The sequence below is a fragment of the Dasypus novemcinctus genome, chromosome 20 (assembly GCF_030445035.2).
Source record: "Dasypus novemcinctus isolate mDasNov1 chromosome 20, mDasNov1.1.hap2, whole genome shotgun sequence".
Lineage (NCBI taxonomy): Eukaryota > Metazoa > Chordata > Mammalia > Cingulata > Dasypodidae > Dasypus > Dasypus novemcinctus.
The window spans coordinates 44,139,875-44,284,053 of NC_080692.1; the positions used below are offsets into that span (position 1 = coordinate 44,139,875).

At 37.2% G+C, this 144,179-nt stretch overlaps 1 protein-coding gene and 1 long non-coding RNA gene across 2 annotated transcripts; one reads left to right on the forward strand and one right to left on the reverse strand.

Annotated features, from left to right (window-relative positions):
* Positions 1–17,895: 17,895 nt before the first annotated feature.
* LOC105747234 (uncharacterized) lies at positions 17,896–22,001 on the reverse strand. Its single transcript, XR_011646679.1, has 2 exons — positions 21,538–22,001; positions 17,896–18,369 (listed from the first exon to the last, which is right to left on the reverse strand). It is a non-coding gene; the product is annotated as an uncharacterized lncRNA (long non-coding RNA).
* ETNK1 (ethanolamine kinase 1) lies at positions 21,855–82,505 on the forward strand. Its single transcript, XM_004448646.5, has 8 exons — positions 21,855–22,675; positions 37,559–37,818; positions 46,732–46,872; positions 48,210–48,352; positions 66,103–66,186; positions 68,200–68,360; positions 76,279–76,352; positions 76,671–82,505. Exons 1-8 carry the CDS (start codon positions 22,520–22,522, stop codon positions 76,741–76,743), a joined length of 1,092 nt encoding a protein of 363 aa, XP_004448703.1. The 5' UTR covers positions 21,855–22,519; the 3' UTR covers positions 76,744–82,505.
* Positions 82,506–144,179: the final 61,674 nt, after the last annotated feature.

Sequence of the window (144,179 nt, forward strand, 5' to 3'; positions counted from 1 at the left end):
ACATTAACTGCACCTCCAGCACATTAGCATGAAAGTCTTATGAAGGGAGATCCCATCTGAGTCCAGATTCATCACACATAAACACCATTTCCAAAGAGGGGCCATCTGCCCTGGTAGTTAACCCCATCGGCCATGACCATAACTCCCATGGGTCTCTTTAGCCCTCAAAGGAACCAATATCTGGGGGTTGTATCTGCTTTATCTGTCTCTCTGACTCTGCTCAGTTGTGCATGAGGGCAAACCTTCTGCCAGCCTCCAGACTCTTTTTTAGAAACTCGTAGCCATATAAACTCATTTCTCCTTTCCATTTCCCCCTTACTTTAGGTCAAACAGCATTTTAAAGTCATGGTATTTTATGTAGACATGGATATTCTGCTGATCCGCATTGAACCTTCCGTATAAGGTCATTTTCCAGTTGCATCATCAGTTGGTAGTTGATAGTGGTCCCTCGTTGCCAGGGAGGCTCATCCCCGGGTGTCATGTCCCACGCTGGGGGGAAGGCATTGCATTTACATGCTGAGTTTGGCTTCGAGACTGGCCACATTTGAGTAACATGAAGAGGAGCCTTCACTTTTGACAAGAACTTGCAGTTAGGCTTGCCTTTAGGTATGCTGATTGTCAAAATGTTTCGAGTCTGATATTTGTCATATGCATATGTATTTCTCGTCCTTGGCTACTAAGAAAAATTTCAGATATTAGGAATTCACCTGTATTTTTAAAATAATATTTTGGATACATCGAAGTAACAAAAAAAATCTTCATTGGTAGTAGAACATGACACTTTATACTTTAAAGCTAACAGTTCGATTTGGTTTCAAAATAATTACTATTTAAATCTTATGATGAGCATTTTCAAATATTCACAAAAGTAGAGAGAATAATATAATGAAAGCTATACATGCGCCATTAGGCCATCAGGTTAAAAATTTATCAATATTTAGCCATTCTTCCATCATCTATCCTCCATTTCTTTCTTTTTGTTGTTAAGATTTTAAAACAAATCTAAGACCTCATGAGGCTTCATCATACTGACTTTTAATTGAATTATTGATTAAATAGTTAACAAAAAACAGGATCTCACAGGAAGTATCTAGGGAGGTGCAAAGTGTGGCAATTAATCTTTTCTCATTTAATTAAAGAGAGCAGCAGGGCTCTGGTAATATCAATTATGTTTAGAAATGGAATTTTTTTAAAAAACCAAAAACAAGGAAGCAATTAAGTATTTTTAAAACCTTACTTTTGATTTCCTTCCTCTTGACATATTCCCCACTAGTAAGTGATACTTCTTAGCACTTTGGCCCTTCTGTGTAACCAGGATGTATAAAAATTATATATTTTTAACTCGCCAAGGGATTGACAGGGTTCTAAGACATAGTTCCAAATTTTACAGCAAAATCCTAACCTTTTTCTAGTCTTTATATTTTAGCAAAATCACTTACGTTAATACTATTGTAACTGTGTACTTAGTATTTCTAATCATTTTTCTTGATTTCATGAGTTTTAATACTTGGTATCTTAAATTCTTCTAGCTTGTTCATAATTGGACAGGCTCAAAAATTAATAATGTGCAAATGACCAAGCTTCCCTTGGCCAAAAGAGAGAAAGCTTTCTTTGCCGATTCGATTCTGGCCTCCCACCTTTCTCCTCAGAGGATAGTCATCTCTGCCAGATTGGATCAGAGGATTTTTGAGATGCAGAATTCAGGACTGGGAAGGATGGGAAAGAGAAAAGCTAAATGGACCTAGGCAATTAAAAATAACTGGCAGAAAGGGAGTAGAGAAAACATGAAGTGAGAATATTGGAGTGTCGTTTGTCAGTAAGAATAATGTGGAATTATAGAAAATTGAAAAGAAGAGAAAAAGTGGTTTCGGAAGTGTTACTGTGATATATATCTGAATTGGAATTTTTAATTATTTTAGAAGAGAGTCAATTAAAGTATTAGAATTCCTTTTACACTATTTTAAGTATTTGAACTGTACTTTTTTTAGAGTGTCTCCATTTATACACAAATAGTTTTCTATACTGGTACACATTATTTGAAAACATCTTTTTGATGACAACATTTGGTTCTATTCAATGAATGCATTGTAGTTAATATTCCATTCATTTGTAATTGGATTTATATTATTTCCAATTTTCTACCATTGAAAAACTACTGTGATGAATATGTTTGTGGTCATGGCTTCTTTTTTTATTTAAGATTATCTCACTAAGACACGCAGAAATAGAACTGTAGGGTGAAAATTATAAATGTTTTATATTGTCAAATTAGTTTTGTTGTTGAAATGTATCAATGTATTCATATTCCCATCAGCAATATATGAGAGCACACATCATATGCACTTTCATTGGCATTGGGTATTTTATTTCTTAGTTTCTGTTTTTCACGTAATTGTTTTTTGAACCAACAGTAGAATTTCAGATGTGATATAGGCATCATTTGTAAAACTAAAACTAAAAATAATTTTCCAATGTGATAGAAGTGTAGTTATATTTGTGAATTGTCATGATTAGTCTTCTGTGTTACTTGGCGAGGTTATAGTATTCAGTTATTTAGTCATGCTAATCTATGTCTTCTTGTTGAGGTATTTTGTAGATGTGATTAACTTCCAAAATCAGTTGAATTTAAATAAGAAAGATCATTGTCCATATGTGGGTAGGCTTCATCTAATTAGTTCAAAGACCTCAAGAGCAGAACTGAGGAAGAAGAAATTATGACTCAAGATGGTAGTATATTGTTACTCAAATGTGGCCTCTCTCTAAGCCAGACACTACAAATAAACTCACACCTTCCCCCTGATGTGGCTTGGCTCCCAGGTATGAGCCTCCCTGGCACAGAGGATTATTACCAAACTTAATTCCATGATGCATTTGGAGAAAGACCTTGACCAAAAAGGAGAAACATTAAATAAAAAAGTTTTTATAGCTAAGAGATTTCAAAGTGAGTCAGGAGGTCATTCTAGAGGTTATGCTTATGCAGGTACCAGACAGATTTCACTAACTGCCATGGCACAAAAAGCTTCAAACAAGAGTGCTCCTGAGGGCTCTTGGGATAGCTAGACAGCAGAGACAAGGCACACATCATCATGAAATCAACACCCTTCAGCGGACTCTATCTGGGAATATATAAAAATCTATTTTCCCAATTTAACATAGTTATACTCACTTATAATTCCCCTAATCACGATTCTTCTTTTATTTGAACCTATAATTTTCAATGTACCTGTTAATTATCTTTCAGAGACTTAGAATTTGGACTGTTCAAATATAGGTTGAGCCCTGAATCCCAGCAAAGTAGCAGATAACTCCTATTCTCCAGTTATTTTGGCTTGCCCTGGACAACCAACAAAACGATGATGAGGGACAGATTCCATCTCAATAAAGAGGGAGTATTTGTAGCAGCAGACAGGATAATCCTTCCCATCTGCCCTGTGGTATCTGGATCCCCCCTTAGCCTGGAGCTGTCAGAGCCAACCCCTTGGTATTGGGGAAAGAACGAGTGTGTGTGTGTGTGTGTGTGTGTGTGTGTGCACGCGGCCATGGACCAAAGTAGATTAGTTATCATGGATGTTATCTTGTGTTGGCAGCAGAATTTGTAACATTGATATAAAGAAAGGGATTGACAGGGGTTCAGAAGGGAGGGCAGAAATGAATGGGTGGAACAGGACGTATTTGGGACAGTGAGATTCTTCTGTATAATACCGTGATGATGGAAGCATGTCACTAAGCATTTGTCGAGGTCTATGGAACTCTATAGCGCAAAGTGTAAACCATACTGTTAACTATAGACTTTGGTTAGTAGCAACGCTTCAATATTGGTTTATCAGTTGTACAAATGTCCCACACTAATCTGTCAATAATAGGGGTAACTTTGTATGTGGGTGTGTGTGTAGGGGGCTTATATGGGAATTCCCTATATTTTCAGTGTAATTTTTCTATAAATGTAAATCTAAAACTTCTCTAAAAGTAAAGTTTAAAAAATAGATACTGACCAACATAATAGAATTTCCAGCAATAACTTTTACTTCAGATGTACTAGCAAGTATTAGCCTATTGAAAATTTTGCTTCCACATTAAGATCACTTTACAATCCTCAATTTTTATCTTAATTTTTCAGTACTAGGTCATAGGGGAAAGAAAAGATTGTAGTATCAGCTCTTGCCTGAGAGTTTCCAGCCTACCAGCCTGCCCTATGGATTTCAGACTTGCCAGTTCCTACAACTGCACAAGCCAATTCCTTAAATAAACCCTACCAGTTCTGTTTCCCTGGAGATCCCTGAATGAAACAGGAATGGATTCACACAGTTGCCTAATACTGCCAAGTTATAGTAAGAAGTTTTCCTCTCCTTGAGTTATGTACCTGATCTTATTTCTCTTTCATGGGGTGGTTGTGAGGATAATAAAGTGTGTAGAATATGGCCTGGCATAGAGTAGTGTTCAGTAAATGCTAGTTGTATAATAGTAACTAACATATTGCTTTAGCTCTCAGAAGACCCAGATATAATCAGTCTAGGTTTTCTGCTTTTATTTATCCATACTCTCATTACAAGAGTCTTATTCTTTTGCCTTCGTTTTAATCATGTTATAAGTTGACAACAATCCTATAAAAACTGTGTGATTTTAACTGAGTGCAGTGGAACTATTATTTTCCTTGATCTAGATTGAGTCTCTTTTTAGTGCAACCTATTACAGATTTGTTTTAAATTACAATTGATCATGCATAAAAGAAATAACATTTACCTTTATTTTTATATATCATCTGTGAGGGGAAAGTATCTCTATGTTTCAAAAAGAAAGAAAATTCTTTAAGTACACTTCCGTTTAAGTACTCTTAAATCATAAGATAATTAATTCAACATGCCACTTTTTTTTGGTGCCAAATTCTTTTAGGTACTAGAGAACAAAAGGTGACTAAGACAGACATAAATGCCTAGATTGTTGCTAAACTGGTTTTTCACTCAGTAGTACTTTTGAAAATATCTAATCTTTGCGTAAGTAAATTTTATCTTCATCTTTAGACACTTCAACCAGGCTAACAGAAGTAAAGGTTCCTGTGGCCAGACTTGAAAAATGCAGATCACAGCCATATTAATATGATTGCCAGTCTACTTTAGAATCTAAAAGGTGTACCATCAAATACAACAATATAGAAGAAACAATTTAAAATTTACTTAAATTTTTAAAAAAATTATCACTGCACCATTATGTTTTCTCCTTTGGAGAATATGTCCATGCACATATTTGTGTGTGCCAAGTTGAAGGTTCCATTATGTTGGGAATTGATTGATGCCCCCACATGATTTGGACCCCACCTGCTGGTCCTGTAAATGTGAGCCCATTGGCGCACTGAAGATGTTACTAGTTAAGGTGTGTCCAAAGTGCATGAGCCTCAGTCCAATATGGCAAGTCCTTACAAGGGAAAGAAATTGGACACAAAGGGAGAGCCACAGGGAGTTGCCAGAAGCTGGAAGTCAACAGAACCTGGAGGAGAAAGAAGAAGATATGGCCATGCACATCGCCATGGGACAGTAAAGCCAGGAACCCCAAGGACTGCCGGTCAGTTAGAAGACACTGACCCTGGGAGGACGCGAGCCTTGGCACCATGTCCAATAGATGCCTGTTGTTAAGTCAACCCATTGTATGGTATTTGATTTAGCCACCCAGAAACTAATACACATTATTGTGAATGAATCAAAAAGTGCCAACGACGGCTTTGTAGCTCTAACTGTCCCCATCACTTTTAAGGTTGGAAAAGTTATATATTATACCAAGTAAATATTTGAGGCAGCATCTCAGTCACTTTAAAACAGCTCTCAAGTGGCAGAGAATTCTAACAGCATAAAGTACGAAAGCTTTCCCATTTCCAAAAGCATTTATTCGTCTATTTAATTATTTCAGAGTCATTGTGTACTTTACATTAGTCACACAAATAGTTAATGAGTTACTTGAAGAAGTCAAACAGTAGTGTAGAATTGCAAGCCCTCGGTCATATTCCACCGTCCAGCTCACTCTCAAGTTACTGGGAAATTAAGATCTCTTGGAATTGTTCATTCACTGCACAGTAATAAATTGGCTACGGTCTGAAGTAAATACAGTGAACTTTAAAAGCCAGCACAATTTAGATGTTTTTCATAATTTTTAGCAGCTCTGTTGGCATTGGTAATTCTCCTGTAAACTTGTAAGTCACATTCACCTAGCACATTCAGCACTTTATGCTTATGAACATCAAAGACTTGCCCTAAAATAGACTAGTGATCCAAAACTTAATTTCACCTTTTCAATGGTCAGAAATGTATGATTTATTTACTCATTAATCAATTTAATAAATACCAGATTTGTGCAAGGCATTGGGCTCTGTAGGAGATACAAAACCAAATAAGACATAGTTTCTATCCTTGAAGAACATCCATCTAGCTAGGAAAAGGAAACATAGAGAATAGGTATAAAATGATATGTAAGCAGTTGACTTACATCCTTCTTAGAGGTGACATTTATACTGGTCTTGACCTATGGGTAGTTTTCTTTCAGGCTGCAAATTGAAGTGGGGACACACTTCAGGTGCTCTGTGGAGTGTTATAAATCGCTAAGCATAATTGACAAATGATATTTCTAGCATGATATAAAATTAAGTCAAACAAGTAATGTAACAGTTTGGTACACTCTCAATTTGGTACTGTTGTCAAAGTCCAGGTTCTGGGCTATGTCTCAAAAAGGAATTTAAGGACACAGTGTAAGGTAGGCAAGAGAATAAGAGCTTATTAAGAAACAAAAAGAGTACACAACCCTAGACACAGGCATGTTCGTGCTACAGGGTGAGACTCGTGTCCCCTGCCTAGGGGCTTCTGGTTTTATCGGCTATCATTGGGGGTTAAGGTTTATGCTGATTGGAGTATTTAGGACAAAGTAGGGAGGATTCATTGGGTGGTTTGATTTTTAGGGGTTGCTGTTCTGTGGTGATTGGCTTTCGGCTATTGCTCCTGAGCCCTGCTGGAGTTTGCTGCATGGGGGGCTTATGAAAATAGGTGGGTAATGTGGGAATTTCCTGTTTTTCTCCTTCTTTCTTCAGGGTTTTTGCTGCAAGCTACATTCCTGTAACTTGTTTGTACACATCAGCAGGTACAAGCTGCTGGTGCTGCTTCTGCAGCTGGTGAGTGAATGCTACAAGATACCTCATGGTAACATGTCTGTGTGAGACTAGCAGATGTTGCTTTAGTCTCTTCTAATGTATAGTGTTTGTCTGGAAATTAATTAGGTTTTCTGTCTCCTCTCCTTAGGTCCCTGTTCTAGCCTCCCTCAGTGCTAACATTATATCAGGTATTTCACACAAATTATTTTCTTCTGAAGTATGCTATATCATAAATACCATTAATTCTTTCTAGTTCTAAGGTCCTTAAAATCTTTAAGGACTTTAAAATCTTTTCAAAGTACATATAACACCTTATGTATGTGTAGTCTCCCTTCAGCAGTGTGTAAACATAAAACTTATTTTTTCCAAATGCTAACTATGTTTTTTTCAAAATCACCTGATACATCTCTTAATGACATCTCAGGGCATATTCCGTGACTTTCCAGTCATATTCAATTATTTAAAATTCAGCTAATTTGACCCCCTTCTGCCTGTTCAAGTGCACCTCCCCGTACCCCACCCCCCAGCCTCCCCATCAGGCAGCTTGTGGCCTGAAAGACTTTTGAAGGAAAACTCTTCCTCACTCCTGGACAGACATCTTGCCAGATAAGTACAGTAGGATCTGCTTCAGTACAACTCGAATGAAATATACACTGTGGACTCTGCTGCTTGTTTATAGGCTATCAATGCCTACATTAACATTTTTATTATCTGCCTTTATCTATCAAGGCTATCAGCCGCATCTCGTGTGGACTTGGGATCAACATTTCACAATCTGGGTCAGTGACCTCTTTATAATCTTACAATGCTATTCATTCAAGAAATATTGATTGATTCTATGCTGTGTCAGCCACTATGTTTTACAATTCAAAACTTAGCATAAGAAAAAAATGCATTGAAAATGTGTTTGGATAAATTGCCTTTTTTTTTTTTAAAGGTATAAACAGGGTCCTAGGTAGTCCAGACTATTGTCTTCTTACTGATGCAAAGTCTTAAACTCTTCTAAATGTTTCAAGGTCCTTGTTGTGAACGATAGTTCAGGTTAATTTAAATCGATTATTGTTAGCAATATTGACAATAGCAAATGCATTTCAAGTAGATACTCAGTGCCACTGAGCTAGGAGATTTACATTTTAATCTAGGTAATACTTCGAGGAGGTAGTTAGTAATATGATTCCCATTTTGCAGTGAGAATACTGAGTGTGAGTGGTCGTTAAATTAGTCCTGCTTTACCTACTATGTGAGAAATCACTAGCGATTGCATTTAAAAGCCAGCTCAGCCAGACTACCCGGCTGATTGGAGCCCTAGTGTGAATACAGGCTCCGTTCTTTACTAGCTGTGCATCCTCAACAGGTTAGTTCACCTTTTTGTGTAGCAGGTTTATCACCTATAAAATGGGAATAACCATTGTACTTACCTCATAGGTTTTGTGAAGTGAAGTAAGTTAAAATAAGTGAAACACTTGGAACAATCTGGCTTATAGTAAGTACAATATAAAGTCTTAACTATTACAAGTCCATAACTCCTTATCAGAAACTTGAGGGCCAATGTGTTTTCTTTTTCTTTTTTTTTCAAATTATTATTATATTTCAATTTATTTCTCTCCCCTCTCTCCTCCAGTTGTCTGCTCTCTGTGTCCATTCGCTGCATGTTCTTCTGTGTCCACTCACATTCTTGTCAGCTGCACTGTGAATCTGCGTCTCTTTTTTTGTGTGTGTGTCATCTTCTGCGTCAGCTCTGTGTGTGTGCAGCGCCACTTCTGGGCAGGCTGCACTTTTTTTTACGCAGGGCGGCTCTCCTTATAGGGTGCACTCCTTACATGTGGGGCTCCCCTATGCAGGGGACACTCCTGCGTGGCACGGCACTCCTTGCGTGCATCGGCACTGCGCATGGGCCAGCTCCACACGGGTCAGGAGGCCCTGGGTCTGAACCCTGGACCGCTCATGTAGTAGGTGGAAGCTCTATCAGTTGAGCCAAATCTGCTTCCCCCAATGTGTTTTTTAATTCAGAATTTTTTACATCTTAGAAAGGTAAATCAGAACATATGCCAAATTTTATATAGCATTTCTCTCAGTGTCTGGCGAGCCCTCCATAAGGAAAGACATCGATACATCTGATTGGAACATATGAATAGTGACACAATGTGGGCCAAGTAAGGACTTTACATAGCTTGCTTTCCATTTTCTGAGATTTGCTACCAAATCAGTTTGTGGCAAATTTCAAAAAAGAACGTTTGGTTTTTAGAGCCTTTGGTATTTGAGAATTTTGGTAAAGGGGTTAATGATAACAACTAAATTGTATTAACTACCCCACAGTAGACAATGGTTTTGAGGAAGAAGAACTGTCCTGAGTGTCATCCTGAGGCTATAAAATTTCAAATAAAATCAGGGATTCAAAAGAAAGATTCTCTTGTAAATTCTCCTTACCATTTACTTAGCAGAATTCCTTAACATTCAGCGATGTCGTTTGACATAACCAATTTCATTTCAACTGCTTCTTACAAGGTCTCTTAATTGAGTTTTCATTTAAGAGTCTTGAAAACAAAAACATTTTTTAGGGGGTACCAGGGATTGAATCTGAAACTTGTAAATGGGAAGCAGGTGCTCAACCACTTGAGCTACCCAGCTCAGCTGATGGGGAGGTGAGGATGGTCAACCACCACACCAGGGAACTGAGAGAGTCTACAACTGCAAGCAGGAGAATTACATCCATCAGCCATGTGGGATCTAAGTCCCCTCTTGATGTAGAGGTGGAGTGGACATCACCATCCAGGGTCCACAGGATCAAGGAATATAATATGGATTGGAGTGGACTTGCTGGTATTCTACTATAGAACTGTTGTGACTCTAACAATGAAAGTGATTGTATCAATGATGTGGCCACGGTGGCCACAGAAGTCGCTGAGGGCAGGGAGAGGGAGGAAGAGGTGTGATATGGGACATTTGCGGGTCTTAGAATTGTACTGAATGATATTGCAGGGACAGATGCAGGACATTGTATATCCCTCCATAACCCACTGGATGGACTTGGGGAGAGTATGAACTACAACGTAAACTACAGTCCATGCGGTGTGGCTCCAGGGTATGTTCACCAAATGGAATGAATCCAATGAGTGAGCCTTACTGATGAAAGGGGATGTGGGAGGAGTAGGGGTCAGAGGTGGGGTATATGGGAACCTCTTATGTATTTTAATGTAACGTTTTGTGTGATCTATTTATCTTTAAAAAAAGACAATATTAAAAAAAATTTTTAAAAAAACCAAACCACTTGAGTTTCCCCCCAAAACATTTTAAATCATGAAAAAGTTTCTGCAATCTCCTCCATACAAAGCATTTGACTTACATTTGCATTTTATCTTATGGCATGAAGTTTTAAAAGCTGTATAAAATCCTCCCAAACCTTAATCATTTTGGTTCTATAATCTGAAAACTTTTTAATTCACTAATATCATTTAGGGTAGACTATAATTTTGCTTCATATAACACATAACCCCCAAATCTCCATGGGTTAAAACAATAAAGTTATTTTTCTCTCTCAAAATGGTAAGCGTTCAGTGCAGATGAGAACCCATAATAGCTTATAGGAATGTAGTTCAAGACAGACTTTTAGGAAAGCAATATGGCAGCATGAACTAAAAGTTTTAAATGAAGTCATATCTTTTCACTCAAATTCTATTTCTAGGAATGTATCATTAGGAAGTAGTCTGAAATGAACATAAGATATAGGCACAAAAATGTTACTCAAAATGTTAATTATGGGGAGCAGATGTAGGGCAAGTGGTTGAGCACCTGCTTCCCATGCAAGAGGTCTCAGGTTCGACACCTGGTACCTCCTAAAAACAAACAAATGAAAACTCCAACTCTGATTGGGAAGTGGTGTAGCACAGGGGTTGAGCACCTGCTTCCCATGTACCAGGTCCTGGGTTCAATCCCTGGTACCTCCTAAAAAAAAATGGTTCAATAAATCATGGCATACTATGTGATGGAATAATATGCAGCCATCAAAATTATGTTTATTGTAAATTTTAATGACATGAAGAAATGCATATAACATCGAAAGATCAGTATACAAAACCCATCAGACAATGATATAAGCTATGTAAAATATATATGTGTGTAAAATTTTATATACATGCTCATGCATATTTACAGATATTTTACGGCTGTAAAAATATATCAAAATGTTAAATGATAAAATATTAAAAGATTAATTTTTAGATCAATTTGCTCAAATATGAATATTCCTAATTAAATTACTAGGTTTCACATAATGATTATTAGATATTACCAAGATGTGTTCCCCTACTTTAATGTACCTAAATAGTTTTTAGCCAAAGATGTTTGGCTTAGCTGATTTTTGTAGTTGTGAAAAGAGATAAAAATGTGAGCTTCTGATTAGAATCATGAGTTTTTGACCAGCTGGGGGAAAAGCAGGGCCATGGGGGATAAGAGTAAAAGGGAAAAAAAAGTGAAAGCGTCATCAAACAGGCAGAAGAGCTGTAATAGCGAAACTAGAAAGTAAGAAAATAAAAAGTTGAACATAAAACATTTCTCTCAAGTATACATTATATTCTCTGGGGACCTTTTAAATTTTGTCTTTCTTCTCAATAGATTTTTGCTACTACATTTTAATTTATGGCATTGGAAAGTTCTGGTGCATGGGAAATTGAAAGAAAGAAAAGGAAAATTCTGAAAAAGACAAAAAATGTTTAAAGTTGTATAAAGTTTGAGAAATTGCTCCAATGGGCATCATGTATGAAAGTTAAAGTTACTCAGAATATGTTTTGACCACTTTGTCAAATCACCATTTTGATTAAATTATATTAATTTCTTAATGTTGGGCCCTTCTTTTCAACCTCATGTTACTAATTTTGGTTTTGCATTATTTGGCATACATTCTATTTTTAGCATTTTTGTGTGTGATGAACTCAAAATACATTTATTGATAAAAGAATCAATTTCTGTCTACCTAAGTACCTACATTTTGTGTTCCTTTTATGGCTAATTAGGACACCTTATATTACTTGGATTTTTCTCCCATGCTGCTTCTTGCCCTTTTCTTCTCGCCCTAATTTTAACTTGTTCTACCTGAGGATCTTTGAATTGACCATACCGTAAGTATTTGTTTCAGACATGCAGTTCCAGGTCAAGTAGGTACACCTTGGTTTGGCTTTTACTATTTCTGAGTACTGACTCAGGGGTGTGGGAGTAGGTAGAAACGCCTACTGATTTTTATAAAACGTCTCAGTCTTGTTGTATCTAAGTATATTAAAAACCCCTGAGCTCATCCTTAAATAGTGTCATTTGGTATATTTTAGCAGCAGTGATAGTGTTAACAACCATTTGGATAAGATAGCCAGCCAATTTTCTCTCTAGTTCATAATGCTGGATTCCAGACCATATGGTTCCTAATGTGTTGATGAGAAGAAAAAAACATCTTACCAAAATCCAAAAAGATTGAACCCAATGATTCGTCATTGTCACTCAAGGCCTGACACCGATATAAAAGTTCATTAATCAGTACAGTGGGCTTTGCTCTTTTTAATGCCATCAGGATTTTGCTTCCTGTACTTTAAGCTCTTCTGGGTGGTTGTTACTGGATTGCTTGACGATCTGTTATCCGGTCGTCTCGTAGGCATCCTCGTTTATCTGGCCAGTCTACAGTTAACAGGGCTACACCTTGCCCAGTGTTTTGTTTAACACTTCAGCAATATTCAGAGCTTTCATATCCATAAATCCTCCAAAATAGCGTGCAATCACCTTGCTTCTGCTCTGGTTTTAATGTGACTTGCAGGCATTATCACTAAGCCTGCAGTCCTTATACCATTCCTTGACCTTGCTCCTGCTCTCCTTCCAGGTCAGGTTACTCAGAGAAGCTTTAAAATATACAGTGGGAAGAAAAGGAGAGTAACATGAGCAGACCTGGTAGATTACAGTAGAGCAGAGAAACTAGGTCCTTGATAGTCTGTTTACTTCTCCCCAGAATATTCTCTTCTGACCTCAGCTAAGGAAAGGAAAGAAGCATTCTTAGGTCAGGCAGACCCCAGGGCAATAACTCAGTTCTGCATTCAGAAGTCACTTTACTGAACTAAGTTTTAAAAATTTGAGAAATTTCCCTGGATTGTCTAAAAAAGTCTTTTACCTTCTCCAATTACCTAATAATAATGGCACCACCCATCATCTAATTTAATTATAGCTAATTATGATGCACCATCTCTTTTAATCCAGATAAAAGTTTAATAAGTTAATATTAGAGCTAATAATAGGCATTATTCTAAAGTCTTGGTGATCATTTATTATTTAAATTTTCTCCATATCTTGTATTATCACTGTTCTGCAGATGAGGAAATTGAGGTTTAGAGAGGTTAAATAAATTGTTCAAATCCTACATGACTAATTACAAAGCTCATGCCCTTCATCCCCTTCATCACACAAAATAGTCAGACTATTCTGATTATTGCTTTGATTCTGCTGTCAATTATGTTAAACATGCCCACTTTGTCTTTGGCGATTAAAGGCTGCCACTTGGCCCCTGCCACCCTGGGATTCAATTATCTCCACTGCATTTAAGATTCCAGTTCAGTGGCAGCAGTTCCCACTGTAACTCCTGACCTACGGAGAAGAGCAACCACAGAATCTTCAAGGATGCTGAGGTTCCCCTCACAAATTTATTTTTCATAGTCGTGGTGAAAGAGGTGTTGTTGGGACTCTCCCAGGATGGAGAGGTCTTACATGATCAGTCCATTCCAACAGTCCAATCTCTCTAAGTCTTTTGATACCTTTCTCTGCAGTATAAAAGGTAGTTCTGGCCTTTCAACTTTATTTACTGTAGGTCTCCTTTTTGTTCCATGTTTTAGCCAACAAAGTCTGACCCCTTGATCTGCAAAACTGAATTCAGGATCTCTGCTCAGTGGGCCCATATCAATAAATTCAACCTGATCTGACTTTATGTTCCTTTCTTCATTCTCCCATACCCTTAATATCCATTCACATACATGTTCCCCAGATTTCAGTCTGTGTAAATCAGAAAAACCATACGGTTCTTTTGGAGTGTAGCATACCTCCTTAAAGGCCACATTTTGTACTTCACCTTTTGGAACCTCTTGGGACTTAAGTCTAGTTATGGGTCCAGAAGGAAATAAGGCGGTTGCGATAAGTCCTGCAGAAAATTAGTAGCATATTACAAGGAAACTACCTTGGTGAAGGCTGTTATAGGTTCTTCAAGCAAAGTAAGGTTAAACTACACAGACAGGGTTGAACAGTTATTTCTGACACAAGGAAGATACAGTAGAATTTAGAGGCTCAATGTCTCCAGCGTCATTAAGGTCTGCCTATGCGTACGCATTCCAGTTTTCTGGTCTACATTCTTTCCCAATCAATGTTCTCACTATAACAGCAGACATGCTCTGAGGAAGGGAATTCAATTTGCATTATAATTCAGCCATTTGCAAGATGAGAATTTCAGAAATCTCAGCTCTGTGGCTACAGGAGTTAAGGGTTTCTTTCATGGCAGACATAGAAACTTTCAGGTCATTTATATGATGCTTGATTTGGGAATTTGAAGCCCTGAGCTCATCCTTTTCTTTCTTCACTTTCTCCAGCATAGTTTGGAGCAGCCAGCCAATCTCATTATACTTGGCAATAATATTCTGAGGTATCAAATGCATAGTCACTCAGGACCTTGCCTCCTATAAGCACTTGATGAGGGGTATCCAATGATGATATTTTGCATACCTCAATTTTTTTTTAAAGATTTATTTTTTTAATCCCCCCCCACTTCCTCCCCTGCCTCGGTTGTCTGTTCTCTGTGTCTATCTGCTGTGTGTTCTTCTTTGTCTGCTTCTGTTGTTGTCAGCTGCAAGGGAATGTTTCTTTTTGTTGTGTCATCTAGTTGTGTCAGCTCTCTGTGTGTGTGGCACCATTCCTGGGCAGGCTGCACTTTCTTTCGCGCTGGGTGGCTCTCCTTACGGGGCTCACTCCTTGTGTGTGGGGTTCCCCTATACGGGGGACACCCCTGCATGGCACAGCACTCCTTGCATGCATCAGCACTGTGCATGGGCCAGTTGCACAGGGGTCAAGGAGGCCCAGTGTTTGAACTGCAGACCTCTTATGTGGTAGACGGACGCCCTAACCACTGGGCCAAGTCTGCTTCCTGCATACCTTTATTGCATACATCTTGCCATGGACTATCAATGCCCTCTTTACCAATGGAAATAGAACCATAAGTGCTATTAAATCTAATCAGATTAGGGAACCCATTCCAGAAATCCCAGAGTCAATTCAGAAAACTTATCCTTAAGATTCTCTTCCTCTAAAACCACTGTTGGTACCCAAATCTGTAGCAATCCTGGTTCTCCAGAGAAATAGAGACAATAGGCTGAGGATGTGTATATGTGTGTGTGTGTGTGTATGTGAGAGAGAGACTTATATTAAGGAATTGGCTTATACAATTGTGGGTGTTAGTAAGTTTAAAATCTGTTGGTAGGCAGGGTTATAGGAAAGAATTTGACTTTGGCCAAAGAAAAGGTCTAGCCTTTGGCCTTGGCTTCTGGGAGGTTTCTAGTGTCTTTGCCTGGGCTCTTAGGTTGTACAAGATCATCTAACAATGTGAGTTAGGGCAGGGGCCAACCACACCCAAGTACTTAAAGTGGGAGCTAGCCAAGCTAGAAAGATCAACCATGTGATTTAGTGTGAGGATTTTGGGTCATAGTGTATCAGTTGATCCAGAAGCTAAGATGAAACGTGGGCATCAACCAATCAATCAATCGTGTCTACAAAAGGGAGCCGCAATTAAAACTCTGAACACTGAGGCTTGGGTCATCTTCCTTGCCTGATTGGCTGTACTATGCATATATTGTCACATATAGATACCGAGTGAGTAACATCCTGTCTTCATAGGGAGAGGACAATGAAAGTTCCACGTTGGAACCCTCTGGACATTGTCCTATGCTTTTTCCTTTGGCTGACCTTAATCTGTATCCTTTCCCTGTAATAAACTATGAGTATGAGTATAAGAGCTTTGAGTGAATTCTATGGGTCTTTCTAGCAAATTACCAAATCTGAGAGTGGTTTCAGGAACCTCTAAACTTGCATTTGGCATCAGAAGTGGGGGAAGTCTTGAAGGTTATGCACTTGAATTTTGCAGTTGGTCCCAGATTCCATGAATAATATGCTTTAAAGAGCAAGGAAGAAATATTGTATCCTTTGGCACAAGATTGAGTAGAATCTGAAGCTTAAGGAGGGGTCTCTCCCTGATGTGTCTTTCATATGCTGTAGGCACACAAATAGTAAACTTCAGCTTTCTGTAGTTTGTATATACACGCAACAGCTCTGAAATCTTTCCTTCAAAATATGCAAATATTGTTTCCAAATCTCCTTATGGCGGAACAAATAGGCATAAAATAGACATGTTAAAAGTTTAATATAGTAATTGGTGTTACAATAATTACATGCATTTGGAGAAAAGTTTGAATAGTTGTAAAACAATATAGAATGATTATTCAGTTCAGTATAACTGAATACCTCAAAAATCCCTTTAAACTATCATGCAGAATATATTTAACCTACTACCCATTTTATTATTCAACAAATAATAATTGAATGCTTACTAAATGCCAATCATCAACTAATCATCCCTGGAAAAATCAACTAAAACAACATTTAAGCAGGCTAAAAATCTGTTTTTTCACCTTTTAAAAAACCTTTATTTTTAGAAAGATTTACATTTACATTTACAGAAATATTACACTGAAAGTATAGGGCATGTTTTTTTCACCTTTAAAGTGATATGTTTCTGCTGCTATTTATATAGTACTAAGGTGTAATATTGATTGGCACCTATGGGCTTTTTATTAATACCTCTTATATAACAATAATTAAAAATTGTTAAACCAAATTTTTCAATTTCTGTGAAGACTATCATCTCAACATTATTAGTGAGTAATCCATTATTAGTTATTACCTTTACTACATACTATCCATGTATACATTGATAAGTATTCCTATTCAATGTCATTATTTTTTAAAAATATTGCCATGTACATTTTTATTTTTGTTTTTTATTTCTCTCCCTTTCTTGCCCCCTCCCGAGTTGTCAGCTCTCTGTGTCCATTCACTGTGTGTTCTCCTGTGCCCACTTGTATTCTTGTCAGTGGCACCCAGAATCTGTGTCTCTTTTTGTTGCTTCATCTTGCTGTGTTAGCTCTCCATGTGTGCGGCACCAGCCCTGGGCAGGCTGTGCTTTTTTCGCGCTGGGCAGCTCTCCTTACGGGGCATACTCCTTGTCCTTGGAGCTCCCCTACTTGGGGGACACCCCTGTGTGGCATGGCACTCCTTGTGTGCATCAGCACTGCGGGTAGGCCAAGTATCACACAGGTCTGGAGGCCCTGGGTTTGAACCTTGGAACTCCCATGTGGTAGGCGGATGCCCTATCTGTTGGGTCAAGTCCACTTCCCATCATATTTTTAATTAATACAGAGTTATAATATGACTTAACATTTGGAAAGGTGCACTTTCTTTCATAACTCATATACAGATTTTTAAAAAGTTATCTCTCCCTACATATTCAAATGATTAAAATAAGGGACTATTTGATATATTTCTTTGTTCAATTAAATCCAATTTACAATATGCAATATACTGTCCTGAAACTGTGGAAGATATAAAAACTATAGAACTTTTGCTCTTAAGGAGATAACGGAATGTGGGGATCATTATGATCTGCATCTAGGAATGTGAAAAAGAGGCAAAATAGAGCAAGCACCAAAAGACATGTTTAACAGAATTAAATATTTATTAGCTTTTATAACTGAGCACACATGTAATGAGCACCACCTTCCTTAGATGTTTAATGGAATCACTGCAGTAGTTTATTATTATTTTGCTTCCCAAGGTTTTTTAAATTTAATTTTTTTATATCAATGTTACAAGTTCCTCTATTAAAATGATAACTTCAATAACAATAAACCTGCTTCGGTCCTTGGTTATACCCCCACCCTCCTTATTTTTGTTTATTCCTCAATTTTGAGGGATTTGGGATGAAGTCCACTCTGATTGCTTCAAGCGAAAGGGAACTTAGATATTATGAGAAGAGGAAAGTAATAACTTTGCTGGCAGTTGAAGATACTCCTTCCTTGTTTGGGGCTGGGACTTCCATCGTCGTTTTGTGGGTTGTCCATGGCAGACCTGAAGACCTGGAAAGTAGGTGTTGGCCGCAAATCTGCTGGGTTTCAGGACTCCACCGCCTGTGAACACACCGACATGCAAGCCTCTGAGAAAGATACTTGACAGCTACATTGAACATTGTAGGTTCTGATAAAAAGGAGACGAATGCTGCTTTGTTTACTGTGGCAGGTTGTGAAATCCACTGCAGTTGTTTGATATTCTCAAGTTTGGCCAAGCCCCTTAGTCTATTGGAAAGTTGTGAAGTGCAGTCTCATTTTGATGTATTATCTCTGGAAATCTAACCAGTTCTTTTTTCTTTTTTTGGAATGGGGGCAGTGCATGCATGTCACTGAACATCAGTATCAGAGATCTTTTGGATTCCTGACTTCTCAGTTCACTCTCTAATGATATGAACTCTGATTCTCTGTTAGGCATGCAAAAGTGATTTTACTTTAAACATGTTTTCAATTTGGTGGCTCATCTAGCTCATACACATGTAATCTTATTTCCCAGAATATTTTTTCTGCAAATTCTTCATGTTGTTCCTCAAGTAATTGAAGTGAACTCTATTACAATGAAAACATTTATGTCTAGAGCCCCTGTATTTATATTCAGTGATCTTTTCATTTGCTCACACAAAAATACTCATTATGCAACACTATAAATGGTTCTACTAGTCTTTTATAATAGGTACATTCTGAAATCAATTTTAGCTTAAATACAATTTTACAGCAATCATTATGACTCAAAGCCACAATGTGGATGTCTTGAGGCAGAATTTGTTAAGTGTTCTAAGAGATGAACGGAAGGGAGAAATAAATTTGGACAAGGAAAATCCAGATAGGCTCCACAAAGGAGATTACTAGAGAGTTAAGCTTCATAGAAGAAGCCCAGATGTGGAAGCAGGTCATTCCAGGTGGTGGAGGGCCCCAATCTCCTACTAAGTATAGGAGGGAGGCTAAAATGCATTGAACTTTTCACCATGCTGTTAAGTCTTCCCAATATCTGACATCCTCTAGACAGTTGGTACAAGGTGCTCGACAGTTGTACTGATCCCGCTATGGTTAAGGATTTATTCCAAACCCAAAGATAACTAATGGGTGAGAAATTGGCCAGGCTGGAGAGATCAGCTCAACAGAGTACTCAATGGGGGTGAGCAAAGCTAAAAACCCAGGACTGAGGGCTATTCTTTGGTGAGACTGGCACTTTGAGGAGGTAACTGGGTGGACTTACACACTTATTACTGAGTTCTAGGCACTATTCTAGGCAGCAAAAATATGGCAATAGATGAGAAAGATTGAGCCCCTGCTTTCCCGGGGCAAGCATTCTCATACAAAAGGTGGGCTTTAAAAACATAAATACACTGATTTCAAAACAACTTGTACAGTGATGAGTCATATATAAAAAATAAATTAGGTTGTTGTGATAAGGAATGGGAAAGCCTTCCTGGGAGAAATTCTGCTTAAGATCTGAATGACAGAGACATATACTGAGAAATCATGATGAAACAATTTGAAGCAGATTTTGAATAGAGATAAAAACCGGTGGAGAGAGGAGACAGGAAAAGTCGATAATTTGCAAACTAACCAGAAGTGCTGTCTGTTTCCCAGAGCTACTATTGCTTCATTTCTGACTTCTGGGGCCACTGTTGTCTCCTGAATATGTGCATAAAAAGATGCATACTTATACTACTTATGCACCTGCCATCTTAATTCTGTTGAATTTATTCCAATCTAGCTTTCTGTTGGTCTGTATCTATCTATAAAATCATTATTGAGGGACTGTTAGGTGTTTTTGGTTGTTGTTTTTTTGTTACCTATTAAGAAAAATGCTGTAGTGAACATTTTTATTTACATGGCAGGTGTACAAGTGTGCAAACTTTTGTACACCTGGATTTGAAACTGCTGAAATATAGGGGATGTCTATCTCTAACTTTATTAAGTATTGCAAAATTGTTCTCCAGAGTTTTTTTTAAAAAATAAACTTACTTTACCACTTGGCATCATCAGACTTTAAAATTTTTGCCAATCTAATGGGTGTGAAATGGCATCTCATTGTTTTAAATTGCATTACCTTGATTATTAGTTTGGGCTGGTATGTTTTCATAAGCTTATTGGCTATTTAGAGTTCCTATTCTGAGAATTTACATTCTTTCCCTGCTTTTCTATTGGGTGACTTGACTTCTTTTATTAGTGTGTTATGAATACTAGTGCTTTTTGATCATGTGCATTGCATGTATCTTCTCTTTTTTCCTGGCTTGTCATTTAACTTCATGGTACCTTGCCCATGAAGTTTTCAATTTTAATGTTTTCAGATTTATTAATCTATTCCTTTGTGGAATATGCATTTTGAGTCTTATGGAAATTCTCCCTTAACTTGAGATCATAGGGATCTATATTTTCCTACACATTTTTAAAGTTTTGCCTTTAAGTTTTTAATATTCCTGGACTTAATTTTATGTATAAAAAGTATTTTTATGAATAAAATTATAGCAGCTTTTCTTGGACTTTTAAAGTTTCTGTATGAATTTTAGTGCCATCTTGAGAAGTTCTATGCAAAATCCTGTTAGATTTTAATTGGAATTGCATTGTCCTTAATGAGAATTGAGATCTTTATAATATTTTCTTATTTATAAATATGGTTCATTATTTCTTCATTAATTTGTATCCTCTTCTCATTGTTAATGGATTCTTTTGAATTTACAAACTCGTAGTTTTCAAAGTAATTTTTCAAAATTTGCTATTTAACCACTTTACTATTATAAAATATAGTTCTAAGATTCTTAAAATGTCACTTGTTTAATAAAATGCATACGATTTATACAAAAATTCAAGAGCTGAAAGATCAAAATATTAGTATATTTTTCTTCTCACATTGAAAGGAATGCATAATCTAATGATTCTTGTAGTACATGATTAAGTCTGAAAGATGCTGAATCACCTTCCTTGCTGTATTGTATAAAACTGTGTTTTCTTTTCCCTCTTTTTAGTTTAGGAAGTTTACGGTTACCAATGGTTAGCTATTTATTTTGTGATTTATAAAGGTAATTAGACTCTTAATAATCAGAATGTAAACTTATACTAATGACGTAATTTTTAAAACGTGTTCATTAAGCTGAGACCAGTTAGTGCTTCTTTTACTACTGAAAATTTACCATGCACCAAGAGCTCGGAAGTCTGAGATTGAGATCAAGGTCCAGGCCATTTTCTTCCCATTATAAAGAAAATCAGGAGTTCTCGATAAATTACCTGTGGATTATCTCGTTGCTACCATTCCTTTACTCAGGGGAAATAGCTCCAATGAGACACCGAGACTAAAGGTTTTAAGGTAGTGGTGAGTCATCAGTTAGCTCAAGGACGGAACCGCGAAACCATACTCCTTTTCATCTTCATCCCAGACTCTAACCTGTTCTGTCCGACTCTAATAATTCTAATAATTGGAAGTATGATCAAAGAGAACACTTGAAGTACTGCCGTTGTCGTCGACTTAACCCAAGACAACCTAACTACGTTTGTCCCAAACACCATGATCTAGGTACACCGTTTCGTTGCTAAGCGAACTACGTGGTCCCCAGTACACAATGGTTCTGGGAAGAGCCGACCGAGTTAATCCGGTTTGTCAGACGCAGGCCAAGATCAGAGGCTGATGAGGGTTATTCCAGGGCATGGCCCTCGCCTCCCAGGGAAACTCAGCCCTAACTCCAGGCCAGAGCCCCACGACCCACCTGACCAGGTGGGTTAGAGCGACAGTGCCTTGCGGGTCTTGCAGTGGCTCCTACTCACTTAGGAGGGGGGCCGGGCGCTCTTCAGGCCCGCAGCGGCACGGCAGCGCGCCTGATCACGGGAGCGCGCTCGGGCGCGACACGCAGACCCCCTTTGTGAGGGGCAAAGGCGCCCCCCCAGCCTCTCCTGACGCACGAGGCCCCGCCCCGCGCGTGACGCCAGCGTCAGGCCAGTCCCGGCATCCTCCGCGGCCGCCGCGGTCGAGCGCAAGCGAGAGGAATTTTCCCTGTGGGCGCCTCCGGCTCAGCTCGGCTCCGGTTCGGACTCGGGTGGGCGACGAGCGTCTCCTCCCGCAGCTCTCTTTCCGCTCGCCCGCCGGTCTAAGCGCCCCCCAGCCCTCCCACGAGGGCGCCCCGGGACGGAAGGATCCAGCAGCCTGTCGGCGCCCGCCCTTCTCGTGGTCGCCGTCGCCGTTGTCGTCGTGGTAGTCTCCGCCGTCGCCTGGGCCATGGCCAATTACATCCACGTCCCGCCCGGCTCCCCGGTGGTGCCCAAGCTGAACGTCACCGTTCCGGATCAGGAGGAGAAGCGCTGCCGGGAGGGGGCCCTGAGCCTCCTGCAACACCTGCGGCCCCACTGGGACCCCCAGGAGGTGACCCTGCAGGTAACGCCCACTCCCCGCACCACCCTGGCGCGGCCTGGGGCCTCTCTCCGCCATCCGCGCTCTCCCTCGGTGACCCCGAAGGCCTACGGGAACGTCTCATCCCGCAGCCTTTTGGGAAGTGACCCTGCATTTGCATTTCCTCGGTCCCACCTGGGAAGGTCATTCCCCCTTCCTTTACCGTTGCTTATCGAGGCTGCCCTGAGGGCACGTTTTCAAATTCTGGAAGCGGCTACGTACGTGACGCACCGTCTCCACGCCGGGAAGATTGCTTTTGACAGTTGCCCTTCCTCCCGCCTCCCTGCCCAGCCTAACTGCAGAATGAACCTTTATCTGTACCTTTATCTGGGACCCTCGCTAACCGGCCCAAGCATCCTTCTCTCCTTCCACGAGTTAATGCAGTAGCTGATCCTTTCTGATCTTTTCCTTCCCTTCCCCCGTCGGTTTGCTCCCATTGATGCCTCATCCTCCGTTTCATCTTCTCACATCCTCAGATTTGGCGAATGTGCTCGATTCCAAAGTAATGGCCATGGTAGTGCATTGCTAGCTTAGATAGCCCTACACGCATTTTTTTTTTTTTTGAGTTGACATTTCAGAACTTTTTTTAGTCGTAATAGTAAAATCTGATGTTGTAATGAGCAGTGACTTAATGAGTATTTTATTTTCTTGAGCCACTGTATTCATAGATCAAAAAATTGGAAGGAAAATCCTTAAGCACTTAGGAGTTTTCTAATAAATTTGAAAATTATGACATAATACATGAAATTTATTTTGATACTTTTTGTTTTTTTAACTTTTGGAGATTTAAGAACTATATATGAAAATGAACCTCCTTTCCCCTGGCAAACGAAAAACAAAAGTTAGTAATTTTAAGGCTCAGATAATTGGGGTTTATTTCAAATCTGAGTAATAATGTAAGAATGTTTAGTTGAAGTAGCCAAATATCTGGCTCGTGTTTTGTGGGCAAATTTATTCAGGAACATTTACTGATTTAACAGTGTCTCAGATTCTTTGCTAAACTAGCTACCTGTACAAAAATGAATAAAACATTAATAGCGCCTAGGCCGCAGAACAGTTCCTGACATTTGGGCTTTCATGAGTGTTAGTTTCAGTTCTTATTGCCTAGAAGAGTTTTCAAGCAGATTAAAAGGACCCATATGTTTTGGAGGAAAAAAAATGGTTAGACAAAAATTTTGAAAATTTAAGGAAGTGTTTTTCAGCCAAGTATGTGGGAAATAGTGAATCCAAAATGATTTTCATGCGTAATTTAAAAACGTTATTATGATATATTTCCTTTAAGTACGGAAATGTGCCTTCAAAATTGAAATTCAATATTTTAGTTCATTATTTATTGATTTATTTGTAGTTTATCATAGAGGGTTTTAAAATTTATTAAAATTATTTTTCTAGCAGTCAATTATAAATTAAGTAAATCTTATTAATTATAGGTTGTGCTATTTCCTGGTAAATTTTGTTGCTGGCAAACCATGCTGTTTTTTAAGAAGCGACTTTCAACTTTGAAAACTTTTTGAAGACTGCAATTTCCTTTTACATATTCCTCTGTAGAAGAGTAACTAATAATAGTAGCTACTCTGGGGAACTATGTGCCATGCCAGGCTGTGGGTTAGATGCTTTTTATGTTTTATCACATCGTTTCTCCCAAACAACCATGTTAGGTAGGTATCCCTTTGTAGGTGGAACTTTGTGAATTAAAGCGAAGATATAAATAAAAAAGGACAAAATGTAGTAGCATCAAAACTGTCTTGATTGTTGAAAAGGAACTACTTGGGATTAGATTTTGGCTTCTATGCTCCATAGGACTTTTGACTTTGTGACTCTTGAACTCCTAATCCAAATTTCTGATATACTTATTTGTAAGTAAGGTAAATATTACCACCCATCTTGCTCTAAGGAGGATTATTCTTTAGAAATACATTTCCTCTTTGTACAAGTGAAGTTTTTGATCCAGAAGCTAGTACTTTACTAAGATTTATTGATGGTTATTCTTTCTGCTCAGTAGATCTGACACCTCATGTTCTGGGTCATTATGAACCCTACTTTTATGATGCTTCAGGATTTTGCTGATAAATGTCAATGGGATTTTAAAGATTTTCTTTTATTATTGAAGTATAAAGATAAAAATCATGCCTTTTATTTAGGAGGGTAAGTACATATCATATATTCAGATTATATTGTAATTTAAAAATAGTTGGGTATCAGTAACAAAGTCCATTTTTTCTCACAGTTTCTTTTTGAAAATTTCTGTGTGATTTAAAATATGCTTTAAACATGCCATACAAGCTTGCTATAGTAATACTGAATTTACCTGTAGATTACTCTAGATTACTTCAGGAAACTGAACTATCCAGAACATAACAGGGGATGCGGAAGCAAGTGAAAAACAATCTTTTTTGCAGTCAAAATGAGAGAGGGCCTAGACTTTGCATAAAACTTATGGACACTTGGAAGAATGTATCTCATTTTAGATATGGTTCAAACAGTTTTAATTATTTGACTTTCCTGTCCTTAAAAGATTAGGCGACAAAAGTATAAAGAGCATAATGAGCTTTGTGAACTGTAGTACCTTAAAATAGGCAGAGTGGATCTAAGCAACAATGCCAGTCACTATGCTTTTTATATAATAAGACTATAGTTTATAAAGCACTTTCACGTACATTCTTCCAACAACAATCCTGTAAGGTAGATGTAGACAAGTCCTGTTATACCTGTTTTATAGTTAAACTGAATATTTGGTTAGTAATTGGTTAATCTGGGGATCAGAACACATTTTACAAATTTTTGTTTTTTTGGTCGAGAAGTTGATGTTTGCATATTTGAATTAAGAAGGCAGGGAAGTCATAAGATTTTGCTCTGAGTTCTCATGACTGTAAATTTGCCATACTTTTCCACCTGAGCTGCTATTTTAGAAAAGGGATTCACTTATGCTTTCCTTTAAGATAGTGAATGACTCCTTTTGTTATGCAACAGCTCTTTGTAACTTATTTGAAGGTTTAGATTTTTTTGTTATGTACTTTTCCTGGGATAGTCTTTGTGCAAAGGAATAAAGAATCAAGAAAGATCTCTTAGCACAACAGAATAATTCTCAGGAGACTACTAAAATTGTTTTTCATTCCTAAATTATTGAAGAATTAGTGTTTGGAATATTCCAGTATGCTGTCTCAGAGTCTTTCTGCAATATTTGTCAGTATTGTATTTTTCCTTAACTTGTCACTATGTGAATTATTCCATAACTTGAGACCTTTTTTAGATAATGGCAAAGGACTGATAGGTAGGATAGTAAGATATAGTTATATGATATAATACATTTATCTACTCTTGTAATAGACCCTCGTTGATATCATTTGTTGTAAGTTACCAAGAAATGCCTTCTTAACTTTGTTCTTCAACGAACATTCCATTATGGTGGTCAAGACGGTTGGGTTTTGAACCTAATGCTGGTTCCAAGCTCTGTACTTCACCATTTTGTTATATTTCTAAGCCTCAGTCTGTTTAGCTAAGAAATGGATTCAATAATGGTTTCTATGAACAAGAGTTGTTTGTGAGGATTAAATAAATGCTATCATGAAATTATTGTTGTTGAGCAGCTACTATGTATTAGATGCCTTAGTCAAAAAACAAATGGTACCTCAGCTCTTTCGAAATTCCCAGTCTGATGGGTAAGACCAAAAAGAAGTAATTATAGTGTTTTTGGATTGAACATTCAGATTTTGTTCCCTTACAAAGATTACACAAAAACACTGTTCTTTCTGCTATACTACAAGTTTTTGCATATTTTTGAATGCTCGTTTTTGAAATTTCTCTCTTTTAGCATACGTACACTATTATCTTGGAAACTAATCTTGCGTCAGGTTTTATATCAGGGGTGCTTAGCCTTTTTTGTTCCACAGACCCTTTGCCAGTCAGGTAAAAACCATTGACCCCTTCTCAGAATGTAGTGGCTGATAGTTTTATGATGCTCAACATCGGCATGTCTTTAAATTAAATTTTAGGATTATTCAAAATTATGTTTTACAGTTTTCCCATAACTTCAATAACCTGATAACCTAACACAGTTCAACATCTGTTCAAATGGTCATTTTTGGCAAACATTTAGAAATTTGAGTTTTCCCATGGTGTCATAAAATCCCCTCTGCCATCCTTACCAGCCTTTTTGCAGATAGTTATTCACTGAGAACACGCTACATCAAAAAAAAAAAAATCATACTAAGTCCACACTATACTATGTATTATTTAATAAACATCTCTACCAGAACCTCCGCATAAGAATAATGTTTTTTGAATTTTCAGTTCAGGTTCACAGACGCCCTGAAATCTTTCCATGGACCTGGATCCTTGGTTAAGAACCCCTGTTCGCCAGCTACATAGTTTTCATATCCCCCACCCTCCTTCTAATCATGGTAGAGATAGTTACCTGAATAAATTTCATTAAAATTTTATAACTCCTTTCTCATTTTTAAAAAATTTTTAATTGAAGAATCAAAAAATCTATATAGTTGCTCTATTAAATTGTGTGTCTCCTTTATTGTTATCATTTAGTCATTGGTTTTCTTGGTCATTTTCAAAAGAATGAATTTGTTCCTTACTTTCAATAGTAGAAACTCCTGAAAAGTCTTAGGTAAATTTAAGTAATATGTTAACTGTGCCAGAGTATACGATATTTATAGAAATCTTGAGTCCTGTAGGTACACATGAGGGGTTATAATTTGTATTCATTTTAACTTTTAATATCAATGGTTAGGTCCATTTTTATCTTCTCTGTATTCAGTGTCTTAGAATCGTAAAGTATTAGGGTGATGGTAGAACCTACAATTGCAGTGACTATGGCTAAGAAAGATGTATGTTTGATAGGCTCCCATGTATTTTCATTGAAATGTAATTATGAAGTCAGAAGCCTAAGATTCTAGTTCATTTTCAGGTATTATTATGTGTGACTTTGGACAAAGCAAATCACTTCTCTTTGGGTCCTCAACATAGTAAGGTAGAAAGAAGATGGTTCTTGAATCCTATTTCCAGCCTTTGTAACCTTGGGCAAATTTTTTAATCTCTCTGTAAAATAGGAATACTATCTACCTTGGAAAGTAATTGTGAGATTTAATGAAATATCTGAAAGTGCCTAGCATGTTTTGGTAATACATTCTTCCATCTCCCATCTTCAGTCCTCTTCCCCTGTCCCCATTTGTAAGTGAAGGAGTTGAACCGAAAAAGAATTGTAAACTCCTAAGATCCAGTAATTCTGACATATATTTCTTTGCACTAGGCATAATGCTAATTTTCAGTAGGATTCCTTTGTATAGCTAACTGTAGCACAAGGTAAGTATGAGGGATTTAGGTGAAATTCTCCCTGAAGATGACTGTGGGCAGTTCTGGACTCCCTTGCATGTGGCACTGTCTGCCAGTCTCTTCCCTCTCTCCTGGGCTCAGTTGCTTTTAGCTTCTGGCTCCTCTGTCTATGGCTTTCTCAACTTCTGTGGGTCTCTGTTCCTGTGTCTTTCTGTTTCTGCAGCCATAGGTAATGGATTCCCCCCCCCCCCCCCCCCCCCCCCGCCTTTTGACGTTTTAATATTGTGTTACATCTTTTAGAATACATCAATGCAAGGTGCCTCTTTGAACATTCTTGCATACATCTTTTGTTCAATGTATGTATTCATTTTTGTTAGTATATCTAGAGGTAATCTAACTAGGTCATGCATTATGTGTGTTTTAAGCATTAGCAGATACTTTGTTTTTCAAAAATCCCCAACTAGTATATTGTAATTGTGCTAAATTCTCATCAAAACTTGGTATTGTCTGTCTTCATTTTTTTCATTCTGACAGTATTAGAGATATCTTACTGAGGGTTTAATTTGCATTTCCCTGATAACTCATGAAGTCCTGCATCTTTATTTGTATGTGTGTTGGTTATTTGGATGTCTTCTATTTTGAGGTGGTTGTTAGTCTTTGGATTGTCTAGTTGTCTTATTGATTTGTAGATATTCTTTATATTCAAGATTTAAATTCTTTCTTAGAATTATGTACTGCAAATATTTTCTCCTACTTTGTGTCTTGCATTTTAATTCTTGCTGGTATCTTTTGGTAAATAATCTTTAGACCAGCTTACCACTTTTTTTCTTTTGGGTACAGGTTTTGTGTCTTATTTGAGATATCTTCCTACCCCAGTGTCCTGAAGATGTTCTCTGTGTTTTCTTCTAGAAGCTTTATAGTTTTTATCTTTCACATTTAGATATACAAACAACCTGGAATTGATTGTTGTTTATGATGTGAGGTAGAGGGAGTCATGATTTATTTTTTTTCCATGTGACTCTCAGTTGATGCAAGTATCATTTATTGAAAAGACCATCTTTTCTCCATTTTAATATCACCTTTGTCATAAATTGTGTAGTGCTGTGTATTAGTTAGCCAAAAGGGTACCGAGACTTAAAATACCAGAAATCTGTTGGCTTTTATACAGTGTATTTATTTGGGGTAGAAGTTTATAGTTACCATGCCATAAAGCCTAAGTTACTTCCCTCACCAAAGCTTGTTGCCACATGTTGGAGCAAGATGACTGCCAATGTCTACAAGGGTTCATCCTCCCTCTTCCTCTTAAAGCTCCATGGTCCCAGCTTCTTGCAGTATCAGCTGTAGGCTAGGACAAGTCTCTTCTCTCTCCCAGGGCTCATTTCTCTCTGGGCTGAGCTGCTATGCTCACTCCACAAGGCCAGCTGTAGATTATCAGGTTAATAGCTCATCTGTCTTCTTGGGGCCTCTGCTGTGCCTAATGGAGCCTGCTGTCCTTATTCATGTATCTGCTTCTCTGGGTGTTTACTTCCTGGGGCTCTAATATCATAACCTCCAACTTTCTCCTCTGCCATTCCTTTTCTCTGTGAGTCCCCATCCACTAAGGGGGTGGGGACTCACAGTTCTAATGATGTGGCCCAATCAAAATCTTAATCATAATTTAATCAAGTAAGAATGAAACCTCTGAATCCGATGTGATCTGATACACCCAGAGGAACAGACCAGTTTATAAACATAATCCAATATCTATTTTTGGAATTCATACATAGTACCAAACTGCTACTGCTGTATGTGGATCTGTTTATGAACCCTGTTCTGTTCATTGGTCTATTTTATCTATTATTGTACCAGTACCACACTGTCTTGATTACTCGTGAACTTTGGTATTTTAAGTGCTGAAGATTGACTGTTCTTTGCTTTTTAAATTGCTATATAAAGAAAAGAAAAAAAAAAGGAAAAAAATTGCTATAATAATTGTAGATTCTATTTGTCAGTTTCACCAAATGAAACTGGATGAGATTTTTTTTTTAAGATTTATTTATTTATTTCTCTCCCCTTCCCCCCCTCCCCCCACCCTGGTTGTCTGTTCTCTGTGTCTATTTGCTGCATCATCTTCTTTGTCTGCTTCTGTTGTTGTCAGCGGCATGGGAATCTGTGTTTCTTTTTGTTGCGTCATCTTGTGTCAGCTCTCCGTGTGTGCGGCACCATTCCTGGGCAGGCTGCACTTTCTTTCGCGCTGGGTGGCTCTCCTTATGGGGTGCATTCCTTGCGTGTAGGGCTCCCCTATGCAGGGGACACCCCTGCGTGGTAGGGCACTCCTTGCGCGCATCAGCACTGCGCATGGGCCACCTCCACATGGGTTAAGGAGGCCCGGGGTTTGAACCGCGGACCTCCCGTGTGGTAGACGGATGCCCTAACCACTGGGCCGAGTCTGCCTCCCTGGATGAGATTTTGATAGGTATTTTGTGAGCTCTAAAGATAAATTTGGGTAGAAATTAATTCTTTAATAATATTGAAACATGCAATACATGACCATGGTATATGCTATTTATTTAAGTGTTCTTTCAATTCTTTCCAATTTTTGAAGTTTTTATGTGGAGATCTTACACATTTCATTGGTTTATCCCTAGGTATTTGATGCATTTTGATATTATTTAAAAGGTATTTAAAAATTTATCTTTGTTCCATTGTACGGAAATATAGTCGATTTTTAAAAAAATTTTAATATTATTTTATTATTTATTTATTTATTTATCTCCCCCCCCCCCCCCCCCGCGGCTTGCTTGTGGTCTGCTCTCTGTGTCCATTCACTACGTGTTCTTCTGTGCTGCTTATCTCCCTTTGTTGCTTCATCTTGCTGCGCCAGCTCTCTGTGGGCACGGGCCATCAGCTCTCCGTGGGCGCGGGCTGTCAGCTGTCCGCGGGTGCAGGCCAGCCTGCCTTCACAAGGAGGCCCCAGGATGCAGCCCAGGGCCTCCCATATGGTACACGGGAGCCCAGTCGATTGAGCCACAGTCTTGTCCCTACAGTTGATTTTTGTATAATGAATTTGTTTCACTCATAGTGACATTAATATTAACTTTTCACAAATTCTAATGGTTTTTATGTAGATTCCTTTTTGGATTTTCTTTGTACACATCATGCCATCTGAAAATAATAACAATTTTGTTTCTTTTCCTGTTCCTGTTCTTTTTTTCTTACTGCACTGGTAAGAACCTCCAGCGCAAAACAGAAGTAGAAAAGATAATAGTGGGTATGTTTGTCTTGCTCCCAATCTCAGAGAGTACATTTTTGATAATCTGTTATTAGGTGTGATGTCTGCTGTAGGCCCTTCTTTTGTTTGTTTGTTTTTTTCAGTAGTTTGCTAAGTATTGGCATAAATGGGCATTAAATTTTATCAGATGCTTTTTTTATGTCTCATGACGATTACATGATGATTTTTCTTTTATTGAGGTGCATTACAGTGCTTTTTTTTTAAATTTCTAATCACCTGTTCATTACTGGAGTAGAGCCATTTGGTTGCGATCTCTTCTCCTTTTCATGTATTGTATCAAGTGCTAATATTTTGATTTGGAATTTTGCAGCTATGCTTATGAGAGGGATTGGTCTGTAATTTTCCTTGTAAAATCCTTGACAAGTTTTGGTATCATAGTTATGCTAGACTCATGAAATAAGCTGGGACATGTTTTTTTTTTTCCTATATTTTGGAATAGTTGTTTGAGAGGTTTTTATGCCTTAACTGAGTTTAAGGACAGCCTTCTAGAAGAGATAACTCTTCTATTAGAATTTTAGAGAAAGGTAAAAGTTAATGAGGTGAAGAAATGATGAAGAATTTGTCAGGCAGAGTGAATAGTAGTAGATAGTACCAGATATCTACTAGTACTAGATAATACTAGTAGATAGTACTAGAGAGGTGTGAAAGAACTTGTATGCCCTAAAGAGTTTGAACTTTATTCCCAAAGCATTGTGGAGCCATTTGAAGATTTTCCGGTGTTGTGGTCATATTCATATTTTAGGTAACACTGGTGATGTGTGGAGAGTAACCTTGTGGGGGGATGACAGGGAAGGTAGTGGTGAGACTGGTGAGGGACACCAGTGAGGCTATTAAATACTGCAAATGAGGGATTGGCTGAGGTCCTGATTAAAGGTGGTAGTGGTGGAGATGGAGAAAGGGGATCAGATTTAAGAATTATTTAAGAAGTAAAACTTTCAAGTGTGGGGATAAAGAGGAAGGAGTCAAAGGATAACTCCCTGACATCTGATTGAGTAGGTATGAGAGAGAATAAATTGGTGCCATTGGTTGATTTACTTTTGGTATTGAGTAATTTGATTATGATGTGCCTTGGTGCGGTTTTCCTCATTTCTTGTGCTTAGAGCTTGTTGGGCCTTTTTGATATGTGGGTTTATAGTTCTTCTCAAATTTGGAAAAATTTTGACCATTTCCTTAAATTTTTTTCCTGTTCCTCTTTTTCCTTTCCTTCAGGGATTCCAATTACATGTATATTAGACTTTTTGCAGTTTATCTCTCAGCTCATTCATGCACCTTTGTCTCTCTTTTGCAATTCTTTTTTTTTTTTCATTGTTTGATTTTGGATAGTTTGTTTTATTGTGTCTTTTCTTTTTCCCCCTTAGGTTGACAGGCTTCAGAAAGCTATCTGCTACCCTCTCCTAGGCATTTTATTTTATTTTATTTTATTTATTTAATTTAATTTTAATTTTAATTTTATTATTATTTTTCTTTATTTCTCTCCCTCTCCCTGCCAGTTGTGTTCTCTGCGTCCATTTGCTGTGTGTTCTTCTGTGTCCGCTTGTATTCTTGTCAGCAGCACCGGGAACCTGTGTTTCTTTTTGTTGTGTCATCTTGCTGCTTCAGCTCTCCATGTGTGCGGCACCACTCCTGGGCAGGCTGCACTTTTTTTTGGCGCTGGGCGACTCTCCTTACAGGGCGCAGGGCTTCCCTACGCAGGGGACACCCCTGTGTGGCATGGCACTCCTTGCGCACATCAGCACTACGTGTGAGTGATGTCATCACACAGGTCAGGAGGCCCTGGATTTGAACCCTGGACCACCCATGTGGTAGGTGGACGCTCTATCCATTGAGCCAAATCTGCTTCCCTGTTCATATTCACTAATATTTTCTTTGCCAATGCCTAATCTGCTATTAATCCCACCTAGTGTATTTTTCTTCTCAGATACTTAGGAAGTTTGAATTGGGTCTTTTTATATCTTCCATGTCTCCTCTTAACTTTTTAAATATATGGAACACAGGTTTAAAGTCCTTGTTTGCTACTTACAATATCTGTGTCAGTTCTGAGATGGCCTCATTTCATTGATTTTTCACCTCATTACGGGTTGTACTTTCTTGCTTTTTTTTTGCGTTCCTGGTAATGTTTAATTGGATGCCAGACTTTGTGAATTATACCTTGTTGAACACTGAATATATTTTTATTCCTATAAATATTCTTGAGCATTGTGCTGGAGAATTACTTACTTGGAAGTAGTTTGAATCTTTTGAGTGTTGCTTTTTAAGATTTGTTATGCAGGACCAGCCCAGCATTTAGTCTAAAACTAATTATTTAATATTACTGACATAAGACCTTTCTGAGTATTTTACCCATGAATTTTGAAGTTTTCTGGCTTCTGGAAACAGGTACCATTCACTTCCTGCCCTGTGTGTGAGTATTGAGGCACTATTTCCTCCAGTAATTTTGGATGATTCTTTAGCTTTGGCTAGTTTCTTCACATGCATGCGCTGATCAGTACTCTGCTAAATACTCAATGGGGACCATTTGCAGATGACTAGATTTCTTGCTCTCTCTGCCTCTCTCTTTACTTTTTTCTTCTTTTTGTAGACTCTAGCTCTGTTGGTCTCCTCAGACTCTTAATTTCATCTTCTCAGCCAAAGAAGTATATATATCTTTGTCCACCTGAGTATCTTCTAAGTCATTAAGATTGGACAGTAGAGGTCAACTTGTTTGTTTCTCATTTCTAGGGGATCAGGTTTTTGTTTTCTGATGTCCAGTGTCTTAAAAGGATTGTGTTATATTTGTTTTTTTTTTTGTGTGTGTGTGTGGTTATCCTCCTCCAGGTAAGAAGGAGGATAAATCCTGTTCCTGTGTTTTTTTGGTTGGTTCAGGTAGGAAGGAGGATAAATCCTATCCCTTTTACTTCTTAAATGGAAGTGAATGTGGCCCATTTGATGATTTAGATCAGTAATTTTTCAATCTCTTCTCTGGAGTTGGAATCCTCTGTTCAACTACTGGAGTCTGGTGTGTAAAATAGATGAGGGCAAGATAGTGGTAATTTGGTGTGTATGTACACACCTTAAAGCAGGAATTCTTAAAGGAGTCCATAAGTTTGAATTGAAATTTTAAAAAAAGCCCATTTATTCTTGTGGGGACGTGTTGGTGTAGGGGTATATGTTTATTAAATAATAGTATAGTGTGGACTTGGTAAGGAGTCTGTGATTTACACCTGGCTGGCAAAGCGGTCTGTGGAACAAAAAAGGTTAAGAATCCCTACCTTAAAGTGTGTGGGGGAAATAGCATTGCCTTGCCCACTTGGCTTCCTATTGCTAATCATTCAGGGCATCACAGAGCTCAGTTTGAAAATAACTAATATAGGGACTATAAATAGGTGTGTAAAAAAGTAAGCAAATGAGAAAAGGGCAGTTCTTAATTAGAGAAGAAACAAACTACCCAAGAAAGTTTTTACAGTATACCTCATGGTGAGATTATAAAGGATATTTATATCATAATGTAGTCAAAGACTGATTAAAAAAAATTAAATATACTTATATTGGGCAAATAAGGATAAGAGTAGTGTGTGTGTTTCTGCATGTTGTGTGTATAGAGGGAGAAGATATATGAAAGCTCAGTTTTCATTTTCTATAATAAGTCTACAGATAATGCGTAAATTGTTTTAAAAACCAGTTTAAGAAAGATATTAGAAATAAAGAATTAAATAGCATGAGATTTGAAATGCAGTTAGGGGCATCTACTATTGCCTGTTACCGGACTTTTTTTTAGGACTGTTTGACTTTTTAAACCATGTACCACATATATTGCTTGACAAAGATGATAACTACAAATTTTTTTTTAAACCATTTGATACGAGGGAAATGTAGATTCCATTATTATTTACCTAGTATTTAAAAGCTGTTAATATTTAAACTAAACATTAGAAGTAATTAGGAGCTAAATTCATGAACTTAGTTGTCCATATTTTAGGGATTAAATTTAACAGAATGCTAAAACTGAAACTATATATAGGTTTGTGCTAACTTGAGAGGGTATGTTTGAATGACATTTCTGACTAAATTGAAGACATTTATTTTTTAAGGTGTGAAAAGAGAATTCACCTAGAAAGGATGAGTACATATGACATTTAACAATCTGAATTTAAGCCACTTTTAGCGAATTATATTGTAAATATATTTCCCATAGGTTTTATTTTAATTATTCATTATGTTCTATCTTATGATTTCATCTTGAATTATTTTGCCATCTTGTGTTAACATTTAAATATGTAAAATATGTATGTAGTTATGTTTACTAAGAGTTTACAATGTGCCAGGTACTGTTCTAAGTGCTTTTGTATAAATTAACTTGTTAATCTTGACAATAACACTGAAGTATATTTTAAAGTGCTGATTTTTACACTTGAGACTGAAGCACATAGATGTGACTTGTCTAAGGTTAAGAGCTGGGATTCAAACCAAGCAGTCTGGCTCTGAAACTTGTCCTCTGAACTACCCTAAATATTTGACAAACTGTTCAGGATAAACCCTGTTAAAAGGAACTCCATGAGGTATGTATTAGTTTTGTCCCCACTGTATTGATGTGGAATTTTATATTTCTAGTTTATTTCAAGTATAGTATCCACATCTAGATGTATCTAGTATACTTTAATACTTTCTTTCTGAAAATTCAGCACCTTGAATTGCTTGTGGTTTATATATGAGGTGAAACCATGCAAGGGGAAAAAAAGTTTATCCATATATCTTTAAACTAAAGTCATTGTTCTCCAGCCAAAGACCTTCAGGAACAAACCAGTAGCTGAACAAGCTGGGTTTAATACTCACCTCAATAAGGGAGAATTCACACCCTGGGGAATGATGGGAGAGTCATGGTAAGTAGATGTTAGGATTTAAATAAAGGATTTCAGTCTGCCATTAGTGCCTTGGGGAAGGAGTCAAAGAAACAGGTCTTCGTTTGGATTGGGTGCTGTCAAGAAGGAGACCTGTAATTGGGTAGGTGGCTTAATCTCATGCAGAAGTCTGGAGAACTGAAGCAAGGCCAAAGCTGTGATAAAAAGAAGCAGCAATCCTACATTAGCCAAGATAAGGGGAGATTTGGGCATTTTTTTTTAGTTTGCATAATTTTCATATTTTTGTCTATGTTCAGACATTTCAGAGTAGTTTTGTTTTTGCTTTGAGCCATTATGGTCATCTAGTGGACTTTGATGTTGGTGTTCTGTGAAGTTGTTTATGTTAATAGAACCTCAAGGCTTAAACTGTGAGTATCAGGCCAGTTCCTTGCTGTTAGGCTGCTTTTCTCTTTCTCACTAATTTAATTTTTTCAGATGTGAACGAGATTTGTAAGAACAATAGTTAAGTGTGTATACATACTTTTAAAAACTTTTCCTATTCTTTTGTTTAAAAAGAAAAGTCCTCAACTCTTCCTTTCACTTTTATCTCATCCCCCATTATTCCACTTGAGAGCCCTAAAATGCTCCTAATTATACTTGGGTATATGGAAGAGTTAGTTCTAGTTATTATAAAAGAAAATGAAAGTTACAGTTTTTGAATAGATTTAGAGAACTGGTATTGTTAATTACCTGTTTGCTTTTTAAAATATACCTTCTATGCTCAAATACAAAAAAAGGATTTGAAGTATTTGACTTAAAGCTCTTGAAAATTTCAAAAAGTCCCATTTAGAAATCATCATAGAAGCCTCTGTTTACCTCTTTTTCTTCCTCTAATTTAGGTGATGCTTCCTTTTTTTAGCAATAGCATTCTAATTTAAACTATTCCTAACACAATGGCTAACACGTGTTATATTAAATAATCTTTAAAGTTAACATTTACAACTTTTTTGTAAGTTGGTGACTGATCATGTAAATTCTGTAAGTTATATTTGCAAATTTAACCTCGAAGATTTTTAAAGACCTTCTCAGTGAAATATGCCATACTCGTAAGAGAATAGTGTGCCTGTCTTAGGAGACTTCCCAGTCTGTTGGACATAGGAAAGTGTGTGTTTGTGTATTGCAACAGTCACAGTGCAAGGTAGACTTTTAGATGCAGTAGGTATCAAAAACTTGTGTAGAGGTATTGCAGACAGAATAAATATAATTAACACTATTGGATCAGGAAGACATAGTGTTATAGGAATTAAGGGCAACATGTTAAACTTTAGCATTCCTTTTTGTTTGAATCTAGAATTAAATTAAGGACATTGTAGGCAAAATTGTACCTAAAAGTTCTTTTATGATAAAAAGTAGACATCTTTTAATTTGTATTTAGTTCATTTTGAAGTTACTGCTGATTTCCTTAAAAATCAATTTCTTTTGTTTCTCCCTCTCTGGCAGCTCTTCACAGATGGAATCACGAATAAACTTATTGGCTGTTATGTGGGTAATAAAATGGAGGATGTGGTCCTGGTCAGAATTTATGGCAATAAGACTGAGTTGTTAGTGGATCGAGATGAGGAAGTCAAGAGTTTTCGCGTGTTGCAGGCTCACGGATGTGCACCACAGCTCTACTGTACCTTCAATAATGGGCTATGCTATGAATTTATACAGGGAGAAGCATTGGATCCAAAGCATGTCTGCAACCCAGCCATTTTCAGGTACATTTCTTTTTCAGATTAATTTTTCTTTTGAAATATATGTTAAGTACACTGAGGAAATATTTTTGATAATATTATTAGTGCTATTAAGATGCACATTTCTATGCTTTTGCTTATGTAATATTGTCTTGAGACTATGAAATTTAAGCAGCATAATGGCTATTGTTAAAATTGCCTTTTCTTTGAGAGGAAGTATTTGGTTAGTTTGAAGGTTACTTTTGAGTTTTTGGTTTTTTTGCTAAAGAAAATAAAAAAATCACTTTGTATTCAAAATTCTCATTATTGATTAATTGCATTAGAAAGAATGCAAAGTGGTTTTTGGATTAGCCTTTTATAAAGGTTGGGGCTTCCCCTTAATCCTTCTTAAGTAGTGTTTGAATTGAAGTGTTGTACATTTCTTATTACCAAGTTTTGTTACTTAATTGCTCATATTTTCAGAGCTCTTGCTAATAAGATTCTATTAATTCTGTTAACACTTTTATAATTCTTTAAAATTTTCACTATTCAGTATATTATGCTTTATAGAAGAATGATTCTTGAATATTGTTGAACATTTTCTATAATATTTTTAAAAATTCTCTTTCTACTCAAACTCTTAACAGATGGGCTTGATTTGAAAACAGCAAGTTTATAAGTTAAACCAGTAGTTCTCAAAGTTTTTGGTCTCAAGAGCTTTTTAAAAGTTATTAAGTATTCCAGAGACATTTATGTGGGTTACATTTTTTCAATATTTGCCGTATTAGGAATTAAACCAAAATTTTAGAACACACAAATATCAAGCACACATTCCATTACTGTCAGAATGATGACATCATCACGGGTTATGTATCTGCTGGAAAAATACATTGTACATTTGTGAGTGAATGAGAGTGAAGAAAGGCAAATAATGGCCTATGAAAAATTTTAAACCTGCAAATCTCCTGAAAGGGTCTTCGGTCTCCAGGGCTTCCAGAATCATATTTTAAGAATTGCTAAATTAATATACTGATAAAAATGGAATGGACTAGTGGCAATCTACCTATTGTAAACCTGTATTAAATAATATTTAAACATATTTTGGCATAGAAATCTAATTCAGACCCTAGTTTTAGCTGCCATATATATGCTCTTCCATCACAGTCTCTTTAAACATGTTGAAGGATCCTGATTAATAGATTTATAAGTTTGCTCTTTGTGTCAAATTTTTTTTGTCGTGTTTAGGTTTGCATATATATATATATATTTTTTTTTTTAATAAATTCTTAATCTTGTCTTAAAAGGTTGGAAAACATTTATATAATAGGATTAAAAATGAACATATGCATAATTTAGGCTAAAGGAAAAGCTAAGATAAGATTCAGATACAAAAATATATTCCATAAGGTTACTAAAGGATCACATGAGCTTCCTAGTAAGTAAGTAAAGCAGAAAAGGATATGTTAGTTTTATTAGTCAGGGCTAAAAGAGTTAAGAAAAAAGTTATTTAAGGCAAATAACATTTTTACTGGTCTAGTGGTTTTAAATGCTTACATTTTTCATGCATATATATATTGATACTGATAAACTGCCTTTAATGCACCAGAATTACACTTTTATCTCTCAGTTAAACTGCTGGCAGTAGAATACTGCCTGTTAGTCTGAAGTCCAGATTCTTTTGTTCTATATTCACATGATGGAAACTGGGTGCTGGAGTAATTTTTTTCTCTTTCAGTGATGATAGAGAAAGTTATGGAATCAGAAACCAGAATGAAATTCTGTAGTAGTCAGTGTAATTCTGTCTTTAAGAGTACACTATGGAGCCAGACTTCCTCAGCTTCCTGAGCTGTGCGAGTTTGTGCATATCACTTAAACGTTCTGTGTCTAAATTTTTTAATATATGCAAAAAAATTTAGAACAGTGCCTGGCATATGTTAAGCACTATGTAAGTGTTAGCTTTTATAATTAATATATATTTTTAAGACTTGTCAGACTTTTAATTTTAAAATCCAAATATAGACTTTGCTGCTTTTAAGAACTATTTACTGTAGCATATTATAGTTGTTCTTGAGGTTTATAAAAAGCAGCATATGGATGTGGCTTAGCAAATACTTATTGCCAACACTCTCCTCTCTCCCTTTCCCTGTCCCCGCCTTATGATAGACAGCTTCCTTCTGAACCTGGATGAGACCTCAGAAATCTCTCCAGCTGAACAATTTTGGATAATTACTAACCAGTTCTCCCTGGTCCAGATACATTTTTACCACTTTTTGTTTTGACTTCCTTGAAGAAACTGCTTTATGTTAAAAATTAAAGATTTTTTAAAAATAATACTAAAAACAATTAGTAAAGAGTATGTTAAAATTCTGTTAATAAGAGCCAGGGCTTATATAATAAGAAAATTGGAGAAATGATATATTAAAGTGATGATGATGGTGGTTAATGCTGATAAAGCACTTAATATGAGCCAGGTTCTATTCTAAACACCTTACATTTGTTAATAAATTGAATCCATAACTATCCTCAGGCAGGCAATATTATTATCCCATTTTATAGATGATAAAATTAAGGTGCAAAGATGTTAAACAATTTACCTAAGATTACACGCCTCATAAAAGTATATGCCAAAAGAATACTCATAATGAGTAACTGAAACTTTCTACTTACTAAGAAAAGAAAATAAACTGTAAAGGAAAATAGTAATCGCTTTGTTAGACCAATTATGAAAATATAGCCTATTATGAAAATTTATGGATTTGAAATGACAAGACTCAAAGAGGAAAAAAATGAAGACTTATTCCTCTTGATATCTAACTTATGTAATTAAATGATCATTAATACTACTATGGAGTTTCTTTTTTAACAAGAAAGCTTTCATAATTAATCTTTTTAAGTAACTTCAAGTAGAAGGAATAGAATAATTAGGGTTTTTGATCATGAACACTGAGGTTTAGTCAAAGGTCACATTGGTATTTGAAACAGGTCACACATGTATTGACATTAATACCTCTTTATTTTAGTTAGATCTCCTCATTCAGAATATGAGTGATATTAATGCAAGCATATACACACTTCATAAGAAGAAAATGTACTGCTAGAAACTGAACATCAATATTTTCAATTAAATTCTAATACAGTTGGCTTGCAATAAGTGATATATTGAATTTGGTCCACAGTTTTAAAGAAGGGAAGCAGAGTTAGAGGCCAAGAAAGGAGGTAAAAGAGGGAGATAACAGTAAGGAACTCTGATAGGATATGGTTAATTGACATAATAAGTAGTGATATATGCTATTTCGTTGTTTTCCAGATTGTATCTTATTCTCTTATGGCATATTTAAGTGTTTAGTAGGTTTTAAAAATCACTATGAAACAAAATATCAGAAGAAAAGCTGATTGAGGGGAAGGCACATTTGAATTGATAAAATGTCTGAGTTATAAATGGTTTTTTAAAAGGAATGTATTTTTTCCAAGTATGTACAGTGGAATACTTTTTAAATATCAGGTAGTCAATTGAATTAATGGTTTTGGAGCTCCAAGGAAGAGTTCTGGGCTACAGATGTAAATTCGAGATGATGTGCATATTTAGGTTTTATTCCTTAAAAAGTGAATCTTGTATCTCTATGATAAAATAACCTTTTTTTTAAATCATAGAGATGGTTTATTGGTTTATTAATTAATAGGGACCTCTTACCAGTTTAGATGTCACATTTGAGCCATTATTATGAGCTTGAATGTTTGAATATAGTCATGAACTTTCAGGAAACTATTAAGTCAGCCTTAATATGTAGCCAACAAGCTGGACTGATTGAACACAGCTTCAGTCAATATTGATTGAGCCTTAGATCAAAGTCCACAGTATTCTCTTGCTTGGCTTATCAAACCATTGGTTAATGCCTATATTATGGTTCTGATCAAAAGTATCTGCTTTGAATATAAAAGGCATTAGAATATGCTTATGTTTGATCTAGTCTGGAGGTAGAAAAAGAATTCAGACAGTCCCTGCTCTCCTAGTAACTCAGTGTCCCTAATAGACAATAACCTTTTAAAAAATAAACTGTTTTACAGAGATGAGCAGAAAAGGTTTTCCAGTAAGGTACAGGTAGTTTTCTTCACTGAGATGGCATTTGAATAGATCTTTAAAGGATGAGGCAGAGCATTGACAGCTGAGAGAATGGTATAAATAAAAAAGGCACGGATGGGAAACGGACTTGGCCCAGTGGTTAGGGCGTCCGTCTACCACATGGGAGGTCCGCGGTTCAAACCCGGGGCCTCCTTGACCCGTGTGGAGCTGGCCCATGCTGCAGTGCAGTGCTGATGCAAGCAAGGAGTGCTGTGCCACGCAGGGGTGTCCCCCGCGTAGGGGAGTTCCACGCGCAAGGAGTGCGCCCGTAAGGAGAGCCGCCCAGCGCGAAAGAAAGTGCAGCCTGCCCAGGAATGGCGCCGCCCACACTTCCCGTGCAGCAGACGACAAGCTGACAAAGAAACAAGACGCAGCAAATAGACACAGAGAACAGACAAACGGGGCGGGGGGGAGGGAATTAAATAAATAAATAAATCTTAAAAAAAAAGGCACAGAGTTCTGTTAAACTAAGTTAATGCTTAACAAGTAATTCCATTTATGGAAAATTATCATAATCTATTTTATTTGAACTTTACTTTGGCAATCAAATATTTCAGAGACCTTCAGAATTTTTCTTTTTTAATTCAAAGGTGTTCAGGAATTATTTTCTCAGTATTCTTATCAAGGATTTCTCAAAAATCTGGGAATTCTTCCTGAAGTTTACTTAAAAATCACCTAGCAGCAGACTTAATGTAAGAAATGCAATTTAAAGTGATTAATTACACATTTATCAAAGAGCATGACTAAAAAACACTGACTTCCAGGGCTGAGGATACTGTAGTGGAACTGGTACATCGTGAGTACATGTAAAATTGGTAATATTCCCTTTTGGAAATTAGTAGGACTTTATATAGTAACTCAGGAAAGTTATATGCTCTATGATATTCCTGGCAGTGACAATTAGAAATCTCTTTATATTCATGTATCTAAAGTATATCAGCACAGAGGAATAATATGATACTCTTGACCTGATAATTTTGAATATTGTCTAACAACATACAAAATGGCTGATGCGGGGTTAAGAGGAAAAAAATCAACATGAAGTTCACTGTGGCTACAATCAGGCAGTGATTTGCTTAAGTATGTAAAAATGAAAAAAACTGTTGGGGTAGTAGGATTAGGGATTATTTCCCAATTTCAGAAAGGTTCCATTATTGTTATAATACTTTTTATTTTTCAATGCTTCCGCAAGGGGGAGCAATTAGTATTAGCAGATATTTGAGTAAATCACAGAAGTCTCGAGATTTTTAGCTTTTGGCTTTATTAAGTATAAAATTTTAACAGCAATATTTTGTCTTGATGTTAGTTGAGAAAAACATCACTTATTGAAACTAGTTAGAAGAAGGAGCAATCTACGATAGTGAAAATCAGACATCTTTGTTTTAAGGAATTTTTTTTACCTTCTTTTAGATGCAAAAACATGAATTAATGGCTTATTAAATAATGCTAAATTACCTTAAAGAGATTTTTAAATGGTTTTCCCTGTTGTATACAGAATTTACAAATAGAAAGCAGTTAGAGTACTCTTAATCAAGTCTTCTTAAAAGCTGTTATTTTTCCTAACAAAGCCTTTTTTCACAAATCATGTTTTATCTGAACCAAATAAGTGCTGTACCTGCAATTAAACTATACTTGTTAGTTCCTTGAGAAGATTTGTATTGTAAATAGTTTTCCTTTCCATGTAAATATTGGTATATTAAAGATAAAAAACACAAGTAGTTTTGAGAGCTGTAGAAATTGACTTGAGATCAAGACTTTGAGAAGAAACTTAAGACTTGGCTTTCTTATCAAAAAACAGGCAGTATTTCAAATGGATGGTCCTTTGTTTATGTATAGTAAGGCATTAATTTTGTTACAGTTATTATGAGACTGTGAAAAAATCCAAGATAGACCTTAACCCACCTTAAATTAACCTAATTGTGGAAAATTCTTGTTTTATGGTGAACCCCTAAATGTACCCTGAGTCTGTGGCCAGGATGACTCTAATTAATCACATATCTGTAAAGTACTTCCTTTGAGTGCTTAGTGATAAAATAGAAGAGTAAGGCATGCTCTTTGCCCTTTGAAGAATAATTTAATGGTATTATTTATCAATAATATCAGTAAAGCATTCTCAACTATTGCTGTTATTTTTACTGCTATTCTAATTATGAATTAGAATTAGTCTTATGTAGCATTTAAAATAACTCCCTGAATATATTTTTACCTATTATACAAAGATGGTAATATTTAGTATTAATTTCTTCCTAATACATTATCTAATTTTATTTTAAAATGCACCTATACATAAGGCAAAATAGTGTTTTATATATTATATTTAGACAACATCTGGGACTAGATTTCTTATTTTGCAAATCAGTGTCTCGTAGAAACCCTGGGGTAAAAACTATATATATATAAATATATATATGTTCTTTTATGTTTAACAGTCACAGCAAATATATATTCTGATATGCATTCCTTTTCCTCAGTCACCTGTTTTCATTTGTTCAGTAAACATTTTGGGGACATAAATGTTCTATTGACATATTCCTCCTTGAGTTTTATGTAACAGTGTTTGAACCTTTCTTCAAGCCTTCCCTGTCACTCCCATACCCCTTTTAAAGCCATTCTTAATGGCTTAAAATAAAGATACGTACTTTTTTCACTTTTTTATTTCAATTTTGTTACCACTTGCCTTTTTCATGAAGTTACCTGGTGCTTAAAGTACCATATATTCATTTGGGCTTAGCTTTCTATGCATGAATGAGAGACTAGCATAGAAATAGAGTTCCTTTTTCTGTATTATTTCTTGTAGACATGTGCATCTGGTCTTGGGGAGGGAAAGTAGAGCAATAGCTATTTAATTTGTATAAGTATTTGCTTGCTCATTAGTTTGAGATTTGAACCAAACCAACATACATAAAAAGATTACAGATTTTCAGAACTCTTGGCTGAGGGTGATAATTTGAAAATTCAGCTGACTTAAGGGAGAAAGAATTTATTGGTACATGTAACTGAGAATTCTGAATTGAGCATGAGTGAATCCAGTGACTCTTAACAGTATCATTAGGAATATCATTCTCTCCTTTATTTCTGTTTTCTTCTGTGTTAGCTTTATTTTCAAGCAGACTTTCCTTAAAAGTGGCAATAATAATGATCAGCAATTAATTGCAGGCTTACCTAACTTAGGTTAACTATGTCAGAAAAAAAAAAAAAAAGAATTCCACTTTTTCCAATAGTGTAACCCAAAGTCCTGGGATCAAGTCCTGGTGGCCTGCTTTGGGTAATATGCCTCCAGTCACTGTGGCTGGAAAGGCGGACTGTTCCAGGCAAGTCTGGATCATATGTTTATTCCTGAATTTAGTGGTGCAAATTGAATGGAATCAGGATTTTGAGACCAACTCTGCATGAACCACATGAACTAAGAGTGAGTAGGGATGGAAGTTTCTCCAAAGTCTCTAGGACTTTTTTTGTTATTACAGCCTAGGTTGGTAAAAACAGAATATTCACTATTGTATAAAAATATTATAAAACTGTTATTCACAGGTTGGCAAAGGATTACCACAATGCTAGACTCTATGTGCCTTAGTTGAGTCCTTCCAAAAGGTTTTTGCATATTATAATCATCTGGGAAGCTTTTAAATAGCTCTGTGTCTTACCTGTATGGCAAATCAATTAGATCATTATTTCTGGAGGTGGTATCCAGGCCTTTGTATTGTTTTGAAGCTTCCCAAGTTTGATTTCAGTACAAGAGCAAGCTTCAAAACTAGAGCATTATTTCAGTGCTTCTCAAACTTTGAGGTATGTAAGAATCACCTGGAGAGCTTCTTAAATGCAGAGTGCTAAGGCCCACGCCCAGAGATTCCCATTCAGTAGTTCTGAGGAGGGGCCTGAAGGATATGTGTTTGTAAGACATTCCTAGGTAGTACTGATATTTGCAGGTCCTAGGACTCTACCTTGGATAATTACGTTAGATTGTTGATATCTAGAAAATTTGCCAGTATTGAGCTCTTCAAGTTGAGGATTACTGTTGTCATTTTTCCATTTACTAGTCTGTAAGTTGTTTTGTAACTTTTATTTAATTCTGAACAGTTCCTTCAGTAGCATTTGCTGCACTAGATTTTACAGTACAGATGTACAGTACAGTACAGATGGGAAGGACGCAAGTTCACATAATTTCAAATTATTTTTTTGTTGTTGCATGAAGAAGATTGTGATTATGACATTATAAAATCCTTCAATTTACTTATTTTATATTTTTAGGAGGTACGGGGGATTGAACCCAGGACCTTGTAGAGGGGAAGCACGCACTCAACCACTGAGCTACACCCACTCCCCCAAATCCTAAAATTTGTTCAGAGAATTTGTCTTTAACACAGACATAGAAAGTAACAGAGCCGGTTTATCTGCCGGTATACCTAGTTAATTTTTCACTTTAGTTCCCCTTTGCCCTTTAACCTCAGTGATGTTGCACATAATTGGGCTTAGTTCCCCTTTGCCCTTTAATCTCAGTAATGCTGCATGTATTTGGGCTAAGTCATTTCTATTTTAAATACATTTCTGATTAATATCTAATATATGCCTTGAAGTTATTTAGAATTGTATATACTGTGTTACTGTTCCCTAGCGTTGTTTTTATAATCAAATATGACACCTACTTTTGGACACAATATTTACATTGCTATATTAATTGTAGGTGTTTCCTTACACAAATGCTTAAACATTTGTTTTCCTCTCCTTGCAAATGAGAGTTGACTTGCCAATTTATTTTGAATATTGTATATGGTAAAAATTAAAGCATGCTGTAGAAAAACTGTGTACTAACTTTTTTTAAATACTGTTTTGTTTTTAAATAGGCTAATAGCTCGTCAGCTTGCTAAAATCCATGCTATTCATGCACACAATGGCTGGATTCCCAAATCTAATTTATGGCTAAAGATGGGAAGATATTTCTCTCTAATTCCCACAGGATTTGCAGATGAAGACATTAATAAAAGGTAAAATTACTTAGACATGTGAAATTCTTTATTTTTTACATTACTTTGTTCTGTAATAGAGGTTTCAAAGATAACTACGAGGTTTCTGCGTATAAAATCTGGTTTGGCTTATCTCGTTGCATTGAAGTCTATTTTACTTCAATCAGTTCTTCTGATCTCAGATGGCAATACAGAAATAACTGCCTCTGCTCTCCAGTCCCCTCCAAAAAAAAGAGAAAAGCCTACAAAGCAGAGTGGAGAATGGAGGCCAAGAAGTTTAGAACATTTATTTGGAAATAAATGAAGTATATCATTATACTTATTTTCAAAAATGTGGGTACATTTTTTAATACAAGCTTTTTTTTCCCCCGGTACCCGAACTGCTTTGAGTAGACCTAAAGATCAGTATTGGAGTAGCATAATAATAATGTTGGAGTATGAAAAACTTTGGGTTGTCTCAGTTTATTGTGATTCTTTAAATCTCGGAAAATGAGGTCAAAAATTCAATTACTGAAGTCTTACCTAGCTTTTGTAAGACTGACTCTCCAGATTCAATTTAACTTAGGTATTTTATTATTTTCTATATTAAAAATATATAGATCAGTGCTTAGAATCTGACTTATGTGAATATATTTTCAAATAGTGTGATTTAGTACTAATACAAAAATTAGAAATCCTATTTTTCCTTTATAGCTAAAACATACTTGATGGCTGTATTTTTGTATTCAGGAATCCTTTTTTCAGGTGCAGCATAGAAACGCAGAACTTATAGATTCTTTTCTTGTTCCTTTTTATTATAATTCATTGGAAAGAAATTGCTCTATTCTGTTTGGATTATTTCAGAGATTAGTTTGTTTCACTCTGTGTAAGAGTTTGTAATTGATGGCTTCTGCAAGTGTGGATATTCGGTTTAGAAACTAGGCATAAAAATAGAGAATTCTCTTTTGAAATAGCTATTTTAATTAAAGATTTTGAGGAAAACCACTTAAGGAAAGAAAATATCTGTAAAATGGAGATGACAATACTATATCTACTATTGTTGTGAGGACTAAATGTAAAACATTTAGAATAGTGTCTAATAAATGTTAGCTGTTAGCTATATACATTACTTTTTTCTTCAGTTTTGTAATGATTTTATACCAGATTTTTAAACTGCTCATTTTCTTTTCATTAGTGTTTAAGTTCATTATAAATAGTTTTCTTTGTTCCAACTTTTGGAATAATATACCTAATGTTTGATGTCAGAAGTATGTGCAGTCAGATGGAAAGGGCTTGTTCAAAATAAATTTTAATCCTTATTCAAACTTGAAAAAATGTCCAAGATAAACAGGATATAACTCTTCTTTTGAAACTAAAAGGTTCCTAAGTGATATCCCAAGCCCTCAGATTCTTCAGGAAGAGATGACTTGGATGAAGAAGATTCTTTCCAGTCTGGGCTCACCAGTTGTACTTTGCCATAATGACCTATTGTGTAAGAATATAATCTACAATGAGAAACAAGGTAGGTATTTGACCTTAGTAGTAAGTAAAGTTGATTTCTTTTGTGTTCCTAATGGTCCTTTGATCTTTATATAAGTAAAAATAAATTTAATTCAAATGTAAGGATTAAAAAAAATGCAAGGATAAAGTCTTAAAAGAATTTCTTTTAGGTTATAAAGTCATGATAACTGATAAAATTAGGAATATTTTATTATCAATATATTTTGTTTAAAATGTATTTATTAGAATCACCTTGTTAGAATCACTTTGTTGTACCTGTTAGATTTTTAAATGTAAAATGATAAAAATTGACTGTTTATAAATTTAACTGTAAAACCTGTTTGATTCTTGGTTTGAAAATGCACCTGCTTGTAATGGGCGTTGTTAAAAAAAAAAACAACCATTTGACACTGCACTGCTTTATAAACAGGAATTTTCTTACAGTGTTGGAAAGGACAACAGTATAAGGAACAAGTGTGTCTCCAGGTTTCCCATTATCTGTTTATTCTGCTGATTTGTTAGATATTTTGATGTTAAGGAGAGAGCCACAAATGGAGGAAAATGTAGTTGCTCAAATTCATATCTACCAAAATAATAATCAAGAAGTTTTGGTAAATAGTTTTAACATTTCTTTGAGGTAGATGGTGATACTTTTTGGTAGAATGTCATTTGTGATTGTTCTTATCTTGCTGTATTCAAATTCTCTATGTTTGCATATTTAAGAAACACTTCGTTGTATTATATCATTGGATAAAGTGGTTTGAGGTTTGGTTGCTAAATGACAGATGCTCTTTAGTACTGACTTTAAATTTAAAGATAGAAAGTTTGGTTGATCTATTATTAATTCAAAAAGTATGTTTGAAACTACGAAGGTATTCTATAGGATACACGTTTTTGAAGATAATCATTTTAAGTTGGAAGATCATATTTTAAATTAAAGTTGTACTGTTGTAAAGATACTAACTAAAGCCAAGGAATTCTGATTAACGTGGTCATAATTAAATTAATTTACTATTTATGACCTTTCTAAGCAGATTATATATTGAGACTATTCTAATACAGATATCCAGGTGACTTTAACTTGAAGACGACTAACCAAAGGAGCACTGTCAAGGGTGGTAGACTTTTAAGTACATGTTTTCAAAATGAGTATCCATTATATTTGATAATTAATGTGGCTTAGACATTCTATTTTTCAAAAATATACTGACCTAACTTTATTTTGAATGGTTTTGAAGTCTCTGTGGGGAGTTTTTTTTTTTTTCCCTAAACTTCAGGTATCCCTAAAACATTAAGTACTTGACAGTGTCCTTAAACGTATATTGTCTATGTATTAAATATAATTATCATACTATATATGCACTACACCATATACTAGTAACCAAATCTCAATGCCATTTGTGAGATGAGAGGCATTAGTTATGTGTTAAGACAATGTATTAGCTTTTAAGTTCAGTGCAAGACCTAATAACACATTTTATATAATGCCGTTTCAAATGAGGGACTTCATCTTACATTTGAAGTGGACACTCAGCTTTATTTTTAACTGCAAGTTAAAGAGAATTTGTTATTTCCTTTGGAATATGATTTTAATCTTTCATATTTTTATTTTATAAGTTTCTTTTGCATTTTCATTTCACAGAACAAACTTGTTTTATAAAACCAAAAAATAAGGGACCAAAAAAATCAGATTACTTTGTGCTAGGTATTAAAAAATACGTTTTTTACTTTTAAAATTTTAAATAGTTGTCTATCTCTAAACTATTGGTTAGTGATATAAAAAGTTCCCATTTTTAAAAATAAAATCTTTATGCTTCCCTTCAACTGTGGGAGTTAAAAGTTGTCGTTTATTTTAGCAAGAGTTACCTGAAATGATTCAAACTTTTATGTTTGTTTTTTTCCCCTTACACAGAAAAATAATTTTCACAATTCAACAAAGCCATGTAATTATATTGACATATTTTTTACAGTTTGCACTTTTTTATTGAAGACTGCTTTGTACCATTTATTTCTTCTTGTCCTTGTGTGTGTTTGTGTGTTATATAGATGTTCTGTTTTTTTTTCCCCAGTAGTTTTATGTCTGCTAAGAAGGGTAGATATGGACCCTGTGAGATCCTTTTTTTTTTAAAAATCAGTAATTCCTATGTGATTAGTAGATATATAAGCACTAAGAAAATATTGTTGGAATGTTGTTCAGGTAAAATCTAAAACTCATGAAAATGTGGCAAGAAGCTTATTCCAGTCTTTGATATTTTGTCTCAAATTAGGAGCTGTGTACCATGCCTTATTCTTAAAAAAAAAAAAAAAGAGTTCTATAAATTCAGTAAGTTTAATAGGCAGAAATTATTTGTGGCTGTAACATAGTATTAATATTTTATTTTTTGATGGTAGTCTCAAAAGGGTACAATAAAATTAGAGATTATAATTGCCTTAACATGGGCTCAGTATCTCTCTGTTGTATACTTCAGAACCTTTCTTTCTCTGAAGTGTAGATTGTAGGTGAACTTCATGAATTTATATAGGATCGTTTTGAAGCCTCTGCATGTATTTTTAAATTGTAACAATTTTGTATGTTGTACTAGGTTAAAAACCTGTAAGTTAACTGATAAAAGCTGATGTATTAAAGCTAAGTTACAGGAAGTGGATGTGGCTCATGTTTGAGCTCCAGCCTACCACATGGGAGGGCCTGGGTTTGGTTCCCAGTGCCTCCTAGAGAAGACGAGCAGAACAGTGAGCTGGCCAACAGGCAGGTGTGGTGAGCTGACACAACATGGTGATGCAACAAGACGACACAAAGAGGAAAGACATTGAGAGACATGGCAGGGCAGGGAGCTAATGATTGAATGCCTCTCTCCCACACGGGAGGTCCCAGGCTTTGTTCCCAGTGCTTCCTGAGGGGAAGATGACCAGACACAGAGAACATGCAGTGAGCAGACATGGAGAGCAGACAGTGAGTGCAAAACAGCAAGGGTTGGGGAGGAATAAATTAAAAAGAAATCTTAAAAAAAAGAGTTAAGTTTTAACTAAGACAAGTCAGAAAGAGTACCCATTTTGGAATCAGGCATATTGTGTTCAAATCCCTGCTCAGTCACTTACTGTAGTTTTAGACAAGTCATTTTATCCCTTTTTAAAGTGTTTTATATTTGATCCTTGACTGTATGCATCAGAATCATCTAAGGTGCTTGGTCAAAATGCAGACTTTGGAACCTACCCAAGACCAAATGAGTAAGAACTTTCATAGATGGACTCAGGAATCTGCATGTTTAACAGGTTCTCAGGCAATTCTTATACATACTTAATTTTTCTTCTTTATTAGAGAAGTTATGAGTTTATAGAACAATCATCCATAAAATATGGAGCTCCCATATACGTCCCCACCAACACCTTGCGTTGGTGTGGAACATGTGTTATAATTGACAATAACATATTTTTATAATTTTACTATTAATTAAGTCTGTGAGTTAACGTGGGGTTCACTGTAGAGTGTAGTTCCATGAATTTATTTATTTATTTATTTTTTGGAGGAGAAAAGACTTTATTAACCATCTTGCAAGAACGAATGCAGACCTGGATAAAACTACCGACACACCAAACAGCAAGAATGCTGAGGCTTATATCCCCCACCTAGCACGCAGGGCCCTCCCTGGTCCCCACTGACTGGGCCCTTCAGGGGTCCCAGCCTCTCTGCGTGGCCTAACTAAGCTCTGCGTCCCGCGCCAGTCCCTGCTCCCGCCTCTCCACACCCGCGGGCTGGGCGCTCCCATGAATTTATTTTTTAAAATTTATATTCTATTACCATTTATACATTTCCCCTTTTCATCATATTCACATATATATTTCAGTGTTGCTAATTGCATTCATAGTGCTGTGCTTCCATCAGCACTGTCTATTACCAAAACATTTCCATTTCAAAGAGGAATCCTGTACATTTTAAGCCTTAACTTCCCATTCCTTTTTCCTACCCTATATTCTTTATTCTGACTCAGAAGTTTGCTTATTTTAATTGATTCAAATCAGTGAGATCATATAATATTTATCCTTTAGTGTCTATCTTATTTCACTCAACATGGTATCTTCAAGGTTCATCCATACTGTTACATGTGTCAGGACTTCATTCTCTTCATGACCGAATAATATTCTAATACATGTATGTATCACTTTTTATTTTTCCATTCATCAGTCCATGGGACACTTGGGTTGCTTCCATCTTATGGCAGTTGTAAATAATGCTGATATGAGTATTGGTGTGCAAATATGTAAGTCCCTGCTTTCAGTTCTTTAGGTTATATACCTCATAATGTGTTTGCTAGATAATATGGTAGTTATATACTTGGCTTTCTGAGGAACTGCCAAACTGTCTTCCACAGTAACTGTATCATTTAATTCCCACCAGCAATGAGTGCGCCTGTTTCTCTACATCCTCTCCAACACTTATTTTCCATTTATTTTTATTTATTTATTTTAGTAGCAGTCATTCTGATGGGTGTGAAATGGTATCTCATTTGGTTTTTTTAAAAAAATTTATTGAAGTATATCACTTATAAACATAAACATATATATCATCATACAGGACTCTCATTACTCACTCTACCACCAATACCTTGCATTGTTGTTAAACATTTTTAACTAATGATTAAAGAGCATTGTCAAAATGTTACTACTAACTAAAGTATTTTTCCCCTAACCACGCTGTTATTATTATCCTTATATCATTTATATGAGCATACATAAACAAGTGTATAGCAAAAGTCATGAACTTACAAAACAAACATGAACAACATCATACAGGGGTCCCCATACATCAGCCTTCCACCAACACTCTGCATTGCCAGGAAATGTTTGCTAACAAATAATGAAAGAATATTGTTAAAATCTTACTACTAATTATCTTACATTTGGTGTATTTTTCTCCCAACCCACCCTATTATTATTTTTTAAATATATTTTTTCACGACAGAAGTTGTAAACTTATAAAACAATCATGCACATGCACAGTCCATAGGTCACACCAGTTGTATTTGTCCCATGCTTCTCCACATTCCCATCACCCTGCAGTAGTACATCTGCCCTAGCTCACAAGGGACACCTGTGCATCTGTACCATCAACCACAGTTCTCATTCATCTCTTGGTCCACTGTGCTGTTCACTTCCTAGGTTATTCTCTAGCATTTTGTCAATTGGCATTTACACACCTAGGCTACTATTTTCAGCCACATCCTCATTTATTAATTAGCTGCTACTCACTATTTGTTACCATCCTCTCTATACATTTCCACACCTTTACAATAGGCTAATTAAAACTTATTTTATTTATTTCTCATCCCCCCCATCCTCTTATCTGCTTCCTGTGTCCACTTGCTATGTTCTTCTGTGTCCACTTGCATTGTCAGGCGACACTGGGAAACTGCATCTCTTTTTTTTGTTGCATCATCTTGCTTCGTCAGCTCTCTATGTGTGTGGCACCATTCCTGGGCGGGCTGTGCTTCTTTTCGTGCAGGGTGGCTCTCCTAGTGGGGCACACTCCTTGTGCGTGGGGCTCCCCTGCATAGCAGAGCACTCCTTGTGCGCGGCAGCGCTGTGCATGGGACAGCTTGCCACACGGGTCAGGAGGCTCTGGGTATCGAACCCTGGACCCTCCATATGGTAGGCAGACGTTCTATCAGTTGAGCCACATCCGCTTCCCCTAATTAAAACTTCTACACACATTAAATATCAGTAGTTCTCCTCTTATCTCCTTTAAGAATCCACCATCTACCATCTGGTCTTGAGGATCTTTTCCTGCAATTTCTTCTAGAAGCTTTATGACTCTTTTACTTTTAGGTTTTTGATCCATTTTGAGTTAAGTACCACTTGTTGAATGGCATGTTCTGCCCGAGCTGTGTGGGTTTGTCAGGCTAGTCAAAACTCACTTGACCGTATATATGAGGGTCTATTTCTGAACTATCAATTTGGTTCCATTGGTCTTTGTGTCTTTATGCCAGTACCATTGTGTTTTTACCACTATAGCTAGGTAGTATGATTTAAAGTCTGGAGTTGGGGGTTTCCTTTTCCTCTTTAAGATGTTTCTGGCTATTCAGGACCCCTTACCTTTCCAAATAAATTTGATAATCATGCTTTCAATTAAAAAAAAATGCTGGTGGCATTTTTATCAGGATTGCATTGATAATGCGATATTTAGTCTTCCAATCCGTGAGCATGGAATGTTCTTCCAGTTATTTAGGCCTTTTTAAATTTAACGGTGAGTCGCAGTTTTCTGAATACAAGTGCTTTACAACATTGGTTAAGTTTATTCCTGACTATTTGGGTTTTATCTGTCATTTTATTTTCCCCACTCTTGACACTTTTAGTTAGTTTTATTGATTCATTTCTAAACTCTCTTCCAGGCCTCTCTCTCCCATCTTTTCTTTTCAGGCTCTAGCACACCCTTTAATATTTCCTGAAAATCTGGTCTCTTGGTTAGAAATAATCTCAGTTCTCTTTATCTGTGAAAATTCTAATCTTGCCCTCATTTTTGAAAAACTATCTTCCTGGATGTAAGATTCTTGGCTGAAAGTTTTTCTCTCATAGTATCTTAAATATATTATACCACTGTCTTCTTGTCTCCATGGTTTCTAATGAGAAATCAGCACTTAATCATATTGGTTATCCCTTATATGTTATGCATTGCTTTTCTCTTGCTGTTCTCAGAATTCTCTGTCTTCGGCGTTTGACATTCCGATTAGTATGTGTCTCAAAGTTGGTCTTTTTGGATTTTTTTTGGATGGGAGTACGTTGTGCTTCTTGGACATGGATATCTGTCCTTCAATAGGGCTAGGAAGTTTTCTACCAGTATTTCTTCAAATATTCCTTCTGCCCCTTTTCCCTTCTCTTCTCCTTCTGGGACACCCATGACACATATGTTTGCATGTCTTTTGCTGTCATTTAGTTCCCTGAGACCTTGTTCAATTTTTTCCATTCTTTATCTGTTCTTTTGTATGTTCACGTTCATATGCCATTTCTTCAAGCTCATCAATCCTTCTGCCTCCTCAAATCTGCGTTACATGATTCTGATGTTTATTTAATTTCATTTATTGTGCCTTTCATTCTCATAAGATCTGCTGTTTTTCTGTGTATGCTTTCAAATTCTTCTTTGTGGTCATCCAGTGTCGTCTTAATATCCTTAATCTCTTTAGCCATTTCATTGAAATTTTTAAGGAGATTTGTTTGAACATCTGTGGTAAGTTATCTCAGCCTTTTTATATCATTTGGAGGCTTTTTCCTTTAAGTGGGCCATATCTTCCTGTTTCTTGGTGGGAATTGTAAGTTTTTGTTGGTTACTTGGCATCTGGCTTACTAGAGTATTTGGGGTGTGCATTTTTTCTCTTTAGTTTAGGGCTTCCTGCCCTTTTTCCCTTATTGGTTGTGCAGTATGAGCCAAGGATGTAGTTGGTGCTGAAAGCTTTGGAGACTCAAGCTGCCCTCATTTCCCCAGGGACCAGTGAAGCTTCTCCCAGCTTTCTCTTTGCCAAGGATAGGGACAGAGTCACAGCTGTGTGGAATAATCCAAGTCGTGCAGGCCTAAACGGTAGTTGCCCAGAGAGACTGATGAAGCTTCATACCCTTTCTCCCCTGCCTGGGGTGAGGATGGAACTGCAGGTGTTGGTAGCAGTCTATGCAGTGCAGGTCTAAGATAACTGCATTTGCCCCAGTAGGCTTCTGATTATTCAGTCTATGCCAGCCAAAGGTAACTGCAGTTACCTGGATAGGCTGCTACACGACCTGCCAGCCTCCTCCCTGCCAGAGGTGGGGTCGAAGCCTATCCTCAGGCTGCAGACTGAACTGGGTGAAAGAAACCGGTTCCTATTGTCACTGTGAATTTCCATCATCCAGGCTTCCCCTCATGCTGGGGGCAGAGTCAGAATGGTGGCTACTGGCCTCTTTCTACTTGGACAGATTCAAGCCCTAACTGTTCCTCGGGTTATGCCTTATCCAGCTTAGTCTGCTAATCAGTAGCCAAAATCGGTGGCCAGCTGTCTCCTCTTCCCCTGTTTTTGGGAAATGGAACTTCCAATTCCAGCCACAGAATAGCTCCTGGGGCGGCTTGTGCTACCAGAAGTAGGATAATCACTGGCCTCCACAGCTTGGCTGGTAATTTCCTGGAGAGGCTGGTGCAGGCCCTCCCAAGTTCCTTCCTGCCTGAGATGGGGCTGGAGCCTAGGCTAGAGCTGCAATCTGACATGGATGGAAAGAAGCTGGTCCCCACAAGCACTGTGATTTTCAGTCTGCCCAGCTTCCCCTCATGCAGGGCAGAGTCAAAATGGTGGCTACCGGCGTCTTTCTGAATTGGGCAGGTTCAAACTTTAGCTGTTCTTAGAATTATACTTTAGCCTGCTGAATTTACTCATCAGTAGCTGAAGTCGGTGCCCAACCATCTCTTCCTCCTGTTTTTGGGCTGTGGAACTTTAAGTTCCAGCCACAGAACAGCTCCCAAAGCAGCTTGTACCTCCAGTGGAGGATGGTCACCAGCCTCTGTGGTGTGGAGCATTGTACTTATGAGTCTTTTCTGCAGATGGGCAGTCTCCTCCTCCCATTCCTTCAGGGATGTGGCAGGATGCTCTTCTGGTCTCTTGGAGCCTCCAAACAGGTGCTTTAGATAAGATAGCTCTGGGTGATACTAACTGCCCTGTAGCAGGAGCTGACTCTAGGAACTCCTTACTCTGCCACCATCTTGCTGGTTGTCCCTCTCATTTGGTTTTGATTTACATTTCCCTGATAATTAATGATGTTGAGCGTCTTTTCATGTGCTCTCTGGCCATTTGTGTGTCTTCTTTGGGGAGATGTCTCTTTAAGTCTTTTGCCCATTTTAAAATCGGGTTGTTTGTTTTTTGTTAAGATGAAAGATTTCTTTATATATTGTGGATAGTAAACCTTTATAGTATATTTAGCTTCTAAATATTTTCTCTCATTATGTAGGTTGCCATTTTACTTTCATGGTAGTCTTTTTTGAAGTATTGGGGCCTGGGATTGAACTGGGACCTCAAATGTGGGAAGCCTGCTCTCAGCCACTGAGCCACGTTGGCTACCCTAAGTTGGTTTTTTCATTTGTTTGCTTTTTGTTTGTTTGTTTGTATATTTGTTTGTTTTTAGGAGGCACTGGGAACTGAACCTATGATCTCCCATGGGGGAAATAGGCGCTTATCTTCTTGAGCCACATCTGCTCCTGATAGTTTTTTGGCGTGCCAAAGTTTTTAATTTTGATGAGGTCCCATTTATCTATTTTTTCTTTTGTAGCTTGTGGTTTGGTTATAAAGTGTATGGAACCATTGCCAACACAAGATCCTGAAGGTGCTTCCCTGTATTTTCTTCTATATTTGATAATTCTAGCTCATATATTTAGGTCATATATTTGAGTTGATTTTTGCACATAGTGTGAGGTAGGAGGTCCTCCTCTTTTTCTGTTCTTTTTTGCACATGGAGAGCTAGTTTTCCCAGAACCATTTGTTAAAGAGATTATTCCTTTCCAATTAAGTGGTCTTTGCCACCTTGTCAAAAATCAGTGTGTGAGGGTTGATTTCTGAACTTTAATTTCCATTCCTTTGGTTTATATATGTCTGTCCTTGTGCCATTGCCTTATGTTTTTGTAGTAAGTTTTAAGATCAGGAAGTGTGAGTCCTCTAGCTTCATTCTTCTTTTTCAAGATGGATTTAACTGTTTGGGGCCTGTTACCCTTCCATATAAATTTGATGATTGGCCTTTCCATTTCTGCAAAGAAGGTTATTGGGATTTTGATTGGGGTTGCACTGAATTCATAAATAATAATATTTTGTCTTCCCATCCATGAACACAGACTGTCCTTGCATTTATTTAGGTGCAGTTTGATTTCTTCTAGCAATGTTTCGTAGTTTTCTATCTAGATATACTTTTCATCTGTTTTCTTTGTGGTTACCATAGGTTTAAAATTTAACACCCAACATATATAACAATCATATGTGGTTTGTTACCAATTCTTAAACTTCAATAACATGCATATATATTTTTCTTATAACCCTCTGGCCCTGTACCATTTTTTTGGTACTTGTTAACCATTTATATATTTGTACATTGTATGCCCAAAAAAGGTAAATATTTTTTTGCATTTCCATTTTAGCACCTGTGGGTAGGAAAAAGTTGTATTATATACCAAACAATATACTACAATAAAACTGGCATTTATAATTACCTAAAATGTTTACCTTTACGCAAGTCTGCAAGTCTTTATTTCTTTATGCCACTCTGAACCACTATCTAGTGTCCTTTTCCTTTCAGTTTAAAGAATTCCTTTTAGCATTTCTCGAATAGCAGGTCTAGTAGTGATGAACCCCCTTAGCTTTTGTTTATCTGTGAATGCCTTAATCTCTCCTTCATTTTTAGAAGAAAGTCTCACTGGATATAAAATTCTTAAAGGGCTGAAAGAAAACAAAAGCCATTCAAGTGTTACATTCCACTGCTCTCTTACCTCCATGGCTTTTAATGAGAAATCAGCACTCAATCTAATTGGGACTCCCTTGTATGGAACACGTTGCCTTTTCTCTTGTAGCTTTCAAAACTCTCTTCTTGTCCTTTACATTCAGTAATGTGATCAGCATAAGACAGGGTGTATGTTTATCCTGTTTGGTGTTCTCTGGACTTCTTGGATGTGCATAGTCACATCTTTTGCTAAGTTTGGGACGTTCTCTGCCGTTATTTCTTTGAATATGCCTTCTGCCTTTTCCTCTTCTTTTTCCAGATTCTCGTAATGTATATATTGGTGTGCTCTGGTGTCTCAGAGTGCTATATTTGCTTTTAATATCTTTTTTTCCTTTCTGCTTCTCACTGTCATTCATTTCAAGCATCATGTCTTCAGGTTTGCTGCCAGCTCCAGTCTGCTCTTGAAACCGTCCTGGACATTCCAGTTATTGTGGTCTTTAACTCCAGTAGTTCTGTTTGGTTCCTTTTAAAAATTTTTCTCTCTTTCCTAAGACTCTTACTTTGCTCCTTCATTGTTTTCCTCATATACTCTAGTTCTTTCTCTGTATTTTCCTTCATCTCCTTGAGTGATTTTTACTTTCATTATTTTAAAGGCATTTTTGGTATGTCCACATTCTTAAGTTGGTGTTGTAGGGAGGTTTTTTCCCCTCCTTTTTGGATGGGCCATCATTTCCTTTTTGTTTGTCTTATTCTCTGTTGCATACTGTACATTTCAATATTTTAAAAATGTTAGCTCTGGGATTTACTCCCTGTGATGTCTATTATTTTTTTAATCAGCTGGTATAAGGTAGATTTTCTTGAGCTTAAGCCCAAGGTGATTCAGTGTATACGGTTTTCCCTCTCTTTCTGGGCTTCTGACTTGTCATGGGATTTTCCTTTGTTGTTTTAGAGTTGCCCTATTTACAGGAGTTTGGTTGTCCCCTCTGCTTCCCAGGGGACAGACCTCTGTTTCCCAGGTGTTTGAAGCTGGCAGGCCTTTGTCCCAGACTTCTGCCTCTATAAGTTTTTACACTCCTTTTGTTGTCTCAGGCTGCTTTGGCCTGGCCTGGTGGGCAAATTCTGGGTGGAGGAGCACATTGGAGAGAACTTTCCCATGTTAGTCTTTCCCAGCCGAAACAGGGCCAGGGATTCAAGAAGGGGGTGTAGATCAGTTCCAAAGTATCCTGGGGTGGGGGTATCAGAAGGGCACCAGGAGCTTCTCTGATAACTCAGAGCTGAGCTTTCCTGGCCTGCCCAACAGTTGCAGCAGCCCTTCAATTAACTGTCCCCTGCAGAAGGGCAGTATCTTTTAAGGCTCCGTTGCTACTGCCTCTGTTGGGGTCAGCTTGAAATAATAACTGCCCACAGAGCCAGGCCCCCGGTGATCCAGATTCGCCAGTCAAGAGCTGTGATCAGTGATCGGCCATGCCCAAGTCTTCTTGGGGAAGAAGATTTTCTTTTTTTAAAGATTTATTTATTTATTTCTCTTCCCTTCCCCTCCGCCCCGGTTGTCTGTTCTCTGTGTCTATTTGCCGTGTCTTCTTTGTCCATTTATGTTGTTGTCAGCGGCACAGAAATCTGTTTCTTTTTGTTGCATCATCTTGTTGTATCAGCTCTCCGTGTGGGCAGTGCCATTCTTAGGCAGGCTGCACTTTCTTTCGTGCTGGGCGGTTCTCCTTATGGGGCACACTCCTTGCGCGTGGGGCTCCCCTACGCGGGGACACCCGTGTGGCAGGGCACTCCTTGCGCGCATCAGCATCCGCATGGGCCAGCTCCACACGGGTCAAGGAGGCCCGGGGTTTGAACTGTGGACCCCCCATGTGGTAGCCAGACACCCTAACCACTGGGCCAAGTCCGCTTCCAGGATTTTTTTTTTAAGGAGATGCTGGGGATTGAAGCTTGGGCTTCATACATGGGAGGCAGTCAGTCAACCACTGAACTATAGCTACTTCCTGGGAAGAGGATTTTTCTTTCACCAGTGAGCTATCCAGGGACTGGACCCCATGGTGGCCTGCCACAAGAGGAATGCATGGGCACCAGCTGTGTGGAGAGAGCAATTTACCATTCTTTACTTAAGCCTCTTCCTCTTGCTCGTCCCTGAATGCTGTTAAGTGTTCTTCTGCCCTCTGGAGTTTTAAAACAGTTGTTTTAATGGAAGGAGTGAGTCCTGGCCTCCCCACTCTGTCATCTTCCCACAGTCCTCCATACATACTTAATTTGAGCACTGTTGATAATCTAGAACTTAAGTTTTCTTTATATGAAACTTGGAGATAGTATTTACTTCATATAGTTCCTGAGAAGATTTAAAATCATGTATATAAATTATACAACACTGAACCAGGTACTTAGCAATTGTTATGAAAAGGGTTGGCAAACTTTATTTGTAAGGGGCCAACCAGTACTATTTATTTTAATCAGCTGGTTATAAGACAGAAGACTTTGCTTTTGCAGGTCACATTGTAGTATTCGTTTGAGCCATTTGGCTCTGTTGTGGTGTGAAAGCAACCATAGACATTATTTAAATGAGTGAGTATAGCAGTGTTCCAGGAAAACTTTATTTACAGAAATGGGTGTTGTGCTACATTTGGCTCAGGCCCGCCAAAGTTTTCTGATACCTTTATTGTCATTGTAAGATGCATTTTTTTAAATGTCTCTTGAGTCTGGAAAAAAAAAGAAAAATGGTGACTCTTAAGCCAGAAGGCTAACTTTGTTCTATGACTAGTGCAATTATGGTTCATAGCTATGAGGTAACAATTCTGTTTGTCTTAAAGTACAACTTACAGTTTCTATCTTAAGTATAACTTGGTAGATTAATTTAAAATTGCAAAATGTATATGTATACATGTATTTGTATACATACATACATACACTGAGACACACTCATACACAGCTGTTTTCACCTGTGAATGTTGGTGAACTGGTAGGCATTCCAGAAAGAAAAAGGGCCTCTACTTGCTCCCACCATGTCATTTGACAGGATTCATGAATATGAAAGAAGAGCTTCTTCTCTGAAGCTTTTGAAAAGTTAGGTAGTGCCAGAACTTAGGGGTTGGTAAGCATATACTATGTAAAACAAGTTATAATATTGCTTATTGATCAACTTACTTCATATCTAATATTTTAATTTAAACTAATCCTTTAACTGCTGTCATGTGAGAAGCAATTGTTGAGTCTTTTGAGATTGTGTCTTGGTACCTTGTCAGACTTTTTATTAGTCTGATGACTTTGGTGGCTGTTTCACTTCCCTCCCTCTTCCCCCATTTCTTCCTAAAAGCCTGTATGTAAAGATCTAATACAGAACTTTAAATTTCAGTAAGGGCAATTACTATTTAATTTCTCTGTCAGCAAAATACAAGAGGCCGATTTACAACTCTTTGAGCAAATGCAAGTGGAAGTAAAGGAAAGTGTTTTCTGGGAATTATAGAATAAAACCAGGTTTTTAAAAGTTTTATACAATATAAATAGAAAATGATGAGTCACTGTTCTTAGTCACTTTTTCATTGGTTATGTTTTTAGAATAGAATAAATACAACTTTTATTTTTTTTTGCATTTGGTAACCTGTATTTTCCAGGGTGGAGTTTTTATGAAGAATAATCTTAACTTTGTTTTAGCTTGTACTTTGAATTGCTATTTAGCATATATTCTTATGTAAGGTAATAACAACTTAAATGGACTGTAAAACCTGAACTATTAACGCAGAGCGACCTAAAATAAATACTATTATGTTAACTAGCTAATTTAGTTTTTTCTCTACTTGTGCATTCAGGCCCTTTGTAAGTTCAATAATATACTTGAATTCAAGATTATAAAAACTGTTACATGTTTTGTTCTTTAATATTTCATGCTTATTTTGCCTTTTTTCTCCATTTAAACGTGTCTTTATCATTGTCTTAAGCATTCTCTGCAAAACCTTCATTTATTCCACTAGTATTTGAATACTTTCTGTGTGTAGGGCTTACACTGTGGATTGCCTGATGAAGGATCAAGGGACATACTCCCCATTAAGGAGGCCATATACCATGATGTGGAAGAGTCAGATCATTAAACAGATATTTTCATTTAGAGTGATGAGTGCTATGGTGAAGTATACACCTAGGGTACTGCTGGATACTAGAGTGAGGTATGAAGGGAGGATTTCTCAGAGCAAAATACTCGACTTTTTCTGCACAAGAGAGAAAGCATTTTGTTAACAGTATAATTATGATTTCATTTTCTCACTGCTTTCTCTGCACTACCTAATGTTGCTGAGTGTGTACAGGGAGATGGAAAATTTTCAGGTTCTCATATTGATTATTTTGCTTTTTATTTTTATCTTTTCCTTCTTAACAATGATAAAATAAAGAAATCCTGGCAAATGTTTCATGTAAATTATATACCCTTAGTTAATAAATTACTTTTTTGTTTGTAAAGTACTTTTAAAATTGATACACTATTTCAGCTGTACTGAGGTTTGAACAGTTTAATTCAGTAGTGTGAGGGTTTCTATTTGGCAAAGATGTGCAGTATATATAAAATGTAGCTTTTGAAAATTCAGGTTTATGGTTTTATTTATTAAATATTAAATATATTTTTATTTCACTATCTGTTAATCAGCCTTCTATTTATATAATGATAAATAAAACACAGTTCTAGCCCTTAAAGCAGTGAGTGACTCTTTACTTTTCAGGAGTCAAGGATCTTTTGAGAATCCCCTCCTTAGAAAATGCACATCCATATGAAACTTTGTATACAATTTCAGGGGGAGTTCTTGTCTTCCTACCCTGGAGGAAAGAATTCCAATTAAAATTTTGTGTCTTAAAGAATTAATAAGGTTGTCATGCCATGTGAGCTTTTAATTATTACTAGTGATGTGAAAATTCCTCTAAATTATTGGAAATTTTTGAAATCAGAGAAAAGTTAAATTCGTAGATGAAAAAAAGTTAAGTGATGGTAATTTGATTTTTCTGGCACCCAAAACAAGGGAAGTAGGCCTCTTTCATTTTACTTTGTTGCAGAAGATTAAATTTAAGGTTGAGTTCCACTTTGTTTGCAATAGTTTGAAAAAGAATAGTTAATGCAGATTTTTTTTTAAGTTTTTTTCCTTTTAAGCTTTGTGTCTTGTAAAATGTGAGTTTGCCAAATTTTCTTCATCTGCTACAGATTAGGTATGCCATTGTTGCTGCCATGTGGCGGCGCACCCCGTGCTTCTTAAACGCACTGACTGGAGGTTTATCGCATCACTTGTTCACATGCACGGAGCCTGGTAACAGCCTCATCTGTATCTTGTTAGCTTCATTTTCTTATTTTTTTAATTTCATTATTTATAAACTCAACATAGCATTTAAAATAAAGGCTAGTTTTAATGGATTAATGCTACTACAAAAAGTCATTGCTAAAATTTTCATACTGAAACAGACTTTTTAACTTTTCGTTAAAATGATATATGCTTTAATTAAATTGTATTTACTCTACAAGCAGGTATATTTTACCTGCCATTTAAACTATATTTGCCAAATTCTAATATAATTTCAAAAATTGAAATCGAAACTTTTATTTATGTGGCAAAAGTAAGTTTCAGGACTAGGCTGTGTATTTTTATTGGCATTTAACAGTTAAATGAGCTGTATAAGAATTTGTGTTTATAGAACTAAAGTAATCAACAGCTGAAATTTTAAAAGTTATATATTAAAACTGGTTGGTTAACTAAGTTGTGCAACTAACTATATCTTATGTCTTGATTTATTGAAATCGAGGTGGAAAAGGGATCTGAATCATTGTGTTTAGTCTAATGACAGTTTGTATAAAGAACTCACTTATCTTTCTCCTTTAAAATAACTTTTTTCCTTCCTAAAATATTTATTGTAAAATAATTTAAAAATAACAGAAAATTATAAGGAAAAAAGTCTCTTACTGATCACTAGGAAATTAAACCAGTTGAAACATTTTGGAGTGTTTTCATCAATCTTTTTTTGCCTATGCATTATGCTTTTCTTTTTCTCTTTAGACATAATATCTTAATAATTTGGGTCACAGTGTATTTACTATTTTGTATCTTTCATATAACTCTGGAATTCCCTGGTTACCAAATAACTTTTGGAAATGAGATTTTTTTTTAATGGCTGCAAAGTATTTTATCATGATGGTGGTCTTCACTGTTGCAGTCTTAAAGATTCTTGAAAAAGAAATTTTAGAACATGTTCTGACTGCCCATCTGCAGTTTAGTAAAGTGATTGGTTAACTTGAAGACTTTCTGTGGGATAGTTTGTTGTGGAATTCAAGAATATAATCCTTATGGTGGTTAAATTGCATTGATTTATTATAGTCGCCAACATTTATTATATCTATATGAATATAAATTTAATACTTGTGATTTGATACTTTGATAATACTCATCCATTTTACTCTAGACTTTTTACAAGTTTAGATTATATATTAAATTTAATTATATTAAAACTTTTTTTGCTTTCATTTAAAAAACTTGTTGCCATGTTTTTTTTATATACCGTTTTTTTCTCTGTTTAAATATCATTAAAATACTTTCCCAAATTAAATTTATGAATGTATATCAAAACATTATAGTTCAAAAGCTGTTTATTTGGGAAATGCCAAATGTATATAGATCAGAAGTTGGTTTTACCTTAACTTGATGTTTAAAAAGCAGAACTAACCGGGCAGTTGTTATGCACCCTACTACTGCTTAGGAATGCTATTGGAATCCTTAATTCTGTAGCATTCCAGGAAAATGTCAGAGTATGAATGCAATCTAATATTTTAAAATAGGAATATTGTTAGAAGTTGGTCAGCAAGAATTCTTATAGCATAACTGCAAGTTTCTCAGAATTCAAGTCTTTAAATATAGATAGTTTAAGGATTTAAAAAGTTTATATTTCATTTTCCTATGAAGATAAGCTTGTCCATTCACTGTTGGAGTGTCACAGTTAATTTTCTGTTTAAATTGCATAGGTTATTAACAATTTCCAAAGATAAATTTTCATTTTTAATTATACTTTAATTTTAAGTAACTTATGACCCCTGTGTGGCAAAAAACATATTTTGCCTGTGTTTGAACTTGGAGTATGTATTTCGATTTTTCTTTTGTGTAGTGGACATTAATGTTCACAAAGAAGCTGTTGACCAAGATATGTAATTTGAATTTTGTAAAGCTCATTGCCATAAAATTCACAGCCTTACCCTGTTAAATGTCTCTGAAGTGCCTGTAACCAAGCACGTACAGTGAGACAAAATATTGGAAACTAATTACAGGTAGCATAGGGATTTTCCGATCTTATATATGATTTCTTATGTCTTTGTTTTTGTGTCTCACATAGGTGATGTACAGTTCATTGATTATGAATATTCTGGATACAACTACCTGGCATATGATATTGGAAATCATTTCAATGAATTTGCAGGTAAAATCCAGGGCATTACTAATAGAGTAATTTTAGTTTTAAATGATAGTTTTAGAATACTTTTATTCTTTAAAGATCAACTGGGAGCAGGAGTAATATTTTCACCACTTCTTCCTGCCTTTTTTTATTTGTTTTTATCACTAGAGGAAGGAGTTGATCAAAATTTCATTCTTAATTGCCGTCAGAAAATAATAAGAGAATAATAATACCTGACAAAGTACTAGGTGCTTTATAAATTTCATCTCATTTTTTTTTTTCCTATACAGCAGTCCTGTGAATTGGGTAATATTCCCAGTTTACAAGTGAAGAAAGTAACTTTACACTAAGGTTACAGTAAAATACAGAGAACTAAGATTTGAACTCAGATTTTTTCTCTTTTAAAAACCTTTGTTGTTTCCATTGTGAACCAGGCTTTTGAAGTGTAGGTTAGCTAAAGATCCTCAAGAATTTTTTCTTTTGTCTTTGACCATGAGTAATTGAAAATTTGGTCAGTTTTACCCTTGCAGATTAATCTTTAATAATTGCAAAGTAGAAAAGTTTTAAGTATTTAATGTAATGAATTAATTTAAAATCTACTTTATGACTAGTTGGAATATGAAATGCTCTAAAATTAGAGCGTAGGAAATTCCCCTAGATGACTTAAACACCTAGCAGGAACTTTTCATTGTTGAATTTATATTTGTATACTTCATACATTCATGTATTTTCATATACTTTAGGTTAATCATATTGGGAAAAAAGTGGGAAAAAATTTGAATTTATAATTTCTAGGCTATCATATGTACATATATGTACATATATGTATGTACGTATGTGCTGTACATATTTTTACATATCTTGTCTAGGAACAAGCTGTCCATATAATAAACACCATATTAATAACAGTTATTGTAGCTATAGATGTGGATGTAGCTACTTACTTCTGTGGATATGAAAGAGGAAACTCCAGTGACTCAGTGTGGTTTTATGGAGAAAAAAACTGAGCTAAAACTTGAAAGATGAGTAGAATTTGAATATGCAGATAGAAGAGAAGGGAGGTCACTGCAGGAAAGGGGAAGAAAACTTTAGGCAAGTATACCTGTTTTTCTAAGATGTAAGGTTCATGAAGGAGAATAAGAGGACTTTAAAACTGGAGAGCAGGGGATCTGAATCTCTGGACCGACCATATGAAAGCCAGGCCCTGTGCCTCAACAGACTTCAGCCCCTACACTCTGGTTTATTGGACTCACCCCATTAAGCTAACATGGAGTTGAAGAAGGTCGGCCACCACACCATGGAGCTAAGAGTGCCTACAACTGAAAGCAGGAGGATTGCATCCAGCATTCATGTGGAATCTAAGCCCCCTTTTGATATAGATGTGGAGTGGACACAACCAATCCAAGGTCCACAGGATGGAGGAATAGAATATGGATTAGAGTGGACTTACTGATACTCTATTCATGAACTATTGTGATTAGTAATCGAAGAAAATATGGCATTGCTGTGGAGGAAGTGGCCATGGTGGCTGCTGGGTGTGGGGAATTGGAGGAAGAGATGAAATGTGGAAGTGTTTTCGGGACTTGGAGTTGTTCTGGGTGGTGCTGCAGGCACAGTTACCAGACACTGTAGGTCCTCCCATGGCCCACTGGGTGGACTATGGGAAAGTGTGGGCTATGATGTGGACCATTGACCATGAGGTGCAGCGGTGCTCAGAGATGTATTCACTAAATGCAATGAATGTCTCATGATGATGGAGGAGAATGTTGCTGTGGGGGAAGGAGTGGGGTGAGGGGGTTGGGGGGTATATGGGGACCTCATATTTTTTGAATGTAATATTTAAAAAAATGAATAAGGACAAAAAAATAAAAAAATAAAACTGGAAAGGTAGTTTGGGACCAACTTATGATCCTTGAATGAATGCTAAGGCAAAATACTTGCCCTTTATTTTCTGGGTTCTAAGTGGCATGGATTATTAAGGTATGCAGAAGAGAATGTGTTTTTAAAGTTCTTAGTGTATTTCTTTTTCCACTGTAGGTGTGAGTGATGTAGACTATAGTCTCTATCCAGATAGAGAACTACAAGGCCAGTGGCTGCGCTCTTACCTTGAAGCCTACAAAGAATATAAGGGCTTTGGAACTGAAGTTACTGAAAAGGAGGTAGAAGTGCTCTTCATTCAAGTCAATCGATTTGCATTGGTAAGTTTAAATGTAAACAATTTATTAAAACATACTTAAATATAATTTAAATTTCTAAAATTTCATGATCTTATAAACATTAATTTACCGTTTTAAGTTATGTGTTCTTCTGTTCAAAATTACAAAAAAATATGATTTTTACAGTTCCCTCATTGCAGTGTAAACTGCTTGAGAACAAAAATTTGTTCAGTTCGTTACTGTATCCCCAGCACCTAGAATTAGATACCTGGCCAGGTGATAGGTACTCAGGAATTACTTGTTTAATGAATGGATTCTAGTAGGGTTAAGATTAATGTCTGAAGCAGTTTTAATGTTATATCTATTTTCTTTCTTTACTGTATGAAAAATATATAATCAAGGACTGATACAAGGAAAATGAGATTTTCTGCAGAGTATTATTAAGTCATCATATCTGAATGTAATAATAAAAGTAGCTTGGAAGAACCGGTGAAATTATGTTTTTATGACTTGACTAGTGTTTTGTCTTAACCTTTCAGTAGTTTTTTGAGCTTCTTTGGTGTTTTAATGCTTTATTATTATTATTTTCAAGACCTACTTCTCTTTACACTCATTTATTTCTTTATTTTTAATTCTTCATTTAAGTCATCTTTCAAGAATGATTTGATACATTAGAGTGAGATTTCAGCTAAGGTGTTAGACAATTAAATTGAGTACTAGCTTGAGGTTATTCTTGCTCCTCCTTTTTAGTTTTAATATAATTCTGTGTACTTGACATGGGGAATATTTGCTATATCGTCTTTACAAATAGATTCAAATGGGGGCTCACAAGTTTACTTTTCCACAGTCTTAAGAGCAGCATTTCCCCAGAGCCACTCAGAATACATCTCAAGTAAGAGGGTGTGCTGAAATATGACTTTATATACTTTCCTGATATCTATTTTGAGTAGATTTGTTGGTTAAATTGATGGCATACTCTCCAGCTGGTCCTTGGATGCCTGTTATTTCTATTTATTCTATTTAAGTATGATCTTAAAGTAGAGATTATGTCCCCCTCCCCCCCACTAGGTCCTTTAATTAAGAATCAACTAAAAACTTCTGTTTAGCCAATGTCTGTTTTAACATGAGGAATATTTTGTTGCAATAATTTATATTTTTCTGTGTGCCCTTTTAATTTCTCATATTCCTAGGTCATAGAGTTTCTATTAATTTCCATATTAAACCCACATAGCTCATAAATCCTTTAGGCAACAATCCCATTATTTATTATTAGAAAGCTAATTGTTTTTATGCTCCACACTACTGCAATTTTTCCTTTTTCTCAGTACTGTAAAAAAAATTTAAAGAATTGTATGATACCAATTTTAAGAGGACTAGAAATAGCAATATTGCAGAGATAGCAGATTAGAAGTTACTTGGGAGAGGTGGAATGTTTGTAAAAATGAAACAAAGTAAAAAAAAATTCACATAAGGCTTACCCTTAATGACATAATTAACAGGTCATTTTAAACTTCTTAGTCCTTATCTTACTTGATCTGTCCATAGCATTTAAAAGTATTTTTGGTTGATTCTTAAAATTTTCTATTTCCTTAGCTTTTGTGATACTGTTCTTCCTTTATTCATATCCTGCTTTTTTGTGCTTTCCTGCTTAGTCTCTTTTCCTGACTCCTTTATCATCTCCTCTTCCCCCAACCTTCTTATATGTTAGTATGCTCTAGTGTTCTGATTTTGGGCTCCCTCTCTTCTCATTTCATATTCTTTCATTAGGTGGTGAGTCCCAGGGCTTTATTACCCTTTCTGTAAATGATTCCAATTTGTATTTTTGTGTACTGGTAAGCCTCCAGATCAGTACTGACCCCTTTATCTTGGATCCCATTAGTATCTGACTACTGTATATCCAAACCTGAATTTATTTTTTGTGCACCCTGTCCTCTGCCTCATTATTCTTTATTTTTCTGTATTGGTTTAATTAAACCATCTATTCAGTTGCTGTGTTTGGAAATCAGGAAATTTGCTTTCATGCCTTGTTCCTCTTCATCACATTTCTTGCTTTTCCAAGGTCTGATATTCTTGGTTCCTAAAATCCTCTCAATGCCAACCCTTTCACCTTAATTTTATAACCTTTGAAATTAAGGCCTTAATCTCTCGTCCCTGTTAGCCATTGCTGTTTGTTTTTGGTTTTTTTTTTTGCTTCCAGTTTTTTTCTCTCTCTTTAATTCATCCTGTACATTAAAAAAAGTGATATTTCCAATAGTTAGAATATAATTAATGAGGCTGTATCACTTTCCTATTTCATGGTTTCCCATGACCTCTGGAATGAAATCCAAATGATAGCATCTACAGATTCTTATTTCCCACCTCACACTTTTGCTCACGCAGAGTCCTCTTCTGAATATTCCATGATGTTTCAAGCTGTTATACTTTTGTATAGGTTGATTCTTCTACCTAAAACACTCTTTTTTCTACATCCCCTAGCAAATGCCCCTTATTCCTTATGGACATGTCTAAAAACTGCTTCCTCTTTTGTGAACCTCCTTTTTCCTTGATCATTTGTTACTAAGAAGACAAGCATAAGAATTCATTAAAAATTAATGAATAAGGGGGAGCAGACATTATTCAACCCATTGAGCGCCCGCCTTTCACATTGGAAGTCCTGGATTCGGTTCCCAGTGCCTTCTGAAAAAGCAGAAACCAAACAGCAAGCAAAACAAATGAAAAAACCAACTCAAGGAAGCTGATAAGGCGGTGGACTTGGCCCAGTGGTTAGGGACCGTCTACCACATGGGAGGTCCGTGGTTCAAATCCTGGGCCTCCTTGACCCGTGTGGAGCTGGCCCATGCGCAGTGCTGATGCGCGCCAGGAGTGCCGTGCCACGCAGGGGTGTCCCCTGCGTAGGGGAGCCCCATGTGCAAGGAGTGCACCCCGTAATGAGAGCTGCCCAGTGCGAAAGAAAGTGCAGCCTGTCCAGGAATGGTGCCGCATGCACGGAGAGCTGACGCAGCAAGATGATGCAACAAAAAGAAACACAGACTCCCGTGCCACTGACAACAACAGAAGCGGACAAAGAAGACACAGCAAATAAACACAGAGAACAGACAACCAGGGTGGGGGGGGAGGGGAGAGAGAAATAAATAAATCTTAAAAAAAAAAAAAAGGAATCTGATATGGCTTAGTAATTGAGCACTGGCTTCCCACATATGAGGTCCTGGGTTCAATCCCCTGCTCCTGGTACCTCAAAAAAAAAAAAAAAAGTAAGGGCAAAAAAAAGGAAGTCTGCATAAGATCACAGTACCTTTTTTTAAGATTTATTTTTTATTTCTCTCCCCTTTCCCCCTTCCCCCCTCCCCCAGTTGTCTGCTCTTTGTGTCTATTCCCCGTGTGTGTGTTCTTCTGTGTCTGCTTGTATTCTTGTCAGCGGCACCCAGAATCTGTGTCTCTTTTTGTTGCATCATCTTGCTGCATCAGCTCTCCGTGTGTGCATCGCCATTCCTGGGCAGGCTGTGCTTTTTTGGTGCTGGGTGGTTCTCCTTACAGGGCACACTCCTTGCATGCATCAGCACTGTGCGTGGGCCATCACACTGGTTAGGACATCCAGGGATTGAACCTTGAACCTCCCTGTGGTAGGCGGAAGCCCTATCTGTTGGGCCAAATCCACTTCCCCCACCTTCTAATACCTAACATAGATGTTTTAAAATAACTGATTAGTAAATGTTTATTGCTCAGGACGTGACCCAGACTTTTAAAAATTATGATAGTAGACTACAGAAATCAAAAGTGCTACTGATTGCTTAATAAGTGTTGTGGAGATAGCACACAAAACTAGGTATTTTCATTGTGTAATTAAACAGTGAAATTTCAGGTTTTTGAACTTGGAGTTTTTTAGACATATCGTTTGCAGATATGGAAGGAATTCTTTCTAAGTGAAGTACTAGGACTATGTAAGGGTTTTCAGAAAATAGTCTGGGGATTTATTTTAGTAATTGTTCACCATATAAAGCTTTTAATTTTTTCTTTTTGCAACAGAAGTAACTTAAAAATTAAAATTACCTTTAACAGAGAGACTTACATAGCTACAACTTCCAGATCTGAGAGAAATAATATATGTAAATCACAGAAGATACTATTTATTATTTAATTTGAATTTAAGCATTCTTTCATTAGCATTTTTGGGAATGCAAATACTAGTTCCTGCCTTGTAAGAATTGTAGGGATGAAAAATTCATTCCTTTTTCATCCATTTAGAGTCTAATATTATAATATGTATATAAATTTTTCATTTTTCACCCTATAAAACATGTTGCCTACCAGAGTGGGACTTTTGGGAGGGTTTATGTATAAGGGTTTTGTAGTGTACAGCAATTACTTAGTTAACATGTTACTATGTGAACAAAAATTGCTTAAGAAGTACAATTTATTAACTCTGCTTAAATTAGTGAGAAAAGCTGGTTTCATGTTTAATTTAGGTCCAGAATGATTCCTGATTTCACATTTTTTTCCACTACAGAACCAACTTAGTGAGAAGATATTAGGTACCAACCATAGATAATTTTATGTCAGTTAAAATATGCCAAGATGATTTAGACTAGCAGTTCTCAATTTTTTTTTGTCTCAGGACCCCTTTACACTTAAAATTTTTTAAGACCTCTATGGACTTTTGTTTATGTGAGTTATATATATTAATATTTATCATTAAATTTAAAACAAAAATTTTAAATATTTATTAAATATTAAAATAAATTCATTACATGGTATCATAAATGCCATTTTTTAAAATGAAAAAATTAGCTCTTTTCTAAAACAGAAGCAACTTAATAAGTATGGCATTATTTTATATATTTGCAAATCTCTTAATATCTGGCTTAATAGAAGACAGCTGGATTCTCATATCTGCTTCTGTATTTCATCTGTTACAATATATATTGTTTTGGTTGAGGTATAGGACAAAATCCCAGTTTCAGACATATATATTATTGCAAAATGGAATATTTGCCTTTTTAAACAATAATGTATATTCTTTCTTGATATACACAAAAACAACAAGTGGTAGTTTCTTAAGCTAGTTGCAGTGTGCTATCTGAATATATCAGTTAACTTTTTGTGCTTCATTACATCAAAATCCACTTTGGTTTACCTTGTACTTTAAATGGCTTTTACCAGTGCATGATTTTGTAATTATAACATCATTTATTAGTTATTTGGAAAGTACTGATTTGTTGCATTGCACAGATCTTCCAGATGTTGGCACGTTTCATTATATGATACCAAGAAATTATATTTGCTGGTCATTAGAAAAGCTTTAAGTTCTTTATTGGAGAACTAAGAGCCAATGGAGTCAAATACATATTTTCTAAAAGTAATTTTAGGTTGAAAGCTCAAATTTTATCATTGACAACAAATATTGTCAATTGTTTTCCTTTTTAAAGCTCCAGGATCCCTTTTTATATTTGAGATAATGTCTGTCAAATCCCCAAGTCTGATAACTGTAGTTCATATCACTTAACTTTTTGAAGTAAGAATGATATTCCAACTCCTACACTCTGGTTTATTGGACTTACCCCATTCAGCTAACATGGAGGTGAAGAAGGTCAACCACCACACCAGGGAACCAAAGAGTGCCTACAACTGAAAGCAGGAGAATTGCATCCAGCATCCATGTGGAATCTAAGCCCCCTCTTGATATAGATGTGGAGTGGACACAACCATTCTAAGGTCCACAGGATGGATTAGAGTGGACTTACTGATACGCTATTCATGAACTATTGTGATTAGTAATCAAAGAAAATGTGGCATTGGTGTGGAGTAAGTGGCCATGGTGGCTGCTGGGGGTAGGGAGTGGGAGGAAGAGATGTGGTGTGGGAGCATTTTTGGGAGTTGGAGTTATCCTGGGTGGTGCTGCAGGGACAGTTACTGGACATCGTATGTCCTCCCATGGCCCACTGGGTGGACTGTGGGAGAGTGTGGGCTATGGTGTGGACCATTGACCATGAGGTGCAGTGGTGCTCAGAGATGTATTCACCAAGTGCAATGAATGTCTCATGATAATGGAGGAGGTTGTTGTTATGGGGGGAGGAGTGAGGAGAGGGGGGCGGGGGGTATATGGGGAATGATATTCCGTTATAAGTGTGTGAATTCAGCTCACAACTCAATCATACAAGTACTTTTCCCTGAGACATCTTTTGTACTTTGGGTGTGCAGACAATGTGCCTTATATTACCTCCTTTTTCACACTCAGCATATTAAAACAAATGTTCAAGATGTAATAAAATTACTAGTTTTAATGGCTTCATAAAGAACATTCTTTAATGAGACTGGGTTTTTACTGTCAACCCATTGTGATGAAGAATAAGACAGTTTAGTGCTACTACTGTCTTCACTATTGTTAGGTGCTAGTAGTTAGGTGCAAGTAGTTTTACCCACCATTGCCTTGGAACATCAGTACAAATGTCACCATAATGGAAATGCCAAATAATATATTAGTATTACAATGAAAATAATTTAGGGCCCCAGGGGTCTCCCAGGGGTTCATGTACCACATTTTGAGAACTGCTGATTTAGACTTTCAAAAGAAGGAATTCATTTCTTTTCATAATTTACTTCTTGTTATATTACGTGCATCTTACAGATGAGGAAACAAAAGCACAGAGAGATTAGTTAAATTGTTCTAAGCCACATAAGTAGTACATTTGACTCCAGAGCTTGGTTTTTATTTTATTTTATTTTTTTAAATCATTGTGCTTCATGTGCATGTGACTTTAGCTATATTCTCTATAAAAATAACATTTATTATATTCTGTACTTGTCGAAAGTTATATATCCTTTCAGTGGTAGTTTTTGAGGAAGATAAAAACAAAGTAGAATAGTAACAGCCACATACTTTTAAAATAGAGATCATTAAGGGGTAAAACTTTTTTAAAGTTATATTCCATAAATCTATTAAACAATCCTTTGCAGAATACAGAATGGTTAATATTCTGAGGCTAAAAATTTGTGATTTATTTAAAGTTACAAAGTGGGCTAGTGCCAGAGCCTGCACACGAACCCTCACAACTCATAATTCAAATTAAGAATTCTTTCCACAATATTATACTGCTTCACCTATCATATTAGGCTTTTTTTTTTTAATACCACGCTGAGAGTTGAGTAATTTTTTCTTAGAGACCTTTTGTTTTTATTGTTACTATATTAAATTTAGGTAATACAAAAACCTTGTCTCTAAGACTTTTTCCTAGTTAGCGTATTTCTAATTAGTAAGAGAAGTAGCTGGGAAGTGAAATTTTATTAGCGTTACCACAATTTAAAAATATTGTGTTATCTGCAAATAGATTGTAAAGCACATAAACAGTATTATTTTACAGTTCCTAATTACTACACATTCTTTTTTCCTTTAAATCCTAAAACTTATTCTTCTCTGGCACTAGTAAACTCATGTTACTTTTTATGTTCAGTAATACAGAATTGGGTCAATATAATTGCTTTCCAATGTTTGTCATCTCTAAAATATTCTTCTCTTTTAAATACATTGTTTCTGGGATTCAGATTTTCCTTTTTGTTTGCATTTTTATGTCAAGAAAGCAAGGCCTTTGATAACATAGGAAAGCACTTTAGCAATTATAACCATTACAAACACTTAGCCAATAACTGTCAATGCTGATACTGAACTCTGTGCTCTGTACAAAGCAGGTTACAGGAATTGAGCTCTATTTTTTAATTGAAATTAAAATTGATTATAATTTATCATAACCTCTTCCAATACAGACAAAAGTTTTTTTTTATATACAGCCATCCAGATAATTGTAACCTTTAGTATTATCTTTGTTTTAGATGTTTTAGAAAGAAAGCTGAGCATATTGCACATGGAATTAATGAAAAAGGATAAAATTAGCAATTTGATATTTGTTTTACAAAGGAATGCATTATAATTCTTGATTTCCGCCCCCCCCCCCCCACCTCCTTTTTTTAGGCTTCTCATTTCTTTTGGGGATTGTGGGCCTTGATTCAAGCCAAATATTCCACTATTGAATTTGATTTCCTTGGGTGAGTTTAATTTTACTATATGCATTACATTTGTTTCAGTCTTTTTTAAAAATTTAACGTTTAGAACTCATATGAAACATTGCAGTTAATTTTTTCAGTCAAATATTATAAAGGCTGCAGTCATTTAATAATTGGGCTGGGGAAATCTGCTAAGTGCCCTCTGTATTAGAAAAAGTGTCCACTAGATGGTGCAATAAACTAAAAATATGTCCTTTGAAAAGTCTTAAAACAAAAAACCAGCTTAGATGGGTGAGTGGAAATAAAGGATTACATTTTTCAGCTTTGACTAATTTCATCATTATTCTCTTTTCTCACTAGGTATGCAATTGTTCGTTTTAACCAGTACTTCAAAATGAAGCCTGAGGTTACTGCATTAAAAGTGCCTGAGTAAAGAGGAGATTTAATTATTCTCAAGTAGCTGGGCTATCTTTGTGAATCTTTTCTTAAGAAATTCTGAAAAGCCAATATTTGTTAAAATTCTGTTATTTAATTTGGTTATTTTGCTTTACAAATTATGCCTCTAAACAACCAATCTATTTTTTAAATAGACTGAATGATGTCAAGGAATATACCTACTGCTATTAGTATGTGGTATTTAGAAATTCGTTAAATCTACAAAAAGCTATAAAGCTATCAGTTTAATCCTTTATTAATTTAATCTATGTTATATGTGAGTTATTTATTAGACATTTAACATGAATCTGTGGCTGCTTTCATTTTATCTGTTTGTTGAGTATAAACAATGAAAATGATCCAGAGGTTTTTTTTTTTTTTTTAATTAATAGTAAATTTAGTAAGCATTCTAGGTGTTCAGTGTAAACATTTTAATCTTGGCACACTGTAAGTAAAATGAATCATTTATTCTTGAAATGCCAGTCACTGGTATAGATAATTTAGGATGTTCATAATAAATAATCTATTAGGAGGGCCAAATGCATTTATCTTTTAGATTGGTAATTCTATCTTTTAAAATTGAAAAGTATTTCTTTTTGGGGACTATATCTTAGAATTAAATACCCTTCTTTGTACATTGTCTGGGAATAGAATTATTAATATTTTCTATATAATCCTGGAATAGAGATGATGATTTGGTGTTAAAACAATCCGTATTAATGCTCTCACTTGGTCATTTTAGTTATTCATTTCAGTGTTTAAAATTTTACTGTATCAAATTGTTTCTAACCAAAAGTTTTGTTGTACTTACATATTCTAGACTTTTGTTTGTTATTAAATAGTACCTAGTAGATTCATTTGCTGATTTTTGAAATAGGTATAGAAAATTTATCATATTTGGGAACAAGAAAATATCATTTAGAGTAATTATTTTTTACCTCCAGTTTCATTCCTTACATTTTGGTTTCTTGTTTTGTTTTGGTTCTTTGTCTTTTAAATGATAGCAAATGATTATTTGGTTAAGTTCAAGGTAATATGTTGAGGCTGTTAAAGGATTAAATACGGAACATTTAGTACGTTGATCTTATACGTTTAAAATCTGACTTAAAATGTGAATTAAGCAGAAATAGTCATAAGAGGAGGGCTTTTTTAGTTGTTTTATCTTGTTTTTGTTAAGTGTATTTGGAGGATGAGAGGAAAGGAAATTATTATATGAAAGGAAGTTAGATCTCTGGGATAGATAAGTCGGCTTCAAGTTTTGGAGATTGTGTGATGTTGAGGAGTCCTGGTTAACTTTACTTTGAAAACTAGTCTGACAAACTTTGTACTTTGGTCACATAAGTGTCCATGTGCAAAGTTGGCTTACTGTATCTGCATATCCAGTGTATGCAACCACAGATTTATCCCCTGAGAAATTTTGTGGGGAGTCTGATGTAGTATTCCAAATGACTATATTCTCAGACAAGTGCTTTAAAATTCTTGGGTTATTTTGAGATGTTTTAAAGCTAATAAGTAGAAACACTTAAAGGCCATTTAAATGGTAAATTGTAGTGACATAAATAGAGTCTTAAAGTCTGTTTGTATCTATAACAGTGTTAGGACAAGATTTGTTTTCTACCTCCCCAATATTATAAATATTCACTTTTGTTTTTATTAGCAATATTACTATAGGGTCAGTAGATTTTTGTCTAGTTGAGTAAATGAATGGACCCAATTAAAAATTAATAGCTTTTGATATTCTTAAGGTGAACTTGAAAAATTGTTTTTGATGGAATTTTCATCTATGGTTGGAACATTTTCATAGAAGGGTGAAGAATATATAATACTCTTGATATTTTTGCTTTCCAGCTTCTTACAGTGTAACAGTATGTATCTTGGAGAACTATGGGAGGAGAGAAGGGCATTTTTCTACCTTACTCCATATTCTTCAAACCATTTTGAGTAGAGATTCACTGAGCCATTGTTGATAGACTGTGTATAGTTGCTAGCTGTGACACTGTTGTAAGCATTTCAGAGAGGTCCATATAGAAGTGAAAGGAGTGGGGGCTAGATAACAGGGGCTCTTAGAACCTTAGCCCTAGACTATACAGTGGATCTTGTGAACAAAGTGAGATATTTAGGTTATTACCCCATTCTTTGGTAAGATTTTGGGTGTTGTGTTATTCTTACTTCCTGTATAGGTTTTTGGGATCATGGTGCAGGCTATAAATAGGGTTCAAAATTGCTTCCTTCTGTATCGACCATTTATGGGATTATAAAGGAAGGGAAATCTCAACAGTGTTCTAAAAACATCCCTCTAAATTTGTCTTATGGCTTACTGAGATGTCTGTTGCCTTTTTATGTTAAGCTAAAGGAACTTGAATGCCTTACTTAATAACTCAAAACTGGGGTAAGCCCAATTTGTAAATAATGAAAATGGATGTTAGAAGTGGCATTCTTGTATATTCAGTGTTATTCAGTAGACCATAGAGGCCTGGATGCTTTAACAAGCATAATTCAATTAATTTTTTCCCTCTTTTTCCTTGAGTACTTGTACAATCTTTCCTGACCAATGATATTTGATCCCCCTCCCCTGCCCCCAGTCCTATGGTACCATCATTTTCTGGAAATTGAAGCAATGTGATAGTAAATCATGTTGTTCACATAATCATCTGAGATCAATATGAGCACAAAATACTCATCAGCTAGGTCGCCTAAATGTATATAAACCAGTGTAAAAATTTTTTTTTGTAAATTAGTGTGAATTGTATCTTGCATATGAGATTGTGTATTGTTTTGCATTTTCTTGGCATTTTCTTTCATTTTGTAGAAGTTTTCTCTAAGGAAATTATCCAACTCCTTGATTTTGGACTGGAAATAGCCAACCGTTTTGGCTGCACAGTGGGATTACAGAGGAACTGGAAATAGGGTTTTCTGTTTTTGTGTTAATGTCAGCACTTATTTATTTAGCCTCTCAGTGCCTACAGAGACTTTTTTCACTTCTTTAGTTGGCCATTAATTTTTGTGAGGTTAGATTCCTGGAAGCAGTGAATTAATAGATTGTTATATTAATAGAGCTCCATTCTTTGAGTCATGGATGGGAAGCAAATTAAAAATATAACTTAGTGATTGCCAACTGCAGTATTACTCTTTCCTGTTTTCAGTTAGTCTTTTTTGTTTTTTACCAAAAAAGAATCCATGAAGTTTTATATATCTCAATGTGAATCTAAACCCCATGTATACAAGAGAGGTAATAAATAATAGCTCTTAATTCAACTTAAGTATCCCTCAGTTGGCTTCTCTAACTGAAGTCCATTATAAGATTGCAAAAGATGGAGAAGACATAAGTAATCTTTTAATGAAAGCTGTTTTCATTTTAATTGAACCAAAACTATTTTAACTTTGTCAATAAACTTTACAGACTAAAAAAAAAATTCCCTGAACACTAAGTTAGAAATCTCTACTTTTAAAATCATACAGACATTTCCTTTTTTAGATTACACACAAGCCTTCTAAACCATTTTATGAATTCCTTACTTTGTAATGTAAAGAAGAATACTGTGTAGTAGTTATATTTTCTGCTTTAAATTGCTTTACTAAGCATTTTATACTGCATTCCAAAGTGATAAAGATTTAAGCTTTTAATATTACTCAGTCATTCTGTTGATGGAGAAGCTTAATGCTAAGTGGAGAGTTTTGTTATTGGCAGTAACTTGCACTGCTTTACAGAAAAGAAGGCAAGTGCTGGTTATTATTCACGGGAAAAAGAATTAAAATATGTGGTAAAACTACTTTATCCCTATTTCAAAATTGATTTGCTCTGATTCTTCTTTAGTCCATTAGATTTTTAGGATGTCCTTTGACTGGGGCCTTGGTTATATAATGAGGCAATCTGTTTTTCTTTTTTGAAAAGAAGACATTACTTATATTGAACCACCTTTTTTTCCCTCTTATATACCATTTGTGTGATTATAGTGTTATATCTTGGGTTGGATGTCTTTGGACAGAAAATTACATCAATTATTTAAACAAAAATTTCCCTGTCTTTGAAGCTGTTTGTAAATATGTTGCTATGAAAGAAAATACCTGGATTTGCATTACAAGTGCATTATAGGGAGATCTTTTTTTTTCTTTTTGCCCAAAAACAAATGGTGTATTGAAAAATGAAATCTGGCAGAGTTTTAAAAATGTTTCTAATCTGTCATACTTGAAAACTGAAATTAAGGCAATTGCATTGCAGAATGAATTAGATTTTCCTGAACAGATTTTTATACTAAAATATTTTCATTTCTGGACCATTATTTCAAATGGATAGAAAATTTGTAATACTTGGATGGAAAAAATAACAATAGTGCTTGTAGAAATTTTATGTTCAAGACATCCAGAATTCAAGTTGTCAGGTTTCTGTCCTGAAATCTGCTTTCTCCATCCCTATATTTAATGCACTTAATATGCTACTAGTGTTATAAAACATTAGGGTTGAAATATCACTGTATCTGTGTTCAGTATGAATCCTGTAGCTATTGTAGTTATTAAAACAATTGCTCTCTAAAATACCCCTTTAATCCTTAAGTGTCAGCATTTTCTTTTTGTTTACATTTTACCCATTAATGGCATTATAAATACCATTAGTCATGATAAGGCGTTTATAAAAATTGAAAACATTACATATTGTATTTCAACTAATTCAGGAACAGTAAGACACTGCTGACTGATTTGATTTGTAGGTATTCCATTAGTTAAATTAGTTAAAACTCTTAATAAAGGAACTTTCACAGATAGGTTGAAGCCCTATGATTTCCAAAGCTGTTGTGACCTGGAAAAGACCCCTCCAAAAGCAGTGGAGTTGATGAGAGTTTGTACTAGCCATGGTTCTTTTTGTGGTGTGCTGCCTAATAAATGTAGGAGTGGCACACTAAAATTGTATTGTCCAATAATCTGAAGTACTTTCCTGTATTTATCTGTAGTAAAATAACTATAAATAGATGGAATCCACAAAGAAGAAACATTTTGACTGTACTGTATTTAGGAGCCTTTGTACAGCTAAGTTAGTATCCATGACATGAAGTATTTGAATTTTCAAATATACAGTTATTAAAAGGAAGAAGACACGGCATTATTCCATGTACTTAAATATAATTTCCTCATTCAGTTTCAGAAGGAAAAAATGAAATGAGTAATCGTCATTGCGTTATCTTATATTGAGTTGAAAATTGTGACATAAGAGCTTAAATTTGTGTTTATCAAATGTGAACCATAGTAGTATAATGCTGCTTTTGTACATACTGTAAGTGCTACAAATAGTCTCAGCACTGAAAATGTCTTGATACCTCTCAAATGAATGCAACTTTTGATGTAGGTGTTTCGATATGCCTCAGAAAGTACCTGGGTGTCTGAGAACTTGTTAATCTGTTTAGTAATAAAGATACTTCCTGTTTTTATTTTTGCATATTTTCATGTTTAAAATTTAATTTTTACACTTTTCCTACTGTTAATTTAAGTAAAATTTGTTCTGTGGATTGAATGGGGTTGTCAGTGAAGAAAATTAAAAACAACCTCTTTTCATGTAACTGCCTAAGTAAAAATACATTTTTGCTGTATGTTCTGAAACTTTTAATGAAATTGTTTGTACTTCTGTTTAAATGTAGTCGATATTTTGGCTTTATTTCTGTTTAATAAGGCCTTTTACCATTGATTAAATGAAGGAATGTATCTTTCTGAAGAGATTTATATTCTGTAAATAAAAATTGGTTGTAACAATAAAATTGGGTTCTAACTGCAGTATATCCATAAATTTTATTGTCACTTCAACTTATATTTGAGGGGTTCCTTTTGTAGAATAACTGGAAAAACAAGATTTTTCAAATTTGTGTTCCTGTTTGTATATTTGGGGTGATTCTAATTCTCTGATTTTATAATATACTGTTTAATTTTAGAAAAAGTTTACTTTTGAAAATTTGGTTGAGATGAGGATACAGAATATAACAATTTGTGAACAAATTTTAGTTAAAAAATTCATTATTCTTTTAACCACTGCATTTACTTTGTGCCATCGCTATGTTAGGGGCTAAAGGTGGGAAACAGATAAGCACTGTCTGGGACCTAGCAACTTGCATCTAGGGAGAGAGTATCCATTCAGCCCAACATTTATTAAGCTTTTACTATAATTGTCAGATACTGTGAAAGATGGTGGAGATACAAAGATAAAAAAAAAAGATCCGGTTTCTGTGCCTGTATTAGTCAGCCAAAGGGGTGCTGGTACAAAATACCAGAAATTGGTTGGTTTTTATAAAGAGTTTTGTTTGAGGTAGGAGCTTACAGATACTACACCATAAAGCGTAAGTTTCTTCCCTCACCAAAGTCTGTTTTCATGTGTTGGAGCAAATGACTGCCAACCTCTGTGAGGGTTCAGGCTTCCTGGGTTCCTCTCTCCGGGGTCTTGCTTTTCTCTGGGTTCAAGGTTCCTCTCTTCCCAGTGCTTGCTTTTTCCTGGGCTCAGGGTTCCTCTGTTCCTGGGGCTTGCTTGCCTCTGTGAGCTTACTTCCTGGGTCTCCAGCTTAAGGCTTCAGCATCAAATTCCAACGTCAAAACTCCAACATGAAAAAACCCTCAACTCTGTCCTTTGCCATACCTTTTAGCTGTCAGTCCCTACTGACGTGGCCCAGTGAAAGCCTAATCATAACTTAATCACACTCAGGTACAGACCAGATTACAAACATAATCCAATATCTATTTTTGGAATTCATAACCATATCAAATTCCTACACCACCCATGCTGATAATTCCAATTTCTAATCTATTTTCACAAAGTTGTTCTTGCCTTCTCTTGCCTTCTCCTGTTTCATTTATTTTTCCCTTTTTCCTGGCTTCTAACAATGTCAACATATTTGTTCTTTCCATCACTATGTAAAGTAGTTTCAGGATTGCTACTCCTATAACAGCAAGTACTAACAATTTAAGATTTTTTTTTGTTTTTTGTTTTTTCTCTCCCTAAGCTTAGGGTATACAGTTCTGAATTAAAAAGTTACCTGCATTTTTAAAAATATGTTTTTATTATAGAAGTTGTGAACTTAGAAAACAGTCATGCACATGTGTCAGATTCCCATACAATAACCCTTCACCAACACTCAACATTGTAGAACATTTGTTACAAATTATGAGATATCATCATCAGACTATTACCACTATGGTCCATAGCGTACATTTGGCATATTTTTTCAATAACCCCTTTTTATTGACAGTACATCTTTGGCATTGATGCAGGAATATTACAGTATTGTTAACTATAGTCCATATGTTACATTGATTGTATTTTCCCCATGCTTCTCCATATTCCCACCACCCTGCGATAGTGATTTACATCTGTTCTAGGTCACAGAAGGACATTCTTGCTTTTGTACTATTAACCTCAGTTCTCATCCACCTCAGGGTTCACCATGTCATTCAGTCCCTAGATTAGTCTCTTTCAATTGACATTTACATTGACATTTCCTTTCAATTGACATTTACATCCCTAGACTACTCGGGTACAACCCCATTTATAAACCAGCTAGCTGCTACTCACTATAATGTGTTACCATCAGCTCTGTTCATTTCCACACATTTACAGTCAAGTTAATTCTAACTTTTATACATTAAGCATCAGTATGCCTTCATAGCCCTCCTCTTATCTCCTAATAACCTATACTCTATGCTTTATCTCCATGCATTTATTCTTTGTATTTTGTTCGTATTATTAGTGAGACCATGCAACATTTGTCCTTTTGTGTCTTGCTCATTTCACTTAGCATAATGTCTTCAAGATTCATCCATGTTATCTTTGTGTCGCAATTACATTTTTTCTTACTGCAGCATAGTATTCCATCGTATGTATATACCACATTTTGTTTATCCATCCATTGGTTGATGGACACTTGGATTGTTTCCATTTTTTGGCAATTGTGAATAATGGAGCTATGAACATCGGTGTGCAGATGTCTGTTCTTATCAGTTTCCAGTTCTGGATATATTCCTAGTAGAGGAATTGCTGGATCATATGGCAGTTACATGTTTAGCTTTCTGAGGAACCGCCGAACTGTCTTCCACAGAGGCTGTACCATATTACAATCCCACCAACATGAAGAGTGTTCTTATTTCTCTACATATGCTTCAGCCCTTGTTTTCTGTTGCTGTTGGTTTTTTTTAATGGTCATTCCTTGAGGTGTGAGATGATATCTCATTGTTTTGATTTGTGTTTCCCTAAGAGTGATATTGAACATTTTTTCATGTGCTTTTTGACCATTTGTATTTCCTCTGGAGAAATGTCTTTAGTCTTTTGCCCACTTTAAAAATCGGATTGCTTGCTCCTTCATTGCTGTATGATCTCTTTCTTTATATAGAATGGAAATCAAACCCTTATCGGATATGTGGTTTCCAAATATTTTCTCCTATTGAGTGGGCTGTCTTTTCACTTTCTCGATGAAGTCCTTTGAATCACAAAAGTGTTTTAAGTTTGAGGAGGTCCCATTTATGTTTCATTCATTGCTCATTCTTTTGGTGTAAGATTTGTTACCTGCATTAAAAAAAAAGTGTCCTGATTATTTAATTGATATATACTTGGATTTACTTGTATCTGTTTGCATTTGCTTTTAGGTTTTGCACCCATCTTTGTTGATACAATTTTATTTTTTGAAGGTAGAACACTAACATGCTTCCAAAAGTCAAAACTGTGAAAAGTTATACTCAAAGTGTTACTCCTTTCCTGACTCCTCTGCTACCCTTCTCCCCTCCATCCCTTGTAAGTAACCAATTGTAGGTAAACAGTTTATTTGCTAGTTTATCTGTCCTTTGTTTCTTATTTGCAAAAATAAGCATATATATGTGTGCTTTCTTACTTTCCCTTCCTAATACATATACTCCTTTTCACCTAATGACTGTATCCTGGAAATGACTCCATGTCAGTTCATAGAGAGTTCCTCGTTCATTCATATAGCTACCTGATAGTATATAATATAATTATAATATAATATAACATAATAGCAACTGTATATTCAGTCAGTTTCCTATGTTTGGGCATTAGATGCACCCTAATATTTTGCAATTAAAAATAATATTGCAATGAACAATACATTTGTAATTTCCTTAAGACGTAGCTTCAAGGCTAGTTCAGAGAAGTGGGAATGATGTATTAAAGATGTAATTTTAAAGATACTGCCAAATTTTCCTCCATTCTGAATTTCCGGTAGCAATGTCTGAGTGCCCCTTACCCCACAGTCTCATCAACAGAGCGTGTTGTCAAGCTTTTAAAAATTTTACCAGTCCGATGAATGAAAAATGGTATCCCAGTATCAGTTTAATTTGCTTCTCTCTTTTGTGAGTGAAGTTAAACTTCATATGTTTAAGTACCAATTTCTATAATTTTTTTTTCTTTCAGTGAAGTGTCTATACTTGTCTTTTGCTGACTTTTTTTTAAAAAGATAAATAATTTATTTCTCCCCTCTCCCCACCCCACCCCCCGCAGTTGTCTGCTCTGTGTCCAGTCACTGTGTGTTCTTCTGTGTCCGCTTGTATTCTTGTCAGCGACACTGGGAATCTATATCTCTTTTTTGTTGTGTCATCTGGCTGCTTCAGCTCTCCGTGTGTATGACACCATTCCTGGGCAGGCTGCACTTTTTTTGCACTAGGCGGCTCTCCTTACAGGGAGCACTCCTTGTGTGGGGCTCCCCTACGTGGGGACACCCCTGTGTGGCAGGGCACTCCTTGCGCACATCAGCACTGCGCATGGGCCAGTTGCACATGGGTCACGGAGGCCCGGGGTTTGAACCGTGGACCTCCCATGTGGTAGACGGACGCCCTATCCACCAGGCCAAGTCTGCTTCCCAGGAGTTGCTTTTAATGCGTGAGCAAAGAGTGGTTTCTTGAGATGAAACCAACTACTGGTGAAGATGCTGCAAACATTGTTGAAATGACAAAGGATTTAAAATATGTCAACTTAATTGATAAAGCAGCTGCAGGGTTTAAGAGGATTGATTCCAATTTTGAAAAAATTTCTACTATGGGTAAAATGCTGTTAACTACATCTAATGCTGAAGAGAATTCTTTCGTGGAAGGAGTCAGTTGATGTGGTCCACTTCATTATTTTCTAATTTTGAAAAATGCCACAGCCACCCCAACCTTCAGCAACCAGCATCCTGATCAGTCAGCAGGCATCAACATGGAGGCAAGACCCTATACCAGCATATTTATAACTTGTTGAAAGCTCAGGTGATGGTTAGCATTTTTCAATAATAAAGTATTTTTAAATTAAGGTGTGGACTTTTTTTAAAAAAAAGACCTTGCTATCACACACTTAATAGACCGCAATGTAGTATAAACATAACTTTTACATGTACCAGGAAACCACAAAGTCATGTGACTTGCTTTATTGTGGTATTTGCTTTATTGTGGTGCTCTGGAACTGAACTCATAATTTATATCTCTGAGGTATGCCTGTAATCCTTGTCCTCTGTGGTATTAGAGAATTGCTTCTTCTAAACCTTTTTTTGTTGTTTTTAATTGGAGAAATTGCAGGCTTACAGAAAAATCATGTAAAAATGACAGCATTCCCATATTCCCTTCCCTAAGATTAACACTTTGCGTTAGTGTGATACATTTGTTAGAGTTGTTGAAAGCATAATATAATTGTAGTATTTACTGTAGTTCATAGTTTGCATTAAGGTCCCAATATATCACTCTGTTATTAACATCTTGCATTAGTGTGTTACATTTGTTATAATTCATGAAAGAACTTTTTAATAATTGTACTCTTAACTGTAGTCCATCATTTACAAGAGAGTTCACTGGGTTGTGCAGTCCTATTTTAGTTTTTATTCCAATGACATATATGACTTAAAATTTCCTTTTTACCATATTCACATATATAATTCATTGTTGTTACTACAGTCACGATATTGTACTACCATTATCTCCATTTATTTCCAAAATTTTGCAGTCAACCTCAATAGAAATTCTGAATAATTAGCATTAACTATCCATTCCCTACACCCAGCCTACTTCCAGGTAACCTATATTCTAGATTCTAACTCTTCAAGTTTGTTTATTCTAATTGTTATATAAACAAAATCATATAGTACATAATTATCCTTTATGTTTCTAGCTTATTCCACTCAACAAAGTCTTCATGGTTCACTCATGTTGTCTCATGACCTAGAATTTCATTCCTTTTAAATGCTGAATAATATTCCATTATATGTATTTACCACATGTTTATCCATTCATTGGTTGATGGACACTTGGGTTGCTTCCATTTTTTGACAATTGTGAATTTTTCTGCTATGAACATTAGTGTGCAAATACCTTTGCACCCTGCTTTCAATTCTTTTGGGTATATATTTGGTAGAGCGATTGCCAAGTGTATTAGTCAGGGTTCTCTAGGGAAGCAGAATCAACAGATATCTGTAAATAGTATGAGATTTTATAAGAATCTCTGACATGACTGGGGATGTACAAATCCAGGTTCTGTGGGCAGGCTGCAAACCAGGGCCTCTGATGAAAGTCCAGTGAAGGTCCTTGATGAGTTTCCACAGACATTGGCACTCCAAAAATGAGCTGGGAAATTCTCTCTGAATGCTGAAATCACTTCCCCTTTAAAGGCATTCAACTGATTGGTTAAGACATCACTCATTGCTGATGGCAGTCTCCATCTTGATGTAGATGTAATCAGCCATCTATGTAGTAAACTCACTGATGACTAAAGCCCATAAATGTCCTTCTATTACCATTAGCCCAGTGCTTCTTTACCAAGCAACTGGGCATAATTACCTGGCTGAGATGACACATTAGCCTAACCATCACACCAAGTCATATATTTTTATACTTAGCTTTCTGAGAAAATGCCAAAGTGTCTTTCACAGTAGCTGCACCATTTTACATTCCCACCAGCAATGAATGTATTCCATTTTCTCCACCACTTTTAATTTTGTTTTATTTCACTAGTAGCCATTATAATGAATATGAAATGGTATCTCATTGTGGTTTTGATTTACATTTCCCTAGTAGCTAATGATGTTGAGCATCTTTTCATGTCCTTTTTAGCCATTCGTATATCCCCTTTGGAGAAATGTCTATAGAAGTCTTTCCCCCATTTTTAAAGTGGGTTGTCTTTTTATTGTTGAATTGTAGGATTTCCTTATATATTCTGCATAGTAAACCTTTATTGAATATATGTGGTTTCCAGATACTTTTTCCCATTAAACAGGATGTCCTTTCATTTTTGTGATAAAGTCCTTTGATGCACAAAAGCTTTTAATTTTGGTGACAACCCATTTGTCTATTTTTTCGTTTGTAGCTTTTGTTATAAGAGTAAAGTCTTAAGAAATTATTGCCTAATAAAAGATACTCAATATGCTTCCCTACATTTCCTCGAGGAGTTTTATATTCCTGGTTCTTACCTCAGGTTTTGATCCATTTTGAATTAATTTTTCTACATGTTGTGAGAAAAGGGTCTTCCTTCATTCTTTGCATATGGATATCTAGTTCTCATAGCACAATTTGTTGAAGAAACTCTTCTTTCCCATTTGAGTGGAATTGACACCCTTTTTAGAATCAATTGATCATAGACTATCAATGTGATTCTATTGGTCTGTGTGTCCTTGTGTTAGTACCTTAATGTGTTGACCACTGTAGCTTTGTAATAAGTTTTAATGTCAAGAAGTGTGAGTCCTCCAACTTCATTCTTCATTTTCAAGATTTTTAAAAAATTTATATTTATTTCTCTCCCCTTACCCCCCCCCCCCAGTTGTCTGCTCTCTGTGTCCATTCGCTCTGTGTTATTCTGTGATTGCTTCTATCCTTAGCAGCAGCACCAGGAATCTTTCTTTCTTTTTGTTGCATCATCTTGTGTCAGCTCTCCATGTGTGTGGCGCTATTCTTGGGCAGGCTGCACTTTCTTTCACGCTGGGCGGCTCTTCCTACGGGGCACACTCCTTGCACGTTGGGCTCCCCTATGTGGGGGACACCCCGGCATGGTACGGCACTCCTTTGTGCACATCAGCACTGCACATGGGCCAGCTCCACATGGGTCAAGGAGGCCCGGGGTTTGAGCCGCAGACCTCCCATGTGGTAGACGGACGCCCTATCCATTGGGCCAAGTCCGCTTCCCCTCAAGATATTTTTGAACTTTTCAGGCCTCTTACCCTTCCAAATAATTTTTTTTCCATCTTTATAAGTTGATTTATATTTATATTTCATATAAATGAATCATACAATATGTAGTACTCTATGTCTGGTCTCCTTCACTTAGTAAAGTGTTTTTTGTTTTTTTTTTGTTTTTTTTAGTCTGACATTAACATTTTGTAATATTAACTTATATTTGTTCAGCTTCAAAGAAAAATGGTCTTATATATGCAATTCTCCCTATATTCATATTTCACATAATGTATTTAGTTCATAATAGGGCAATCAAACAGTATTTATCCTTTTGTGTCTGGCTTGCTTCACTCAACACAATGTTCTCCAGGTTCATCCATGTTGTTATATGTTTCATGACTTCATTTCTTCTTACCACTGCATGATATTCCATTGTGTGTATACTCCACAATTTGTTTATCCATTCGTCAGTGGCTGGACACCTGGGTTGTTTCCAACTTCTGGCTGTTGTGAATAAAGCTGCTGTGAACATTGGTGTGCAGGTATCCGTGTTATTGCTCTCATTTCTTCTGGGTATATAGCTAGCAATGGTATTGCCGGGTCCCACGGCAAGTCTATATTCAGCTTCCTTAGGAACTGCCAAACAGTCCTCCACAGTGGCTGTACCATTCTACATTCCCACCAACAGTGAATAAGTCTTCCTATCTCTCCACATCCTCTCCAACATTTACAGTTTTCCATCTTTTTAAAAGCAGCCAGTCTAATAGGTTAGAAATGATATCTCGTTTTGATTTGCATTTCCTAATCTCTAGTGATATTAAACATTTTTTCATTTGTTTCTTCACTTTATATTTCTTATTTGGACAGTTATCTTTTCAAGTCTTTTACCCATTTTTAAATTGGATACTTTTTATTGTTGAGTTATATGATTTCCTTGTATATCATGGATATTAAACCCTTATGAGATATGTGATTGCCAAATATATTCTCGCATTGAGTTGGCTGCCTTTTCACCGTATTGACGAAGTCTTTTGAGATGCAAAAGTTTTGAATTTTGAGAAGGTCTCATTTATCTATTTTTTCTTTTGTTGCTCATGCTTTGGGCCTAAGGTTTAAGAGACTGCCACCTACCACAAGATCTTGAAGATGTTTTCCTACATATTTGTCTAGATTTTTTATCAGTGTTTTTATATTTAAGTCCTTGATCCATTTTGAGTTAATGTTTATATGAGGTGTGAGATAGAGATCTAAATTCTTTTAGATATGGTTATCCATTTCTCCCAGAACCATTTGTTGAATAGACTGTTCTAGCCCAGCAGGGTGGACTTAGCAGCCTTGTCAAAAATCACTTGACTCTAGGTGTGAGGGTCAATTGCTTAGTTCTTGATTAGGTTCCATTGGTCAGTCTGTTTGTCCTTGTGTCAGTACTATTCTGTTTTTATCATTGTAGTTAAGTAATATGCTTTCAAGTCAGGAAGTGAGAATCCTCCAATTTCGTTCTTCTTTCTAAAGATATTTTTGGCTCTTTGGGCCCTTTACCCTTGCAAAAAAGTTTTACTATTGACTTTTCAATTTCTGAAAAAAAAAGGATGTTGGGATTTTTATTGGGATTGCATTGAATTTGTAAATCAGTGTGAGTAAAATTGACATTTAATGGTGTTTATTTAGTCTTCCAACCCATGAATATGGAATGTCTTTCCATTTATTTAAGTTATCTTCAGTTTCTTTTAGCAATGTTTTGTGGTTTCCTGAATTCAGGTACTTTGTGTCCTTGGTTAAGTATATTTCTAAATAATTGATTGTTTTAGTTGCTATTATAAATGGACTTTTTTCCCCCAAATTCCTCCTCAGCTTGCAAATCAGTAGTGCATAGGAACGCTATTGATTTTTGCATAGTAACCTTGTATCCTGCCACTTTGCCGAACCCCTCTTTTCATTCTAGTAGCTTTGTTGTGGTAGGTATAAGATCATGTCATCAGCAAATAGTGAAAGTTTTACTTCTTCCTTTCCTAATTGAGTGCCTTTTATTTCTTTGTCTAGCCTAATTGCTTTAGCTAGAACTTCTGGGACAGTACTGAATAATAATGGTGACGGTGGGTATCCTTGTCTTGTTCCTGATCTCAGTGGGAAAGCTTTCAGTTTTCACCATTGAGTACAATGCTAGCTGTTTTTCATATAAGCACTTTACCATATTGAGAAAGCTTCCTTCTATTCTTTTGGAGTGTTTTTTATCAAGAAAGTGTGATGTATTTTGTCAGATGCCTTTTCTGCACCAATCAGGAGGATCATGTAATTTTTCTTCTTTAATTTATCAAAGTAGTGTATTACACTAATTGATTTTCTTATGTTGAATCACACTTGCATACCTGGGATAAAACCCACTTGATCGTGGTGTATAAGTCTTTTAAAATGCTTTTGGATTCTGTTTGCAAGTATTTTGTTGAGGATTTTTGCATATATATTCATTTGAGATATTGGTCTGTAATTTTCTTTTTTCATAGTATCAGGTTTTGGTGTTCAGGTGAGTTCAGAAATCTTATAACTTTTAAAAAACTTTTTATTTTGAAATAATTTTACATTTAAATAAACATTGCAAAAAATAATGGAGTATGTCCTTTACCCAGTTTCTCCTAATGTTACTTTTTTAAAAAGATTTATTTATTTATTTCTCCCCCCCCCCTTTTTAAAGATTTATTTATTTATCCGTGCCCCCCCCCCGCCCCGCCTCCGGTTATCTGTTCTCTGTGTCTATTTGCTGCATCGTCTTCTTTGTCTGCTTCTGTTGTTGTCAGCGGCATGGGAATCTGTGTCTCTCCTTGTTGTGTCATCTTGTGTCAGCTCTCCGTGTGTGTGGCACCATTCCTGGGCAGGCTGTACTTTCTTTCGCGCTGGGTGGCTCTCCTTACGGGGCACACTCCTTGCGCATGAGGCTCCCTTACACGGGGGACACCCCTGCGTGGCAGGGTGCTCCTTGCGTGCATCAGCAATGCCCATGGGCCAGCTCCACACGGGTCAAGGAGGCCTGGGGTTTGAACCGCAGACCTCCCATGTGGTAGACGGACGCCCTAACCACTGGGCCAAGTCCGCTGCCTAATGTTACTAACATATGAATATAGTGTAATTATCGAAACCAGGAAATTAGTATTCATACAATTTTATTAAGTCATCTTACTCTAATTTCACCAATTTTCTCACCAATGTTTTTTATTTGGACCAAGGTTTAATTAGGATCATACATTGTGTTTAATTTTTATGTCTCCTTAGTCTCCTCCAATCTGTGCTAGTTCTTCAGTCTTTTTTTTTCTTAAACGTCTAATTTTGAAATAATTTTAATCCTAGAAGATATTGGAAAAAATAGTACAAAACCCATACAGTGGACTCAAACAACCTCCCACCCCTGCTCAGATACGCAGATCCACCAAATTTAACATTTTGCTGTATCATTACATCTATTCATCCAACCATCCATGTGTCTGTTTATCTACCTAATTTTATTTGTGTGTATGTTGTATACATCATGCCCCTTGTACACATAATACTTCTTTGTATATTTCCTGTGAACAAGAGTATTCACTTATATAACAATATAATCTATATTCCAGTTTTTCCATGTATTCCAATTATGTCCTTTTGGGCTTTTTCACTTCCATTATTAGATCCAGTACAGCATCATATATTTTTTTGTCATTGCCTCTTTAGTTGGTGGTGTTTTTGTTTTTTTTTAATTGTGGAAACTTATATACAACATAAACTATCCCATCCCAACCACATCCAAGCATACCATTCGGTGGGATTAATTATATTCACAATGTTGTGCTACCTTCACCACCATCCATTACCAGAACTTTCCCATCACTCCAAACAGAAACCTATACAAACGCTTCATTAATTCCCCATTCCTCCCTCACCCTACCCTATTTTGGACAACTTGTACTCTGTCTCTACGCATTTTCATGTCTTAGTTATTTCAGGTAAGTGGAATCATACAGTGTCCCTTTGTGTCTTAATTCAGTCAACGTGATGTCTTCAGGATTCATGCATGGAGTGGTATGTATCTGAACTTCATTCCTTTTTAAGGCTGAGTAATATCCATTGTATGTATATACCACATGTTTATCCATTCATCTGCTGGTGGACAATTGGGTTGTTTCCAACTTTGACTATGGGGAATAATGCTTATGTGTATATAGGCATGAAAATATCTGCTCAAGTCCCTGTTTTCAGTTTGTTTTTTTTTAAAGATTTATTTTTATTATTTATTTTTCTCCCCTCTCCCCCCAGTTGTCTGCTCTCTCTGTCCATTCGCTGTGTGTTCTACTGTGACTGCTTCTATCCTTCTTAGCGGCAACAGGAATCTGTGTTTCTTTTTGTTGCGTCATCTTGTGTCAGCTCTCCGTGTGTGCGGCGCCATTCCTGGGCAGGCTGCACTTTCTTTTGCACTGGGCGGCTCTCCTTACGGGGCGCACTTCTTGTGTGTGGGGCTCCCCTACGCGGGGCACACCCTGCGTGGCAGGGCACTCCTTGCACACATCAGCACTGCGCATGGGTCAGCTCCACATGGATCGAGGAGGCCTGAGGTTTGAACCGCAGACCTCCCATGTGGTAGGCGGACACCCTAACCATCAGGCCAAGTCCACTTCCCTGTTTTCAGTTCTTTTGGGTATATACTTAGAAGTGGAATTGCTGAATTATATAGTAATTCTGTGTTTAACTTTTTGAAGAACTGACAAGTGTTTTCCACAGGAGCTGCACCATTTTACCTTTCTACCTACAATATATGAGGGTTCCTGTTTTCCTCATCCTTGCTAGCACTTATCATTATCCTCTTTTTTTTAATAGTCTTTCTAGTAGGTATCAAATGGTATTTCTTTATGATTTTGATTTATTTCCATTTCCTGTATGGCTAATGATATTGAGTATCTTTTCATGTGCTTATTAACCATTTGTTTATCCTCTTTGAAGAAATGTCTGTTCAAGTCCTTTTCCATTTTAAATTGGGCTATTCGTCTTTTTCATGTTGAATTGTAGGAGCTATTTATTTTGGCTATGAAACCCTTATCAGATGTATAGCGTTCTATATATTTTCTCCTATTTTGTTGGTTAACTTTTCATTTCCTTGATAATCTCCTTAGATGCAAAAAAGTTTTAAATTTTTATGAAGTTCAGTTTATCTGTTTTTTCTTTTGTTGCTCATGCTTTTAGTATGGTCTTAAGAATCCATGGCCTAATGCAAGGTCCTGAAGATGTGTCCCTATGTTTTCTTCCAAGAGTTTTATAGCTTAACGCTATGTCTAGATTTTGATGGATTTTAAGTTAATTTTTGTATATGGTATCAGGTAAGGGTTTGCGTTCATTCTTTTGCATGTACTCTGTGTCTCTATGCTTTTTTTCCCAATAACGTTTGTTGAAGACACAGTTCCTTCCCCATTGAGTGGACATGATTTCCTTGTCAAAATTCAACTGACCATGGAAATGTAGGTTTATTTCTGTGCTCTGAATTCTGTTTCATTGGTCTGTGTGTCTGTCTTTGTGCTAGTATTTTCTTTATCTTTTATTTTTTTTAATTTTTTTAAAGATTTATTTTTTACTTATTTCTCTCCCATTCCCCCCATTGTGTGCTCTCTGTGTCCATTCACTGTGTGTTCTTCTGTGTCTGCCTGCATTATCCCGCAGCACTGGGAAACTGCATCTCTTTTTCATTGCATCATCTTGCGTGTCAGCTCTTCGTGTGTGTGGTGCCACTCCTGGGTGGGCTGCACTTTTTTCACGTGGGGCAGCTCTCCTTGCGGGGTGCACTCCTTGCACTTACACTTTTGAAGAGTTCTGGCCAGCTATTTTGTAGAATGTCACTCAGTTTGCATTTGTCTGATACTTTTTGTGATTAGGTTAAGGTTATGCATTTTGTCTTTTGACCTCCATTGTTTATATTGATCCCCTGTAGGTGATCATTCACATTGTTCCCCTGTAGGCTATTGTATTGTATACTGAATATTGTGATTGTTATGTTGTAGAGACTCTCTTTTCTGTTATGATTCTCTGAAAAGTTTTTATTTTGTTTTAGAAGGCAGGTAACTTGACTGTACTCAAACTCCAAACTTTAGTCCTCTTTGGTGGGGAAGCAGCTAAAGTTTCTGATCAGTTTTTGAGCCTTAACCGGGCTGCTTGGAGTATACCCCTCAATGTGTAGTTCAGAGGTCAGTTGAGATTTGGGCAGAGCGTACATGCAGAATTTAGTGCTCTCTTTCTTTCTTGGTCTTTTCCCCTATACTTTCCGTCTGCTGGGGTTGGCCCTGAATTTCTGTCCTTTGGTTCTTCAGGTAAGTAAGACTGCAGGTATACTGAGTTTTTTAACTGCCTCCACAAACCTCTGACTTGTGGCCTGTGCCTGAGTCATGATGTTGATAAAATGGAAAACTCATTAAGGGTCATTCTCTTTTTCTAAGTGTAGCTTCTTCTTTTTCTGCTATTGGTTGCTCTCTATTAGGCAGTAATTATATGTTTTATCCCAAATGTTTATAGTTATCCTTGGAAATATCGGTCCAGTTCTACTCCATCACTGGATGTAGAACCTTTTTATTATAGTGTTTTAAATTGGGAATTTAAATGATTTCTTAAATTGATGTAGGTGAAGGTTACGAATTTTTCTCTGATCACTGCTTTAAATGAATATCATAGATTTTAACTTGTATTTATTTTTTTCAGAAATTCTGTAATTTGTTTGTTTCCCTCTTTACCTAAGAGTTGCTTAATAAAAAGTGTTTTAATTTCCAAGTGAAAGAGCCTTTTTGTTTTTGTTCTTAATACCTAACTTTATTCCAGTGTGATGAGAGAGTGTTGTTTGTAATAATTCTACTTTGTTGAAATTACCGATGTTTTGTTTTGACCTAAGATATGATCCATTTTGGGGAGTGTTCATGTGTTCTTGAGAAGAAGGTGTGTTTTCTTTTATCAGGGTATGGTGTTATACACACACATACGTAGATGTGCGTTTTTATGTAAATACTTACATATCTTTATATATGTTTTATATAGGAGAAAAAAATATATTTACGTATAAAACACCCCACTCTGATTTTTTAAATGTTTGTATTCAATGAAATTTACTTTATTAGTGAAGTTGTTTAGGCCATTTATATCTTTATTTAAGGACATACCTTATCTTAGATTGATAACCTGAATCATTAACGTGTGTTTCTGTCAACTTTTCCTTGTATCTCTTATAGTTTCTACTTCATATAGATCGTTGCTGTGCTATTTGGTGCATAAATATATATAAGTGTTATATCTTTATTGTGAATTATGGCTTTTATCATTTAAAATTTCATGGTCTTATTTAGTGCATTTTGGTCTGAATTCCACTTTCATATCAGGATCATAACCCTTGCTTTCTTATTATTTCTAGTTGTCTTATTTATCCTAGTACATCTCTTTTCTGAATCACTGTTTTAGATGTATCCTTTATGTATGGCATGTAATTGGATTTTTCTTTATGAGCCAATTTAAAAATCTTTATTTTAATAGGTGATTTAAGTTCATGTTTTTTTATATGACTGAAATGTCTGAAATAAACTTTGGTTATATTTTTCATGTTAATATTATTGTGTATAATTATCATGGTCACTGCCCCTCTATGTAGTGTGGCTTTTTTTGCTATTTTATTTTGATATTCTTTCTATTCAGTAAGGTTTGTGTTTTTATTCTTTTGTTCTTTTATGTGTGTTTAGACTTTTTATAGGGACCTTAATCTCCTTTTCTCTTACTTACTGATTTACTATCTTGTCTGTCAGTTTTAAATAATATCCTTTGACTCCAACTTGTTACCGGTTAGTCAGTGATGTAATTCTACTTTTCCTTTTCTTTCTTCTTTCTCCTGTTCTATATACTTATTTCTCTTTTTAAAAAAAGATTTTATTTATTTCTTCCCACCCCCTTGTTGTTTTTTACTTGCTGTGTCTGTTTGTCTTCTTTGTTTCTTTAGGAGCAATCGGGAGCTGAACCGGGGACCTCCAGTGTGGGAGGGAAGTGCCTAATTGCTTGAGCCACCTCTGCTGCCTGCTTTGGTTGTGTCTCTCATTCTGTTTTCCCTTCCCATGTCTCTTGTTGCACCATCGTGTTGGGTCAGCTCACCACGCCTGTCTGTCGTGTCAGCTCTCTGTCTTCTTTAGGGAGCACTGGGAACCTCTGCTCCCTGCTTTGTTTTGTCTCTGTTTTTTCTTCTTGTGTCTCTTGTTGCATCACCTTGCCATGTCTGCCCTATTGCACCAGCTCACTGTCTCCTTTAGGAGGCACGGGGATCCAAACCAGTGACCTCCCATGTGGTAGGCAGGAGCCCAGTCATCTGAGCCACATCTGCTTCCCTCCCGGGCTATTTAGTTGCATTAGTTGCATGTCAGAACATAGAACATCTACATAGTATTCTTTCACGCATGTCCCCTCCCTTATTTTATTTTTGGCTCTACAAGTATAAATTTATTAAATAATCCTTTTATGGAAGTTTTCCCAGTTATCTTTTCGTTGAATAAACCTCAACTCTTAATACAGGGATTGGCAAAATTTTGGCCTGTGGGCCAAATCCAGCCCTCTAGCTAAGAATGTTGTTTCATTTTTAAAGGTTTTAAAAAGGATATATATATAAAATATCTATATCAAAGAAGAATATGCAGCAGAGATTGTATGTGACCTGCAAAGCCTGCTCTCTGGCCCTTTATGGAAAATATTGCTGGTCCCTGCTGTCATAGACTCCTCAGGAATTTCTCTTAGGGGTTGTATTTGAGTTCTTACACAATAAAAACTGCTCTACAACTTTGATACTTAAAGCTATCTAAAAAAAGTTCACCTCTTATTTAAATCTCTTCAATGACTTCATACGATCAAGAGCATAGAACCAAGATATTTAAAATATATAGAGATATTTTATATCTTTATTCCATGCTTTGGGCTCGTCTTTATGTTCAGCTTCAAATCTCACTCTCTGCGTTATGCTCTGAGATAGAATACTGCCTATAGTTCTGCACATATCAGTCTTGTTTGAGTCTTTGTACTTTTGTTCATGCTTCTCTCCTCCTCCTCTTGACCAGATTAATTCTTACTCTGTTAAAACTTTTTAAAAGTATTTCACACTGTTCATACGACTTTGCAAGTATAACTTCCAGAAAGTCGTCTCTCTGCTTGGTCAGTTGCCTTTTCCAACCTCTCTCCGCTACCTTACTGCTGTGCTCCAGTAACATTTCTTATCAGTGAACTTACCACATCATATTATAAATGTTTATGAGTTTGTTTCCCTGAGGAGACTTTATGCTCCTTAAAGACACGAGTCTTATTTATCTTTTTGTTTCAGAACCTTAAGTAGTGTCAGGTACATAATAGGACTTTTGATATGTGTTTGTTAAATGAAGGAATAAATATATTGAACAGTTAGGAAGAATTTCCAATCAAGCCAAAAAAATTCAAGTAAAATAAAAAGACAGTATTTGATCTGAGAGATATAAACCCTGGAAATAGCTATCAAGAATAACTTTTTCTGGGTTGATAGGATATTTGCAAAGCTATACTATGTTGAGGAAACTGTCCTTTACTACTTTGGAATTTAGAAATCCACTTTATTTTTCCATATAATTCTGCATGGTTTGGTTTTAATTTATTTAGTCAAGCCCTGTATTAGGTAGGGTTCTCTAGGGAAACACAATCAACAAGAGATATCCGTCAACAGTATGCGATTTTATGTCTCTCACGCAGCGTGGGTATGCACAAGTCCAGGTTCCACAGGCAGGCTGCAACCAGGGGCTCCAATGAAAGTACAGTAAAGGTTCTTGATGAGTTCTGGGAGATGTTGGTGTCCAAAGATGAGCTGGGAAATTGCTCTCTCGATGCTGGAATCACTTTGCCTTTTAAGGCATTCAACTGATTGGGTTATGCGTCACTCATTGCTGATGGCAGTCTCCTTGATTGATGTAATTGTAACCAGCTATCTATGATTTACCACTGCAGTAAAGTCAATGGTGACTAAAGTCCATAAATGCCCTTGTATTACAGTTAGCTCACTGCTTGCTTGACCAACAATTGGGCATAGTTACCTGGCCGAGTTGACACAATAGTCTAACCATCACAGTCCACCCCTTGTCAACTTGGCAACCATACACATTACCTTAAACCATACTTGCCTCTAAGTAAAAACAATAACAGACATGCATATATATATATATATATATTTCTGCCTAACAATGTTCAACTCTCCTGTGTACAATTGGAAATGCATTAATTCCATACAGAATAGGGTGCAAGTTCTTGGGTAATATTCACTCTCAAACTTGACATCCTCAAATAATATGACATGAAACTGATACAACTTGTTATATGGTAAGGGAAAAGTTGGGGGAAGAAAAAAAAATTTGTTTTGTGTACATATACAATCATCATGAAACAAGGAAAGATTCATGACCATTATAGTCCTCATTTCTGTAATTGGTCATGTGGTTGAAGTTCATATTTATCACTACCTTCTTCCACTACCCATTCCATGTTTCCATTACCCTCAGCAAACACTTCAGGTGGCTATGCTTCTTTGCCTGGTAGAGTGACCCAAACTTTCATTCCTGAAGATTCTGGGCCATTGTTAGTCCTGCTTAGATTGGGTTGTTGCAATTTTCCATTGACTTTAATCATAGGACATGGCAGTACTAGGAGATGCCCCACAGGATGTCCTGTATTCCAGGCAAACTCTTCTTTACCCATTATATAGATGCAGTCCTATTTCCCCTTAATAAGTCAGGATCAATTACCCCAGCCAGTACAGTAATTCCCTTCTTTTCCTGTTGATCCAAAGGTAAGAGGAGCCCAAAGTAGCCAGGTGGCAGTTTTAATTCCAGTGCAATGGAATCATTGTTGTGTTCCCTGGTGGAAGCACTCCTTTGTAGACCAGCAGTGTTTGAGATTGCAGGGACAGGAAGCAAAAATTTTCCTTGTGGGTAACTAGAGGTAATAGTGAGTGGTGCCACTCCCATTTCCACTCCTTGATTCCTGGACCCAAGGATCCTGGTTATGGGAGAAACAGCACCATAGAGTGGATGCTGATTTAGAGCATACACAGCCTCCTAGAGAACATTGCCCAAGCCCTGCAAGGTATTGCCACCTAGTTGGCACAGTAATTGAGTCTTCAAAAGGCCATTCCAACGTTCTATCAATCAGCTGCTTCAGGGTGATGAGGAACATGGTAAGACCAGTGAATTCCATGGGCATGTGCCCATTCCTGCACATCATTCGGTGTGAAATGGGTTCCTTGGTCAGAAGCAATGCTGTGTTGAATGCCATGGCAGTAGATAAAAGACATTTCAGTAAATCCACAGATGGTTTGGAAGCATTGTATGCAGGAAATGCAAACCCATATCCAGAATAGGTGTCAGTTCCAGTTAAATCACTGCCCCTTCCATGGCGGAAGTGGTCCAATGTAGTCAATCTGCCACCAGGTAGCAGGCTGGTCACCTTGAGGAATGGTGCCATATTGGGGGCTAGGTGTGGGTCTCTGCTGCTGGCAGATTGGGCACTCAGCAGTGGCTGTAGTGAAGTCAGCCTTGGTAAGAGGAAGTCTGTATTGCTAAGCTCATGCATAACCTCCATCCCTACCTCCATGGCCACTTTGCTCATGAACCCACTGGGCAATGACAGTTGTGGCTGGGGAAAGAGGCCGAGCATTAGCCAAAGAGTGGGTCATCTTATCCATTTATTATTTAAATCTTCCTCTGCTGAAGTCACTCTCTGGTGAGCATTCATGTGGGACACAAATATTTTCATGTTTTTGCCCACTCAAAAAGGTCTATCCACATACCTCTTCCCCAGACCTCTTTGTCACCAATTTTCCAATTATGTTCCTTCCAATTTTCTGACCATCCAGCTAAACCATTGGCAACAGCCCATAAATCAGTGTACAAACACACCTCTGGCCATTTCTTCTTCCAAGCAAAATGAACAACTAGGCGCACTGCTCGAAGTTCTGCCCACTGGTAGGATTTGCCCTCACCACTGTCCTTCAGTGATGTCCCAGAAAGGAGCTGCAGTGCTGCAGCTGTCCACCTTTGGGTGGTACCTGCATATCATGCAGAACCATCTGTAAACCAGGCCCGAGTTTTCTCTTCCTCAGTCAACTGATTGTAAGGGACTCCCCAAGAGGCCAAAACAAAAAAGAGGCCAAAAAGAAGGTAACATGGCAGAGGTCGTGACCATAGGCATTTCAGCTACTTCCTCATATAACTTACTTGTGCCTTCAGGACTTGCTCAAGCCCTATCTTGTATGTACCACTTCCACTTTATTATGGAGTGCTGCTGTGCACACCCAACTTTACAGTTTGATAGATCAGACAATACCCAGCTCATGAAAGGCAACTCAGGTCTCATGGTAACTTGATGGCCCATGGTTAAGTGTTCAGTCTCTACTAAGGCCCAGTATCAGACCAAAAGCTGTTTCTTAAAAGGGGAGTAGTTATCTGCAGAGGATGGCAGGGCTTTGCTCCAAAATCCTAAGGGTCTGCATTGTAATTCTTCTACAGGTTGCTGCCAAAGGCTACAGAGAGGATCTCTATTTGCCACTGAAACTTTCAGCACCATTGGATCTGCTGGGTCATATGACCCAAGTGGTAGTGCAGCTTGCACAGCAGCCTAGACCTGATGCAGAGCCTCTTCTTGTTCTCGTCCCCAATTAAAACAAGCAGCTTTTCTGGTCACCTGGTAAATGGGCCAAAGTAGCACACCCAAATGAGGAATGTGTTGTCCCCCAAATCCAAAGAGACCAACTAAGCATTGTGCCTCTTTTTTGGTCATAGGAGGAGCCAGATGCAACAGCTTATTCTTCATTTTAGAAGGGATATCTCAACATGCCTCACACCACTGGACACCTAGAAATTTCACTGAGGTGGAAGGACCTGGTATTTTAGTTGGATTTCTCTCCCATACTCTCTGACACAAATGCCTTACTGATAAGTCTAGAGTCTTTGCAACTTCTTGCTCATAGGTCTTATCAACATGATATCATCAATATAATGGATCAGTGTGATGTCTTGTGGGAGGAAGAGATGATCAAGATTCCTGTGGACAATATTATGACATAGGGCTGGAGAGTTGCTAAACCACTGAGGCAGGACAGTGAAGGTATACTGCTGGCCTTGCCAGCTGAAGGGAAACTTTCTGGTGGTCCTTCCTAATAGCAATTGAGAAAAAAGCAAATCAACAGCTGCATACCAGGTACCAGGGGACGACGTGTTGATTTCCTCAATGATAGCACATCTGGGACAACAACTGCATTGGAGTCTCCATCTGGTTGAGTTTACAGTAATCTACTGTTATTCTCCAAGATACATCTGTTTTCTGTACAGGCCAAATAGATTTGAATGGGGATGTGGTGGGAATCACCACCCTTGCATCCTTTAAATCCTTGATGGTGGCACTAATCTCTGCAATCCCTCCAGGAGTGTGTTATTGCTTTTGGTTTACTATTTTGCTAGGTAGGGGCAGTTCCAGTGGCTTCCACTTGGCCTTTCCAATCATAATAGCCCTCACTCTACAAGTCAGGGATCCAAGGTGGGGATTCTGCCAGTTACTGAGTATGTCTATTCCAATTATGCATTCTGGAACTGGGGAAATAACCACAGAATGGGTCTGGGGACCCACTGGACCAACTGTGAGATGGACCTGAGCTGAAACTTCATTAATCACTTGATCTGCATAAGCCCCTACTCTGACTGGTGGACCACACTGACGTTTTGAGTCTCCTGGAATTAATGTCACTTCTGAGCTAGTGTCTAAGAATCCCCAAAATGTCTGATCATTTCCTTTTCCCCAATGCACAGTTACTCTGGTAAAAGGTTGTAGATCTCCTTGGGGAAAGGTGGGAGGAAGATTAGCAGTCAAAATTTTGGGCAGTTTAACAATATCCTTCCCCAAGGAGACCTGACCTTCTCATTCAGGGGGCTCTGAGTCTGTAAACTGTCTCAAGTCTGGGAATTGATTAAGGGGCCATGATTCTCTGCATCTGTAATTTGAGTTAGGTTTTTGTTAGCTCAAACTAGAACTCTTCTGTTTGTACAGATCCAGAAGAAATTTAGTAGATTGCCTGTCTCTTTCACTGCTAGGTACCTGATGATGTGTTAGCCAATGCCATAACTCTATGCAACTCAGACTATTTTGAGTGCTTTTTTGAATCTGCCTTTCATTGCAGTAGTCATGTCCACCTTGACTTTGGGGATTAACTGCTGATACTTGACTTTTCCCAGACCAATATCCAATCATCCCCATAATGTTTAAAGATTCTAATTCCATCACAGCCCTCCCTAGAATAATTTCTAGACTACAGAGAAGAGCAACCACAGAGCTCTTCAGGGAAGATGGAGTTAGTCTTACCAATTTATTCCTCACAGTCCTGGTTAAAGGTGTGTTCTCTGGACATTCCTGGGGAGGGTGGGCAGCTCTCAAATGATAAATTCATTCTAGCATTCCAATCTAAGCCTTTGAATTCTCTCTTCCACTGTATACCAGGGCAAATTGGGCATCTCAATCTTAGACATGCTAGGCCATCTTTTTGTCCATGTTTCAGTCAGCCACCCAAACAAATTGTTAGAGGTTTCTAACCCCTTGAGCTACAGCGTTGAATCCAGAATTTCTGCCTCATGGGCCATATCAATACATTCAGCCTGATCCAACTTTATATTCCTTCCACCATTATCCCATACCCTTTGTATCCATTCCCACGCGTATTCCTCTGACTTCTGTCTAAGTTAGAAACCTCATGCAGTTCATTCTCAGTATACCTTACTTCCTCATGGGCCACACTTTGTATTTAACCTTTGGGGGCTTGTTGTGATTTTAGTCTATAATAGGTCTCAAAGACTAGGAGGTGGTGGGGTGGCTAAGGAGAAGGTTTAGAAATGCCCTGCAAGCTACTGACCTCAGGGCATTCCCTTGCATTTTCTTCTGGTGAGACAGGATTAATCTCTTCCAGATGGGCTTGAAGGCAGTTTCCTCAGGGCAGACTGGAGGCTCAGCAGTGAATGCTGGAGTTTGGCTGGTATGTGCCTCAGTGTTGGGAGGAGGTCCAGACTCCCTGGGGCAGGCCAGAGGTTGGGCAGGGCAGGCTTCAATTTAACTGATATCCACCTCAGGGCTGGAAGTTGTTTCAGCCCCCCTGGGGCAGCCTGGAGGCTGGATGATACAAGGTTGACAAGGTGAGGCCTGGACTGGGCACGCCATGGCAGGCTTATCTGGTAAAATCTCAGTGGAATTTAGGGTTCCAATGTCTCCATCAATATTATCATCATCCCATATGCCTCCACCACAATTCTCTGGACTCCACTCTTTTCCAATCAATGCCTTCACTTTAACTGCAGAAACCCTGTGGGGTTGAGATTTTAGTTTCCTTTGTAACTTGGCTACTTGGACAATGAGAGTCTGAGTTTGGTTCTCAGATATTTCAAGCCTGTGGCTACAGGAGACAAGATTTTTCTTTCAGAGCACACATAGAAACTTTTGCATCATTCATGCAGTGTTTAAGTTTCAAATTTAAAGACTGTAACTCATCTCTTTAGTAACAGTATCCAGAGTATCTAGGAGGAGCCAGCCAACATCATTGTACTGTTGACTCCACAAAACTCTGTTAAGGCGTTGAAAACACTCTCACCCAGATCCTTGTGTTACTGGATTTCATTAGGTTTTTTGACTATGCTGGAGAAATGAATTTCAAGAGCACATTAAGTGAGTTAGGCCAGTAATTTATTTAGGAAGGGAAGAGAAATGGGAGAAAATAACAGATCAGGGGTCCCAGATAGAGAGGAAGTGGCTGAAAAGTGGTAAAGAGGGCTGATTTACAGGCTACAGTTTCCCATTATAGGTTATAAATGCCCAGGTTTTATTTGCATGGTGATCCAAGTGGGGGAGAGGCAGCTGGAGTTTGGGTCCACAGGCAAGAGAGCACGAGAGAGCAAGAGAGCTCATTCAGGCCTTCCACCAGACTTTTAAGCTGTTAATTCTCCCACCCCTTTGCTAATGGCAGGGGAGAAGTTCCAGCTGTTTACTATTTTGATTGCTTATTTCTCCCATCAATCTCCATGGAGGGCCCAATGATAAAGTCCTTAGGGAATATCCAGGGCTTCTCCTGGCTTCTGGAGAAGTTTTCTTCTGAGTGGCAGAATCTTGGGGAGGGTCTTTCAGTCGCCATCTTGGGGTTGCTGATGTCCATGTGGACTTCTTGCCAGGTTCCAGATCCATCTATTAATTCCCTATCTTGCTAACCTGCTTCACTTGCTTCTTATTAATGTGGGCTATGGTTGGGAGGATCTTTGTCTCTTTGGAGATAACCTTAACCTAAGCTGTCTGTCCTGACTTGTGGGTGGGGGATGGTAAGAGGCTGCAGCCCTGCCCTTGGTAACCATGACAATGACTCCAGTCCCAGGAAATAGTTTATCAATGCAAACTCTATAAACTTTAAATATTCAGGGAAAATGCAAACCAAATGTGCTAAAAGCTTATCTAGAATGTATGAAGTCCATGATAAAAGCTTACTTAGGATGTGGAAGATATATATGCTAATGCAAGCCTATTCAAGGACCATTTGGCCATTCCTCTCTGTTTAAAAGGAACTTGAAAGTCTTGTTCTGGGCTCGGGTTTGAAACAGAAAGCTCCTGAAAGCTGGCCATCAATAAACCATTTTTCCTTCTCAAAATCATTCCTGAGTCCTAGCCTTTCTATACGCAAATAATTGAACCTCTTTCAAATTCTACAACATTTTTGGGGGCTCGTCCGGGATTGCAAACGAAGGCCAGAGACGGTAGCATTTTGCTGCCCCTTCCAAATCCCTGGGAGGACTCGGGTGGACCCCCAATCTGGGCACCCCTGGATTAAATTTAATCCAGAAAAGATGTGGGCTCCACCAGAATCTTCCTGACAAAAATCAAGGGCAATGGAAGGTCTGAAGAGAAAGATTCTGGGAATGAAAAAGAACTCCAAACATGGAAGAAGGTAAGACTCCCTGGGTGAGCATAGTCTGGAGAACCCTATCTTTAATTGCTAGGGGGGGAGGCTGATCACCTCCCGAGAGAACCCTAGTAGCCCCAGAAAATTGCGGGGAAGCTGTTCTCTCTAGGTCTGGAAAAAGGAGAAAAACCAGGAAAAAGCCTGGTGTTTTGGGTTGTGTAACTGCATGCTAGAATCTGGTACTGGTCTTACATCCACTGAAGGAGTGGAGGCTTGATTTTAATAGGAAGGGACGTTTATAGTTTCAAGTCCTCACATCCTGGAAATTGGTCTGGATTAAAAAAAAAAACAGAACAAAACTTGGTTACAGGAAAATGGATCAGCTTTTCTAGTGAAGCTTGGTCTGGGTATAAAGTTAAACAGTGAGAAAGTTCTATGGTTACAGGAAAATGGATCAGCTTTTCTAGTGAGCTTGGTCTGGGTGTAAAGTTAAACAGTGAAAAAGGTCTAGCTAGAATCTTTTGTTATGGTGCTGAATTGTGAATGAATTGCCTTCATACAAGATGTTAATACTAAGTGTTCTAAGGTTTGTGATGGATGTGGGGGCAGCCATGCTGAAAAAAACATATATATAGAACTTGTGGGTCAGATTAGTGACCTTTGTGCTTCTGTCTGTGTCAGCTCAATGCTGGTGTTGGAGTTGTGTGGTTATGTAAAGTGGTGGAATTTAGTTGAGCTGGAACCTTCCCTTGCCATTGGCAAAGGGGTGAATTGATTATGCGGCAAAACTGCGGAGTCTAGATGTTTGCGCATGCTCTGCTGCCTCGTCTCTGGTCCACCCCTTTGCCGGGGCTTGGAGGCCATCTGTGTCTGTGCCATGCACCCGGGTTTGTTAGGACTGCCCCATTAGGATGGCTGGGTCCCCAGGAGGGGTGTCAAATTTGAGTTAAGTTCTGTCTGCTCATTTTGGTGGGAAGCTGGAAAGGGGGTAGCGGCTTGCCCCTTTTCAGTGAGACCACACCTTCTATTCATAAACCGCATTCCTATTTAGTTGCTGTGCACCCTACTGCTTGAAAGGGGGGGAAGTAAAGGGGATGAAAAGCAAAATCAAAATAAATGCAGTAAAATTCCCTCCCTAGGGTGTCAAAAAGGTCAAAATACATTTGTATTCTGCCCAGGGTCTTCTGCTTTTCCAAATCTCTCTGTGAGACTGTAAAAGTACTTTAAAATGTTTAAAAACTGTAAGCTTGTCTGAAAAAAGAGACTGGCACTTAAAACAATAGACCTCTAATCACTTGATAGCCTTTTTAATGGTCTGGCTGGCAACTTCAGGGTTGTGAAACTACAGAGAAAGAAGAAGAAGAAGAAAAAAAGGAATGAAATGCCACTTTAAAATCTATGTTTGGCTTTTGTCAGTTGCTGGCATCTAAGAATTCACAGTAAAAAGGTAAAAAAAGTAGTTTAAAATGAATCTTTAAATGCCAATACTCTCTTGCTGGTAAATTAAATGCATAACTTGCAGATGAGAATTTGTTCCATTACTAAGAAAAGGCAGAACTTCATAGAATTGTTACTAATAAAATTCTTGCAGCTTAATTAATAAAAGTATCCAATTCACCTTAAAGTTAAAAAAATTAATGAAAACTGTAACTAAGAGTTAAGATCATTTATAGATGCATTTATATTATAAAACAGCAGAAAGATAATAACTAAAATAACTGAGTAAATTTAGCCAGAAACTATTATTGTAAGTGTAAATTCTAAACTAAACTTACCTTCGTTTTTGGTTGCTTCAAGTCTAACCTCACCCCTTGCCTTTGCCTATGGTTATTTCATAATAGCTTCTGCCCCTACAGTCCAGAGAAGAGCTGAGACATCCCTGTCTCCTGTCCTGGTATTAGTAACCCTGCTTTCTCTCATGAATCCAAATGTGAACTAAGTTGCTGCCTGGTGGAATTCTTAGCCCTTAGGGTTAAACAACCACTGGAGTTTTATTATCTTCATGGACTGAGGGGAATAAAGAAAGTCTCCTGCTTTAACTGTCAGTGTTCCTAAGAGTGGCAATTCATGAGAGAAAACAGTCTGTCTCCCTGAGGCTTCAAATAGCCTCAACAAATATATATAGAATTAATCTTGTTGCTTATCCAAAATTCTGCTAAATTCAAGGTAAAATATAAAGTTCTGAAACAAAAGAGAATTGTGTTAAAACATTGGGAACATTTTGGTTATAAGCCATTAGTTAAGAAACAAAATTCTTGTGTAAAACTGCATGGTCATAGTGTAAAACTGCACATAGTGCAAATTAAGAAAAGTTTCAGGAGTCTTTGAACATGTTTTGCAGTCACACTTATTTTGTAAAAGAAATGGAAGTTTTAAGTAACTGAAGTTTGTTTTGTGTCAAACTATTCACGTCTGCCTATTTGCTCAAATCGTTGAGGTTAAATATGCAGTTATATAAGTAATATATATTTCTGGAACCCAAATTAAGCTAAACAGTATATAAAATTATGCAAAATAGAAGTAACATCAATGAGTTGTGTTTCTGTGTCTAACTCTATTTGTGTCTGTCTGCCCATTTGTTTGGTGTATGTCTTCATACATCAGAATGATAGTATCAAATTAATAAGTGAAAATTCTTAAAAGAGCTCTATTCAAATTGTTAAAAATTAAATATGCAGTTATATATGTGAATAATATTCCTAGAGCCCAAATTAGACTAAGCAGGATAGAAAGTCATATAGACATCTAATTATAGGAACTATTGGAAAAAGGCCTCCTCTTTGCAAGAGCTTTGAGGGCAGGACTAGGTGTGGTATATTAAACCCATCTACTAAGCTGGGGAATTAAGAATCAGTTTGCCCTGTAATTTCCCAGTTTAAACCTTTCATCAGCCATAAAATAAGAGTAGTTAGTAGTTCTGTTGACAAATTTCAGTAAATAAAGAAAAGTCCATAAAAACTATGAGAAAAATCTTTCCTGGATTATGATTAAAAAATCAAGTAATTGTGTAATGTGTTTTGAAACCTGGTAGTCAATATGCTTTTAAAAATTATTCCTTTTCATAACTTAAACAAAAAAAAAGAAGTTTTAGCTTTTTGTAAAGAAAAAAGGAGAACATTCCTTGCATAAACTATAATGGTTTCAATTTTATTTAGCTTGAGTGTAATCTCCCATAGTTTATAAATTATCCATTAACTAAATTAACATTATATGTACAAAATCTTTAGAGTAATAAAAATTGTAAGTTCATGTTAATGAAATTAAGCTAAAGAAGAAAGATTGTAGATATGCTCTCAAGTAAATACAGTAAATTTCTTTGGTTAGTAATTGTAATTTAATAAGTTTATTTAAACATAAGGTAACTAGTCAATGTGGTTGTAGTCAATTATAAAGAGTTTGTAAAACATCTTCCAAACTGAAAATGTTTAAATAGTTCTAGTACTAGGAGTCATTGTTAACTAAAAACTTGGATTGGTATTGGTTGGAAAGAATAACTTCATGGTAATAAAACCCGTCTGAAAGCTACCACAAGGTGCATATTTAAGTAAATGGTAATAAAAAGTTATCTTGATTCTATTGGGAATCTTCTGTTTTCATTTTAACAATGAAAAATAGTTTTTTCCCTCTATTATGAAAGTAAAATACCTACTATTATCTTCATGGTAAAATTGTATAAGTAAACAGTCATTTAATATATGATGTGTTGTATTAAATTTTTAAAAATATATATAAAAACAAGGAATAAACTTCCATTGTCAAACTCTCTTGTGCATTCAAACCAGGCCTTGAATACATTACAGGTTGCCTCTCCATGTGAGTTATTGGCTAGGCTGGTCACTGACCCCTCAATTAGAAATATTTGCTATATCAGCCTCTGGTTCTGCTCCTGAAGTCAATGGAAACTATTTTGCAGTTTCAAGCTCCTGCAGCAGCCAATGATGACTCGGTACAGCCAAGTATATAATGAATATTGCCTCCAAACTGGCACTGTTCCATAGTGCCAGAGAGCACTATGCACGAGGCTAATAGAATACTGGAAACTCTCTCTAGAATCAACGATGCTGCGACTTGCTCACTGTGTGAAGAACATGCTAAGTGGAGCCATGATACCAGGATACTGTAAGTAAAACTTAAACACAATTGGCATTATGGCCTGCTCCCATGGAGAGATAACATGTAAAGTATTACAAACCTGAAACTTAAAACTATTAATTGCAACTCAGAATCCTTATGCATTAAGTAATACATTAATTAATATTAAAGTGTTATACTTTTATCCTGTACTAAATATATGCCTAATAATTATAATGTTATCTTTTCTATTTTGGATCAATGCAAAAGTATATTAGACATGTTAAATTCCTGGTAAATTCATTTTCTAAACCGTTAATAAACATGTCTATAGAATAAGGTGGCAGTCTCTACCAGGCTCAGCCAACTTACTATTCTACTGTACTCTACTATGTAACAAAAATGAGGCTTGCTTGCTAATAATGGGTCACCTATTAAACAGTCAATATTACCAGAAATTGTACTATTAAAACCAAAATGTAAAAAACTTTATTCTGTAGTTCTGATCCACTCCCACAGCCAAACACTAAGAAAATTTCCATCTTGGTACACTAATCCTGAATGAAACCAACTGCCCAAAAGGTGCCAGTTCACCAAGAGCATCTAACAGAACACATGAAAGCCTGAAATGCGTCTTCAAAACAAAGCTAAGTATCTATTGCAATTTCTCTCTAAAAATACCTTAGGAAAAAAATATATATATATATACCGTTCCCACCAGCTTTTTAAAAAGGTATGCCATCTTTATAAGCACCTAATCTTGTCTACCTCTGTAATCCAATGTCCTCTTTTAAAAACGGATATTCCAAATGTTTAATTAAGTTTCTTTCAGAGTGAACATCTTATTGACCATATGAAAACTTCATCCAACTTCGTACAGAATGCCAGATCCATCTTCTTCCAGTTAAAATAAAAGTTTTACACCTTGCTAGTCAATGACTACAACCCATGGCCTGCAGGAAGCAGTTACAGAAAAGAGATCATCTCCCTTCAGCACCCCTTTAATATTAAAGGTGTAAACTCTTTAAGGATAAAACAAAATTAATAGATGGATCTGGAGCCTAACTGGAAATCCATGTGAGCGCTGGTAGATCCAGGATGACTGCAGGATGCCCCTGCCCCAGGATTCTGCTGTCCAAAATAAAAGCTTCTAAAGTTCTAAAAACAAAATCCTGAATGCTACACTAAAAATTAATAAGTAAAGTAATCAATCAAAACAACAAACAGCCATCCACCTCATAGCTCCAACAATCATTATGCCAAAGCTTAACAAGTTAAGCTTCGGCATAAGGGGGGAAATGATGTGGGCTATGGGTGGGAGGCTCTTTGTCTCTTTGGAGATAACCTTAATCTAAGCTGTGGGGTGTGGGATGGTAAGAAGCTGCACTCCTGCCCTTGGTAACCATGGCAACGACTCCAGTCCCAGGAAAGAGTTTATCAATGCAAACTCTATAAACTTTAAATATTCAGGGAAAATGCAAACCAAATGTGCTAAAAGCTTATCTAGAATGTATGAAGTCCATGCTAAAAGCTTACCTAGGATGTGGAAGATATATATGCTAATTCAAGCCTATTGAAAACTGAGACAAAAGGACCATTTGGCCTTTCCTCTCTGTATAAAAGGAACTTGAAAATCTTGTTCTGGGCTTGGGTTTGAAACAGAAAGCTCCCGAGTCTGGCCGGCCGTCAATAAATCATTTTTTCTCCTCAAAATCATTCCTGAGTCCTGGCCTTTCTATACACAAATAATTGAACCTCTCTCAAATTCTACAACATTATAAGTGTGGAAGTAGGGGAATCCAGTGATGCTGTTTTGCGGATCTCAATTGCCGACTTGCGCCTTGTACTATTAGCAGCCTCTTCGTTATTGGAAAGGGAGTCGTCAGTACCCTTGAGTCCAACCAGAGTAGAGAACCAATTTAAAAACTCCCAGAACCACCTCAGACACCCGGTGTTTAAGACTCTGTTCCTCAAGAACCACTCCCGGTATCAAGCTGTATTAGTCAGGGTTTTCTAGGGAAATAGAATAAAAAAGAGATATCTATCAATAGTATGTGATTCTATAAGAGTCTCTCACACAGCCATGGGGATGCACAAGTCCAGGTTCCACAGGCAGGCTGCAACCAGGGGCTCCAATGAAAGTGCAGTGAAGGTTCTTGAGATGTTCCAGGAGATGTTGGCTGTCCAAAGATGAGCTGGGAAATTCTCTCTCGATGCTGGAATCACTTCCCCTTTTAAGGCATTCAACTGTTTGAGTTAAACGTCACTCATTGCTGATGGCAATCTCCCTGATTGATGTATTTGTAATCAGCTATCTATGATTCACCACTGCAGTAAAGTCAATGATGACTAAAGTCCATAAATGCCCTTGTATTACAGTTAGCCCAGTGCTTGCTTAACCAAACAATTGGGCACAATTACCTGGCTGCATTGACACAATAGTCTAACCATCACAAGCCCCAATTGAGGGAAGTATGTAGATACTTTGTTAACTGCCACTGATACCTAGAGGTGATCAGAATTCAATGTTCTGAGAATGTAGCATCCGGCAGCTTTTCAAATCCCAATGTATATTTTTAACATGTGTGTCCTGTAGCATAACAATGAATCAAGCAGTTAAAGGTATTATTTTCTTTCTAGATGAGTTTCAGCCAAATCTATAATTGCTTTTCTCTAAATATTGTATAAATGTTAATAAAACTCAAGTCAAGCATTATGGACTTATATAAGAACTTTATTTTTATGGTGGCCATCATTAACAATTAGTTATGCAGGCAACATCAGGCTTTTTCGGAAAGACTTGCCATTATATTGGTTATCTCCTCGACCTCCTTCACCCAACCAGAATAACAAAACAACAACAACAACAGCAACAAAAAACAACAAAAGGGGAAAATCAGTCTAAAATTATTTGGCATTTTAGGTATTTTTACTATATTATTAAATCAATGTAAACTCATGAATCAAACATCCTAGTTTCTACTGTGATCTTTCTGGTTGATTTAAATTGCTTTTCTCAACTATTTATATTGTGAATCTTAATATTTCAAAAGTTACTTAGAGTCTTAATAAAAACTGAATATATTTAGTAATTAGTTGATAAAGGATTGCCATTTTAATCTTTTCACCACATTTTAAGAATCTAACTCAAACTGTTCTCCTTTTTCCCAGTTTTGTAACACTTGGAAAGAATTTAAAATTTTATTGTGCTTCTTGCAGTTTTTTTTTTTTTTTTTTCACATGCAAACAGAAGGCTGTGTAGGTGCCTTGTAAAAGGCTGTCTTGGTGACATCCCTAAGAAGAACCTAATGCAATCCTGTTAAAAAAGATTTCTGTGTTTCAGCTTTGAAATATTCCAAAACAGAAAAATCATTAACAAGAAAGTAAGTGTAGCCTTTTGACCACCATTTGCCAGTGAGTTTCCTATCTTGGTTAGAGGAGCAGAGTTCTTTTCTTTGTTTTAAGTTATCTGATACTGTGTTGACATCATCAGGCCATTTACTTTTTGCAATAAAAATGAAAGCTAAGGTGTGGGTGTGGGCAGTGAATAGCACCAGTCTGTAAACATTATTGGAGTTTAGTTTTTGCTCTTTGTTTTCCTTGTCGATCCAGTACAACTAGAGGAAAACCGTTGAATAAATTGAAAGGCTCTTTCAGGTGACAAGAAGACCCTTAAATTACCATGGGTTCTCATTTGTAAAATGATTAGATTAAATAAGATACCTTTAGACTCTCTTCCAGTTGTAAAACCCTAAGATACAGTAACCAAAATACTTTTGAAAAGATTTAATACAATAACTGGGACACTAATATTATCCCATTGCTTTGGTACACAACTTCCTTTCCATTACTGAGCTCCCAACTTAAAATTACAAGACACTCAGAAGGTTCATGAGTTGACTGTTCCTGTGTCTCACTGTATTTGAGCACTTTGGCTACCCAAAGGAGGGAGATACCTTGTCTTTGGCGGTCTTAGACTTTGAGTTTTACTTCCTGCAGTCTTATTACCTCCAAAATGTGATGTAGGCTCTTTCTCATGTAGGGACCATTCTCACCTAACTTTTGGATGGTAAAACTATAGGCTATCTTGTGACTTTCCTGTTTTAAGCACATGAGAAAAGTGTGTGTGTGTTGGGGGATTTGAGTATATAAATATTCACTGTTTTTACAAAGTACTTCCCTTTCTTTTTTACATTAACTGAGAATATTCTTTCTCCTGAGGATGCCACTTAGGCACAGTCACCAGAGGAAAGGCTGATCATTCATATGACTAGGATTCAGAGGCTTGTTTATATTTTTAAAGCCTCTCTCTGCTACTTCTCTCTACCAAACACTTGACCTATGTGAGGTTTATGAAACCTGGCTATGCTACACCCGACTTGTCCTTCTTACTGTCACTTCCTATTTTTCTTGTCATTTCTTGCTCATGGAAGACTTCTCTTCCATCCCCACTGCTGCATCATTACTGGCAGCTTAGCTGTACCTGATAATGTCTATTACAACATCTCAGGCTGAGAGTTCCTTGTCCTCTTCAAATTCCAGTCATCTTCGTGCCCATTCATATCAGCATTCCCTCTGCATGGGCATCGTGTGTGCCTAGTTCATCACCTGAAAGTGCACCACAGAAATGCAGAAACTTTATTATGCCAACATTTGACCACATTTTCCTGTTGATCTAGATTTTTTCATTTTCTGACTTCCACTGTAACTTTTATTTCATTAAGACCTTGGACCCCTTCCTTTTCTCATTGTCCAAGCATTCCTCTTCTGTTCTCACTATCATTGTTATCCAGCCTGATCCCCCCATGTGTCACCTCAGGCCCTTCTCCCAACATCCTCAGTTCCTTATCACCCCCATTTTTTCTCCTACAATCCTCTAGCTGATTCTTAGGTGTGATACATTCAACCATGTGCCTTATCCATTCCTGGGGCTGGTCCTGCTGGGTGACACAATTTTGCTAGTTTGTGCTTGCACAATTCCAAGTTTCCAATTGAGGACCAGAGGGCTGAGGTGTTCAGGCTCCTCGGTTAAAGCCATGCCATCTTTGCTAGTCCTTGCTTGGCCCCTCATTGTTTGCTCATTAATTAATTCATTCCCTTTCTAATTCAGTCCTCTACTTCTCTTCCCCTACTCCTCATAAGCAACCATTTTATTGAATATTTTTTTATTTGATTATAGTTGTACAAGATGTATATATTTTCAAGACCAAGCCATATAGCTATGTAAAAATGTACCTCTTAAAGGTTTATTTTATTTATTTATTTCTCCCCACCCCCTCATTGTTTGCACTTGCTATGTCTGTTTGTCTGTAGGAGGTACCAGGAACTGAACCTGGGAACCCTGATATGGGAGGGAGGTGCCTAATTGCTTGAGCCACCTCTGTTCCCTGCTTTGTTGTATCTCTCATTATGTTTTTCTCCTTGTGTCTCTTGTTGCATCAGCTTGTTGCACCATGTGGACACACCTGTTGTCTTCTTTAGGAGGCACCAGGAACTGAACCAGGGGCCTCCTATGTGGTAGATGGGAGCCCAATTGCTTGAGCCATATCCACTTCTCAATATATACCTCTTAGGATACTGTTTTTGTCAGCTGCATAATACTTCACAGTATGCATCCAACACATTTTACCTCTCCTTTTTCCCTGTGATGGACACCCAGGTTGTCTCCAACTTTCTGCCACCACAAACAATGATAAAGAGTATGAACATCCTCATTACTAATATTTACTAATGTACATGAGTGATAATTTTGCTAGGATATATTTAAGGAGAGAAATTACTGGGTCATAGGGCATGCATATGTTTATTTTGGTAAAGTAATACCAGATTGCTCTCAGATTTGTTCTAATGTTCCTTTACCAATACATGATCTTCCTATTATATCTATATTTATATGCTATCTACTCTAATCTAATCTAATCTATCTATCTATGGCATAAGGAACACGCACATAATATAAAATATATTTCCAGTTATTAAATTTACTAATCTGGATACCCCAAGCCTAGACCAGGACCCTGTGGGCTTGAGTTCCAATTTCTCTCCTTTGGGAGCAGTCTGACCCTTTACTCTGCTTGTGCAGTCAACCAGATGCCCCACTGAGCTCAGGAACATGTGCTTATAGGGTTATCGTATGTCCAGGCCCCTATTCTAGGAAGGAATTCAGGTGAGTAGATCACTCCTGATGGTCAGCATGGTGTTTCTTCTGTGGGATCATGCCAGTGATGTGCTGGTAAATGTTTATCAACTAGCAATTTTACAAAAAGTCTTGTAGCATGTGCCAATTCTTGTGGTGTAAATATTCCCATCATGGTCACTTTCAAGTTACCAATATGATGTCACTAAATGCAGACTGGGGATACTAATAATCAACTGTTGTGAGCTGATACTAGCCACCTTCAGTGCATCAGTGAATCCCTCAAGACTGGATTGCCTGATTAGTTTTGACATGCTGGTTTTGATGACTCTTTCACGTGTCACAGAACGAGTTCAGCATCCTGGGCTACTGATGATCTTCTACCGGCTCTTGTGATTGAACCACATGTGGGCCCATGCTTTGGCTCTCACCTATATGTTTGGCCATGGTGCTGTCTCAGGTCTACAGCACCCATGGCAGTTAACATGGTGGCAGCCATCCTTTAATTTGTGTGCCATATCCTGCTGGCACCCAGGGCAGTCACTCCACCCCCTCCTTAGGCTCAGGAATTTCTCTAAGGGGGGTTGCACCTACTCCTTTGAGGGCTTTTGAGGCTATTGCTCTGATACCAGTGGGCTTATCTGATCAATGTCCTCTCTTGCCTCTGATTGATATAGTGACGTTATATTCTGCTGGGTCACTTTTAAACTGTGCCAGAAAGAGACTGACATTCCTTGTGCAAATGAGAATACTCTTCTCACTCCAGCCATGGGCCCCTCACTGATTCTCCCTACTGGTGGTAGTGGTGTGTGGAAGGTAACAGTGTGATCAACATCAAAATAACGTGCAGTCCAATTTCACATCGATACCCAGAGACAAACCTGTCATTGTGGCTCTCCTGTTAGAGCAAGGGTGTATGGGGATCAGGCACTAAATGAAGTCCTGGTCAAAGTTTGGCTTATATTGGATCAACTGAGTTCACAGATCTATTAACAGTATTTTTCCAGTCCCCCCAGAAATGTTTGGGATTGAAATATTTAGAAGTTGGAATAACTTCCATATTGGGTCCTTGTCCTGTAAGGTAAAAGCAGTCATACTGGGGAAGGCCACATGGAAGTCTCTCACCCTTTCCCCACCTCAGCCAAGAAAATAATTAAAAACAGTATTGCATATTCTGATGGATGGCTGAAATTAGAGCTACTCTTAAAGATCTAAAGGATGCAGAAGTGGTAGTCCCTACTGTATCTCTGTTTAATTTGCCAGTCTGGCTGGTGCAGAAACTTCATGGATCCTAAAGAATGACTGCAGATTACCATAAGCGCAACTAAATAGTAGCCCCAATTACAGCTACCTTGCCAATATAGTATCCTCATGGGGTAGAGTACTATAACCTCACGTACTTGGTATGTAGCCATAAGACTTTGATTGTATAAGTACGTTATTTTCTATCCCAACAAAGAAATGGAGTCAGAAACAGTGTGCATCCACATGGGCAGGAAACAATATACATTTGTAATTTTGTCCCAGGGCTTTTTAAACTCTCATCCTTTGTCATAACATAGTCCAAGTAGATCTAGATCATCTGGACATCATGCAGACTATCATATTGATCCCTGGAATAACTGACATTTGTGGATCAGGCAGGATGAGCAAGATGTAGCTATCATATGGAAGCTTTGGTAACACACATGTATGACAAACCCTAAGGTTTCAGGGACTCCAAAGTAAAGTTTTAGGCGTCTAATGGCCTGGAACATGCTGAAGCATCCTCTTCATCATAAAAGATAAATGTTGCATTGTGCCACCTTGCCCACTACATCCCTGTGCATCCTACTACAATGCCTAGTAGGCCTCTTTGAATTTCAGAGGCAACACAGTCTAGGCATCTTGCTTCACCCCACATAGCAGGTGATATGGAAGACTGTCAGCTTTGAGTGGGGCTTGGAGCTGGTAACATCTCTGCAGCAAGTTGAGCCTCTGACGCAAATAACCCTGTCACTTGGGACATATGATTTGGTAGATCCATGGTATTGGAGATACCCATGGTAGAAAAAGGTGTAATGATGAGTTTCTCCCAATGGGAGAACTACAGAAAGACCTCTTGGGATTTTGGAGTAAATTCTTGTCACCAACAGCAGAGACTTCATTGTCTTTTGAGAAATAGCTACTGGGCCCCAGTAGTGGAATGCTTGACCTTGAGAGACCAATTATAGTATATCTGAGACTAAGCGTGAGCAGGACCAGAAGACACAAACTGGCTGAATGAAGAGATCACCCACACCCACCCCTATGTCATCCATCATATTTGCACCATTGCCCCTCCCACATTATCATACCTATTGTCACACGGGGGTGGGGGTCCTGGAAGACCAGCTGAAGGAAGAGGAAAAAGATGAGCTTGGCTTATGGGTAGGTCAGCTTACTATGCAGGTATAAGTTGAACATGGACAGCAGCTGCAGTACTGCTCCACTCTGTGGTCTTGAAAGACAGTGATAAAGGAAAATACTCCCAGGGGACAGAGTTTTGAGTGGCATGCCAAGCTATCCACTTTGCGTAGAAGGATAAACTATATAAGGATTCATGGGCAGTTACAGGCTTGTCCGAGATTGAAGGAAGAAGATTGGTAATAATGAGGTCTGAGGTTGAGATGTGCGGGAGAGCACAAAGTATAAAGATCTTTCTATCATACAGTAACATGCCCCATATAGAATCCACTGTGGAAAAAACACTAAACAACTAAGTAGACAGAATGAGTTGGCCAAGTGTTATTAGCCTTTATTAGCAACCCCGAGGGCTGGCTTGAGGGCATATGGAGGAAGTGTTCACACTGGTGGCTGTTGAGGCTATGCATGGGCTCAAGAGCCTGAATTCCCACTTACCAAGTCTGATATCCTGCTGCCTCTGATGTCCAGCCTACTCACAATAGAGATCAACACTGAGCCCCTGCCATGGCATAATTCCTCTTTCATGGATGTTACTCGCCGAGGAACTTTTGTACTCCCAACTCTGTGCCTGTCTGCTTCTCAGAGAACACCACCTGTGACAGGATGTCTTTCCCAAGAGGACATTATTTGCTGTGACTCTTTCAAAAACATGTCATGCTCCTAAACCACTACTACACCCCTGCATGCTCCTCTCCATCAGTCGATCGTGCCTTAATTTCACAAAGAATCAGGTAAAAATTCCCACCACATTCCATCTTCAAAATTATAAATATTTATATAAGCATCCTTGTCATCTACTTTTGTACAACTTCAGAAGTAGAGATGTCTTTTATCCTGTTCCATGCCTGTGCCTCCCTTTTGTCCAGGGCCCAATATTTCCTTTCCCTCAAAAGATCAAAGAATGTTAGCTTCTTCTTCATTTATATAAAGAAAAAAAATAAGTAAATAATTCCCTTTACCTGTGCCTTTTCTGTTTATCTCTTTCCAACTTCATAGCCAAAGTTCTTGAAAAATCAGTTTACTCTTGCTATCTCTGTTTCTTCTTCACCTTCAATTTCCTCTTTCATCTAATAAGGTTTTAAGTGTTTTTTATTGAAATAGAAGTTTTTTCAAAACAAATATTTGATATTTATTTTAATGAGACCGGAGCTTCTCTTTATTAGATATTCTCTTCATAAATCAGTGTTAAAACGTTTGATGAAACCTCCACTTAAATTTCCAAGCACTTGGAAAGAATCATTCTGTCCACCAAGTCTGGTGATGTAGATCTGGATAGACGGGGCAGGCATGTGACATTGAGGAGCTGCTTGCATTTCCACAGCCATCTGTACTGTCCTCCATGGTAAAGGAAGTCACTCGTGTTCTCCAGATCTCCGTAGTAGAACGGAGGTAGAGCGCTGGGGAAAGAGGAAGGCATCAAAGGAAAGAAGGGTATGTGAATAGTCTGAGCCATCATTTTGACACGTCACCTTCTCCCCCAGTTTCCTCTTCTCCATATCCATTTACTGACATTGCCCTCAAGTACGTATTGATCAGAATACTTGACACTAAGGCACATAAGACCAACTGGCTACACTTCCTGTAAAAGTCCATAGATCTTTCTGTTAGGATTCAGATGTGCTTTTCAGTTCAGGCCAGCTTCCTACACCTCCTCTCCTGATGCCTCAGGGTACTCAACCTCCTGTCTTTTCTTCTTCCTCTTCTACGGAAAAAAAGACCAACTTTATATTTCCTAATTTTTATTATAAAGGCAATACCTGTTTCCTGGGGAAAAGTCAGAAAATACAGAGAAGGCCAAAATTGATTTACAGTCCCACTTTTATTTTGGTATGTATTTTTCCAGATCATTATGCATGGATAGCTGATATTTGCATATAAATGTATGTATGTACGCAAGTCTATTGCATTAGTCCATGACAAAAATGAAGATATATACATGCGTGTGCACATTAAAATTTATAATTGTTTTATAACCAGTGTTTTTTTTTGCTTTTCAGAAAATGTTTTGATTTTATATCATTTTGCCTAGAACTCCATTATATAGTTATATTGCTATTTACTTTATTAAACTCCTATTATGGACATTTTATATTCCTGGAATTTTTTGTAAACTATATTAACACTACCGTGACAAACAGCCTTATACCTCAATCTTTATGCATACGGTCATTATCATTTCTACAAGTGGAACTCTGGATCAAATGACATGCATTTTAAAAAATTTGATTCTTTGGCTAAGACAGCAGAAGAGATGCTTTTACACATGATAACCCTCAGCCAAAACTGAGAACAGAACGAGTGCAGAATGTCATGGGTCCAGGGCAAGGGACCGAAGGGACTGCCTTGGTGTGAGCAGGTGGGTCTCTCAAGGGTGTTCACGGAAGTTTGATGACCCGTCGTGAAGAGTTCTGGACAGTAGCACGCAGTCAGTAACATGTGCCGGGGCCCCGGGCCCTGGCATTCAGTGTCCCTGCTCCCCTCCCCACCGGCGGTGCACATGCCAATGGTTTACGTGAACCTCTGCCTCACTTTCTCCTTTTGCCCTTCATTCTGTGCATTTGCTTCTTCCTCCACTTGATTCTCACGGTGCCAAGGCCGAGGAAGCGACTTGTGTATTTTTTATGTGTTTTGTTGTACTTACTTCCAGAAAATTTTTTTACTCAGGACTGAAGCTTATGAGAAAGTCCTTGGTAACAGTGGTTAAGTATCATTAAAAAAAAATACTTTCCTTATCCTTAAATCCCCAAATGGTACCTGCTTTTTATTAAAGCATCAACCAATCAACCACCCACTCAAATTTCAGAGATCAGATCCCCACAAATAGCTGCAAAATAGAAAGCAGCCCGCCTTTTTAAAAATTCATTCATTCATTCATTCAATCATTCATTCATTTATTTATTTATTTATTTATTTATTTATTTATTTATATACACCTCTGCCTTGCTGAGCAGTGTGTTGGGTTCTGGGAATGCTGAAATAAATATGGCACGGTTCTGGACTACCAGGCATTTGAGTTTAGGGAGCTAGGAGCAGGGCGATAGAGATTGGCAGGTGTCATTACAGTAGAGTGAGCTAAGTGCTGACATTGTGAAAGTGCTATGGGAATACGCAGTCAGGGAGTGAGTTCAGCTGTGAGTGTTAAGTTTGAGTTAAGACCAGCCAAGATTAGGAACTAACCATGCATAAGATGTGGCTTTCAGACTGGGCTACCAACATGTTTCAAGGCAAGCAAGTGTGAGGCACACAGTGGCCTTGGTGAGAGCATCAGGAGCCCAACGTGGCTGGGGCATGGTGTTGGAGGTGGGGAGAGACAGGGAATGAGCTAGAAGCTAGGAGGTAGTGGGAACCATGTGGTGAAGAGGCTGAACGCCAACAGTTAGGATTCTTTTCTTGTGGGTGCTAAGGAAGTATTGAGAGACCTTAAGCAGAGAGTCACATGATCAGCTCTGGGTTTGGGAGAAGTAACTGGATGCTGTGTGGAGGACCAATTGGGGGGCACAGCTTGAAGCGGGGGGGGGGGGGGTTGCAGCTTGGAGTCTTGCACATTAGCCTACCCCAGAGATGAGGACAGCAAGAGCTACCCAGGCGTGTCACGGCACCACCCCAGACTCTGTGAATACATGATGCTGCTTTGTCACATACTGCAAGAAAAAATAACCTTCATGGAGTTGGCAAAGATAAGAGAAAGGTGACTGGAATGCTCAAGGCGATAGAGGAGCTAGAAATTAATACTAACGAGGCTGGAAATGTAATGGTGATGAGAGAATAGGTTAAAACCGAAGGCAACAGACTATTAAGGATTTGTTCATAAAGTCCTGAAATACCAAATTAGGAGATGACCCTGAATGTATAAAGTGGGACATTTTGGACAATAAAGCTTTGTAAGTTTTGGGACCTTGCGACAAATGGAGGTACAGTCTGAAAATATTAAGAAGGTCTAGAACCTTTTGTCACAAGAAACCTCCAAACTGAAGCTTAGAGATGACCTGTAACTCAGTTACCCCTGGCACAAGTACAGGTAGGTATGCTATCCCCCAAAATGCCTGTAACTGTGATCGCCATGGTTTAAGTTAAGTGGCAATATCCTAAAAGACCACAAGGTGGTAATGTCATTTCATAAGTCTGTCTTTGAATCTGCGTCGCTTTCACTCTGGTTGCTGCTGCTTTTTACATTTGCATTGAAGCCCTCTTTCCTCCGTGTTTCAGTCTTTTAAATTTTTCTGACTTGAATTATGTATCTTTTAAACAGTTTTCTTCTTTCACTTTTTACCTCATTTCCTTAACTGGCCATCATTAGTACTGATAAAAATTTTCCATTATTCATTGAATAGAATTTTGTTTTGTCATTAAATTAAAAAATTATTATGGAAAAATTGAAAAGTATGAAATTATATAAACTAATATAATGAACTACTAAGTACCCATTATCCAGCTATCAATTCATGCCCATGTTATTTCATCAATACTCCCACCTACTCCCTGACTCGCCTGTTATTTTGAATCAAGTTCCAGGAATTATATCACTTGATCAGTAAATATGTCTGCATATATCTCTCATGCATGAAGACTCTTAAAACATATGTCAATACTATTTCTCTTAAAATATTGATCATTTTTAATATTGCAAAACCCAGTTAATGTCCAAAGTTCCATTTGCAGCTGAATCAGTAAACTTATAAAGTAGTTTTACAATCTGTTGGAATCAGTATCCAAATAATTTTGATGGGTTGATTGGTCTCTAATATCTTTTATTTTCTAGGTTCCTGCTTTCTCTCTCTAACTTTTAATTTATTTATTGAGAGAACTAAGTTATTTTACCAGTGGTTTCCCACAGTCTGGATATTTCTGACTGCTGTCAATTTTAAAAACGGGGAGTGAAGTCTTTTGTCTTTTCCTAAAAAAAAATTCAGGTGGCTCTAACTGCTTACTTTCTTTCCTGTTGTTGGGGTTCTGAACACTGCTGGAAAAAAATTACCTACCTAGACAATTTTTGACACCAGTAGCCGTTCTCAGTACAGATCAGACGATCATTTTTTTTGCCACTAATGAATTTTAGTTTCCTCTGTTTCAAGCCTTTACCAAGCTCCTTAAATGCCATATCCCACTTCTTCCCATTTTATTCCACCAACGGTTTGACTTCGATTTCACACAGAAAATAGATGGGGAGTTGCTTCCTGTTTCCTCCTCTCCACCTCTCAGTCTATGGTGACGCCCATTCTTAGCCCCTGTCCCAGGTAAAGCGTATTCTCTTCGTCTCCACCTGCCCATCCTCCATTTGCTATTACTTTCCCTTTGATCTTAGACTTCTCCATTGGTCCTTGCTCTCCTCAAATAATTCCACCTCTAGCTTCCAGGCAGGGCCACCTCAGGATGTTGAGCAGGTTGTGCCCTGCCAACAGGCACTCAACCCAAGGGCGGCTGTACCTGCCCGGCTGTGTGCCCCGGGGCACGGCTGCCTCTGCCTGGAGGAGGGACAGTTTCTCTAATTGACACAAGGGGATCAGTGAGCTCTGGGAGCCCTATTCCAACCTCTTCCGTGAGTGACTTCCCCCTCTTGTCGTGTTCAGACCTCTAAAAGTTTCAACAGTTTGCATTTACTCCTCACCCTATACCCCAAACGTTTTTCTCTAAGATCCCAATGATCATCCCTTGCTAAGTACAAACGCCCTATTTGCTACTTTCATTTTCTTTCAGCTGCATTCAACTAATGGCACAGCTGATCATCCCCGAATAGGCCAGGCTCTGCGTCTCTGGATTCTTCCGGTGTTTTCTGAAGCCCCCTGCTTTCCTAGTTCTCCTCTTAGCTCCCTCACCGTTTCTTCTTAGTTTCTTTTGGCTTCTCGGTCTTAAATTTCGGGGTTGCTCATGGTTTCCCTACTCCTCCCCTGCCCAGAAGGCTCTTCCTAGTTTACCCATTTCCATGGCTTCACACCATCTCTCTCTCTTCTGACGACTCGGAAATCTCTAACACCAGTCTCAGTTTTTCTCCTGTGCTCTAGTCCCAAACTTGTAACAACCTCCAACATACATGAACCTGAATTTCCACGGACACTTGGAAACTGTTCTGACTTCTGTTTTCTTGATCTGACACCATCCATTCATTTCTCCAGGCTAGAAATTGTAGTCACTTCTCAGGCATCCCATTCTCTCATCTATTAAATCCAATTAATCCCTAAATTCCCTTAGGTTTACTTCACTCATTTGTTCTAAAAATATGTGTGGAGATCCTGCTCTGTGTGAGGCAATGCCGGGCCACTGGGAAGTCAGCAAAAATCTCTGCCCTCATGGACCTTACAACCGAGTCAAGGGGCAGGTTTTGCAGGAAAACAAACCAAGGAGTAAATATAAGGTGGTGATGGAGAAAGTTTTAAATGTGTCCCATCTCTGGTCTTTGCTCTCCTCTTGCCCTCCATTCGTCTGGCCCACGATCTCTCCGTGTCTTGCTTTTACTATTGTCCCAATCTCCAAAGAGTTGCCTTTGCCTCTGGTCTTTCTCTCTACTGTACCCCATTATCCCCCTTCCACAGGGTGAGCATGAAAAAGAATCAACACTGATAATGCAATACTTTTGCCTAAATCCTGAGAAATAACTTCCAGACTTCTTGGCATGGCAAGTCCGGTTTAACTTATCTTCTGCCTCCACTCTCCCAGCTTCTGTTGCCATCAGGTCAACCTTCTGGCTTTTCCTGGTCCTGCAGTCTCCTAACGCCGGGCTTCGGCTCATAACCTGGGCTCCCACCTTGAACTCGACTCCACCGTGTGTACAGCTGGGAAGTCACTGCTGTGGGAAAGCTTTCTTCAATCCTCCGGGCTGGGTCAGCCATTCCATCGCCATGCTGTACAGCCACTCTTTTCGTAGCTCTGTAATAGTTCCTAACATGGTCGTTTTTTTCTTCTTCTTGAATTTAGCCCTGGGGTAGAGGCAAGGACAGAAATAATCTTATTCATCCATGTGACTCCAGAACTGCCTCAGTGCTTCAGCCACGGTGAAGGCAAAGATGCGCTCAGCCCAGCCTCTGGGGCCACAGACCTTGCCTGACTCCCGGGCTTTCCTTTTACTACTTGTGTGACTCTGAACAAGGGACTTACATTTCCTATGCCTCAGCGTCCTCACCTCTAAATGGAGATTAATGATTGAACACATCTCCCAGAACTGTTGTAAAGACTGGTGGAAATAATGCATGTAAATTACTTTACACGATACATGGTAATCATAAATGCTCAATATTGCCAGGTTCTACCATATGCTTTAAAAATGAATGGAATGCACATGGCCTATGTTCTTATGCTCCCCACTTAAATGATTTTACTGTAAGTTAGTAGCCCCCAAGGGAAAAAGAAAAGATTGCTCACCACTGCCTTAGAGAATTCAAAGGCTACAATCCCATAAAGTATAATTAAGAGAATCTGGGAATACTTTGACAGGGCACATGCAGTTTTTATACCTCCATCTGGGTCTAACTTGTACCCTTCGGTAGGAAGCCAAGCCTCAGTGGCACTTTATTTAGGGTATCATCAGACCTGGTATGAACTGAGGTGAAGGGTTTCCTTTAGAGCAGGAGTTCTTATCCTTTTTTGTTCCACAGAAGCCTTTACCAGTCAGGTGAAAACCACGGGCCGATTCTTAGGATGTAGAGGCAGACCGTTTTATGACACTCGGCATTGGTATATCTTTAAATTAAATAAAGTTTTTTTGAATTTTCAGTTCAAGCTCATGGACCCCCTAAAATCTTTCCATGGACCCCAGGGTTCCATGGACCCCTGGTTAAAAACCCCTGCTTTATAGGAATAAAGGAGGTAGAGAGAACCATCAACTAGCCAAGATGCTGTTTCAAAAGCAAGGAGTAGGTTCCCAGCATGTGCCTTCAAGGGAGGATAAAACTGTCAAGAGTTAAGCTGGGAAGGAGTTGGAACACTTTGTGTGAATGCAGATATTTGGAGGAAATGCCTCTAAAGCTCCAAGCCAGCACAGCAGGCTGTAGTTTGACAAGGGAGGAAGGAGACAGGGCTGTGCTTCTCTACGATGCACATATAGACTGCATATAACTCACACTGTGCAAGGGTCAGTGGGTAAAAATGTTGGCTCAAGTTCTCTTTGCAAAACCACATTACAGAGAAGCTATCTGACCAATTCCTTCTGGATTTGAGGTTTTCTTCTGCTACTGGTACTGGTGCTTCTAGAATGATTTAAAAAAGACTGTCAATAAATTCTGTTTTGCAACATTGAGGAAGTTTGATACATTTGTAAAAGCTTCTGGTACTAGAGCAAAAACAGAATTCCTAGGCATATTCTAAATATTAAATAGAAATGTTGTATTAGTATGGAGAGTATTAGGGTGTGTGTTTTTTGAGGTTGATTAGGAGATGGCTTATGCCATTATGTGGGAAAAATGTATGTCCAGAATATCCCTAGACCTTAGTCATCTCCCATTAATCACTTGCACTGTATCACCCACCGACGTTCAGCCTGTAAGGATCTGCAAAGGGTTAATCTTTGATCACTTTTGGGATTTGGAGGGCAGCACTCTAAACACCTAATTTTAATTTTGAGAAAATGATTTAGCAAGTAGTTAATCCCTGAAAAGAACTAAGAGTTACAAATCAGTCAAGAGATGAAGTTAACAATTATGCACATGAGATGCTTCTATCACAAAATATTCCCTACGCCCCTTACAAATGAAATAAGTAATTGGAATGCCATTTACAGAGATGCATTTATTACAAGGGTTTCTGCCTTCCCTTTGTATAGCCATATCTTGTATTCCCTTCATTGGGAGGCCTTTCTTGGCAAACCCAACTCTACACTGGTTGCTCTTCCATTTTGACGTATCTCAGAGCAGAGTGTACTATTTAAAATAATGGAGAGGCGGTGGACTTGGCCCAGTGGTTAGGGTGTCTGTCTACCACATGGGAGGTCCACGGTTCAAACCCCGGGTCTCCTTGACCCGTGTGCAGCTGGCCCATGTGCGGTGCTGATACACGTAAGGAGTGTTGTGCCATGCAGGGGTGTCCCCCGTGTAGGGGAGTCCCATGTGCAAGGAGTGTGCTCCATAAGGAGAGCCACCCCAGGCAAAAAATGTGCAGCCTGCCCAGGAGGGACACTGCAGGCACAGTGAGCTGATGCAGCAAGATGACACAACAAAAAGAGACACAGATTCCCAGTGCTGCTGACAAGAATACAAGCAGACACAGAAGAACACAGTGAATGGACACAGAGAGCAGATGGAGGGTGGGGGAGGAAGGGGAGAGAAATAAAAAAAATAAATCTTTAAAAAGAAAAGAAGAAGAAAGAGCTAACATTGAAGATTTAACTGCACACCTGGAGGAACTAGTAAAAGAACAACAAATTAATCCCAAACCAAGCTGAAGGAAAGAAATAATAAGGTTTAGAGCAGAAATAAATGAAATTGTGGACAAAAAGACCCATAGAGAGAATCAACAATATCAAGAGTTGGCTCTTCAGGGAAGTGGACTTGGCTCAACGGACAGAGCATCTGCCTACCACATCGGAGGTCCATGGTTCAAACCCAGGACCTCCTGACCCATGTGGAGCTGGCCCATGTGCAGTGCTGATGCACACAAGGAGTGCTGTGCCACACAGGGGTGTCATCTGCATAGGGGAGTCCCCCATGCAAGGAGTGCACCCTATAAGGAGAGCTTCCCAGTGCGAAAGAAAGTCCAGTCTGCCCAGGAGTAGTGCTGCACACATGCACACATGCAGCAAGATGACGCAACTAAAAGAGACACAGATTCCTGTGCCACTGACAAGAATAGAAGCAGACACAGAAGAACACACAGCGAGTGGACACAGAGAGCAGACAACTGATGGGGGTGGGAAGGGGAGAGAAAGAAATGAAAAAATAAATCTTAAAAAAAAAGAGTTGGCTCTTTGACAAAATCAACAAACCCTTAGATAGACTGAAAAAGAAAGAGAGAGAGAAGACATGTGGGAAAATAATTGCATTTGAACTTTGTATGACCTGTTCCTTATTGTACATGTTGCACCTGTTCTATTGTAGATGCTGTAGTTGTTCCTTATTATTGTAGGTGATGTTGCAGTTCAGGTAGCAAACAACTGCTTGGTAATTTCCAATAAATACGAGGTGGACTCTAGGGTTGAGGCTCTCAGTTCCAGAAGCTGTGAGTCCCCTGGTCCCATCTTTATCCCTTCTCTTGTGTCTTTCTCTCTGTCCTTTTATTTCATAAAGTTCTGTGCTGCATTCCCTTCAAGTCAAACTATTGCTGAGCTGATTGCAACAACTGGTGCCCAACATGGGGCTCAAAGGGAAGAAGGCTTGCAGCAAAGATACAAATAAAAACAGAAATGAGAGGGGAGACATTATCACTGACCCCACAGAAATAGGAGACATCCTAAGAGGATACTATGAACAACTGTATGCCAAAATATTAGACATTTGTCTAAAGAAGAAATACAGATGGCCAAAAAAAACCATGAAAAAATATTCAATATTACTAGCAATTAGGGAAATGCAAATCAAAGCTACAATGAGATATCATTTCACACATCTATTAGAATGGTCACTTAAAAAAAGAAAACTACAAATGTTGGAGAGGATGTGGGAGAGGGATGCTTATTCACTGTTGGTGGGAATGTAGAATGGTACAGCCACTGTGGAGAACTGTTTGGTGACTCCTAAAGAATTTGAATATAAACTTGCCACATGACCCTGCAATAACACTACTGGGTGTGTACCCAGAAGAGCTGAGAACAGTGACACAAACAGATATCTGCTCATCCATGTTCATAGTTGTGGTATTCACAATTGCCAAAAGATGGAAACAAGCAGGTGTCTATCAACCAATGAATAGATACACAAACTGTGATTTGTACACATGATGGGATACTATGCACTTGTAAGAAGAGATGAAATCATGAAGCATATGACAACATGGAGGAAGCTGGAGGACATTGGGGTAAATGAAGCAAGCCAGACACAAAAGGACAAATTCTGTATGATTGCGCTAGTCTGAACTAAATACATTGTGTAAACTAATGGGGTTAATAATTAGAATCTATACCACCAGAAAATAGAATGAGTGTAGAGAATGGAAAGCTGAGGGTTAATCTATGCAGAATTGGTAAAAAGGTTGTTTGTAAATCTTTGGAAATGAATAGAAATGGTGAAAGCTCATCACAGTGTTTGTAATTAACAGAGTTATTATATGGGTATGACGTGGTTGAAAGGTTTCTAAGGTCATGTATATTACTAGAAGGGAAGCTAAGAAATGTAACATGGGACTGTATAAGATAGTATAAGATAGTAAAACCTCCTGTGAAATATGAATATGGGTGGTACTGCATATTTAAGACTCTTTACAAAGTATAAATACAAATAAAATAGAGCTGGAAATGGCATTGTAGCTGTGTTAGTCAGGGAAAACATAGTGAGACTGAGAGGTGATGAGGTTTTTTTTTTGTCTTTTTTATTATTATTGGAATAATGAAAATGCTGTAATAATGATTGAAGTGATAAATGTAAAATTATGTGGTTATACCAAATACCACTGATGGTACACTTTAGATGGATTTATGCTGTATTAATATGTATCAATAACATTGATTTGTTTTTAAAAAACTACGTGTATATATTTGTGGTAGGCTAGAAGGTGAAGGGTATATGACATTTTTTTCTGGTTTTAGATGGTACTTATGGGCATAGGATAGATGCTCAGTCATTGTTTTTCACATTAAAGAATTTCTCAGAACATGCCATAGTATTTTTGGGTGAGTTACCTTTTAGAATTATCTTTTTTGCAACAGTACTTTTCATCTCACAAATGCTTAAGTGAGTTGCTCTCTTTCTTTCTTAGTACTCACTAGAGCCATCTTTATAAAATGCAGCTCTGACCATTCAATTTTAACATGTCTATTCTTTAAAACCTTCAATTATTCAATGGTTTCTAACTATTGCTTGGTACAGACTACATTCCATGTATGACTCTCAAAGCCCTGTGTGATTTGCCCTTTATTTCACTAGCTTTCTCCCATTCAGTGCCACCTGCTGCTCTGTGCTTCAGGCACTTTAAATAATTTGTGGTTGCCCAAACATTACATTTCTCTCTCTTACCGGATCTTTCCTCTGCCTGGAAAGCTCTCCTTGTTCTCTCTCCCTGATTTACCACCTTTTACCCATTGTTTCTGCCTCTGTCTCTCTACATTCAGAATTAGGTTCACTTTTTACCCCCTTCAGTAAGTCTTGCTTGAACACACTGCCACACGGGGTTAGAGTGCCTCTGAACTCATCCTGGGCTTCCTTTAACATGCAATTAACACCCCGACCAAGCTCCTCTTACTAACACTCTCTTTAGACTAACGGGACAAGGTTTATATCTTCATTGGGACAAGGTTTATATCTTCAGAATCTGGAACAGTGACTGACATATAATAACTGCTCAAAATCTGTTTGATGATTGGATGAAAGAAAGGACGGAAGGAGAAGGAGAGAGTAGGAAGTCTGGTAGAAAGAATTCTAAGATGACTCCCAAGATTCCTGCCCCATGTTGTACACTCCCTGTATAATCATCCCTTGAGTGTGAGCCAGACTTGCAAATATGATGCAGTTCTCTTGCAATCTGTGACTATGTTACATCACTTGGCCAAGACTGTACAGATTTAATTAAGTTACCTAGTCACTTAACTGTGAGTTAATCAAAAGACGACCCTAGGAGGGCTTGACGCAATCAGGCAACCCCTTAAAGGCAAGTCAGAGAAATCTGAAGCGTGAGTGTCGTGGTGGCTTTGAAGGAGTAAACTGCAAGTTGCGAGAGGGCACAGGCTAGAACCCGAGAACAGCCTCGAGGAGCTCAGAGTGATGACGCGGCAACAACCCGCAAGAAAAATGTGACCTCAGTCCTACGAGAAATGGGTTCTGCCAACCACCTGACGAGCTGGGAAAAGGACCCTGAGCCACGATGACATCGTCAGCCATGAGAGCCTGAGCAGAGCACCCAGTTAACTGTGCCTGGCTCCTGATCCATGGAGACCTTGAGAAAACAAATTTGTGTTGTTTTAAGCTGACAATTTTTTTTTTTTTGCGATTTGTTATGCAGCAATAGAAAACTAATACAGAAGACAAGGGAAAGGACAGAAGAAAGGAGGGAGGGGTGGAAAAAGAAAGGAAGGGAGTAGAGAAGGAAAGGAAAGGAGGGAGGGAGATAGGCAGGGAGGGAGGAAGAAAGGACAGCTGGTGTATTGGTCAGCCAAAGGGCTGCTGATGTGAAATACCAGAAATCTGTTGGCTTCATAAAGGGTATTTATTTGGGGTAGGAGCTTACAGATACCAGGCCATAACGCATAAGTTATGTCCTTCACCAGTCTACTGCCATGTGTTGGAACAAGTTGGCTGCTGACGTCTGCCAGGGTTCAGGCTTCCTGGTTTTCTCTCTTCCTGGGGCTTGCCTCTCTCTGGGCTCAGTTGCTCATTCTCTGGTCTCTGCACCTGCAAACTATCAGACGAATGGTTCATCTCTCTTCCCAGAGCCTTCTCTCTTTCCTCATGACCAAGCTCCTCTTACTAAGCACAAGAAGTGTGCTTGCTTCCTGGGGCTCTAGCTCAAAACTCTAGGATCCTTTCTCTGCCATGCAGTTTTCTCTGTGAGTTCCCACCCACCAAGGGGGCAGGGACTCAGGTCCTACTGACTTGGCCCAATCAAAGCCCTAATCATAATTCAATCACACCCAGTTACAGACCAGTTTACGAACATAACCCAATATCTATTTTTGGAATTCATAAACCATATCAAACTGCTACAGTTAGTCATGATATCCATTCCACTCCTCTCTTGGGGCAGAAAGGCATGCTTAGCCATGATCAATACATTTTGGGAGAGTAATAAGTTACTATGAATTCCTGTGTGGTTTTAAATCTTCCAGGTATTTTATCCAAATTTTACTTGACTGAAGGTTTAGCAAATTTACTAAAGCACAATATAAACCATTGCCACCTTTGTTGTGAATAGCATATGACTTATTTCTTTTAAAGTTGAGGGGTCCTAAAATGTTAAGATTTTTAAGGAGGGATTTTCATTTCTTTCTACCGTGGTGGGATTCTTAGATGTTACTTTCCTATATAGGATGTTTTCAGCATCCTTCTACACTAAATTTAAATTACCACATATAAAATATATGTATCTTGTTTTAAGAATATTAATAAAATGAGCATTTATATAACAGTTTAAGAAATATAATTATTACTACTCTTGAAGCTCTGTTGTATATGCTCATTCCAGGTTGTATCCTCATCCCTTCATGCCATACATTTTATGTTCATAAATATTTTTTTTAAATTTTCTATGTGTCCTTAAATAAAATATTGTTTAACCCTTTATATGAATTTCTTTTGCAAATGGATCCTTTTATATTTTACTATTGTTGCTTTCTTTTGAGCTCAACAATATATTTTTTTAAAATTAGAGAAGTAGTAGGTTTATAGAAAGATCATGCATAAAATACAGAGTTCCCATTTACCACCCTATTATTAACACCTTGCCTTAGTGAAGTACATTTGTTATAATTCATAAAAGAACATTTTTATAATTGTACAATTAACTCTAGTCCATCATTTACACTAGAGTTCACTGTTTGTATTGTATAGTCCTGTTTTTGTCTTTGTAAAAGTTTTATCTTAGTAACATATATACAACTAAAAACCTCTCCATTTCTACCACATTGAAATATATATTCAGTGCCATTAAGTATGCTAACAATGTTGTGCTACCATCACCACCATCCACTGACAAAATTTTTCCATCCACCTAAGTAGAAATTCTACCATTTAAGCATTAATTCCCTGTTCCCTACACACATCCTGACCCCTGGCAACCTATATTCTCATTTCTGACTCTGTGAATTTATTAAAATTATTTACTAATTTTGATTAGTAAATATTCTATTTACTATTATAATTGAGATGATATACTATTATAATATTAAATATAATATTTACTATTTATATTTGAGGTCATACACTGTTATATATGTGAGGTCATATAATATTTGTTCTCTTGTGTCCAGCTTATTTCCCTAAACATGATATCTTCAAAGATCATCCATGTTGTATCACTTATCAGAACTTCATTCCTTTTTCAGCTGAATATTCCATTGTATATATAAACCACATTTTATTTTTCCATTCATTGGTTGATGGACATTTGGGTTGCTTCCATCTTTTGGCAATTGTGCATAATGCCTCTAGGAACATAATTGTGTAAATATCTGTTTGAGTCCCTGCTTAATTCTTTTGGGTATATACCTAGAAATAGTATTGCCAGGTCATGCGGTAATTCTTACTTAACTTTCTGAGAAACTGCCAAAATTTCTTCCACAGTGGTTGCACCGTTTTATACTCCCATCAACAATGAATAAGTGTTCCTATTTCTCCACCTCCTTTTCAACACTTGTAATTTTCTGTTTTTTTTTTTTTTTTTAAATAGTAGCCCTTCCAGTGGGTGTGAAATGGTATCTCATTATGGTTTTGATTTGCATTTCCCTAATAGCTAATTGTGTTGAGCATCTTCTAATGTGCTTTTTGGCCATTTGTTTATCTCCTCTGGAGAAATGTGTATCCAAGTCTTTTGCCCATTTTTAATTGGGTATTTTGTCTTTTTGCTGTTGAATTGTAAGAGTTTTTTACATATATTCTGAATAATAAACTCCTATTCGATTTGTGTTTTCCACATTTAATATGTTGTTTTTCACATTCATGATAAAGTCCTTTGTTGTACAAAAGCTTTTAATGTTGATAAAGTCCAATTTATCTATTTTTTTTTCTTTTGTTGCTTGTGCTTTGGATGTAAAGTCTAAGAAACTATTGCCTAACACAATGCTCTGAAGATGCTTCCCTATTTTTTTTTTCCTAAGAGTTTTATGGTCCTGATTCTTATGTTTAGGTCTTTGATCCATTTTGAGTAGATACTTGTATATTTTGTGAGGTAGGGGTTCACTTACATTCTTTTGCATATGGACATCCAGTTTTCCCAGAACCATTTGTTGAAGAGACTGCCTTTACTGCATCCCACATATTTTGGTATTCTGTGTTTTCATTTTAATTTGTCTCAAGATATTTCTTAATTCTCTTGTGATTTCTTTTTGACCCACTTGTTTTTTAAGAGTACCTTATTTAACTTCCACATATTTGTGTATTTTCCATCTCTACCCTCCTTATGATTTCTAGCTTCATTCTGTTGTATCCTGAGAAGATACATTTAATTTATTGAGACTTGTTTTGTGACCTAATATATGGTCTATCTTGGAGAATGATCTATGTACACCAAGGAAGTATATGTAATCTGCTGCTTTTGGGTGTATTGTTCTATATATATTTCTGTTTGATCTAATTGGTTTATAGTATTATTCAAGTCTTCTATTTCCTTTGTGGTTTTCTATCCATTATTGAAAATGGTGCATTGAAGTCTCTTACTATTAATGTAGAACCATCTATTTCTCCCTTCAAATCTGTCAATATTTCTTCATACATTTTGGGGCTCTTTTGTTAGCTACATAAATATTTATAGATGTAATGTCTTCTTGTTGAATTGACCCCTTTAGCAGTATATAATGACCTTCTTCCCACTTATAACACTTTTTGACTTAAAATCTGATATTAGTATAGCTACCCCAGTTCTCTTTTGGTTACTACTTGCATGTCATTTTTTTTTTCTATTATTTTACTTTCAACCTATGGATATCTTTGTATTTAAGGTGAGTCTCCTGTAAACAGCTTCTGGTTGGGTCATGCTTTTTAATCCATTCTTCCCATCTCTGCCTTTTGACTGGAGAGTTGAATCCATTTCCATTTAAAATAACTATTGATAGTGCAGTAATTTCTTCTGCCATTTTGCTATTTTGTCTTAAGTCTTATACCTTTTTGGACATTCATATTCTTATGTTAATGTCTACTTCCATATTTATTTGTTTTTGCATTGTACCATTTTGAGTCCATTCTTATTTCTTTCTGAATATGTTTTTCATGTATTTTCTTTATGGTTACCATGGGATTAAAATTTAGTACCTTAAATCTATAACAGTCATATTTTATTTGAAAACAACTTATCTTCAACATCATAAACATGCACTGCTCCTGTACCATTCTGTGCCCCACCTTTTTGTTGTACTTTCTACAAATTATATCTTTGTAAATTGTATGTCCCAAACCATTGATTTTTCATTAGTTTTTATGTATTTCATTTTAGTATCTGTAAGACATAAGTGAAGTTACATAACAAAGAATACAATACAATGGTACAGACTTCTATAATTATCTGTATGGTTACCTTAACTAAAGGTCTTTATTTCTTTATGCCACTATGATCCACTGTCTAGTGTCCTTTCCTTTCACTCTGAAGAACTCCCTTCAGATTTGCTTGTAGAGCAGGTCTAGTGGTAATGAACTCCCTCAACTTTTGTTTATCTGGGAATCTCTTAATAGCTGCCTCATATTTGAAAGACAGTTTTGCCAAATATAAGATTCTTGGTTGCCAATTGTTTTCCTTCAGCACTTTAAATATTTTGTACCATTTGCTTCCATGGTTTCTGAGGAGAAATCTGCCCTTAATCGTATTGGGATTCCCTTGTACAGAACTTGTTTCTTTTCTTTTGCAGTTTTTCAGTTTGTCCTTGGCATTGACCAAGTTGGTTACTATGTGTTTGGGCACGGTTCTCTTTGAGTTTATCCTGTTTGGTGTTTGTTTACTTCTTGAATATGCATATTCATGTCTCATTAAATTTGGTCAATATTCTGCCATTATCCTTTGAGTATTCCTTCTGTCCCTTTCTTTCTTCTCTTTCTGGGACTCCCATAATGTATATATTGATATGCTTGATGATGTCCCACAGGTCTTTTAGGCTCTGTTCATTCTTTTTATTTCTTTTTTCTTCTTGCTTCTCAGCCTTAAGTGTTTTAGTTGTCTAGTCTTTAAGATCACCAATTCTTTCTTCTGCCACCTCCACTCTGCTGTTGATATCATCTAGGGAATTTTTAATTTCAGTTATTGTGTTCTTCAACTCAAGTTATTTCTCTGGAGAGATTCCCATATTGTCCACTCATTGTTTTCCTCATATCTTTAGTTCTTTCTCCATGCTTTCCTATATCTCCTTGAGCAAATTGAGGATTTTTTTTTTAAGTTTCTATCTGGTAAATTCAAAGCCTGTTCTTCTTTGTTGATGGTTTCTGGATTTTTATCTTGTTTCTTTAGATGGACCATCATTTCCTGTTTCTTTGTCTTGTAATAATTTCTTGCACATGTACAATTTAATATTTAAAGTACTATCTCTGGGATTTCATTCCCTGAACAATCTGCTCCTTAAGTTTTTCTCCAGCTAGTGATATAAGAGATTTTTTTAAATGGTAGGAGCTCATCAAAACAAACAAACCAAGACCAAAATGACCTTTCCCTGTCTTTGCAATTTCACTCTGCTTTGGCTGGTGGCTTCCTTCCGAGTTTAGCCCTCCTATCAGGAAGATCAGCCCAAGGCAAATGGAAAGTACAGAGTGCTTTCTGTCTTATTTGAGACTCTATGGAGCCTGAGCTGCAGAGCCTCCTTCTTTTCCTGGGTTTGTGCTTGCTAGAGGCATTAGGAATTCTGTTTACAGTTTACGGGAGTTCCAGTGAATGCCCCCTCTACTCCCTTTGAAATAGACCTCTTCCTCCTACTGGGTGCTCTCTTGAGTGATTTACTGCAGGTAGTCTTTTTCCCCAGGCTGCTTTAATTTAAATGTTCCAGCTGTCTCCAAGTGACATCTCTGCTTTCAGGACAAACTCTTAAAGGGGAAGCCTGAGATGCATTCTCAACTCAGTCACTCAGACTTCCACCCAATAGATCGGCACTGGCATATAGGCACCCCAATGTGCACACGGGGGCCACTCTGCTCTCCTTGGAACAGGGCCACAGACCCACAGTAGGAGCACAGCTTGCCCTGCCATGTGTTGTGGAGGGGATGAGAGAAAGACCAGCGAGGTCACTGGGAGCTGCTTCTGTGGCTCCTGAAACTGGGCTCTCTGAATTCAGCACCTGCCCAGTTAATGCAGCCCTTATCTGTTTTCCACAGTTTTGAAGAAGGGTACTGTCTTTAAGATTCCTGTGCCACCTTTGCCCAAGGGCAAAGTGATCTGAAGTAGCTGATCAAAGGTAGAGATCTTTTATTTTTTAAAGATTTTTTATTTATTTCTCTCCCCCCATTGTCTGCTCTCTATGTCCATTCACTGTGTTTCTTCTGTGTCCGCTTGCATTCTTGTCAGCAGCACTGGGAATCTGTGTCTCTTTTTGTTGCATCATCTTGCTGCGTCTGCTCTCTGTGTGTGCTGAGATAAGACCACAGAGCCCTGGAGTTTGGAGGACCAAGTGTTTTTGGCCCACTTTTGCACCAGCAACCTCTTCCAGGAGCCAGGGTTGAGGACCTCACTGCTGCCTGCCATGGGGCAAGGGGATGGGTGGCAGAAGCCACTGCGTGGAGAGTGAAATTCACCAGGATTTACCACAATTTATCTGCCTCTTCCTCCCGCTGCTCCCTGGATGCTGCAGCTTTCCAGTGTGCTGGAGTTTCATAGTAGTTAATTCAGACCGTTCCTACCAGACCAACAGTTGTTTTGGTGGAGCTACTGATTCCTGGGCTTCTTACTCCACCATCTTCCCACATTCCTCTCCCTAAGTTCATCAACAATATATTTTTGAGATGTGTGTGGTCATAGTTCATTCATTTTCACAGCTGTAAGTATCGAATTGTATAGATATACCACTATTTTATCTGTTCTGCAAACATCTGGGTTATTTTTAACTTTAAAAAATTTCAAGCAATGCTGCTATGAAATCCATATACATATGTCATGAGCAAGAGTTTTTCTAGTATGTATACTTAGGAATGGATTTACTGAGTTGGTGCACATAGGCACGCTTCCCTTTATGGGTTAATGACATATTGTTTTCCAAAGTGCTTGTACTAATTTATACTTCCAGTAATCAGTGTAAGTCCATTCCTGATGCTCCATATTTCCAGAATTGTAAATGGTTTTCAGTCTGGTCTGTATGAAATGGAATCTCATCATGATTTTACTTTATGTTCCCTGTATAACTAATGATTTAAACATTCATTAATATTTTTATGGGCAATTTATCCTTCATCTGTGAGATGCCTGTTTTTGTCTTTTTCCCATTTTTTTCTTCAGATTGTCTTTTTCTCAAGGGTTCATAAGAGGGCTTTTAAAATATGGTTGCTAGACTTTTTCTCAGTTACAAGAGTTGAAAGTAAACCCAGATTGTGGTACAGTCTTTTACTCTTGCAATGATTTTTTTCCCCCCGGATGTGACTTTTTATTGCACTTTACAGTTTCCAGGGAAATTTCATATTGGTCAATTCATTTGGTTCCCACAATATTTTGGTGAAATGGCTGTTGTACATATTTTTAAAAAATAGCCCATTTTACAAATGAGAGCACTAAAATTCACAGACAATAATTCCTTGACCATGCTTTCAGACTTGATGGGTTCTAAAGGATCTGAGTGGCCTCAAGGACACCCATAAATACATCTTGTGATGTGGGGTTTCCAGTGTACCAAGCAGGTTACTGCGTTTCTTATAGATCATTGTACTGGCTTCCTATGGCGGCTGTAACAAACGACCACAAACAGGGTGACTTAAAACATCACAGAGGGGTTATCTTGCAGTTGTCTAGGTCAAAAGTTGAAAAGGGGTCTGTAGGGCTGCGACCTTTCTGGAAGTTCCAGGAATGATTCTGTTTCTGGTCTTTTACAGTACCTGTAGGCTGCCTCCATTTTTAGTTCATGGCATCTTCCGCCATCTTCTCTCTGACCATCTTCCTTCCTCTTATAAGTCCTTTGTCGTTAAACTGGGCTCATCTAGATAATACAAAATAATCTCCCCGTCTATAGATCCTTAACCTAATCCCATCTGCAATGCCCCCTTTACCATGTAAGGTCATATTCACTGATGCCAGCGGTGCTTTGAGGACCATTATTCGGCTGACCACAATCATGGCGATCCCTTCCACATACCTAAAGCTTCCAATCAGCTTTTTAGTACACAGTGACATCTTTTGCTGAACAGCAGTTTTTAATTGTAAGGCTATAAAATCAATGAATTTTTCCTTTATAGGTTATAGGTTTTTGCATTATTTTAAAAGTTCCCTTTTTCAAGACCATAAAGATATGTTCTTACTTTTCTTCTAAAAGTTTTAAAGTTTTGTCTTTAATATTTTTATTATTTTCTATAAAGATGACCAATTTTCCTATTATATTTTATTGACTGGTCTACCCTTTCACCAGTGGGCCATAATGTCAGATCTGGCATAAATTAAGTTTCCATTAATGCGTGGTCTGTTTGTGTGTTCTCTATCTCATGCTCTATTGATTTGTATTCCCACATCAATACCATGCTGTCTTAAGTATAACTTTTATTAAAAATTTTCCTTCCTATTAAAGCAGGTGCCCCTACCTGCTTTTTTTTCTTTAGGAGTGTCCAGGTTATCTTTAGATCTTGGCCTTTCACATGACTTTTTCCCCAAGTTTCAAATATAAGGAAAAGTTGAAAGACTTTTACAGTATACATATACCCATACACCCACCATCTAGTTCTATAATTAACATTTTATTATATTGCTTTATCATAACTATCCATCCTTTAACCTACCAATTAGTCTACATATCTTTTAATATCCCATAAAAACTATATTGGACTTCAATTGGGATTAAATTATATATATATATATATGGAACAAGTTGGGTATAGTTGACAGTTATAATATTTTTTTTTTAAAGATTTATTTTTTATTTCTCTCCCCTTCCCCCCCACCTGAGTTGTCTGCTCTCTGTGTCCATTTGCTGTGTGTTCTTCTGTAACCGCTTCTATCCTTGTCAGAGGCACTGGGAATCTGTGTTTCTTTTTGTTGTGTCATCTTTGCTGTGTCAGCTCTCCGTGTGTCTTGGGAAGGCTGGACTTTCTTTCCTGCTGGGCGGCTCTCCTCACAGGGCGCACTCCTTGCGTGTGGGGCTCCTTTACGCAGGGACACCCCTGCATGGCATGGCACTCCTTGCATGCATCAGTACTGCACATGGGCCAGCTCCACACGGGTCAAGGAGGCCCGGGGTTTGAACCGTGGACCTCCCATGTGGTAGGCGGACGCCCTAACCACTGGGCCAAGTCTGCTTCCCAACAATTACAATATTGAGTCTCTAATGAATGAACGTGATATGTATCTCATTTATTTAGGTCATCTTTCATGTTGTCCAGTAAAGTATTATATTTTTCTTAATAGAGATATTGACAAATCTCAGTTATTCACAGTGAGTTAGTTTATTATTGCTTTTGGTAGTGGTATTTTTAAAAAGTTATAATTTCTAAATGATCCTTTTCTATAAAAGTACAATTCAATTTTTAATTTTATTCTTAAAACTAATAACCTATGTCTATCTACCTTGTTAAGCTCTTTGAACAGTTCTAACACTTTATATATTCTTTTAGTTTTCTGTGTATACAATCATATAATCTGTAAGTAATAATGGTTATTTTTTCTTTTGCAATCTTCTAACTTAAATTTTTCTTATTTTACTGATTCATTTTTCTGTATAATGTGAATAGAAGTGGTGTTATCAGGCATTTTTTGTCTTGTTTCTAATTTTTAAAGCAGTTTTATTTAAACATATTCACTTACCATACAATCTATCCAAAGTTTATTATCAATGGCTTTTAGTATAGTCATAGTGTTGTGCATTCATCACCATAAAAATTTTAGAACAATTTCATTACTTCAGAAAGAAAAACTACACTCCTTAGCAGTCATCTCTCAATCCTATCTTTCCAGAGCCCTACGTAATCACAAATCTAATTCCTTTATAAATTGATTTATATTTACATTTTTATATAAAAGGAAGCATACAATATGTAGTACTTTGTGTCTGATTTCTTTCACTTGGCATAATGTTTTTTCTCCTGATAGTAACATCTTGTAACATTAATACACATTTGTTTAGTTTCAAAGAAAACAGTCTTATTTATGCATTATTACCCATATTCATATTTCACATGAGATTTCAGTACACAATACAGTCCCATATTACATTTCTTAGCTTTCCTTCTATTATTATACATGACCTTAGACTTTCCCTTTCAACTACTGTCGTACCCATATATTAGCGCTGCAGGTCACAAAAACTATGATGTACTTTCACCATTTCTATTGACTTCCAAGGTTTTACAAACAACCCTTTTACCAATTCTACATATTGACTCAGTTTTCCATTCTCTAAGTTCATTCTATTTTCTGGTGACCTTTATTCTAGTTAATAACTCCATGAGTTTACACAATGTATTTAGTTCATAGTAGCGCAATCGTACAGTATTTGTCTTTTTGTATCTGGCTTGCCTCACTCAACATAGAGTCCTCCAGGTTCATCCATGTTGTTATATGTGTCACGATTTCATTTCTTCTTACAATTGTATAATAGTCCATCATGTGTATATACACCACAGCTTGTTTATCTAGTCATTGGTTGACAGACACCTTGTTGTTTCCATTTTTCGGCTATTGTGAATAATGTTGCTATGAACACGAGTGTGCCAATGTCTGTTCATGTCACTACTCTCAGTTCTTCTGAGTATATACCCAGTAGTGGTATTGCAGGGTCACGAGGCAAGTCTATATTCAAGTTCTTTAGGAGCCACCAAACAGTTCTCCACAGTGTTGTACCATTCTACATTCCCACCAACAGTGAATAAGCATCCCTATTTCCCACATCTTCTCCAACACTTGTAGTTTTCTGTCTTTTTGTAACTGGCCATTCTAACAGGTGTGAAATGATATCTCACTGTATCTTTGATTTGCATTTCCCTAATTGCTAGTGATGTTGAACATTTTTTTCACTTTTTTTTTTTTCCCCACTTGTGTTTCTTCTTCTTTGGACAAATGTCTATTCAAGTCTTTTGCCCATTTTAAATTGGGTCATTTGTCTTTTTATTGTTGAGTTGTAGCATCTCTTTATACATCATGTCTATTAAACCATTATCAGATATGTGATTTCCAAATATTTTCTCCCATTGAGTTGACTGCCTTGTCAACTCAAAGTCCTGTGAGGTGCAAAAGTGTTAAATTTTGAGGAGGTCCCATTTATCTATCTTTTTCTTTTGTTGCTTGTGCTTTGGTTGTAAGAACCAAGAAACCATTACCTACAACAAGATCTTGAAGGTATTTCCCTACATTTTCTTCTAGGAGTTTTATGGTCCTGGCTTTTAAATTTAGGTCCATTTTGAGTTAATTTTTCCATAGGGAGTGAGATAAAAGTTCCTCTTTCATTCTTTGGTTATGGATATCCAGTTTTCCTAGCACCATTTGTTGAAGAGACTGCTTTGTCCTGGTAATATAGACTTGGTATGTTTGTCAAAAACCAATTGGCCATAGAGGTGAGGGTTTATTTCTATACTCTCAATTCTATTCCACTGATCAATGTGTCTATCTTTATCTCAATACCATTCTCTTTTGACTATTTAGCTTTGTAATATGTTTCAAGGTCAGGCAGTGAAATTCTTTCCACTTTGCTCTCCTTTTTTAGGATGTTTTTGGCTATTTGGGTGTACTCTCCCTTCCAAATAACTTTGGTAACTGCCTTTTCTAGTTCTGTAAAGTAGCCTGTTGGAATTTCAGTTGGTATTGCATTGTATTTATAAATCAGTTTGGGTAAGATTGACTTGTTCATGATATT

Coding starts and splice junctions, on each gene's coding strand:
- ETNK1 (XM_004448646.5), top strand. CDS start 22,520: ATGGCCAATTACATCCACGTCCCGCCCGGCTCCCCGGTGGTGCCCAAG. Junction 48,353..66,102: donor AATCTACAATGAGAAACAAG/GTAGGTATTTGA, acceptor TGTCTCACATAG/GTGATGTACAGTTCATTGAT. Junction 66,187..68,199: donor TCATTTCAATGAATTTGCAG/GTAAAATCCAGG, acceptor TTTCCACTGTAG/GTGTGAGTGATGTAGACTAT.